At 40.6% G+C, this 144179-nt stretch overlaps 5 protein-coding genes across 11 annotated transcripts in view; 2 read left to right on the forward strand and 3 right to left on the reverse strand.

Annotated features, from left to right (window-relative positions):
- The window catches only part of etv1 (ETS variant transcription factor 1), a 20137-nt gene extending 15427 nt beyond the window's left edge, over positions 1-4710 (forward strand). For all 5 annotated transcript variants that reach the window (XM_075466206.1, XM_075466207.1, XM_075466208.1 and 2 more), the window contains 4 exons: positions 55-123; positions 204-373; positions 2216-2317; positions 2909-4710. In XM_075466206.1, the coding sequence (XP_075322321.1) occupies positions 55-123; positions 204-373; positions 2216-2317; positions 2909-3130 (563 nt within the window). In that variant the 3' untranslated portion in view covers positions 3131-4710. The remainder of the gene's footprint in view (positions 1-54; positions 124-203; positions 374-2215; positions 2318-2908) is intronic.
- A 71492-nt stretch (positions 4711-76202) lies between these two features.
- Positions 76203-80027, reverse strand: arl4aa (ADP-ribosylation factor-like 4aa). Of its 3 annotated transcripts, none has more exons than XM_075466212.1 (2): positions 79867-80027; positions 76203-77634 (listed from the first exon to the last, which is right to left on the reverse strand). In XM_075466212.1, exon 2 carries the CDS (start codon positions 77535-77537, stop codon positions 76935-76937), a length of 603 nt encoding a protein of 200 aa, XP_075322327.1. In that variant the 5' UTR covers positions 77538-77634; positions 79867-80027; the 3' UTR covers positions 76203-76934. The 3 variants fall into 3 exon arrangements, with proteins under 3 accessions (XP_075322327.1, XP_075322326.1, XP_075322328.1); XM_075466211.1 differs by lacking the exon at positions 79867-80027 and adding an exon at positions 79119-79394; XM_075466213.1 differs by lacking the exon at positions 79867-80027 and adding an exon at positions 79119-79394 and having other exon boundaries at positions 76203-77638.
- An 8442-nt stretch (positions 80028-88469) lies between these two features.
- vwde (von Willebrand factor D and EGF domains) lies at positions 88470-117981 on the forward strand. The gene is made up of 31 exons (XM_075466520.1): positions 88470-88485; positions 90523-90713; positions 92382-92613; positions 95169-95243; positions 96177-96406; positions 97904-97993; positions 98237-98384; positions 99290-99501; positions 99646-99719; positions 99931-100204; positions 100336-100532; positions 100800-101674; positions 102002-102138; positions 104215-104379; positions 104927-105031; positions 106120-106234; positions 106890-107146; positions 107675-107894; positions 108509-108646; positions 109423-109635; positions 110971-111426; positions 112499-112594; positions 112714-112809; positions 112915-113010; positions 113966-114061; positions 114165-114260; positions 114452-114547; positions 114642-114737; positions 116460-116555; positions 116751-116848; positions 117047-117981. Exons 1-31 carry the CDS (start codon positions 88470-88472, stop codon positions 117059-117061), a joined length of 5301 nt encoding a protein of 1766 aa, XP_075322635.1. The 3' UTR covers positions 117062-117981.
- Positions 117982-118021: 40 nt separating this feature from the next.
- On the reverse strand, positions 118022-120469 carry seraf (Schwann cell-specific EGF-like repeat autocrine factor). Its single transcript, XM_075466214.1, has 5 exons — positions 120121-120469; positions 119784-119879; positions 119367-119471; positions 118493-118588; positions 118022-118311 (listed from the first exon to the last, which is right to left on the reverse strand). The coding sequence occupies exons 1-5, from the start codon at positions 120341-120343 to the stop codon at positions 118199-118201; spliced, it is 633 nt and encodes a 210-aa protein (XP_075322329.1). The 5' UTR covers positions 120344-120469; the 3' UTR covers positions 118022-118198.
- A 4023-nt stretch (positions 120470-124492) lies between these two features.
- Positions 124493-133694, reverse strand: tmem106ba (transmembrane protein 106Ba). The gene is made up of 8 exons (XM_075466225.1): positions 133586-133694; positions 131675-131885; positions 130146-130209; positions 129859-130018; positions 129381-129521; positions 127581-127630; positions 127446-127499; positions 124493-125921 (listed from the first exon to the last, which is right to left on the reverse strand). The coding sequence occupies exons 2-8, from the start codon at positions 131871-131873 to the stop codon at positions 125798-125800; spliced, it is 792 nt and encodes a 263-aa protein (XP_075322340.1). The 5' UTR covers positions 131874-131885; positions 133586-133694; the 3' UTR covers positions 124493-125797.
- Between the last annotated feature and the right edge of the window lie 10485 nt (positions 133695-144179).

The following is a 144179-nucleotide window of genomic DNA, read 5'->3' on the forward strand; positions in this document are numbered from 1 at the left end:
GTGGGCTCTGCTGAATTTTGCATCAAACTGTCCTTTCTTTCTCTTGTTCTCCAGGTTGTATGTTTGACAAAGTGGCGAGGCATTTCTACGATGACACCTGCGTGGTGCCTGAAAAGGTGGAAGGTGAGTTGTCCAGGAGAGCACTTTACAAAACTGCTCATTTCCAGTTAAAGCACCATCATTCATTTTACCATGTTCTGTAGGTGACATCAAGCAGGAGTCAGGCTTGTACCGTGAGGGCCCATCATACCAGCGCAGAGGTTCACTGCAACTCTGGCAGTTCCTGGTGGCTCTACTGGACGACCCGTCCAACTCCCACTTCATTGCTTGGACCGGTCGCGGCATGGAGTTCAAACTCATCGAGCCAGAAGAGGTGAGATGCTCAGAAATACATTATACTTGATACCACAGAGTATAGGAATTCTTATATCTTGAATTTTGCTCCTGAAAAAGTTTTCGGTGTCTTTTTAAACCCAAAATTTAAACACAGTTCAAGCAAAACCTTTATTTTGTGTTTTTACACGCTGTCCTAGTTGCACAAACGCACACAGTACCACCTTTTGCAAGCTGGCTTGTGTTACACACACTGTTATAACACAGACGCTCAGCAGCTGAGGAAATGTTGTGACATAGTTTAAACTATGTGATGCAAACGTAATGCAGTCTAAAAGTCCACAATACAGCATCCGCTTGAACTGCAGGAAAACTTATGAGGTTTCAGTTGTTTTAGATGCCCCAAAATTTGCTCCTCAATGGCCCAATTCTGAGCAGCCATTAGCTTGGTGCTTTCAGTTTGGAAAATCCTCTTTGATCCTCAAAACTGAAAAAGCTCCGGCCACCAGCAATTACACATAAGTACTTCACATAATCCCAAAAGACATGGAAAGTGGCTTTAATATTCCCATGAAACGGCCGGGGGTAAGAGCCATTTGCTACACTTTGGCTGCTCTCAAAAAGCCTCGTCTGCTCTGATTGGTCAGCACCACTGAACTGATCAGTAGAGAACGATTCTCATTGGACACTGGATGAGTCATCGTATTTAAACAAAAAACTGAAATACCATGATGAACTGTATTACAATGACGTTTTGTGCCATGAAGACTATATTAGAAAAATGCTGCGTTATTTTCACCATGTGTTTGTTGATGTGGCACATTTTTTTAACATTTAAATCGTAAAATGTGTAAAATGAGCACCCAGTTAATTGATAATTGAGAAGGTTCCAACAACTCAGATTTGCTGTTTCGTGTCAGTTTCACTTCTGCGTAAACTTTCTGTTTACTACTATGTATCATGCCGAAGGAGAGGAACTGCAGACATTTTTCATACTCATACCTGGTGAAAATGTGGAAAAATCTGAGTTTGAAATGGTTTTGCCCCTTTTTGCCCCCATTTATTTTATACTTAACCACATCTAACTTACTTACACACACAGTCTGTCCCTGCTGAGTATTTCCCAGGACATATTCCTAAAAATGCAACCCGTTAGTGGTTGGACCTTTTGAAATGGAAACAGAGGCTGGGTCTGTGTGTGCCTATATCACACACAGTGGTTCTCAGTCTCTGTTGGGGGATTCGTCAGGGGGGGGGGGGCGTGAAGAACGAAGGAGATAGAGGAGTACGTGGCGGTGGTCCACGCAGCCCGATGGTGTCTGGAGGTATGGGCCAGCTGCAGCTAACAGGGGGGTCCATTCATGCCATCAGGTGACCAAACGCATTTGGGACACCACGGACAAACGTTCGCTAACGGCTTCTGCCTTTGCAGCGGGCAGGTGTAGCATGTCAGCGGATACATGGACAAAAAGACAGCAGTTCCACCGGTCTGGGAAAGAATCATTAGTGAGAGACGGCGTGAAAAGAGGTACTAGAGCGAAAATCAGGAGAATCTGAAGAGAGTGCTGTGGGGTTTGTGGGTTTGGACTGCGAGGCCGGATGGTGGGTGGTCTGCTAGACAGGTGCTGCAACATCTGCTGCCTCCTCAGCTGGGTGTGTGACAAGCTCCTAATGAACACACCCTGGTCAGGTCTGCTCAGGCTGGACGCAGTCTAATTACTCTTATTAGGAAAATATGAATTTATCAGTATGTTTCAAATTTCAGCAGCTGCAACATTCTTGTCAGGAAGTCGGCTCGACTGCGCACGTCTTTGATCGCCTTCGGGTTGGCACGGCTCCGTTTACTGACTGTCTTCCTCTGGTTTGTCTGTGTTCGACAAAGGTTGCCCGTCGGTGGGGGATACAGAAGAATCGGCCAGCGATGAATTATGACAAACTCAGCAGATCGTTGCGTTACTACTACGAGAAGGGAATAATGCAAAAGGTAATGTAGATCAATCTTTAAATGCAGACAATATTTGAAAAGTAAACATTATCTGCAACACTGACAGAGATCCAGAACCCTTTTCATTTTTTTTAGATCAAGAGCTTTGAACTTTTACACATATTACATTGTTATCTAACTCCCCTCCCTGGGGTTGTTTACTCTGTATGAGAAGGTGGAGCGTCTCAAAAACAATTAAATAGATTTTTTTTTCCCGCTGTGAGATGATGCCCATCAAAAGATCCTAAATATAAATGATTGAGTTAATCCTCAGTGGGTGGAGCTAAAGAACTGCAGTATTTATATTTACTGATTCACAATCAGGCAACTTAAGTTAAAGATGGAGGTCATTATAGGCATTAAAGGCAGCTGCTGACATACAGTCCTCTCCACCAGCACACTGAAATCTGACCTCTAGCCATTTTTCTAGCTCGTCTTGGGAGATGATGTTGAAAAAAAAAAAAAAATCAAAACATTTCCCCTGATTTAACAGATATTCAACCTTTTTTTTTACCCCTTCGTGAGTTAAGCCAGATAATGTGGCTTTAGTATTAGCGGTAAATTAGATGAAATGTGTTCGTCTTCCTCCAGGTGGCCGGCGAGAGATACGTGTACAAGTTTGTGTGCGATCCCGAGGCCTTGTTCTCCATGGCGTTCCCCGACAATCAGCGGCCGGTGCTGAAGACGGACATGGAGCGGCAGATCAACGAGGAGGACACGGTGCCGCTGTCGCACTTCGATGAAAACATGGCCTACGTGCAGGAGGGGCCCTACTGCCAGCCGCACCCCTACAGCGAGGGCTACGTGTATTAACGTCAGCCCCACAAACACACACTCAGACACACACCTCCACTCCACCCTGCTGCCCCGCCTCCTCCGCTCACCTGAGACTGTCGTAGTCACTTCGGAAAAAAGACTGAACACAAACACACACACACACACACACACACGGTGGCACTTACCTTTTCTCTACTGGTCTCACATAAACACACACATCCTCTTTTTGCTCTTATCTTTCTGACGCCCAAGCTGCACAGCAGGATGGAGAGTGCACTTTACGGACAGGAACTGCGAGGTGGTAACCTGCTAGGGAGCTAGCTATACCGTTGGCTTTTTACCATTGTTTTATGTTTGTACATTAATGTGGAAATCATTCAGTTTATTTTTATTTTATTCTTCTAATTTTGAGCATGTGCCACCTCCTTGAGATTGGACTCAACTGCTAATTGATGGCCACCCAAGGCCAAAAATTCCTGAAACTTTTATCTCCTGCAAAAGAAAAAGTCTCACACAAGTGAAGCGAAATGAAGGATGAAGCTCTTTCTTTGCCCGTCCTTTAGTCAGTCCCTACACAAAACACCTTGTACTGGAAATGTAAGGATACTTTTATGGTGGAGAGACTTGAAAAAGTCATTACAAATGAGACATTTAGCTGTGGATGAGAAATGCCTCTCCAGGCTGAGCACAGCACATTTGTCTGTCAGTGATCTCTGCCCCTCATCCAATCAAACTGTAGATCTCATCGTGTAGGTGTGTTTTCCTGTAAAGACATAAACTCTGCTGGATCAGTCCCTCATCAGCTAAGGAACCTTGATGAAGACGATACTTTGTCACACAAGGACGCGCTGGAATTACACAGAGGACACGTCCGAACTTTTCTGCATCACATGTGAACGGCCTGTGCTTAGGATGATCAGCAAGGCTGCAGACTGCTGTAAAAGAACTCAGAAGTTTATTTGTATTCTGAAAATGCATCGGAGCAGCAGTCCTTCATCCGTCATTCAGGTGTTCGGCTTTTCAATGACTCGCAGGTGAAGTTCTATGTACAGTTCAAGTGGATGCCGCAATCAGTCAATTCAGGATAACGTTTGCATCCCCTAATGAAAAAAAATGAAAAAAATCTATTGATTTCATCAGTATAAATGATAAAAAACCTTGAAAAAAAAAGCTAACGTAAAAACTTGTTTTGTTTCCTTTAAATTCTTCAGTTTTGTTCCAGGTGAACATGAGGTGTATATTTTGCTTAAAAACTGTTGCTTTGACATTGATGGTTTGCTTTTTGGTCCAACAACAAAAAAAAAAGGGAACTATTTAGAGTTTTATAATGTGGTGAATAAGAAAATCATGCTATATCAAAATGTTTCATTGTATAATCAGGTAAATGCACATTTTGTTGCTGCTTTAAATTGTAAGTGTATTTTCTAGTCTCACGGAAAAAAAGAATCAAAAAAAAGGAAATTGTGTGGCCGGATTGTCCTGCTATTCTGGATCCTTTTTATTTTCAATTTTCTTTTTTTTTTTGTTTAATTTTTGTTCAATTCAAGCATTAAAAAAAGAGTCTGCTCTGTCGGAGTTTTGTTCTCGAGGTTCATGTGTGCGGGATGGGATTGGCAATAGGAAAAATTATGTAATAAAATTGTTCTGAAAAACAAAATTATGACCACTTTTGAAATGTTTTACAGAACTAATAATCGCTTAAAAGACAGATGATCGTATTGCTTACATAAGACAAAAATACACAGTATATACACATATTTTAGTGGTGATTTCCACCCTCAAACTTCTGGTTTATTACACATTTCTTTCCAGAAAACAGTTTTAGTTGCATAGAGGACAAAACGTAAATGTGCGACTAATAGATTATGGACTTTTGTCAGTCTCCAGCTTCGAGAGAAAACTCCCAGCCACAACGCATTTAACCAAAGTGACACCTGAGGAAAAATCAATGATTAATTTAAAACTCCACTTTTTCATGTAGGTGAATTGTTTCCATCCCTTGTTTCTGTTGCTTGAGAGTGGCAGTAATGAAAAAAGCGGTAACACTCCCTTAAAGTTATTATTTCCTTCTTTAAAGTGTCACTATTGCTAAAAATCAATGACTAATTTAAGGAAGCATTGTTTAATTGCTTCCACTGATGGGAAAAATGAAAACGGATGTGTAAGTAATGAAAAAACACTTGCCTTAATTTGTCAGAGCAGGTTACAAGCCAACCCTATTACGGTCCCTTCTCTTGGAGTTATTTATTGATTGTCTGTAGAATGGGGAATTGCCCTTAACTTTAAACACCTGATTGCTTCCCTGAGGATATTTAACATCTAATCCGACATATACAAAGCTAAAAACAGCAGTACAGCTTTTAATATGATGAATGTCACTTCACACCTGGGTTTTACCTTTTAAAGGGGAATAATCTGTAGTGATAAACCGTCTGTTCGTGAGTAATTGCAGCATAAATGTGGGATTAATCCAGAAAAACAAACAAGCCCTTTGAAGGTTTACCTACATTTTTTTTAATAATCACCTCTTTTTGTATTTCAAAATCGCTGTTCAGCTGACTTGGTGTCTGTTTTTGGGGCGAGAGGGGAACTTTTTTTACAATTGAAACGTGAATGTTGTTGTCATTTTGGGCTACATTAATGTGGGATATTCACAGGAGATATTGTTCAACTTTAGTGTTTTTAGTCTAGAAAGATTTTGCAACTAGAAAATAATTTAACAGTTAAGTTTGTGACATATTGAAAAAGAAAGTCAAATGATTATAAAATGTAAAACTTTGCTGGTGGTGGCAAAAAGAAGAAGCTGAGCACATTTGCTTTTTTACATTTCATGCATGTTTGCATCTCTCAGCATTTTCATCTCCAGCCTCTCCACACAGCACTTTACTTCTTAAGGCACTACATTGATTGTGCAGAATACAAATTCAAAACCTTTACTGATGATATAAAATACACTCCATTGTCATATAGTAAGTTATATGTGCCTGTGTAAAATGGCCAGCTGTATAAATTTTGTTGCATGTACATCTTGCCATGGACTTGCATAAGGAATACTTATACTAATGTATTTTTAGGTACATTATGCAGATAACTTAACATTCTGATTTGAGAATGATTTAACTTTTGCTTTAGTAAAATGATCCTGGTGAGATTCTCTGCAGAAAATGCAGGACTTCATTGGAGAACTTCCCAGCGTTTAGCTCAGAGGCTGCCTGTGGTTCGACTTTTGTTGCACAAATTAACTCCACGGTTACAGCCCGGACACAAATGACTGTGGTGTATTCAAACTCCCATCATTGAAATCTCATGCAAATACCTCGGTGCTTTAAATATGTGGTGAGTTTTCCACGTCAGCTGTGAGTCGCTGACAGAACTGTAGTCCTTTCCACTTGTGTGTAGTGAAGAGTCTGAAGGTCACTTGCAGGATTGCTTGTCTTACACCTTTTCAGAGGCATTCTGTCGCTGGGGCTGAAAATCACCATGCAAATCCTGTTATCTGGCCCCGGCTCACAGAACCAGGGCCTCAGCCATCAACATATTCACCATTTATGGACATATGCTTTACATCCTGTGCCACTGGCCAAATCCTTTGCTTCTCTGCTGCTAATATTCTGTTTATCTGAGCTGTGAATTGTGGTCCTCCCCCACTGTAACAAACAGATGGCCACTCGATCTTGAGTCATCACAAACCCATTACGAGAGTGACTTCTCCTCAGCCAGGCCGCCTTGATTCGTGCCCGATGGCTCTCGCCAGTGTTTGCTCAGGCCCTTAAGTCATCCTCAAGCTTCGTGACACACTGTGTTTGCTCAGGTTAAATGGCTTGTGTTGCCTCTGGAGTCCCCTGATTGGCTGTGACACTGCAGTGTTTGACAAGTGAAATGACACCGAGTGGTCCCCGTCGCAGCAAATGTGTTTGGCTGTTTGAAACAAGTTGGCTTTGAATACAGTGTGTTTACACACCAAAAAGCCCTAAGTGCGTTTCTATCTGTGTTGCCAGGGTCTATCAGTGGCCAGACCAGTGAGCATAAATCATTCAGAGGTAATTCAGAGGAACAACAGAGGCTCTAAGAGGAAAAAGAAGGGAAATTATAAAGCCCCCATAATGGAGGAGCCTATTACTGCTGCTGGTCCAGTTTAAAACTGCCTTATGAATGGTTTTATTATCTAGAAGGCTCCATCATCCAAAATGACTGTGTCTCATCACAGCTCTGAGTCCTAATCAAAAACTTTGAAACGCAACCCTATTTTCTTCAGAGGATTCCTAAATTCAAAGTAGACATTTTCCTCTTTCATTTCTATGTTTTTTCCAATTACAAACCACACTGCAACGTGTTGCAGGACACACACCGGGGGCATAATTTCTTTCAGCAGCAGTCACTCGGGCCAGAGTTTGGATCAAAGGTCGTAAGAAGACGCTGACTGCAGAAACAAGCACGGGTTCGGTCTAATTTAATAAGGTTTTTTTTTTTTAGACAGGTTAAAGGCAACGCCACAGGTTCCTCACTCATTACACTTCGCATTCTCTTGTTGATCATCTTCCTGCTTCGGAGCAGATGAAACACAAAAGCTGCCCCCTTCCTCTTCAATGCAAAGACTGTGACAGTAATAAATAGCCTCTGTGATTCAGGTTTAGAAAGCTGTGAAATTGGATATTGAGATGCTCTCCGGAGCTGCGGGTCGGGAGTAGCTTCAGACTAGACTGTGGGAACCGTCTAATCCGATCAACGGGAATGTAAGATGGGATAATCACCTAACAGGCCGGGCCTCTTGTACCCACGGGGCATTGGAGGTTGGGAACTGATGCCTGGCTTCTTTTGAATGGGGATTTATCATCAAACTGAGACTCACAAAAACACTTGGTCTTCTGTTTGTTAAAATGTTGACACATTTGATTAAGAATGAAATGTCACGGCGTATTACAGTACGTTCAGCTCATGATATGGGCTACAATATTTCAACAATGACGCAATAGTATAATAAGCAGGTTTTTTTGTTCTTTTATTCATTCGTAATATTGGATCACTCAGCAGATGATTAATCCAGTATGATGAAATACTCCACACAGACCAAGTTTAACAGATTATATTACTGACATCAGCACAGGGGCTCAAATTGTGAAGCAATTTTAAATTTCCTTCTTTCATTAGTGAGATGCCTCATGGCAGACTGACACTTTCACCCAGCAAAGGGTACAAACAGCAGTCTGTCTGTGTGCCCACACCTCAGTCAAGGCCAAGGCTGAAAAATGACTCCATTCGGTTGTGGTAGCTGCACGTTATGTTCTCATTTCTGTGGCTCTAGAAAAGCCCAGCTAGTGCAAAGAGCTCTGAGTGTGGTGTGATGCAACCTGATGAAAGCTGTTTGCTAAAACATTTGGGTCTTTAAAAACATGAGAGCACAGTGTGTGGCTACTTTGCTTTAATGATAAATCGGATATTGGCCACTTGGTCATTCACTGTTGGTGTAATCAAGAGTTTATTACATTTAGTGTTCATTACATTAGTATCTATTGCTTTGCTTATTTTAATTATTTTCATTATTATTGTAAATGTATCCACGATTCCTCGTAAAATGTTACTAGCGTTTGAGTATATAACTGGTTAAAGAATGAAAATCTCTCCATAGTAATATTTGCAATTATGACATCAAATTATATTCTTGAATGACTGAAGTATATAGGTGATATCAAATGTTTTCCCTTTTGTTGTTGAGCAAATCTTCCTTCTAGCTAAGTAGTCTGGCATACAGAGACTCGTTCTACTGTCCCATGATGTATGGCATGTTGATTTATGATTGTTATATATTCAAGAACGTTTCCTAAATACTTTACTCGTGCTTTTTCTCTGTTTTATCTTTGATTTTCAAGGCGTACAATAGTAGAAGTAAAATTCCGCTATCGGTAACTTAAATCTAAAAATATCAGCATCTCCAAACCAAGCTTCAACCCAATCATTCTGGCCTGGCAAGCCACCCGTCTCCTCACCTTCCACAATGTCGTTTGATCTTTGCAACGCTGTCAACGCCACAGATCAGCCTCGCGACAGACCTTGTAGCCACAGCCACCCAGCGAGGTGGCCAACCATCTGTCACTGGGGCCCGGAGACCTTGGGCAGCAAAGGGCCCAACCCCACCCCATTCACCCATCCCTCACCCCCTCCCAGGGCCCATTAGCTCTCCCTAATGCAGCCAGTGTAGCTCCAAGAGGGTCCCTAACAGGCACAAAATGGACTGCTACTTATCCTCCTTAATTCCCAAATGAGTTCTCTTTAGCATATACATAATTCATTTCCAGAAGTCACTTACTTTCACCCGTTTAGCAAATACTCACGCAAGGTTTATCATCTTTTGTGTAACGCTTTTTTTGGGTGTGTAAATGTGATCACAGCTGCTGGAAAGTGTACAGTGAGACTAACAAAGGTAAGAAGGAAAATATCCGAGTGTGGAATAAAGATGCAAAATACGGAGAAATAAAAACAGATGAATCTGGATTTCAGAGCCATGTAATGAGATTTAAATAGAAAGCAAAGAGCCTGGAAAAGTATACTAATGTAGTCAGATTAAGACAGATATTACAGGGGTAAATTTAGACCACCTCACATTCATAATACCTAATGCCCTTCAAATAGGCTTAAGAGGAGGACTAGAAATAGGCTCTAATAATTAATTACTTTCAGTAGATTTTCTTCTTGCTTTCCTTTCCACAGGCAGATTAATTCTTTCTCCACGAATACGTGGCAGCCATGTCAAATCTAATAAATAATGTACTTATTACAATACACCTTAATTTCTTGGAGAAAGAGAAATTCATGGGGTATTCAGGTTAAATCAAATGCAGGCAGCAGTGTTTTAGAAATATTTTTCTTCAAGTCATTCGGTCTTCCTCCACAAGTGAGAAAAGCTTGTGCAAAAACAGTACAACTGTGTTTTAACAAGAGATTAGAGTGGATTCAGGGGTTCATCCAGCAGTCAGATGATGATGTTAAACACTAATATAAATACAGTCCAAGCCCAGTCTGTACACAACATCAAACGTCTAACAACACTGAAAAAGCTGCATTGCTTGGCCTTAAACAAGAGCAAATATACAGTCAATACATGCAAACTAAAATAAGCAAACAATTGTTGACACTAAATATGCCAGAAAAATAAACCCTGCTGGGGTAAACAGTCAAATTTAGGGCTCAATCTCAAAACACATGGCATAAATAGGAGTGACAAAGATATCTCTGGCTATCACAAAATCTGCAAAACACACAACTCAAGCACACCCTTGTCGTAAGCCGCATGAGAAACAAAGGCGTAGTGTGATAGCGCAAATGGCACGCTTCCAGGATCCCCTCCGCAAAAGCCGCACCATGAAAAGCCGAGTAAATACATCCCACTGGAGAACCTCTAAGCACAGACACAAAGGCTGCAGGAGCAGGCCATGGCAGCAAGCTGACCATTACAGAACCGTTCATGTGAGAAGAGATTCTGCTCTGGACCCCTGTCGTCTTGTTTTGGCAACTGAGGGCAGGAGGAACAAGTGCTGAGCCAGGACAATATGTTTTTTCAAATGCCTCTCGGCCAATATTTATTTAGCTACAAGCTGGCACGTCTGAGGAGCCTAGCACGGCCAAGACAGGCACACAGGCGTGATTTTCATGATGTTACAAACATCAGGCTTCAATATGATCCTGACCTTGCTAATATCCAATAAATTACAAATGAGTTGTGTGTGTGATAACTGCTGCTGTGCCATGTTTGATGATGCATTATGAGCTGGCATTCAAGTCAAAAACAAATCAACAATTTCATTATTTACCAGGAAAACTGATGAAATAAAGTAGTTTTCTGAAATAAGAAATTGCTTACTTTTTCATTTTGCCACAATTTCAAAGCCAATAAAGGGCAGTAAAGATTGAGAGTAGTCACAGCAGTAATTTTGGTGGCTAGCTGTAGATTGCAAATGATGAGGAGTGAGGTGCACGATAATAGCAGAGCTTTATATAGTAGACTTGTGGTAGAAAGAGCGTGTGGGGAGAGAGGCAGCAAAAAGAAGAGAGCAGAGACAGAGAGGGGGCTCTTTATTTCTTTCTTTCTGGCTTTTAAAACAGATGGTTCCTTATGTGCAGAGCGGAAGTGTCTGTTAACTCAGTTGGCTCACTATTGGTGGCTGCCGGCCAATGACAACAACGGGATCGGGGAGTGTGAGCAACAGTGCAGTTTGCTTTCTTCAGATGCTCTGTGAACAGAAGGATGGCAGCCTGCAGATACTGTTGCACGGCCACCCAAACGTGGCAGTGCCAGCGCCGGCACCCTCACACCTCGCCGCAGCACCCACTCCACCTCACTGCTGCAAGTGTGGCTTACAGGACAGACAGAGGCCAAAAGCGCAGGGAGGAGCTCAAGTTGTAATTCTTGATATTAGGGTTATTTTACACGCCATGTACAGGGACAGATTTGTGCAGCGTTATTTGCTGTTTTAACCTTTTTCTGTCTTGTTAATCTCAAAGTCTTCGTCAGTCCAGTTTTGCTTCAAAGAGATTTCTCGGGTCTTACAATCTCAGGTTTTGTACATCAGTAAGATCTAAGGTTACATCTGTCTTGTTAAAGTATATCACAGCAAAAAAAAAAAAAAAAAAAAAAAGGGATGGAACTAACTTAAATTACCACCTCAAGTTGATGGTTACATCCATCCTTCCTTATAGAGTTAAGGGGTGGAATATCAGCCAGAAATCATGACTCACGGTGATGATAACTTTTCACATTTTGGATATAAAAGTAATTACCAAATACTTGCATTTTGTGGCTACAGTGATGCTTCACCTTCAACAACCAGATTCTATTAAATTCTACCCACAGAAATACCCCTGAGGCAGCCTGATCTTGTAAAATATTGCATTAATAAGGTTCCAGTTCATGTTTTGGGTCATTAGAATACATTTTCTGTTACTATCATGTAATGCGACAATGACATTACCATGTACTTTTACCCTAACAGTAATAATTTGGCGCCTCAGTCTAATGGCGTAAAATGACCTAAATTTATGTAAAAGTCACATGTATGTGTGTCCATGCGTGGTAGGATTTGGTTGGCCTGCACAGAAGCACTGAAACAACCAAGAATCTTAAAATGTAACACACTTATAATTTTACATTTAGCACCACTGGCAGAAATAGTGCGGCCTTTCTTGTTAAATTGCTTTTAACGCATTCGCCTTTTAGGCAGGCGGCCATTTATTTTTGTCTTTTTTAGTTATTGTAAGCCGACTCTCTCGGGTATCAGGAAGGTCACAGTGAGAGATGAGGACCCAGATGCAGATGGAGAGGATGGACTAGGTAGAAGAGAAACAAGTAAACTCTTAATTAAGTAAAAGAAAATATGTCGGAATAGCAGGAATTTATAGGAAGTCCAAGGAGTAAAACAGAGCAGGACAAAAAAAACTAAACAAAGTCAACCAAGAAACTCAAGGCAAGAATTGGACGAGGATCTGAAAAGGAGCGATGAAAAACCTGGGACTATAAATACTGAGAGAGTCACACAAGGCAGGTGTGGTAATAAGGAAACAGGGACCTGGTGTGTGGGGAAGAATCAAGACCAAACTGAAACAAACAAAGGGAAAAGAAACAGGAATACGGGAAATTAAACATAAGCAAACTGGAGAGAAAATCCTTTACGGCCCTACTGGTCATAACAACATTGATATCAAGACACTTTAAGATACAGTCCAATTCAGTCCTGTTATAATCAAATTAAATGGTTTTCATTGAAATCCTTAATGGGTCCAATTCATATGCCAATTCCTAAAAAGTTGCCTATAAAGAAAACAACAGATCGATCAAAATTTTTCTTTAGTTTGATCCTCCATCCTGAGCGTGGCAGTGGAGAGGAAAACTCCAGCAGGAACACTCAGAAAGGGCGGATCAGTCTGCTTTGACTGGCTGGGGTTGAAAGGTCAGGAAAGAGGAGGCAACAAGCACCATGACACCAGGCCTGGGATACCTGCTGAGAAAGAGAAACACAAGTTAATGACAACAATAATGTCATATGTACATGGAGAGGTGCATCATGGGAGGCTCCCCAGCAGTCTGGGCATATAGCAGCATAACTATGGGATGTTTCAGGGTCACCTGAGCCATCCCTAACTATAAGCTTTGTAAAAAAGGAAAGTTTTAAGCCTGATCGTAAAGTTAGAGAGGGTGTCTGCTTCCTGAACCCAAACTGGCAGCTGGTTTCACAGTGAGGGGCCTGATAACTGAAGGCTCTGCCTCCCATTCTGCTTTTAGAAACTCTGGGAACCACAAGTAAACCTGCAGTCTGAGAGAGAAGTGCTCTGTTGGGAAAATATGAGATATGATTTGATACGATGGAGTTTGGTTATTAAGAGCTTTATATGTGAGGAGAAAAGATTTAAATTCTTATCTGAATTTAACCAATGAAGAGAAGCTAAAACTGGAGAAATATGATCTCTGTTAGATCTCATCAGAACTCTGGCTGCAGCATCTTGGATCAGCTGGAGACTTTTCAGAGATTTTGTTGGACAGCCCAATAATAAAGAATTATAGTAGTCCAATCTTGAATTAACAAATGCATGGAGCAGTTTTTCTGCATCACTCTGAGACAGGACGTTCCTATTGTTGGCAAAATTACGGTGAAAGAAGGAAGTCCTTGAAACCTGTTTAATATGTGATATTAAAGGATAGATTGTGGTTGAAAATGACTCCAATAACTACATGGTTCATCACTGTTTCACAGCAAGCCAAAGTAATGCCATCTAGAATAACTATGTAGCAGGACAGTTTCTACCTGAAGCGCTCAGGTCCAAAGACAACAACTTCAGTTTTTTCTGAATTACAGAAGCAGAAAATGGAAAGTCTTTATGTCTTTAAGACAAGCTTGTAGACTAATCAACTGACACCTGAGTATCAGCAGCAGAGCTTTGGGAGAAAACCTGTACATTTTCCTTATATAAAAGGCATCGGTGTGTTACAAAGAATTTTTAAGTATGTTTGAATGTTTGCGCTGTGTAAGTATAATTCTAGAAACCTGTTTGAACAAGATATTTAACCAAGCAGATAACATACAGAACACTTGGCAAAAAGCAAAGTGCAACTGGACAGGTTTAGTGAGCACAGTCTTATTTAACCTTCTACAGAATGGTGTTTGATGTGCATATTCATCCTGTTGACTGACAGAACAAATGAATGCTTATTTTACACATCCTGAGCCAAGCAAGACCACATGATATGAACCATATGATTAGTTTTTTCTTTTTCTTTCAACAATACCATACAAAATAGTTTTACCTTGCCTTGTTTGACAGATAATTAAATGACTAATGCACTCTATATGTCTTCACACCAAGAGGTCCAGGAGGCATAATCAGTCTATAGGAAATTTGTCTAATTAACCAGCTGATGAATCAGTATGCTAATGAAACCATATTGATACAGTTCCATGTATCTGATTTGGATCTGGCGTGTAATGAGATCAAATCAGAGCAGAGGGACAGTTGCTGTGCTAAAATGATGCAGTGACTGTCTGGCAATATGTTTCTCCACACTGAGGAGAGAAAAAAGGCACACAGAAACACTTCTCTGTCTATCCATATGGTTGCTTTTGTGGTGCATCTGGTTCGGCATGCCGTATATACAGTTACCAACCTATATTTCCAGTTGTATTCACACCCCACGATGCCGTGCACAAAGTGAAAATTAAAGGCAGAAGGGTTGTGTGATGGGATTAATTAGACGGAGGCCAAGTGAAGTCACACTCCTCGTGGCAAACACGCTCCAACCCTCAATTACTCACAGTGAACAAAGCAATTAAAAGGTCTGTCCTATGGAGTTACCTGGGACTGGATTGTGAGCTGTCTATGGTGAAACCTCCAGGGGCCAAAGGAGCTTCGCTAGCCAGGTCCACAGGTAGATAATTACTATTGATCAACTGGCATTAGAGCATGTGAAACGACATTGTTATTTTTACCAGCGCTCTATTTTAGGTGTCCACTTCAACAGCAGGGTTCTTAGATCTCATGTGCTCCTACAAAGAATAACAGACAGATGGATAGATACTGAGGAAAGGTGCTATGCTGCTTCCTTTCTTATTTGCTTTAGCACATGATACACTGAACTATTTTTATGAGGAGAAAGAAAATTACATCAGAAGCATAAGTTAAAGTGATGCAAAGCTATTTATTTTTTTTAATGACCAACCTTGTTAATTAAGTATTATTTTCACCAGGTTGTCCGTGACTGTGAGGAAAAAACATGTCGCGTAAATAAGGGGTAAGCTGAAACAAAGCATGCACATCCTCACCAAAAAGGGCAACAGAAGGTGGGCCAAAACATAGATAAACTGTGATTAAAAAGGAGACAAAAAGTAAAGATTTTGGGAGCTCAAGGTGACAGAAATAGGAAAAACAGCAGGGAGATTTGGGATGAGATGCAGCAAAGGGCTGCTGGTCGTGACCCAAAGCTAGTAAGAGGCTCCGTAAACATTGAAAAACTCAAGCAGTTAAGTTACGCAGCCTTCTGCATTTAACATTTAAGATGTCAGAGAAAGTGATGAACAGATTGGCCAGATTGGATTTAGAAAAAAAGTCAACTTAGGTTCAGCTCATCTTATTCATCTTTAGGAAACACCGGACCATCATTTAGAAAAGGAGATAATTCCTTGAGGCTTTTCCTTGGTTATTTCCGTACACTTATACAAACGAATGCCTGTAAATAAATAGAATAATAAAGTGAGTGTGAGCAGCCTTTGCCAGAAGTATCATACTCAAAAGTAAAGTAAAGTGTTTTATAGTATATCTAATTACGTGAATGTTTTTCTGTATGCATTATTTGGCTTATCAGATATTTTCTACTTATATCACCACACAGTCTCCATAGAAAGGCATCACTAAACATAACAACCAATTATAACCCTCGACATAAATCACAAACTGTGCATTGTCTAATACGGATGTAATTCTTCCACCTCTTACCGAGCTACATGCAGACATATGAGTTTGTGGTATCTCTAACAATGAAGCAGTGTGCTTCCTACAGTATGTGAGCTTCCTCTCCTCAGCTCCTGTTCAGTCGACTCATTCCATTACATTGTATACAGGCTGCTGTCCATCAATAGATTCATTGACTGTTTTAACCGACTCCTGCATGCACACACACCTACACAATGCTCTCTTTTTTAACTCTGCAGCATGCTATCCTTCAATAGACTCATTCATACTCATTTAGATATATATATATATATACATACACACAGTCTAAGCAGAGCAGTGACTCCGGGGCAGGGTACACCCCGTCACAGCACGGATACCACCCACCTCTGTCCACCCACACACACACGACAGCCCTGAGACACTTGATTGATGTAGATTGATCGTCCCAGTGTTGTGTTTAGTCCCGAGCCAGACCGAGTCACCACCCAACTGCGCTGATGATGTTTACTTCGTTTGACCCCTTGACAGAGCCATTGTCTTATTCAAACTTCCTCCTGAGTTTTTTTGCATTGTCACCCACATCCTTCTTTATTTAACTCCCCTTCATTCTCTCCCTGTCTCCCTGCCATTCGCGTTGCCTCACTTTCCTCACTCCGCAGCCTTCCACTTCTCTCCTGCAGCTATTCTTAGCTGGGAGCTGTGTGCAGTGACTGTCTCTACCTCACAAACAAAAAACCTTCGGGAAACAGTGATAAGAATACGGGTTTGTACCTTAGAGGGCTGGAATTTTTGTAGATACTCTAGAAGTCCATCCAAAAAAAAGTGCCGGTACTGCTGGTCCTTGGAGGCCTTTCAAAGTTTAATGTGTTGTAATTCTCCAACAGAGTCTTCCCAGAAATGGTCCTCAAGCATCAAATATACCACTATTTTATTCTTCACTTAACAAGTATTTTCTTCACACGTTGGCTTTTTAGTCGAAACTTTTAAGATGACCTGTTTGTATTAATCTCTAAAGTGAGACATTGTACTACGGTGGGATTTCTTGTAAATTGTAAAGTTAATCTGAAAGTCTACAGGACATTTAACAAAGGTCTTGAACTTTTTCCAGTGTCGATAATGAAAGCAAACACGTATGAGGTCTTTATAGGTGTGCAAACATCACTGTTCTGTCAGGAGCCTGTCTTTGATTTCTGTAACACACGGATATCAGAGCAGCTGATGTTTACCATGCACTGGATAGAAATAATCAAACAACCAACCTGCATTTTGATCTGCGGGACAGATAAATGGCCACTCTCTGAGACCTGTGGTGAGGTGGAGTTGGATCATCCAACCTGTTCAACAAAGTCAGCCATCTTGTTCTGAAAGAAGTCAGACTCGTGTCCAAGTTGTCAGACAGGGAGAAAAGAAAGAAGTTTAAAGCCAACACAGCTTTATTCATTATCAGTGTTTTTATTGATCACAAAATTTGTCAGGCTACAATAATTAGGTATAAATAAAAGCAATTCCACAGAAAAACCTTAGTTTTCATTTCTCGGATGAGTTTATGCTTGGATTAAGCTACTCCATGCTACTCCGTTAAAGGTGGTGGACTTATATATGGGTGGGATTTGTTATCCATCCACATGTGACGTTACAACATGGCTGGCTGAATTTGATGTGGGTGGCATTGGATGATCTAACCACAGGTCCCAATGCGACATCCTTGGGAGAAAAATTATTGGCATGGCCTGTTGCTGGTGGCTGGTATAGGGAATGTCTAAGATGGGAAGTGAAGAAACAGAAGGGTGGAAATGGCTCCGTATAAGACTACAAAAAGGCAGGTCTCTCAGCTCTCCTCCAAAAAGACTGCAGCTCTATTATAGAATTCATTGTTCAGCCCATTATCCTACAAAATAAGTTGCTGTTTTACATTTCGGGAAGTAAGAAATACCTGCAACGTGTACTTATATATTTGATGGTTTATTAAACATATGGACATTGTCGAAAATGTCCTGGCTACTGGACTGATATGCATTAGCAAGCCTTACATTTTTCTCTAAACTTAACTAGGTATTTTAAATCCTAAACATAAACATTGACATTTTTTTATTTTTACTTTAATCAAGAATGTGCTTCTCCTAACCAGATATTTTATTGTTTAGAATAAACTGGTTAGTCTGTGAAACCAAAGAAGAAAAAAAGGAGGGAAATGGCAGCGACAGGACTGCAAACTGTTTGAAACCGTGATATTAAAGGTAAAATAAGAGTTCAAATAACAGTAAAGTCAAAGTTTCCTGCTGGAGCTGAACAAGCAAGTTGAAAACTTGTGTTAGATCCATCCAGCAACCCAACCTAGTTCCTAAGAAGATCCCCATTTGTTTATTTGTAATACTGACTTTCACATATGACCATGTGTGACCAAAACGTTTTTTGTATATCCCAAAAGTTAAAAACACAGAAGAGGCGATAAAGGCTGGAAGACGCTGTGCGGTTGCATGAAAAAAAAAGTGAAATAGCAACATAATGAATGTAGATATTGTGCGTATTTGCAGTTTCCATAAACATGAAATGTCAACGTATATTCCTGGAGACGAGGTTATTGTTTCACTCACTAACTAAATATACTCCAAAGTGATTGACAAGCTGCACCCTGACCTCTCTCCTCATGGCCTTTCCATGTATAAATTATCACCTTCCAGTGGTCAGGGGATGTAAGGATGTGCTATACTTCCTCTCAGAAGTCAAGTGCCAAAACTGAAATCTCAAAAGCAGAGTAGAGAGAGAGTAGAATTTGCAAAAATACGGTTCATTAAACTGATACCCATAGAGCACAACAGAATAATATCATAAATAGAATATAAAGAACCCCTATAAAGGGCTCAGGCCTTCCTGTCAGACATTCCTCTCCAACAAGAGCCGTCTTTCTTCTCTGAAGCCACGGGACTCCTTTGATGAAAAGGTAATTTTACATCAAACAACACAAGACTTGCTGGGCTACTTTGGTTTGCTTTGGTGTATTTACATGTTGTTTCAGATGCAAACTGATCTTTTATTACACCAAGGTCAACCAAACACAAACTAAACTACAGAGGCAGTGATCTACAGACCGACAACTCTGACAGTTTTGAAACCAGAAACCAGAAACCAGAAACCAGTCTTCCTTTCAGAAGACAAATGTTTGAGTCAGGCCTTATAAATAGTGAAGATTCAAGAACTGGACTGCTAATTTTCTGATTCCATTGTATCTAGTTTCAACAAGTCTTCTGCCCCATATGACCTTATAAAGGATTTGTTTCTAACTTTAAATACGACCCAAAGAAGTGTCATCTGGCCCCCCTACATGCATTAAGTTGTCAAATTTCAAATGAACATTTCCAAATCATGAAAATGTGACCAGTTACAAGCAGCATTTTCAACCGGGAGATTTTAGATTTGAACAACACTTTTTTCCTCTCTTTTTTTATTTAATGACTCACAATTTACACTCCACACAAGTTGTTTGGGGCAAGGCACCAGAGTTTCCTGGTTTGGGCTAAAATACATTATTGCATTACCATGTTACAGCATGTGTCAACACAATATTTTTTTTTTAAATGTTCATAGTTGATGTAATTTGATGTAAAACCACCCACAGGTGTGTTTTTTTGTAGGACCACAGCCTTCTTTACTTTCCATTACCTTCCATTGGCTCACAGAACTCGGGGCTTGAGCAGGGACACCCTGAATATGTGATCTTTTGGAAGCCCTTTGGGAGTGAACTGGATGCTACACTGATTCAATATCATCTTGAGATACAAACCTGCACCAGCTTCTTACCGTATTAACTTTCACAGACCTCCAAATAATACTTAAAAGTTCCTTACATAAAACATCTCACAACTTAGAATACACTGAAAAATTGCGTTTTGGTGTCAGCTTGATTAAGCCCAGGTGCTGATTTAGACTGTGCTCCAGAAAATCAGCTACACTGGTGTTCAAGTTCGGGATTAAACAGCTTCAAAAATGTAACTTCTGTTAAGGATAATTAAATGTAACTAAAGGCCACACCTAAGTGGACTTTCTGTGAGCCTGTGTTGTTGGTTTCTGTTTCAGAGCTAAAAAAGTAATTAATCTACTTAAGGAAAACATAAAAACAGTGTATAATAATCTCATAAAGTCAGGAAAATGCCACTGCTAGAAAACATTTACCCTGCTTCTTTCCTGTTCAGGATCAACACATCAATCAACGATTAGAAATGAATTTCTTGAATATCAGATTGACTGAGAAACAGCTCTCCTTCTGCTCTGCTGCTGCTGTGTGTGAGGACACGGCTAACGAAATAAAGCCATCCCAGGAAAGAAAAACAGGCTAAGCTTTAGCAATGCCTGGCTTAATTCTCATTGAAGCCCCAAATTGACATGTCTCCCTTATGATCTTGACATATTATTAAGATTTAATGGTGGAATTATGATCATTAAAACAACATGACTGATACAGGGGGCAGATGATGAGCTATTCATTTAACCTACTCTTCCTGTAATAATATTGAAACAGACAGTCTGCCAGTTATTAGATCATAATTAGCTGGTGCAATCTGTACGGAATCCGAGGAAATGACGCCAAGTTAGCGGCACGGTGCGGCACAGCTCGCTCTCCGTTTAGCCTGAGAGAGACAAGCAGACGTCGGCTGCATTGTGGCGTGGTAAAGAGGCCTTTTTTTTAGTCAGTTTCATGAAACAGACAGCACATGAGCCCACATCTGAATAAGGAGGAAAATAATAGACCAGATGGTGGTTAATGAAAATAACTGCCGCTGTTGTTTTTGGTAGTGCTGCCACCCAAACATGAGGCTTTGTTTGTGTTGTTAGTGCTTTCACCAATGCACTGAGACCAAGAGAAGTACTTTATCTCTCTTTGATTTGAACGTTTTCTCCATACATGCAGTAAAAAAAAAAAAAATTCTCTGTTCTTTTCATGCATGGCTACCACACTCAGGCTCTTTTATTTCCATACAGTGTATGAGAGCACTCTTGTGCGTGAACCTACATCCACTGTGCCAGTTTAGCAATGAAAAATCTGCACCCTCAGCTGTTTTATCCTTTGCACAGAAGAAAAAAGCACACCACACTGTTGGCATGCTACTCTTCCAGCTCCCTCCTCCGGCATTTCTCCAGGTGGCGTTCGCCAAAGTCGTCCTATTAATAAGCAACATATTTGATTTTCAATGTGAAATGTATTATCTCAGGCCCCCAAAACGGAGACAGAAGACGTATGGTCGGGGCAGAATTATTCAGAAGAGTGTGGGAGAAGTGTCACACCGCCCTGGGGCGCTCAACATGCTTTGGGTGGGTGAGAACGTGGAGCTGAGAACGTGGAGCTCACCAGCTCACACGCCCCAGGTGAAAAGGGAACTGAGAATGCCAGATCTTGCAGTTAGATTTCATTTTCCTTGTCACAAATTCAATTGTTTACCGCATGTAGGCTAACCCGGTGAAGCTCAAACAGCCACGAAACAACCAATTTCAGGCGTTGCAACACAAAACTGATAAAACATCTGAAAATGCAGCTAGCAGAAGGTGTCAGCTGGAAATCAAAAGCTTACCCTCCAATAGCCAATGTTTAAAAATGTAACTTCCAAACCTTCTGAAACAGGGCCCCTAAATATCAGCGTGAATATCAGGTCATCTCCTTTTATGAATTGAAAAAATATTATTTTGATCAATGTTGACATCTAATTTACATTATGGCTGAAGGTTAGTTACAGCCTTGCCGTTCCAAAATAAATATGCTTTTAATGTGCTTATTGTTGACATCCATTGTCATTATAACATTTACTGCAAAAGAGTGTTGTTGCTGTCCGGATCGTGCATTCGATTTATAGACTTTTTCAAAAATCAATTCCTAAATTAAGAGAGCAGAACACCATTTCAATGGCGAGTGGAAAACATCAGAATCTTAACACTGACTGTGAGAGCCATGTGTCACAGATTAGATGCAACAAGTATTACAATATATGCTCTAATGCCTGGTGCCATGTAGATATCATGTTTGTATAATCTATATATAAAACCTAAATGTATTAGTTTTATGATGAGTTGTGTGATGCAACCTTTTCTTTGAGCAGACTGGCAGATACTTGGGACCGAGGACGTAGGAATGAGTTAACATTGGGGGACACACATATCGGAAACCTGACAGATTTTTGGGTGGGACAAATGCTCCTGTCTACAATATTGGAGCCCCCGGTTCCTACACCTATGCTTGGGACAGAACTTGGTTTGCTGTTTTCCCCTTATTTTCAAGCTAAGCTAAACTACGTGCATTCAAGCTTTTGTTTTAGAGTTAATGCACAAACATCAACCTGGTGTAAAGGCTCACATTGCATTTTTCCAGCATCAAACAGCTATGTGTTATATAGATAAATAAAAGAGTGATAGCACCCTTAGCTTTGTGTGTGCTGTAGTCCAAGCTTCTCTGTTCTTGGCTATGAGGCAGCTCGACTACCAGTTTCTAATTTCCCTCTTGTGAACCAGGTTCTAAACCATATAAGTTGGTGAAAGGGGCCTCCACCAAGTGGGAGGCATAAGACCAGAGCCAAATTTAGGCTTATGGATGGACTCTCCGTAAGCTAATGGAGAGCTGCTAATCGTCTCCTTACTCGAGTTCAGATTCCGTTTGCTCGTTTTGTTCAGATATGCTGGTGCTGTGAGTTTGCTGATGTCTCGCTTACTAATTATTTTGAAAAGGAAGAGACAAGAGTTATCCTACTTTCCACGTTAGTTGTTTTGTTAAAGGCAATCTTGTATATGGGACTACTTTTACATGCTAACTAATGCTACAGAAGGAATCAGCTAACAGCAGCAGAGATGTGTGTTAGTCCCAAAATACGTTGTGCCATTTTCAGCCACCCCGTATAAAAATGACCAACTTAAAAAAATTCTGGGGATAACTTTGATCGGGACTAAAAACAGTATTCCTCCATCATACAGTGAGAAAGGTTCAAAGATTACCATCGCATTGGTCTTGTGGCGAAAGGTAGCCAGGGACAACTTTAGGATGATCATCATGCAGTGAGACTACTGCTGCAACTACCATCCATTCAATTTTCAATTCAGTTTATTTACATAGCACCAAATCACAATAAATGCCATGTCAAGGCACTTCAATGATACAGCCCAATTCAAGCCAAATAGAGTCCAATTCATTGTAATCATAATCCAATCCAATCCAATTCATTAAATTCAAAATTAGTCAAATTCAAAAAAACTTTTCCTAGATAAGGAATCCAACAGATTCAACAGAACCAACATCTCAACTTATAGGATAAAATCACAGAGTTGTGTAGCTGCTTTCAGTCATCAGAAGAACTGTACCTCAATTATGTGCTCATCTAAAAAAACGTTGCTTTATATACATTATGTATTATTGCTGAAAAAGCCCCAAGAGAAGACTCAATCAGAGTACTGCATGTGTAATCAACAAAGATCTTGCAGGCATATGTTTTTAGAAACATATATGATAGCGACGCTTCACAGTGGAAGGTGGAGTTTTCCTCTAAACTGTTTTCAGGGTTTTATCTCCATTTTGATAAATACCCACTCAGAAGCTTTCTTCTTATATTTGATTTTGCGAGTGCTTAAGAAAAGAAAGCTTTAAGTGCTACAAGCAAATTAGGGCTGACATTACAACAAAGGATAAGAAGAGTGTATGCTGTTTAAAGAGGTTTGTTTTATCTTTCCGCATATTTGGTATCTAAAAGTGCCGGAGTCATTTTTCTTAATCAGCTTAATTAGGATTGACTGGGACTTGCCTCCACACCTGTTACTCGTTGCCCATTATTGCCTCTCAGGTATAAAACAACATGGATGCTTTGTTGTTCCGTTTATAACTTAAAAGCTGTACTTTATTCATCCATGCTATTTTTTTTATTTATGTATTTCTAATAGTGCCACTTTTTTTTAAATGTGTTATTAGTGCTTTTATAAAATATATTTACTTTATTTTATTTCATTCAAGCATCTTGTTACAAGTCTCACCACGCCAACAAAGAAAACCTCTAACTTTCCAGAAAAGGCATCTCGGAGGTGGAGACTCTAACATGATCATGTCTCCAAGTCACAAAGTTCAAAGACTATGTGCAGACAAAACAATAACACGAGATGGGAGCCTGCTGCTTAAGCCCATTGCTGCCTTTGGTTAGGGAGTGGTGAGCAGCGGTGACTGTGTCCTGTGCTGATTACAGTACTGATGGGCCTCCGTTTGTCACTACTCCTGCTAGCTCCACTGCAGAGCAGCAGGGTTCCTTGATTACTTAATTGCTTGTAAGAGCTCATTAAAGCTTCCTATCCATCATAAGTCGTATGGCGAGTATCAATTTCAGAGTGAGAGATGGAGGGAGAAATAGACAGAGATGCTAAGAACTCTGATGAGCAATTAGTGACGTGAAACGCTTTTGAATTGTTAGTCTCATTTCTTTTTCTTTTTTTTTTGTGGAATATATGAAATTCATCACATGGATGGATGCTGCTGTGTTACCAAGTGATAAACACATCCCTATTATAAAAAGTTTTAGGGTGAAGAGATGATGAAAAGTGGATTTTCCTTTTAGTTGATGGGGCATAATATCCTGGAAGTCAAAGAAAACACGGGACATTTTTTGAATTTTTCTGCCAAGATCATGTTTTTGAATCAGAATAAAAGAGCCCACATTATATCATGTTGCTCATTGGTGTTATCCCCTCAACTAAATTCTGTTTTCATCATCTGAAGCACAACACATGTCTGGCTATTCCGTCATTTTGACACTTTCCAGTGATGTTGGTCTTGATGGGTTATGGACTTTTGCCACGTTTTTTTTTTTTTTTTTTTGCCTTAATCCCAAAAGGGAGTGGAAAAAACATCCAGTAATTTAGATCCATAGCTAAGAAGAGCTTTACAAGATACTCACAATCTTACCAGGTGCAAAATTAGAATTGGATGCTGTTCGTATTAATTGGTGATCATTTGCAAAGCGGGTGGAAAAAACGTCTTTTGCCAAGAGCAAGTCTTACAAGCCCCCAGCTGGGGTTGTCAGGGGCAGGCTTGTTGGCATTGTGGCAGCATATGTTTGGTGCCAAGAACACCATTGATTTGCATTTCTTTTATATGAATTTTACAAAGCAGAAATGCTCTTTTGTGTAGAAGTGATCCCAAAAGTGAGTGTTGCAATTAATCACAAGTGAAATTTATCGGCTGATGAAAAGCCATAATTCTACTTGCAGTCTCTTTTTTTTTTTTTTTTTAAAGAAAAAGTGGCAGCATCTGCAGTGCACTCGCTTTTTGATGAATGTGCCTTTAAAGCTGTGCGGTTTGGCTCCATTTAAAACTGGCTTGAAGGGAGAAAAACAGCAGTTCTATCTCTGAGATACTGCAAATGCCATAAGTCATGAAAATAGTTCTTCTGTCTCCAAAACAAGCACTGCATAATGTTGTCAAGTGACGCAAACTTGAAAAAGTGCTTGAGATTGTGACATGCGCAAATGGATTTTAAGTAAGATTTAGAATTTGTCTGTCGGGAATTGTCTTAATGTCACATGATGGAGATGCAAATGCCCCACAAACCTAAACAACCTGGATGTAACAACCACAGAACTATCTGAAACACCTACCACACAGTCACCAAGACCTATTGGGACATCTAATTGATCCAATTAAGCAATTAATTCTTTGGTAGGATTAGAAACGATCAGCCATGTATGTGCAGAGACGGGACCGACCCTGCCAAGAGATGGACAAGCTCCAGGTTTTTTTCTTCATCTCCAAGATGGCTCCAGATGGGTTGGGGGCTTGAGACTCATCTGTGGCCAACTGGTCCAAACCTCACGCTGGGACTAGCCCACAGTATCACAGACCTACACTCCTTAAACATATGAAACGTCTTCTTGTCAATATTGTAAAACCCTAATTAAATGATACATTTCAGACAGTTTTGGTCTTTTTTTGGCCTGGAGATTGAAAGAGGCGACAAATAATCCTGTGTTTTGACAAAAGAAAAAATCCTTTTGGATCCTGGTTAGAATTTTCTCCTTTTCCACTCTAATTATTTAAAAGATCATTTTTTAATCATGTAACAAATGCAAAGCAATCACACCAGTAACAAAGCAACAGAACACTGGAAGTCCATTTTGTTTTGGGATCTATGATGCAGTTGGTGGTATTTCTATCGTTTGCTCACACTGGCTCAACTACATCAGTTGGAATTATGTTTTAAGGACACTAAATAGTAAGTGAATTTTAAATTTTAAAGTCTGAGATAAAGTTCCAATTAACCTCATCATGGCAACCTAAACTACCACCCAGCATTCACAACTGATGGACAATAACTGATAGACTCATTTTAGTTGTTTGCAAGAGACGAATGACGGGCACTCTTAGAAATCCTGACACAAGAAATTATTTAGTTGAGTTATATATATTTTTTTAGTCTGTTTCGATGCAAAAGGAAATCCTGGGAGTCTAAGGAAAAGATCATGGTTTGAGCAGCCCAATACCTGATGTAAAATGTCGAACTTCCTCAGTTAATTTCCATACGTGAGTGCTGTGTTGGTATTCTGTTGTCTGGTCCATGTGGGCACATTTCCAGGGTTGATGTTGTGCAGATTGTTTGGGATTCATGAGTGAAACTGGCTCTGGTCCAATAATGGTTATTTGATGTTAATCAGTGATCCACAGCATTAAAGAAATAGTCTTTTTTATCATTTTGATGACAATAATGGAAGAGCCTTTCAGGCTTTCTTTTAAAATTGAAGTTCAATTCACTCAAACTGCAGTTGCGCTGATGAGAGGAGTCAATGGCGTATACTCAAAACAGACGAGTGACAGCAGATCTTTCAACACGACCCTTGTTAGTGGAAAAGTGTTTGACTCGATTCGACTTGATTCAACAAACTTTCCTAGCCTCTACCTCTGTTCCTGAGTCTCCCAAGAGATCGTCAGTGATCAATTTTAAAGAGGGGGGCAAAGTTCTACCAAGGGCTCCGTGGATGAAACTGCACCCATCTTCCCCACTGGAGCGACTCTCTGAAAGCCTTGAGTTATTCTCCTGTAATTAGCTAAGTATCCACACCGGCTCTCTCACACACAGACCTTCTGCACAACTCCCTGTCGACTCTCGGCACACATCCCCGTAGATACAATAAATAAAGAAAAAGCAGCAACACGGGAGGCAACGCATCAAAAAACAAACTTTCAACAATGACCTTACTTCTCATCTGCAACTTTTTCCCCTTACACCTCGCATTTTTTCTTCTTTCACGAGTATAAGGGGCAAGAGCGATGCGTCCCTTTTTTCCTCTTCCAAGGATAATGATTTACAAAATGCCTCTCATCAAAGAATTCATTAACAACGAACGTTAATTAAAAAATAAATGAGTAAACATCAATATCAAATCTCAGCACTGTGGAAGGGAATACATTATGCAGAGTAATGATGTTTGAAAGGGGCTTTAGCACCTCTGTGGGACTCTTTTAAACCCCTTACCTCTTAGGCAGTTGCTTATTTTGCAACCCTTTGTTGTTTAACAACAAAGAGAATGGGCTCTCATAATGTTATATTAATCAGCGGATTAATATTTCAATTTGATTTGCTTTATAGTTGAGGTGCTGTTGGCATTTCCATTTTCCCTCCATATGTGCAGCGATGTTAAGTGGTATCATTACCATTTTCTACCTGGGGGTTCGGGGAGATAACAGGCACCAGTGATAGCTCTATTCTGTGGAGGGAGAGGGAGGTTTTTGGGGGGCGCTCATGCATTTTTAAAGGTCCTTGTTTGGTGTGCCTTCACATCCATTATTCTCAAATGTTGCATGCAAACAGCTGAGTCACAGCCTTTCTGCCCGCCACAGGACAACAAGAAACAGCAACACTCTGAAAATCCAAACGAGAGTGCCCAGTGTACGGGCGTCCCCTGATATACAGTCACATTTGATTTATTTATCCCAAATCCTGTTTGACAGCCTTTGTTCCTCGTGGCATCCGCAGATGAAGCTAAACAACGTGTGATAATTAAACAAGACGCAGAAGAAAGACCCTGGATTACTTTTGATCCTGTTGGGTTTGTGCTCGTGTTTGGCTCAGCTGTAGTTAGTCTTATCTGAGGTACAGCCAAAATCCTCATAATCTGTCCTTCAAAATGAAATATACCTACAACAGAACTGAAGTTGTATCATTCGTGTATATCTATGTATGTGTTGCTTACCGAAACAAACAAACATGTTCGTATTATGCGAGTTCATGAAACTTTGACCCTTGGTCTTTACATCTTTGCGTCAGCTTTTGGCAACAGGTTAGTCATACTGAGTGAAGTTATATATGTGTAGTGAGTGCCTTACCTGCAATAAGTCAGTTTGGACAATTAGGGAGGAATTCCAATGGGGAGGCTAACAGCTACTCAGAATGACGGCTGCAGAAAAGTTCAATTCTACCATCTGAAACAGCTGAAATGTTCGAGGGAATGCTATATGTTTTGGACTCTACTCTGTGTCACCTCTTGCATCAGACACTTGCTTGCTCCACATCATTGCAGGTACAGTGGCTGGCTGGGCATCATGTCCTTCCACTGATCAGCGGAGTCTGTGAGGATTTGTGTCAAACTTCATAAAGATACAAAGACAGTAAGTGTTTTTGCTTTTCCAGACTTTTCACCAAATTCTACAGTCTTATAGTTGATATTTTGGCATTAAGACATTAATGCATTAAGTAGATTTTTAAGTGACAGCTGATAAAACACAATAAATTGGCAACATGGCATTCATCAACTTCTCCAAACTTTTCTTTATTGAACTAGCTTACACTACCTTTTGTTGGCCAAGAAATGTAGTCTTAACTACATAAATTGCTCAGAAGATCCCCTGCATAAATATCCGTATGGAGGAAAAAGTATGATCTGGTTTGGACCGTTTAGAATTCATCCCAAAATGTTGCTCTCCGCACATTAGTCTTCCTGTGCAGCTAAACATAACCTGTATGATCAGTGTTAACTTCGCCTTACCGTTCAGTCCCAAGCTAATAACATCTTATCATCAGTACGCGTCTTAAGGAAAACAGACGAGCAATTAGGACAAGGATTATTTGTCATAAACGTCATTCACTGCCATGCAAATGCTACATAATTGCCCAGAAGACCTTGAGTGACAAGTCATTAGATGATTGTTCACGAAGGTTGATTACGATATGACAGGCGTGTCTCACTGGATACATAACTGAAGTAAAGTGTTGATCACTTTAAGATGCCTCTGCTCATCACATACAAAGCCTTTACAGGGAGTAGTCCTGCTGGATTCAGACTGTTGTAGTCAGACTTGTGGTTCTGAAGAGCAGACTGAATGGAGAAAAAAAAAAGATCTGTAAAATGCACAGGAAGTGTAGACTGACTGTCACTACAGAAGGATCTGCTGCTGTCAGTAGGTCAGACTGTTTGCAAAGAAAGTGACAAAACATATCAAAACTTCGGCTTCAATCCTGTACGGTAACTTAAGTTACATCTAAGGAGCATAAAAAGGTCTGCAGGATGTGCAATTATCATGGGACCTGGTTTAAACACCTCCGTGTCTTAATCAAAGCTACCAGTAGATCTTTTTCACAGCAATTTGACTCGTCACAATTAGGAAATAAAGCTCAGGTATTATAAATGTTAACACTGTTCTGCTGAAGTCTCCTGCAGTTGTTTAGAGTAAGTGCATGTCTTTAACTACTGTACTTAAGTGCAGTTTCAAAGTACTTTTGTGCTGCAGTGTACTTCCACTCTATTACATTTCAGAGATTGACTGTACTTTCATACTCACATTTATTTTGCAGTCTATGTTAAGGATATGTGAGCATTTCCCCTGGTTTCATTCAACCTGAAGTTGGGGCAAAACATAAAAAAGATACTAAAGAAAAGTCTTAATCATGCTGATGGATGGGATTTGTAAAATCTTTAAAGTAGTCTAATTTATAGGGAAGTTAGGGAAGAACTCTGATACCCAGCAGGGATGTTTTCCTAACCATAACCAGTGGGGTTTAAATGCCTAAACTTAATCAAGTGCTTTTGGTAGTTTTATCGAAATATCGAAAAAGCTTTTCAACCACCAACCATCTGTCTCTTAACAGATGCATTGTAAGAATGCTGCCACCACATCAAGAGGCAGACACTGATGTAGCTGAATGGAATTCAGCCCTTATTAATTTAATTTCTGTGAGTTGTTTGTCAAATGATATTGACTTTAAACTGCAACATAGTTCATTCATCAGTCGTCTGGGTTTGTGGTCTCCCTCTCAACACATCCAAAAGCGGCGCTCTGTAGGTACCGTCTCCTCTAAATATATCATAACGGGCCTGTGAGTAGTACTATACATACTCAAATACTCAAGCAGACAACTTATGGGTGCTTGTGCTCCTTTTTCGTCCTTATTTTGTAGAAAAAACCCATTAATGTGAGTTTTAGGTAATCAGGGCACTTGATGTTGCACTAGTCTGAGCAGGCAACCAGTTTGCGTGTGATTTGATTCCAGTTATTTGACACGGTTAGTTTTTCATCCTTATTCCCATTTGAAAATTAATGTGGTGTGTTTTTTTTTTTGTTTTTTTAAAGCCACTGCCATGTGCACCGTATCATCGTCGAATAAACCATGATTAACACGGTGACCCTTGTGTCTCCATCTGTGAAGAAGGGTCCCTATGCATGTCTGCATGGGTGTACATACATGCCTGTTAATGTGTTTGTGTATGAGCACGTGCACTGCTGCCCTTCATAATCAGGGGTCTAAAAAGAGTCCCCCACTCTGCCAGTGAATTGCTCACAGCTGTGGGCCCCTTGTCGCGCTGGCAGCCTCGGCCCTGTCATCGAGCGTCCGCCTATCTGACCTGCTAATTTGGAGCATATGTAAGTGCTCTTAAAGTGGCGGGCCTTTTGACATGCCACAAACAGCAGCTGTGGCAGCTGCCCTGAAGGAAAGCTTTATTTAATTCAATTACATCTTTTGGAGATATGTAAACGAGGAGCTGAGGGGCTGGGAGGAGGAGGAAGAGGAGGAGGGAAAGGTGGGAGGAGAGAGGAGGACAGGGGGTGGGGTGTTCTTCCCTCACCACCCTACTCGTACTCATCTTACCTTTCTAGCGCTCCCAACAGACCCTCCATCCTGCCTGATCCCCATCGCCTCTTCTCCAACTTGAAACCCAAAAAATGTCAAGACCCAGGTGGCTCGATAGGCAAATGATTGGCTGCAAAACCCCTTACCTCCCCTTCATAGTCACACTTCTTACTGTCTCTGCAGAGGGGGAGTCTAAGGGGGGGGATAATCAGGGTCAGGATCCTCTGCCACACTGATCAGTACGTCTCAACCCCCGGGCAGCCCTGCAATTAATGCGCCGTTGAAAGGGAGCAAAAATTTTCACCATCTGGCAATTAGGGCTCATAGCCGCCTTCTTTCTGCCTCTCCTCCTCTTCTTTGCCTCTCTAGGCTTTAAATGCAATTGTGATCTTATTCTGGTTCCAGCTCCAGTGCCTCACACTGGCCCAAGGCCCATTTGCCACTCCGAGGGTCTATATAGGAATGAACGAGCGCAGGATCGCAATCCAGGGCAATTCAGAAACCCCTCTCATTGCTAAAATGGAGCCGTAATAACGACTCTTCTTGTTATTTTTCTCCCCCCATCACTCCGTGCCGAGGATTCATCCCATTGCTTGCTTTTCCAGCCCCAGCTGCTGCTGGCCTGAAAAGGGGCTTTAGAGAAACTGGTGTCATCATGATCAAATTAACTCTTTCTCTCAGGATGGGAGCAAAGGTTGTCAATGGTACTGTCGTGTGTCGTCGTTTTTTTAACACATCAATGATGTTATGATTAGTCATTTTCTGCCAACAATAGCCGCCAAATGCATGTGAATGCCCTTTCCCCGTCAAAGAGGATCGCAAAGCTGTTGAAAGACACTGATTTTCGAGAGAAGTCAGATATCTTTCCAGGTTTTTCTTTTTTCCACCTTCTCTCCTCCACACTCTCATTGTGAAATTCAAATCTGGGGATAACAAACAGAATGATTACGTTTGCCATTGATATGGCTAGTTTTGAGTTGCAAATGTGCAACCTCTGCATTTGGCTAGTGTGAATCAAGGTCTCAGGGACAATGGAGAAGCAAATTTCAGGAAGTGGTAGGTCACAGAAACCACAGCAATGGGAGATGCTGGAAAGGAAAGCTGTGCGTGTCACATCACACAGGCTTCTCCCACTGATCAACACGTTTTCTTCTATAAAAACAAGATAAAAGGATGTTCCAAATGTTGAAGCAAAAGAGCTTCACCAGCACCTGTGAGGTCAGCGTTCATCGACTCGACAAGAACCCCTCCAATGCCTCCCCGAGATGCGCTGACCCCGATCCCTCTCATCTTTAATTGCTACCACCATCCCTACAGCAAGCCGCCGCTATTGTGCTTTCCTGTAAAGCGATAATTACACACATTGAATTATTAACAGTCATTATCAAAGCTTGTGCTTAACTTGTTTTGTTGTAGTGTAGGGTTCCTGTGATCTCGGGCAGTCATTACTTATTAACGGACTGGATGCTTTTCCCCCAGTCGCCGCGTGTTGATGCGTGGCGTTAATGACGCGCTCATCCTGTTTGCCCCTATTTTAGCTCCAACTAAATGGTAAAAAATAATATTGGGGTTACACTAAGGCAGGGGGGAGCATTGCAAAAATTGCTATTTATTGGGCCTAGATTAAATCATTATCATAAAGGGAGATTAATTGAGTCAGTATTTTGAATTGGCTGTTTACACAGCCAAGAAGTGTTTTTTTTTTTTTTGTGTTGGTTTGGCTGAGATTATAAATGTTTCCTCGTGCCCAGTTATAACTGAGCAGGAGGAGGTCACACCAGTGCAGCAGCCTGCATTATACTGGTGTCAGGTGTATATCTGTCCACTCTGACTGATTTAGGAAGTGTTGTAAAATGTGTCTCCTTGATTTTCAACTGTTTTTATAGTTGAATGCACATATAAAAGTATTTATACAGACTAAATCAAATGTAACTAAAGATAAAAATGTCTTCTTTTTTTCTTTTTACTTCTGATTTTGGCCGCCGAGAACTATGATTGACAGCAAGCATATTTTTGGACCTTTTCTTTATTAGAAAATTCTCTAAGAGACATGATACCAAACTGCACACAAGACCTTCCCCTCATTCTCAGTCTAAGAAATATTTTATTCAAATGCTTCAAGCCAGGATAAGATTTGTAGTATTTCTTACATATCATGAAAGATAGCAGATGCCTATTGTATTTAAAGTGTCTTATTAAGTTTATTACTCATTTTGCTAATTTTCAGCTCTTTCTGGCCTCATCGTGTTGCATAATTCGAGCTTCATGTCGTGACAAACTGAAGATCTTCCATGCCAACGTTATGTTGGCTTTTGTTTATCTGGCTGTGAGCATTAAATGAACCATCGTGTGCTTTTTTCTGTAGAATCAGATATATCTGAGAGCGACCTCAGCTGAATCTGTCCGACCTCTGGCTGTAACCCTGCAGAATTACATGCTGGGACTATGAGAGCAAGTTAAAAAGCGTGTGAACACAGAGACTCGGAGTTAATCTTTAAAACAAAGCAAAGATAAACACTTGGAATAGCTCAAATATTTAGTTGGAAAAAGTTAGCTAAAATTGGTTTGAATGTTTAAAGGTTATGTTATTCAAAGCTGTGGCGTTAAAAAATACACCTAAAGCACCTTAAACCTTTACAAAAATCCCTTTCATTCTGAAATAATATACAGCATGAATTCAATTCAGGAGAATAAATCTGAAACATAACAACTGGCTTCAAAGATAAGTTGGATGAAAGAGATGGATATTTCAGGAGCAACTAATTCAGATATTCATATATAATGTTTTTAGCTTATAAACAACATAGATCACAACCTAAAGTCCCAATTTTTAAACTTCCATGAACACACATGCAATGAAACTTGTCAAAATTAAAGAATAATGTGCCTAAATATGGACAAAACAAACACGTAAAATCTCACAGGGACTCTGAGTGTATTTTTTGCTCAAATTCGATGTTGTACATGGTTATATTTAACCATCATGTGGCTGTAAACAGACTTACAGTTAAAAATACAACTTTTATAAACAGTAACAGTAACTTTAAGTTGATTACACATAAAAAATCTTTTAAAAACCTATAATTGAAAGATTTATATCCATTTTGCAACCCATGAGTCTTAATGCTTCACCTATTTTTAGCCTCTCAGGTGAATGTTTGCAGACAGGTAGTCCTTAAATACCCTCGGTGACCTTCAAAAACAACCACCTGGCTCTAAACTCAGCTCTATCCAAATGGAATCAAGGTATGGAAATAGAAAGACAAACATTGAGGGCAGAAACCGTGTCAGACAACTGTGACCAGCGTGCCATTTCCTAACCCCTCCCTGCACTCCTGGAGACACACCGGAGCCTGGAAAAAGCAGGCATTACATTCGAAAACAACAAATCAGGTCTGAGAGATAGATTGTGGTTGTGGATGAGGAGCTTTCATGAGCACTTAAACAAATCACAGACAGGTTGACCACAGAAGACAGGCGGTGGGGGAGCCACAGAACATCAGCCCTGGGCTTTTTTGCACATGCAAATCCTTGGTTTGCGTGAGTGGCACACCAACTGCAGGCAGACAGAGAGGCTGAGGGAGACTGGATCTTCACCTGCAGGACCTCCACCCAAACAAAACCCTCACACACCCACTTTGTTCTCCTTTTATTCTCCTCGCTGCTCTTTTGTTGCTCCATTGTTGTCCGCTTTAATCTAATGTAGGTCACCTGCACTCAGTGTTAGAAGTAAAGATCAGAGATCAGTTCCTTAAAGTAAGGGAAAGTACACCGATGTATTAGAAAATGTACAAATAATTGCATGTTTAGTTTCAGAGATTTACAGTTTACTATAACTTTTTAAGTGTTTAGATATCACTTACGAAGTGAAGGTGTTTTAAAAATATTAAATTAAAAACACACCTCTTCATTTTTAACAATATTTTCATTTATTTCTCAGATTATGATTCAAATTTTAAAATGATATTAAATATAAATTGTACATTTGGAGTGAATAAATCGGTCTATGCAGAGTCATTTAAACACAACTGTACAAGTGACAAGGTGGTTGCTAATGGGAAAGAAGACACAGGTCACTTTCCTAACATTAGAGAAAAATAAACAGGGTTTTTATATATAACTTAGGGTTATATTTGGATTATTCTATGTTTTTTGTGTCCGGACATGTTCACAAAACGTGTGTCCATCTTCCTTTGCTGCATGAGCATTCACTTTTCTAGCCTAAAAATGTCTTTACTTTGATCAATAAAGTTTTTCTGAAAATGGAAACTTTCACATCAACCTGAAGTTCAAAACGTGCATTCATTTACTTTTAAATGGGTGGGTATTTGATGTTTTCTTAGATTCATGCACACTGTGTATGTGAGTCTTAATTGCCAGTTTTAAATTAGCTTTTCACTTTTTGGACAAATGCACAAAAGATTTTGGGTCACACGTGAACATCAATAACCAAGTATGGTCTCATTGGATGGATCGAACACAAGCAGGAAGTTGTTATTTTGTCTTGTTTGACCTTTTTTTTAACTTTTGATAAGTCCTGTTGCAGCTGTTTTTCCCTCTTTTTTTATTTCACATTTTTTACGTAGGTTTGTATAAAGGAATTACCTGTAGTTGGTATCTTACCCTCAGTAGGCAGCTGTCAGAGCCTTCTGGGTCGAGCTAAAAGCTACTCTGCGCGGAGCCAAGAGATCTAAAACAAATCAAACCTTAAATTTCCTATACGTCAAGGGGATGCCATAATTGTGGATTTCTGTTATATCTCTGCATCACACAACTGTTTACTTTTCATCAATCACACGGTCTGTGTAATGCTGATCCAATTCATGCCGTGTGATATAAAAGTGAGTCAGTTTTAGTCGTTTTTGATGGCAAAAACTTGTTCTGGCCCCATTCTGAGTAGCTGTCGGCTTGCCCGTCAATGGAGAGCACGATGTCAGTGTTTGCATTTTATTCCATTTAATTTTTTTGTGTGTGTGTTTGTGTCTCTGCGTGTGTGTACATATGTCTGTTTGTGTGTATGTGCTGGGGTGGGGCAGGGTGGGGTGGGGATGGGGACTGCTTTTAAACATGTATGGCACTTTGTGCTACATTTTAATGTATGAAAAGTGCTTAATAAATAAAGTTTGATTTGATTTGACTTGACTTGATTTTAATGAAGGCTAAAACTGACCACTCAGAAACCCACTTGGAAAATAAAAGAAGGAAATAAAACCTTTAAGTTTGGAAAATAAAACACCTGGTTAGAGCAGGGAAACATGTCTGGTTTGGCATTAAATACCAGCCCAGCTGCCAGGAAGTAAGGCCTGTGATCATGTGTTCAAATAACATTGTACTTGTGGAACGTAGATGTTACACATATTTCTGGTTTGCCCGATTGTAAAATGGCAACAGATTTTCTTGGCGACTGGGCTGGATTATTTCTCAAATTGACGAGCTTAATCCTCAAGTGAAACTGTTAAACTTTAAATTCTCATCAGAATGAACACGTTGTCTTGATGGTCCTGAAGAAGTATTAAGCATCATCACAAAGCGCTGCCTCTGTAGTGAGGGGGCACAAAAACAGACCTGTGAGTGGCAGGACATTAAGGAACTGTCATTTCAGGGTTTCCCAGGGTAATTGTTCCCCCACTAAATGTGATAATTAGAAATATTGTTGTCTTTTGATGAAATATTTGGGTTTAAACATATCTTGCACTGATATGTAATATATATATATGCTGAAAGTCATTCCAAATAATCCTTTTAAGGTTTTATTATGATCCTGTATACACAGCTGGGTTTGTTTTGTGCCACTCAGCTTTTTTTTTAATGGTTTTTGTCATATTTTCTCCCAACTAATAAAGCTGATATAGTATGTCAGGGTAGATATAGAGAAATACCTGCGGTGGAATAAGTGTTGAATTCTTCTCACTGAAACGTTAAAGTGGGAGATATCAACGACTAGATATCAGTATAATGAAGTAAATGATTTTTTTTTACCATCTTCTGAAGCAAAAAGTTGTTTTAAATCCCACGCTTCTTCTATTGGCCCAACATTAACATTGACATCCTTCACATATCTTCATATTTTAAGTCTCCCCTCCCTCTCCGCCTCCTTTTTCCTCCCTTCTCCTTTTATTTCTCTTCATATCGTGTCTTTTTTTTTTTTGCTCTCGTGCCCTGGACCTTCCCTCTTCCCATTCTTCAGCAGCATTAACTGATCTGCCGTTCCTCGCGTCTCTTCCCCCCTCTGCTCTCCTTTCCCTGCGTTGAACAAATGGGTAATAAGCACCACTTTGTACCTCACTCCTCTCTCAGATCCAGAGTGAAGAGTCTGATTAAATAATCATTGGAGGAGCAGTGTGCGTGCGGCTTTCCCCCTACTCCTCACCTTGGGGACATATTGTCCCCTGTCACTGAAACCTCGGGGACAGAAGGCTCCGCCGTGGGGAGGCTCAGTGGGGGAGCAGGGAGCTGATGAAACGAAGATCGGGTAATGAAGGCATGGCCCATGGCTTCCGTGGCTCCGCCATATGTTTCACCAAATGCAAATTGCCCCCAATTCAAACAAGTTTTTCATCTTGATATATGCAAATGTGTTTATAAATACTGCCTTATAAATATAGTATTACAGTTTATACTACGGGAGCTCTGAATGGTTTTCTCCATCGCTCTGCCGTTGTTGTGGGCGGCAGCGGCGCAGCGTGACAAGCTTTAACAAACAGGCTAGAACCTGGCAGTGTCTAATGGTGTCCTGGGGGACAGGAAGGAAGGTGGTCAAATTGGGAGAAGAGCGCTGACTGGCCTGCGAACCAATGAGAGTGGCCCAAATGACTGCCTCGTCCAATTAAAAGTGAGGCCGATGACAGACCAGAGGGGGGATGCTGACGAATGAGCATTCGATTGAGGCGGCCACACGTTTGAACTTTTGACATTTGGAAATCTGGGTTAATTCTGCTCTCATTTTCATAATTTGATCTTTTAGACCAAATCTGATGCGAAGTAAAGCATTTTAACCCCCAAAGACATATCAAAAGAATCAACAATCTATATAGATAAGTGGAATAACAAACACAAACTTTAAGGTGTTTACTTGAGTTGTGTTGGGCAGATCCTGTGGGGTAACGTCACCTAAATACTGAAAGCTTAGATGCAGAGTGTGTTTGTGTGTGTGTGTGTGCGCTGCGCTCGGAGCGATGAATCCAAAACATCAACATCAAAGAGGCAAAATGTTAAATAATGATAAAGCCTTGATTGCAGTCTAATTAACTTGATTGAGCTACCCGAGAGCTAAACAACTTATATTTCTTTTCTGACCTGGAAAAAGTTTATAAGATATCGTCATCCTTCAGTCAGAGGAAAAAAAAATATTTTTTTTATTTAGTTTAAAATACAGTCTTTTAGACCTGGTATGTCTCCTAACATGTCATATCAGGTCGCGTGCCATTCATAAAGCTCCTTCATCTCTGTCATTCAGGCCTCTTGAGGACAGCTGACGGTGTTAGTGGTTGCAGGTCAGGTGTCAGTCGTCATGGAGATCAGATTGTCCCAGTCCCGCTCCTCCCCTTGGAGACGACACCTGAGTCGATGCCTGTGCCAACATCTTTATCATCGCTCGAGGCAACAACAGCTGGCAGCTCTGGACCGGACTATGTGGCTAACACGGGCCAAGTGGGTCAAACGTCACTGAGGGTGTGGAGGAAGTAAAGCTTCAGGCCAGTTGTTGTTATTTGCTATGACAAACTCGCAGGATTATGGCATTTACATTTATGTAAATTACCATTTTGATTGTTTTTGTAGCATCTCCTCGGTTTGAGGAGCAGTTTTACTGTCTTTGCTGTCATTTGAGATTCTTCAGAAACCAGCATGTATTTATTTTCTCCAAAATTTTTTCATAGTGATGGCTTGTGTTGCAGTTTTTGTTCTTGAACACGGAAACAGCAAACAGCCGAGGTCCAGGCACTTTTCCTTCAAGCTGCTTTACTCTGCTGGTGTTTTTTTCATTTAACAGACAAAGTCAAAAAGCTCTTTATTAGCTCTTTGAAAAAAAAAAATACAAGAACAGACAGATCAATCTGACCATAAACAGCTCCACAATAACTCAGAAAACTCTATGTACTGATTAAGATTGAGCCCCAGAACAGTTCCTGCCAAGAAAAGAAAGAAGTGTTAGAGGCATTGTGTTATTTCCTCCTTCCGAAAAGACTGTGCAGGTTGTTTGTCCATTCCCTCTGATGTGACCTATGTGAATGTACAACACATAAGCAACAGATGGAAACAAAAAAAAATCTGAATGGAAAATGACTTTTTTTATTATTTTGTCAGGTTTGATTTAATACTACAGGGTCTGAACTATTATTACACCTGTAGTTAAAGAAATGGAAATGTCAATGCACAAAGAAAGAGCTCTGACTGCTGGTTCAGTGTTTTATGAAACCGAACAACCACCCTGACCTTCTCGCCTGTAATAATGTCACAAAATGACCACAGCGTCCTGTGAGCTTTGTCATGTTGGTGTAAATTTTAGTAATCCGAGGAACTGAGAACTTGCTAAATGGCTGATGTCATCTGTGTGTAACTGTTGGACGTAAATAACTTCTCAGAAACAAGACTTGAGAGAAATTGGGCATCAAGATGATATGAATTCTGATTATTTTGGTTAATATCTTCAGGCTGACCTGGCCTAAGCAGTGGTGGAGCCAAAGGGTGGCCACAGCCACCATCTACCTTAGTCTGGCATCCCAGAGGGCAGCTTGTGTACTCACAGATTTTAAATTGCATCTTTATTGATAAGACTTTATATGTATAGCAGTTTACACACAAATCAAAGGAGAACAAATGAATCTACAGAGTGCAAAATAAAAAACAATAGAAGAGAAAAGAAGCAATCACTCCAATCCCAAAGTACTAAAGGATTCAGGTTTTATTTATCAAAAATAAAAGATTAAAGATCTGAGGAAACACCATCACATATAGCTCTAATAAAGCTCATAAATGCAATGAGGAAGCACTGGAGCCAGATAAAAGAATTGCAAAATTGTTCATTCTAAAAAACCTTGAAGTCCAAAAGCAAAATATGAAACCGTCAAATTGAATCTATTGATCTGTCTCCACAGGCATGATTTTTTTGTGTGTGTGTTATTGCTACATCACATGAAACTAACTATTCAAAATAACAATGTCATAGCATTTTGTAAAATAGTCATGTTTTGACTGTTGCATCACATTTAATAAGCAAAAAAGTCGGAGGGGAAACTTGACTTTGAAATGTGTTTTTTGCATTTAGTTGCCGTTTAGTTGCGCTTTACTTTACTATTTCGCACATGATAAACTTCTTGGTTAAAGTTGGGTATTAAAATGTACTTGGTCATGATTAGCAGTTTAAAGTTAGAATTGACACATTATAATATCTAATTGCATCAAAAAACCTTTTCCTGAATTATTACCTGAGTCCCGCCCCCCCAGCTAAACAATATAAATATGTTACTTTGAAAGCTGTCCTGGATGAGTTGTAAGAATACTCATTTAGCCACATTCATGACCACAAGTGCATGAATTTAGATCACTTGACAATTTCCCATTCTCCACGAGACTAAGCTGTACAATTAAAACCATAAACAAAGAGAAAAAAGATTCAAATGAAATTGAAATGCATTTCATTTTGCATACCCGCTACATTACTGTTAAAATGAACAGATAAATCAGATATTTAATTATTAAATTAGAAGTAAAATAAATCGATTGTGACACAAACAGTACAATAGATTGATGAATGAGCAAGATTTAGCTGAACGAGTCATACATGTAGATATTTTGTTCGCTGAATGTGAGATTCTCGTGACTTTTTATCAGCAGATCATAAAGTTAACATTAGAAACTGCTCCTAATCTCATTTGATCAAAGGTTACATCAGCATGATGTAAGTTATTTATGCATTTGTCAATGAGAATGGACAAAACAATTAATTACATATCCTACAGCTGAGTGCCATACAGGAAAAAGAAAGAGACACAAGCTTCTCTGAATAATGACCCTTATAAGATTACTGGATCTCCACTGAATCTAAGGCTCATTAAAGTTGCATTTGTCCAAATATCCAGCAGATTATCGGTTTTGACCAAGAGAAAATGATAAAACTGACATACAATCAAAGAACAGAAGCAACAGTGAAACTGACCCATGAAATTATTTCCAGCTTAGGAAAACTAAACAGTAAACCCTTCAAACCGAGTTGTATTTCAAGTTATAAGTAAAAATAAAAAAACACCTTTCAGAGTTATTAATGTTAAGTGATTAACATTTTTACAGCCACAAAGCAGAAAATACATAAGCCCAAATCTGTACCAGTCATCTCGCACACAACTGTATCATCCAGCTGATCCGAGGCCTACGTGAGTCCACCGGTCTTCAGGTCTTGACAGATGAGCTGCTGTGGTTATCGTAACCTCCATCGGCTCATTAGCCCGAGTGCTCCTCTGCTAATTCAGAGAGGTTACAAACTGGATGCTAATTAATCACAGACAGAGACGACCTGACGTGCAACAGCAGTTAAAGCGGTGGTGAACGCCGCTGCCATGAAGGCGTTATGCTCAGGTGTAGTTTGTGAGTGAACGCGGCACTGCGACGACTACTGAGTATACTGCTGTGCAAAAATGACAAAGTAAGCAAAGAAAGCAGTGAAACAACTGTGTGATCACAGGGAGTTTACATGCAAGCAAGACAAAAAGGGTGTGACTGAGGCTTATAATTGGTCTTAGGAGAAAGTAAAGCTGTGAAATAGATCCAGTGACAAAAATGTATTCACATTTTGTTTGGAAGATGTTTCTCTGGTTTGTCAGAAAATCTATTTCCATCAGACACCAACAGCATCCATAAAAGAAGAAAAAAGCTCAGAGTGTTTTTCTATGTTTGGAAAATTCGGAAGCTTAAAACTGAAGCTTGAAATAGTGTTAAATGGGAACTTTTGTGTTTTTTGTTTGTCTTTTGATTGATTTATACATTTTCCAATTAATTAAACTGTATGTATTTAGAAGTTGCTGTATTTTGTGTTTCCTTGCCTCAGAAACCAGAACTTTCCCCTTATAATCGTTCATATTAATTAGTAGTTTCTACCACATTGGGACAGCAGAACAAGCGCTCAACACTGACCTATTGACCTCCAAGATCGTGAACGTGTAAACAGCAATCACATAGAACAGAAAAACAGCAATATCACTTCCATTTTTCTAATAATTTCTCATATTTTACCCAATATGCACGTATATATTTAGCTGTTAAATGCTTGTCCATGTTCACCAGCAGATTGCTGAATTTTTCTGCCATTTGTTCAAAGTTAGATATGGTTGAAATAAATAGAGAATGCGCTGAAAGACACTAAAACGCTTCTTAAGCGAGACTTTATTTTTTCAATTGGCTTGTAACTACCAGGGATCTTGTTCTCCTTATAGCAAGTGATTTGACCTACTTGTATTGTAAAATAAACACCAACCAGCTCTTTGTTACAGCTACTGTTACATTTTGGACTTAGTGAACCTTCATGCTCAGAACCTGCAATAGATTCAATAGATGTTTCTTCTTAAATTTTGTGGATAATCATTAAAACATGAAACATAAGAGAAATTTTGCCAAATGGGTGAGCGAGTCTACTTTATGAAATTGAACATAAAGACATTGAGTCGATAAACTGATTGAGGATTAAACTGATGCCAGTCGGTGCTGGGAAGCGTGTTTAGAGCTGCAATGGCTCCCTCTTCAGGGTTTGATGTGAGGAAACTGCGAGGATGGAGGAGAACAACGGCCTTCCTCATCAGTATGACAGGTTTTGTAACAAAGTTCCAAATTATATATTTTTTTATTGTTTATGTGTTGTTTTGTCAACTCTGAGTGAGCTTTGAGACAAAAAAAATGACTGTCATTCCACTATAATTTTGTTTTATCGTTATTTATCTTATTTTCAGATGATTTTCTTTGTGATCTTGTTGAAATTATTTACTTTCTGAGTTCTTACTGCTTAAAACATCGACTCTATTGTTGGTTTTTACTGTTTTCTTTTATGTTGGACTGATAACTGATATTTATTCAAATTTTAAATTGAAACTTTAAGGAGTTTTATTGTATTCAGACAGAATAATTAACATTTATAAAATGTTTAATCTGATAAATGATAAATGAAAGTAAATAATTATACAGAACAACAGATTTAACAACAGATTTATGAGCAGCGTTTGTCAGAGTTTAGTTAATACACTTGTGTGCGCGTGTTTGGCCCAGTTGTCATGTCGATCGTATACTGCCTGAACCGAAGCACAAGTCTATTGCACTATAGATCACATGACACTGGGACTCATGCATGGGGGCGCTGCATGCTTACACACATGTAAGTCACGTAGGAGCATTAAAGATGAGATTGCACCGTGTTGCAATCAGCACAAATAAGATACGACTACAGGAGATTACAGATGGTATTAGTGGAAATAAGCAGGTTGTCACAATTGTACACCAGAGGGCAGCAAATGATCATTTGAGGCTAAATTGTTGATGTGTCGCATGCCACTGTAAATGCAACAGTTATACAACAGCAAAACATTATCTATTAAATGTTTCTTTCTTTATAATTGTGTATATTTGTATTTTAACTGCTGTTATTGCTACAGCTAAATCAGCATGTTGCTGTTTGTATGTAGTCCTGTTATTACTGCCATTATCCTATCACAAATAAACTTTGATATGCAATGCAGGGCAGAGAACACTAGAAGACATAAACACATTGATATCATTCATTGGTTGCTTCTTATTCAAATCTATCTGGTAGAAAACTACCACTAAGAAATATTATCACAGATTATGTGCTATACTGAACTGGTTTGTCCCCTTTTCTACTTCCACAAATGCTGAAGTGCCCCAAAAATGTAATTTATCTGTCAGTTTATTGCTCTGAGTGAGAAGTTGTTGCTTGAACACTCAAATAGACTCTTTTCCCAGCTGATACTTAGACTGACTTTAGGTTCTACTGTTATGGGTTAGATGGACAACGATTAAAACTGAACCAGTGTCGTGCTTTTGCTGCATTTACAGGTCAAAAGTCTATTTCTGCCCAATTCTAAACAGTTGTGCAGGTGTTAGAAGGGATTTCTAGATTTGTGTTCTTGCACTTTTTGTTTTTATCACCAAGTGGGAAAAAAAGAACGATACGCACCAGTCAGAGCTGAGCAATATGTGGAGTTAATCGATCTATATTGTCAATCAAATCTAAACACCTACCAGTTCTCAGCCTCGATTTATCAGCTGTGTAACTATCAGTAATACTACTAAATCAAAAAAGCTGTAATCTAAAATGTCTCTCCACCTAGGACTATCATGGACAAGAGTTCAATGTGTCAGTGACCACTACATCCAGAAGAGGAATCAGAGGGTCACATCTCTGCTTTTAGAGGGACTATTAAAGAAACGCCAAAGACTACGATTCTCTTCAGGACAGGGTGGTATGAGTGCAGAGGTGTACAAACGTCAGGATCTAGGTTGGGTAAAGCCTCTGCAGGGATGTGATTTATGGGTGGTGAAAAGGGAGCTGAGAAAGCCTCACCTGGGGTCATGAACTCTGTGCAATGACTGAAATATTATACACATGCAGGTGGACTTCGTGAGATTGGGTAAAGAGGTCGGAAATATGAGAGATGCTCGAGCAGACCGCTGCTCCTGCAAATGAAGACATTTGACATTGTTTGGGCTCCTAATGAGGATTACCTCTCTAGTTTCTCTCTTTGGAAGACTACCAGAGAAACCCAGCTGAGTGAAAACCCATGGACTTATCCAGGACTTGCTGAAAGGATTATGACTTCAGGCTGATCTGGGAGCTGCTGGGAATTTTCCAGAAGGAGCAGAAAGAGATGCTGAGGTCACTGAGATGGGCGGAGAATTTTTTTTAGACTAAAATTTCAACATGATCTCATGGCAAACTGTGAAATGTCTAAGTTAGTCCAGAAAAGGGAGAAGGGAAAAGTGTTGGGGTAGTGGGTAAAATCAAGTCCCTGACCTTCAAACTTAAGCTCACTGGTAAAAAAATTCCTGAACTTTTTTGCTTTTCTACTTCCGTAGTTATCTACTTTTCTACTTTGCACCCACCCTCTGATGGTTAGGGTTAGAGTTAAGGTTAAAACCAATGACCAGCACCCTAAAAGCTCATCTATATGTGAATATCCAACCTCATGACAGAAAGCGTAATAATTGCATTGGTCCCCGGCTGAAAGATTGTTTCTCAGTTCACTCACTTCCTTACAGAGACACACCCTGAGTCTGTATATGTGATTACACTGAGGTTCAATGTCTCTTTGTGCCTCCGTCACTATCTATGGGTCATGACCAGTCATGACTGGTCATGACTGGTCATGTCACTTCACACTTCGTCCCACAGTTTACAACCATTGATTGTGTCTCTGTGAGTTGTATCTATTGTTGGGGAGAAATAATTAAGCAGAGTTTTAGAGATTTCAAAGGATTGATTTTCTTTTGCTTTCATCTGTAAAATTTCTTAGAAATAGCCTTCGAAAATGTCATGAATGCATTGTTCGTCATCTCACTGTCACGCCATGGGACCATTGTTTTTAGTTTTCATGTTTTAGGTCCAGGTTTTGATTTTCAGTTCATGTATAGTTTTTTAGTCATGTCTTGGTTTTCAGTCTTGCCATTGGTTTTTCCCTTCACTCTGCTAATTAGTTAATTCCCCTCACCTGTCTGTCATTGTCTCCAATCACTCCCAGCCCTCTATTTAGTCTCCTGTCTCCCCTGTCTTGTCGCCGGATCTTTGTTTGTCACCCATGCCATGATACCCGTTTACACCATGTTCCTCGATTGTTCCATGTTCATCGTTTTCCAACGTTAAGTATTTATTTATTCCATGCCATGTCCTTTTGTTAGTTTAAGCTACGTTTTTGATTCCGGCTCAGCCACGCTTTATGTTGATACTTTGTTTTTTGCTTTAATAAACCAAGCCTTTATTTTTTAAGTCCGCATCCGTGTCCTTACCTTTACCCAAACCTGACACTCACTGGTCAAACACTTCCGTTATGCAGCAAATCAAGTGCTGTTTGCCTTATAGATTTGGTCTAATTTATTCGAGCACAACAGACAAACTTTGCAACCTTAACAGGTTTTTATGTGGAGCTCAAGGTACTGAAATAATCTTTTATGGAAGAAAACCTAAGCTTCAGAAAGACATGAAGCAGGACGAGGCAGAAAACAGGCCAAGGCTAACAAGGAGAAGAAAACTGATTAGCGGCGTTTTAAGATAAATTATCTGTTTGTACATTTATATGAAGACTGCAGACAAATACGTTTGTTGCTCAACAATATCCACAGGTGCCAGCAGTTTATTTGGAATCCCAAGCTGGTTCTCCTTAAATCTCTCTGCTCAGAGTGTTAAGAGCACTGAGCCACAGCAAAGCAATAGAGGGAGCTGCTTTTCGCCGTGCGTCATCAGAATGAATGTCTTGACTATCAACATTCCCTTCAGTGCTCGATTTTAACCCCCCAAGGACCGGAAGGCAAGCCACCAGCACATCAGCATTCAAACACACTCGCTGAGACACATGTAGCTCTGTTTCTCACACTCCTCTCATTGCTCACATTAAGAGAATTCCCTCCAGACACTCATGCATTAAACAACCAGGGAGTTGAATGTATGCATGGGCTGTAATTGGCAGATTATGAATTCCTACACACTTGTGGCTCTGTTGACTTTGCCATCTCTGATCCCCCAGTGTATTTATTTCAAAGGACTCTGTTTGGTGAAAAACCACAGTTTACTACGAGTCCTGCAGCCCCAGAGTGGTGAAATACACACACAGTTTAATTGGGTCCTTTAACACGGAGATAAATTATGCATGAACTTAATGGTCGGGGTTTGCGGCCCCCGCTGATATGGAAACTGCAACGGTAATAAAAAAACTCTACAGGGAATCAGCAGAAAAAGAAATATAAAGTATGTATGCTCAGGTCTGCGTGTAGATTCATTGGAATCATTTGCGGTAATTTTGCTGCATTCTCGTGGTCTCCAGTTGAAAAATAAGCAGGGTGACACTTCTTTTTCATTTGAAAATGAGCATTTTTAAATGCTGTCTTGTTCCAGCTCATGTGATTACTTTTTACAGAAGTTTTGCTGCTATTCATTTGAGTTGTTTTCAACAACTCAAATAAAACTGCAGACATGAGAATACAGTCGGTGTGAAGGGATTCCTGGATTTGTTGACATCTGGCAACAAACCGCCTTCCCAACATGCAGACACATGCAAATTTACTCCACACACGCAGATCTTAAATGTGGCTTTAATGCCACAGGGAGGGCAGAAAAATAACCCCCAGCTAAATACTGCTGCTTGTTTTCATGGCAGGAAAACATCAACTATCCACGCTCAGTTGTAAAGATTATATTTTTAGGTGTTGAAGAAAGCTGAGGCTGATGGAGGAAAAATCTGCTTTTACAGTCTGCTGGCCAAGTTTTAGTTCTAGGCATAAATTATATTAGCAACTAAACCGTAAAGAAACTTTGTTACCCAGGTGATCTTAGAACACCTCACGCTGAAAACAGCTCCGGACATGCCCGCTTATAAATGAAGATGCACAGTAACATCTCCCATTGTCTTAAGTGCTGGTTTTATAGCACATATTTTCAGTATGGGTGGCACCAGGCATGTCATCATGGGGGAGTCATTGCATGTCCTGACATGAACACAATGTTCATGAATGTGTCACAAAAGTGACTAGTTCAATGATCATCTGGTAGAGTGTTACTTACCTTATAATAAGGAGCTAAATCCCAACAAATATGGATGTGAAAGTGATGTGAAGGAAAGTGTTGTGGTTTAAAATGAACCAAGACTCAAATAGAGACACAGTTTGTAGTGTTTGTGTGTGTGATTTCAAACCACAGGTGTCTTTATTTACAAAACCACCGGTCGGTGCCAAAGCTGGAAATTATAAGTTCAGCAGGTATCAGCTCTAATCTTTTTGTTTTTATTTACAACTGGGTAATTATGACAACCCCCCTCTCTGAAAACGACTTACCAAAGCTCCTGAGAAAGTATTCCAGTGATCCTCATTGTTTTGGTTTAGTGGCCCACAACCCCAGTGAGTCAGTGGGGTTACATGGCACTGAGAGGATCGGATAATTGCTGGATGGATGGAGGAAGAGTAAAACATAAAAAGCAAGAGAATATTGAAGTCCAAATGATGCATAAGTTGCTTCCTGAATGTGCAGATGTAAACAAACTGGTCTGAGCTTTTGTGTCTTTTTCCAAAAGCAGAAATGTAAACATAAAGGACAGAACATTGAAAACCGAGAGGTGTACGCTCTACGGTGACAGGCTGTTAGCAAGCTTTCAGCTGTGATTGGTTCAGTCTGTTGAACAACTGCACTTTTAAACTGGACATTATGTTAACTCTAATCTATCTGTTGTGTCCCCTGTGTGTATTTAAAAGGGAAATCTCATATGGAACCCCTTAAACTACTTTAGACCCCAGCTCCTCATTTTAATTAAGTTTGATCAAACCAATATCACTGGCAGTGTCTGTTGTCACTCAACAAGTGCTTTTTGCATCAAGCCACAGTTACACTACTGTACCTCTCCCTGAATACATGCATGGTTAAAGACATTGTGTTATTGACCAAAGTATGCTACGCCTACACATGCAGGAGTGAACATAATTTTCTGGGTGTGTTCGTCCAGCTTTGCATGTTCACATGCATCTTAACTGTTCAGTTTTGGCTGGACTTCTAATTATTGTTATGTAAATGTTCTTACTGATGCTTCTCTATTCTGTTTTTTGGAGGGTTTTGCTGCTACTCCGCCAGCTTTAGGCATTTTACATGCAGTATTGAAGGGCAGGGCCATCAAATGTAAGCTACTATGAACTGCTTTTATAATTACAGATGTTTATAATTATGCTTATGATGAAAGTGGCCTTAAATTTACTTTTACTTCTTGACTGAGTTTGTGTTCGAAAGAACATCATGGGTGATATTTTACTTAATATATTTTATATATAAAAGATATTTTACATCTTTTATTTCGTCATATTGCAAAGACACACAATTTGTGCCCATTTCTTTAGTTGGATCTATTAAAAAATGCCAAAGATAACAGATGGGACAGATGGGAAATTGTTTTTTTTGTACCAACAAGGTTAAAATACACTGGCACGAAGTGCGTCCTTAAAAGGTTTAAGGAAACTGGATAGGTGGAGGACAAAAGAAGATCATGGAGGGCTTAAAAACGATCTACAGCAGATGAACAGGATCTGAAAGTGATGTCCTTAAGAAAGAGGAAAAAAATCCAGCAAAGACCTGACACAGGAGCTGAGAGATGCATCTGGACCTTCAGCTGATCCATCTGCTGTTGGCCCAAGCCTCATCAGAAATGGGCTCCATGGAAGGGTGGCTGTCAAGAAGCCATTCTTAAAGGGATAGTTCGCCTCTTTTGACATGAAGCTGTATGACATCCCATACTAGCAATATCGTTTAAGAACATTTTCTTACCCCCTGCTGCGTCCTGTGAGCCGAGTTCCAGCCTCGTTTTGGCGTTGACGAAAGTAGTCCGGCTGGTTGGCTGGGGTTTAAAAAATGAAGCGTTTTGCTTCACAAAACAATATGCGTTCAAAAGAGTAATACATTTGTATCACAAAATTGTTGTCCAGGAAAAAGTCAGACCTCACAGTCACTTGGCGCTAGTTTCTCTCCCTTCGTATCACTGCACGCTGCCGCCTGCCAACAGCCGCGCCTGTTTCAAGGTGTAGACCGTGCAGACCGAAGTGCAGACCGAGCAGCAAACTCGGTCTGCACTTCGCCTTCTGCCTTTACTTCTGCCTTCTGCCTTTACTCCCTGTTTCCCTTAAGGAAGGGAAACAGGGAGTAAAGGCTGAGCTGTGCCAAATGACACAAGAAGTGGACTGAAAATCAGTGGCAGCAGGTCTGATGGAGGGATGAATCCTCCCCAGAGCCCGGAGCTCAACATTACTGAAGCAGTGTGGGATCATGTTGGCAGAGAACGGAACAAAAGGCAGCCCACATCCAAAGAAGAGCTTTGGGATGTCCTTCAAGAAGCCTGGAGAACTATTCCTGAAGACTCTTTAAAGAAAGGACAGAAAGCTCGACTGATAGGGTTCAGGCTGTGTTGAAACATAAAGGAGCTCAGACCAGATTGACTTTCAAGCATATTAAAATCGTAAAAAAGCTTTTTTTTTCCTTATATACTGTATTTAGGTTTCAAAAAATATTTGCAACTATTTCTGTTTCTTAGAAAAATACAAAGAGGCTCAAGAATATTGTAAGTCTGGAAGTGTCTTTGGGCAAGAAACTGAGCTCCTGCACTGCACACAGACACAGAGAGCCTATATGTGAATGTAAGAGTGTCTGTCTGTGTAAATGGGTCAATGAGAAACGGTCTGTACAACCAAGATATTCAAGTGTGGACCATTTATTATGTCACAGCACTGCATGCCTGTCCATTCCTTTCAGGCAGGGAGCAAGGTTTGCCTGCTGTTCGCTGTCAAGTTTGATGTAATGGGAAAGTTGATGAACGTTGGGGCAAAATAAATCACTTCTACATTTCTTAGATGGTTTTTATATGTTCCTCAAACATGACAGACATTTTGGAGGTTGCTTTCAAACAGTGCTTCGCTTTAAGAAAGCTTTTGAAAGTGTGCTTCATGGGATAAAGTGTAAAAGATTAAACCTAAGGGCTTAAAATGAAGCATACACATCGTTAATAGAATCATAATTCCTGATTGTCACCGTATAACTTGAAAAATGCCATAGTTTTCTCAGTGGCCCCTTTCACAGTGAATGCATGCATCCAGTCAGTCCCGCCTACCTGCAGACCGTTTGGTACCAGCCACAGGGTGTTACCATCCACGCTCCTCCACCTTTCTTCCTCTCAGTGAATGTGGGGAATGTCGTTACAGATGAACATGCCACCACTGGGGATTTACTGTTAAGCCAATTACCCATGAGGTCATGAAAAGTCTTCACGTTTGAGGGATCACTGATAAACCGAGTTTATCAGGCTGCTCTGAGCCAAAGAACCTCAGAGTCACGCTGAGAGGTTGAGGAGGTTAATTTGCCAAATAGTAAAACCATGGGTCTCGTTTATTTGAAAAAGGCAGAAGCATGTAGCTTAGAAACAATGTTCACTTGATTAAAAATGACTAAAGTGAAAGACGGTCAAACCATTCAGATCAAAAGGTAATAAGAAAATGATAATACCAATAAATGATGACTGCAGAATAACAGAGGAGTCTCCTACACGATGTGTTTTATACAGACATCCATCATCTTTAACAATAACTGCTACCGATTCAGATAAAGAAAGTGTCAGACAGAACACACTGCAGTGTAGGATCTATCTCATTTACAGAGTTCAGGGTTGGTCTGTGAATCTTTATTCAAAGGGCCCCGATAAAGTCAGACACTCACATGATTTGGATTGACCACACACCACCTAAATAATCTGATTCACAAGTCCTTTGAAAGCTTAAGCCACAAGCCTTTTAAGATTTTCCAGGCTATGTGGGAAATCGAACTTTATGCTGCTGCAAAGTGAGATAGCTGATCTGAACCACTGTGTTTAGAGAGCCAACTTATTTCCCAAATTTATCAAATCTACTCACTTTTTGCATTTACTTGCAAACTTACATGGAAACGGTACTTGAGTGACACCAATTAGTGTTGCTGTAATCACTATCTATGCATTAATAATGATCAAAATGACTATGGTGACAAATCAGAAGGTACTTGTCACCCAGCCAGACCCACAAGACAGCCCTGGCTGCATTGTTTGAGCACTGAGACACTTCCTCATCTTGGGAATCGCTCTCTATTTAGAACACGTGAAGCTGAATTCTCCCAGTATCAAACCTTGACCTGGACACTGAGTGCCATCTATAGGCAGGCGGAGATGTGGGTGTGACCAAATTTACATAAAACATTAAAGAGTTATTTTATAAGTATTTTATGCCCATGAGAAGGTTTCTTGTGGCAAAATTTTGTGAGGAACACAGATGAGCCTTTAAGGGATTAATAACTGCTGGAGTGGGGCTTTAATAACTATCACAGGGAGCCTTAAAATAAATGACTTTTCTTAATGTGAATATGAAAGAAAATAGCTTTTAGCCTCATAACTGAACCAGCAGCGGCCCTGTCATTTGCAGTAATTGCTGTCATTAAGGTGTTGCATGCTCATGTGTAATAGTGACACACAATGACTGTTTTAGGAGGGAGGCAATGGAGCGGTAATTTAAAATGTATATTTAGAGGTGAGTCAGATTCTCTGATCTTAGATAAATTACCTGGTTTTCTTTTTCACGACCAAAACAACACATTACCTGGTCATTAACTAATTTTTAGCAACAAATTATCCTCTAAACACAAAGCAGTCTTCTTCTCCACATTAAGTCTAAATTAAGTTATGTTGTATGTTTAATTCTTACAAAGGACTGTAAATCTACCTAAAAGCTTGGAAGCTTTTGTGCTTTAAAGCTTTCTACCATAAAAGCTTTGGTTTTGAACAACACAGTGACAACACTCTGCACAGATCTACAGCTATAATCAAATGTAATGTGTGGGGCCTCTGGGTCTAAGGCGGATGTCATGTAATCACAAAATCCTTAGTTTCGATCTGACACAGCACTTTTGTAGCTTCTCATCTGCTGCCACACTTTCCATCCCATTTCCTGTCACAAAAATAATCTTACTTTTACTGCACAGGATAAAAGTGAAACGAAACTCCAGTTATGAAGCGCAAAAATGCTCAATCTGCATTTAATTTGATTAAAACCAAAGTAATCATGTCTCTTGACGATATTCTGATGGTTAATTTGCGATGGGAACCATCTTAATTTGCTACATAATCCAAAGAAATCTTATGTAGTCTGCATTAAATTTGCTTTTAAAACTTATCAGTTCAGTTCAGAGCTTTATTGTCCCTCCAGGGGAAATTTGATTTGCAGTGGCAGTGCAACTAACACAGCAACAATAAATAGAACAGTGACATAGAACAATGTCGCAGAGTACAGCTCAACCAAACTTGATTTGGACAATCCTAAACGAAGTAAGAGTATAAATATCAGAGAGTATAATAAAGTGTATAAAAGATAAAAGATGCCACAAGGACAGTGCAAATTGATTGCATTGATTGCCCATGAAACAAAGAAATATTATATTTGTTCGTGCCCCAGGTAGCTTATATCCCCGTCCAGGCGGCAAAGAAATGAATTCCTCCAACAATGGGTGATCAAGGCTAGACAAGATGGACCGAGCCTTCTGTAAGACTCGTCTGTCAAAGATCTCTGAGAAAGAGAGAGCTGCTGCATGCCAATTATCTTATTGGCGTCTCTCACAATTTTGAGCAATTTTGACAATTTTTGTTTTTAACCGACAGATTTCCATAAAATGAGATGAAGCAAAAAGTTCAAACTGACTCAGTAAAATGTCTATGTCTTATCGCAAAACATCACTTTATGACAGAACCTGTTTTATCACCTTAAGCAGACATTAGCATCAGCTGACTGCATAAAGCATGCAGATGTCTACAGGCTAATGTGTTATCACCACACCTGTGTTCAATGTTCCCAGCTGCACTAATTCACGGGTCCCTTTCTGCAGAGTATTTACTCTCCCTGGATTCTCACAGTTTTTGTCACATCCTTGCCGTTAGGATCTCTTTCTCTGTTCCAAGTGTCCTGTCTTTTGTTTCTATGGTCCTTTGTTGAAATTTTCTTGATGGTAGTATAAAGCTATTTCAACAAATTCATATGGAAGATCAATAAAATATGTCAAATTTTACCACGTGTGTAGTTTTGTGACTTTTTGACCTTCAAAAATGTTAGCAATATTTGTTCATAGTGATTATAATGGCCACAATTAAATTGGGGCCTTTCCATCACGGGTGCAAAACGAAATGACATCTCATTGAGAATAACTGAAATAAACTATTTACTTGGAAATGTTACCACAAAAGGTCAACATAATATCACATTGTGTAGCATCTGCTGTAAAAAAAAAAAAAAAAAAAAAAAAAAGTGCCGCTTTGTCTCTTCTGATTGTTTCACATGACTTTGACGGAGCTTTGAATCAAACCAACCTGAAAGTGATCCCAGAGATAAAAGCCCCGGCAGTCTGAGCACACAGGACACGAACATTTGAAAATCATTTTACACCCTTTCATCCACGTGTCTGAAGATGATCCCTGATCTGCGTTCGTATGCAGTTAGAACCTTGAAGTCTGAAACAAAAAACACTCATAATCCATCTTCTCCTTTTTTTGATGAGGCCTCTGAATGAAAAACAGCACTTATGGTTGTTGTTGCTTGACTTCACAGGCCATAATTTGAGGTTTTGAGTTACACTTTTGTCCCCGCAGAATGAGGTCAGTGCACCTGCAACAGAGAGCATCAACAAACTGTGGTGCAGGAAGAGCTTTATTATTAGCCTACTGGCTTTTGTGTTTGTTCAGTGACATCATGGTAGGTTATCGACTGTGTAATGGATGTTTGTTTGCCGAGTGGGTGTACCAGGCAGATCAGCAGAAAGCAGTACAGTGTGTCTTTTATCCACTGTGGTTGTAGATGCACTTTATTGATCCAGGCCTGAATATATCCACAGCTATGGGACAGACGGCATGAAAGTTTGGAATCTATGGTGCCCAGAGACTAATATATTCAGTCATTCTGTAATAATAACTGCACCACCAGCAGATCGACACTTTTAATCATCCCATTTTTCTCAGTATCTACCACATGTACTATCCAAACTACATCAAGAACTCGTTATTTGTGTAAAAGCTCCAACACAACATCGCCTACCACCTCAGAGCTGTAAGCATGGCTGTTAACTATCATTTTAGGAATAAACTATTTCCATGTAAAAAGAAGAAAGAGATTTATTCTAGAGTCTATTTTTACCTCTCAAAGATAGCTCCATTACTCTTTAGTGATCTATTCAGTGGTTCGTAAATACCTATCAAACTGTATGATTGAAAAGGAAATTAACACACTGGGAGCTGCCGTACTGTGTTTTAAATTATTCATGTTTTCATTTAAAGGAGACCACCTCAAATCAATCAGCAGCCAGAGGAAAGGGACATCTCAATTAAGAAATGCAAAATCTAGGAAACATAATTTGATAACAAGCATGCTGAGAGCACCAGCATGCAAAAACACAATGGCGCCGAATAAAATGTCTTTCCTTATCACAGCCAGGATCCTGTTATGTCATTCCATAACCTATTGTGTTTCCTGGTCAGCAAGCAAACTAACTGGAAAAGTGCGTGTCCCTGCGTTCTCGCTTCATTAGGATGCAAGTGGGCCTACGGTCCTCAATGGATGTGAAGGCTTTTGTGTGTGTCTGAGTTGCCGTAGAACCCATTTGTCCCGCTGTCTCAACCTGCACATGGGAGTTTAATAGCTGGAGGTTGACCTAGTTGCCTCAACTAGTCCGTGCCCGCTTGTGTCTGTGAGCGTTTGGGAGTGAAAGAGAAATGTGGGGGTAGGACAAAAAAAAATGACAGGAACTGGGTATGCTCACTCCCCTCCTCCCCTGCTGAGAGATGGGACAGCTGAGGGCAACGGCACGGCAACAAAACCAACCCACATATTCTCTCACCGCAGAAATAGAATGGCAGCATCCATAAAGGCATGTGCAACAACAACTGATGCTGCAGTCCAAGACATTGACATGATGCTTATAAGTAGATCCTTTGAACATTAAATGAACATTAAATGATGGCTAAATGTTGCTTTTCTAAGCTTGTTCTAGCTCTTTGTTGAGGTTTGATAGGTAAAATAATGTTCAGAATACAGACAAAGCAGGAAAAAGCTTTAAAACTTGATGGGCCCGATTGTTTAATTCAAAGAACCATGAAGGGAGTCAAAGGAAAGTTCACGAGGGAGGATGCAAAAGACCACAAGCTGCCTTTTTTGGACTGTGCTGTGTACATTGAAGAGGCTGGAAGTCTTAAGACTGAGGTTTACAGGAAACCCACACATACAGACCAGTACCTGCTTTTTGACTCACATCAAGAACAAAAACTGGCTGTCACCATAAAGCAAAAGGAACATGAGCACTCCAAGAAAGCTCTGTGGATATCCAAACTGGGCCTTTGTCAAATCAGCAAAGACAAATGGACCAAACTTGCACTGTTGGAGAAGCTAAGAAGAACAGGCGCAAACAGATTGTAATTCCATATGTGGCAGGAGTCTCGGACAAACTTAGAAGGATTTTCTCCAAACATGACATTCCAGTGCACTTCACACCCAAGAACACCCTCAGACAGAGACTGGTTCACCCAAAGGACAAAATACCCAAACACAAACTGAGTGGTGTGGTGTATGCAGTGCAGTGCAGTGAGGAGTGTGCGGACCTCTCTACAGGAGAGACCAAACAACAGCTCCAAAAGCGCATCGCACAACATGGGAGAGCCAGCTCTTCAGTGCACCTACATCTCAGGGAAAAGGGACGGAGAAGGCAGGTGGTTTGAGAGAGGAGTCAAGGAAGCCATCTATGTTAAACTGGAAAAAATACCTTGAACGGAGGAGGCGGTCTCGGGTATCACCTCCAATGCAGCACTGTCTCTCCTCCCCAGGCAGTTTCACAACCATTCACACCTTGGATTCTGTGACCAAAACTCGCCCTTTCAAGCAAGTAGACAATTCATTGGTGATATTGACTCCAACGACATGCACATTGGTCGGGGGGTTCACGAACACGTGACTGTAAAGACCCTCACTGCTGATAAGCTGATACTCCCACCATCTATTTCAGAACTGAAGAAGCCTTTGGGGTGAGAGGTGAAACTTTTTCAACATCCAAGTCCAGTTGAACTTATTCAACTCGTTATGATTACCATGAGCTGGATGACGGAGAATCTTCATCAGCATGTGTAAATGGGTATGTTTGTCCACACGCCCAAAGCACAGCAGTGACACAGTCCACAGTTGAAAATGGTTACATGATGTAAGTGTAGGCATTTGTTTTGGGTGGCCACACGTCCACCTGACTGACAGCAACAGCAGTGTGTATTTTCTACATTACGTTATATATCGCACTCGTTTAGCATATGATTTTGTCCAAAGCCACTTACAAAGTGAGGAACACATTAAGGGCAATGCCGGGTTTCCATATCTTGGCCAAGGACAGTCCAACATTAGTCGGGGATCAAACAAGAAACCCTTTGACTGAACTGTGAGCACTCAACCCCATGAGCTACTGAATAAATCTGATACAGCTACATAACCTGGATTTTTCCTATTCATTTTTTTTTACACTCAATGTATAATTCATTTCTGAATAAAACAGTGACTCAAGCCAAGAAAACAACGAGTCACTCATTTCATTTGTGTTTACCCAAAAACATATATCTGTTTGGACAACACAGTAATGAACATGTTCAGGGTGGGAAGACAAACTTATTGTTCTCAGTAAAAGATACAGTACATGTACAAGCCTGTTTGTCACAGTGATTATACAACATGACCTCACTCATTTTGAATATGAAATATGCAAATTAACATAATACTTCAGATAAAATCCTAATCTTGAATGATCAGTACAGAGTATTTATGTATAATTATGGAAAACAGACGTCACCACTGGTGAGATCTTTAAGCATACGTGTGTCAGTCGCCACCCCAGTGCCCGCGTCTCACTGTAGCCATCAGGAAGTCATATGTTTACATCCTGGAAGTGCCCATATTACCTTTCATGTGTGAGGTTTACGACCTCCACCTCTCTACTGTCCTGTTAGTCATAATGAAAATCATCTCGAGGTTCCCGAAAGTTCATCCTATCAATACCCACAGTGTTCTGTTTGCAAACATATCACCAGAAGCTTCATGCTGAATTTAAAACGGTCTTATCAGCTCGCGCACACATAGAAACACTGACATACAAAAGGAACAAGATGAGGGGGGGGGGGAGGATTTTGTCAGCATTCCCAGATTGGGATTTAAAGTGATGGATCAAATAGGCGGTGAAAACAAAGACCTAAAAATGTCAAATTCTGTCTCTTTCCACACCATGATATGTGTAATTCTCCAGGCAGTATGACTGACTACAGGGGGGGAGAAAATAGATGAATAAAATGCAGATAAGGTTTTCCTTCCCAGAAGTGCTTATGCCCACGTGCTTGTCTGTCAGACAGCGTGCAGCGCCTGCAGCTAAAGGCTTCCTGTAGGATCAGGATGCACCTGCTCTGGCTGGACAGGTCTTGAGTGTTCCAAACACGTCACGGCTGCTCCCTGCGGGGAGAGCCCATTGTATCAAAAGCTGCTGAACTTGTAGAACACTGTGCACCAAAACACAGTCGGGCTGTTCTGATTTGTTGTGGTTTGCTACACTCTTGGACGAGGTTACTGTAAGTTCAGTTCAAGGTTCTGAACTACTTTGGTTTTAATCTCATTTTCCGCAGCAAGTCTATATTTTCTTATCTCAATACTGGAAATTCATTTTGGTGCAATTTATTTCCCTTCCCTCCCTTCTGAGCTCAGAAATGTCCCTGACTGATCCCGTATTTTTGGCTCCTAAACACACATAAACATCGATTATTTAACACACAGCTCTGAAAGATATTGCAATCAGTTGTAAGCTCTTGACTACATCCAAGTTTCGGACAACTTTAAAAGGATTTCTTTAGTTTTCAAGCCGGGCTGGATGTCGTGAAATGATAAAACATGAAAACGTCCAAAAAGAGTCGCTGTGTGTCCCTTAAAGAAATGGTACGATTACAGTTTAGCCAGTCAAGAACAAACAACTCCCGTTTATCTCTTTGTTATCTCGATCTGATTTGATTCTGAGAAACAGATGCATCACTGGTGCGACTCAGCAAACACCAAGCATGACTGATTTTAATCAGTACAATCACCGCATATTTAAATTTAAAATGGTTTTTATGCTAAAAATAAATTTATTTTGAAGTGACTGTAGAGCAGCCAAACAGCTCATCTATCTTGATCACACACCCTTTTTCTCTCCCCCTGATTTAACTTCCTCTTCTTGTGTCATTTACTTTTCCCTTCCTTTACGTCTTTCCACTGTCGGCGTACACGGCAGACGCTGTAATCCACATCTACATGAAGGAAAAACTTCCCAAAAAAAATCCCCAGACTGAAGTTTCCTGCAGCGTGTTTCACGAGCAGATAAAGATCTTTTAGGAAGCTGGACTCCTTCCAATCATCACATAGATATAAGCCTTTCAAATAATGCTTTATGTGACTTTAGGTGCTCAAGGTAGTCGGTGTAGTAATTAAGATGCATCGCTAAACTGCTGCAAAGGGTCCTCATGCCAAACAAGGAATCATCTGTCTCTTCCAAAGGTGGACACTGCCTACTTTTGATGTCTCTGCTTTCAATCTTCTGGGATCGAGGGGCCTCACCGCAGCGTATCAAACGCTGCCCAAAGACAAAGCTACTTTGTGTGTGCAGTTTTTTTTTTCCATTGCCACAAAGATAGATTTCTAATGAAGCACCAGTGTCTGAGCTTAGATCTGACTTCAGGACTCTGGTTTCAGATTCCAGCACATACCCAAAAGTAAAGGAGACATTATCAGTTTTGGTTTCATTTCTACAGAAGAAGAACAACACAAAGAGTCTTTTCAACCTTATTTTGGTTGGCTAAAAGTTTCTTAGAATATATTTGAAAAGACAGTTTGCTTCAGTTCATGCCTTTGCTTTGCACGTTTCTCTTGATAAACTCAACAATTACATAATGAAACAAAAATTATTAAAACTGAAAAATGAGACTTTGATTGCATTATTTTCTGTGAGGATTTAAAAGCTGAAAACGAACTAAATCTCTAAAGTAACCTCTTCATCCACAAAGGGGGAAATGACTTTGTGGTTTGTGACAAAAGAACAAAAGAGAAGAATCTAATCTGGAAGGAAAAATGTCAGTAAATGCAAACAGGTTTTTCTTCAGTCTCATGTGTCCAGACTCAGTAAACGAGCTAGAAGCAACACTGTGAACAGAATCTGCAGCGGTTCATACCAGCTTCTTTAATGTAAGATAGTCGACACAGATTAAAGTCTAGAAACATTTTATCAGTAAGCATGCTGTTGCATTTGTGTTCTTCTGTCACTTTATCGGACTGTGTTAAAAGACACAACAAACACAGCTCTGTTTGTTTATCGCAAACACGCATGTGGAAAACTTGTGAGTACATACTTTTAGACAAAAGACCAAACAAGAGCTGATTCATCACCTTAAGGTGAAGTGTTTTTTTTCCGCATAGGAGGCACCAGTCAAACTACATACCTTTGTAGCTCACAGCAGTTCCGTGTCGACCAAACCTTACCAACCAGCATGCACAACTGCTCACAAGAAGTAGTGTGAGTGGCGGTGCATAGATATGATCTATCGCTGTAACAAAAAGTGTAGGAAGTTCAGGTTTTATTTTTATTTTCCAAAACAAGTGTATGAATTGAATCAGATGTGGCTTCTGGTTGATTATTCATTCCTTTTTGTGTACTGGCTTTTGTCCTGTTATGGGTCGTGGGGGTCTGGAGCCTTTCCAGCTGCCACTGGGCAAAAAGGTTGTCAGTCCGTCATGGGCCCAACGCAGAGACAAACAAACATGCAAGCTTACAGACATTTCAGAATCCCACTTAACCTGATATGCATGTTTTTACCTGGACAAAACCCATGCAGGAACTTGGCCAAGATTTGAACCAGGAACCGTGAGGAGACAATGCTAACAAACATGCCGAGGTACTGCCCCGGAGTGTAGTCATGACACAGCGAACCATACAATATTTACCAGTTCATGCTCTAGAGTGAATGTTCTTGGGTCAAAACTCTGTTGAAAAACTCTATATACTATTATTTTGTTTTTCATTTAGCAAAAAATGTCACTGACATTGATTTTGAGGGATTGTTTCTACAGTACGACTGAGGATAATCAAAAAGCTTTGTCGTCATTGGACATTTTTAGTGCTCATTGAAAGCTTTCTGTTTATAGTAATTATTTTCAGTAACTTAAATACGACCCTTCAATCTACTGCAGCACTGCTGTACTCTGCTTCTAATCCAACTTTAGTCCCACTAAGCTCAAACCAGATGAGAATCTTTTCCTAAATTTCACCCACTCGATTCCGTTTCTTGCATCTCGGTCGCTGCTGCCAAAGATGAGAGCGGAAGATTCGAGGACAGACATAAGAAGAGAGGAAGAGAGTTGACGGGCATTTAACAACATTAGAGTTCCTTGCTTCAGGGGATCATTTTCAACCACCATCAACTAAGTATGTTGTGTGACAGCTACGTCATCTAAGCACTGCTTGGTTACAGCATACTGCTTTATTCAATTATGTCTGTCAGATGGGCATTTGATCTATTTGTGACAAAGTAGATATATTTACTTTTAATTCAATTCACAGAGTAGGATTAATGTGCCATGCCCAGTTCAGATGTTGCAGGACCTCCAAAAAACGTCCACCACAGGGATACAAGGATGTATCCTCACTTATAGTTCCTCAGTCGTGTATTTTCCTTCCATCTCTCTTCTTGATTGAGGTATCCTTCAAGATATTTGGATGTGAACAATGTCAGGTCACGAGCAGGAACGAGATGGAGAGAGAAGACGAGGAGACTGAGTTCACACAAATGAAACAAGCGTTTTGTGTGTGTGCAGGATGTTATAGTTAACCATGCTGGAAAATTATCGCCTGGATTTGTAAATACTTCCCTGACAGTGTCACCTGCAAAGCCTTATCACCCCTTCACAGTTCACAAAAACATGGCAGCTCTAACCAAAAATCTTTGTATTCAGGAGAACACCTTTCTTATTGGCCTCCCTAAAAAAGGGTTCATTTGTAGCAAAAACGCCATGAAGGCCTGGTTGAAACATGTCTGCTCAGGCAGGCGGTCTTCACTCAAGCTACTTTTGACAGTTTTTGAGAAAGCAGCAGACTTTTACATCCACGGTGCAAGAAGGAGAGGTTCCGCAGGTCCTTCATCCCGGCAGCTGTCAGACTTTTCAACACATGCACCCACTGATCATGTTGTTGCCTTTCCATGACAATCCACCACTCACATAGAGATTTTTCTTTATCCGTATTTCTTTATATTTTTTTCATTTCAACTTCATAATGTGCAATATTATTTATACTAGATCACTTTAACTTTTGGTCACTTTATTTTTTAGTACTCGCTTTTTCTCTTTTTTTTAAATTTCTCTTTTTTTAATTTCTTGTTCATGTCTGTTGTTGCTGCTGTGGCAAGTGAATTTCCCCTTTGTGGGATAAATAAAGTATAATCTAATCTAATCTAATCTAATCTTGTGTATCATACATGTACATACATGTATCTATGGGATTTGGCCACAAATACTTATAAAGAAAGGAGGCTCTGATCCAGGGACCTTTGTGCGACAGGTTTGAGACTATCATTGAACCTAATCACTTCGCTCTCACTTGCTAATCCTTTCTCCCTTTTTTTGTGCTTTCAGCTACCACTGGTTAGGGTGTGGAGGCAAACGTGCACGGCTGGGTACGCATAGTACAAAAATACATGGCTGGACAGTTACAAAAACCTACAGGTTTACCACTTGATTCCTGTCATGTGATGTGGACTACAGGGTTATGTTGCCATTTGAAGATTTAGAGCCATGGATTAGGAAAAATTTAACACAGACGAACAGACTTGTTGTACATTTTGTGAGAAACTGGGCTGTTTGTCAAGTTGAGCTCAAAGACTTTGGAGGCGGGGACAGTGTCTGATGTCTCCTTTAGTTTGATTGTTCCAAGTTTAGTTCAAAGGTCATTCAAAAGGATCATAAAATACATTTACGTTTACAATACAGATAATAATTCAGCTAATTCTACTGCTGTTGGTATTAGCCACTGCTGCTGAACCTGCTGGATCTCAGTGTGGAACAATAAAATAAGACTTTCCAGATGTATTTATGCTCTTTGTGCTTGTAAAATGCGTGCAAAGCTTGTTTTTTATGCACAGCAACTGAGACTGTCATATTATATATGATTGAGCACCTAATGACAAACTTTGGTTTTCAGTGTAAATGAACTAATTACAGCAGCTGGTGTCAGATGGAGGTTGTGAATTCTTGTGGGTGACTTAGCAGTATAAAACACAGAGGAAATTCCATGTGAGGGACAGCAGATTACTTTGCTTTAACTGGACTGTCACTCTTTCAAAGAAGATGGGGTGAAATCCCACGAAGACCCCTCAACCAAGCTAAGCCAAAGACTCATTCCCTGTTCTCAGTGTCCTCGGGAAGGGTGTGTTTAAAATTCAGCCATCTGAATACTTTAATCCAGCCCTCTAACAAAGTGCTCCAATCATCTGACGAATTATTAATGAGCTCAATGAGCTAAGAAAGCTAAATATATTTACATTTTAACACTGTCTTCATGTCTTTACTGTGAATTAGGGGACCGTAAGAAAGGGAGTGCCATAAGAGGCTTAACATTGACCCAGTGACTGCGCTCGCCTTGTACAGTGACAGAGCAGAAAAAGAAGAGGGAGGTGGGGGGTTCTTGATATGCTTCATCCTGATAAACATCCCACAGCAGACTCTCAGCATACAGATAATAGAGCTAATGCTTTTCCAAGAAATGAAGACTACTTTTCATTGAGGAAAATAATGTGCTCGCTCTGAATTCTCTGGACAGATAATGGCAGAACAAATGGTGCTTTATGTTAAAACTTTCTAACATGACATTAGCTGTATCCTTATTTTTGAAGATATTTACACCGTGATGCAGAGACTGATGACAGATGTATTGTAATTGCGAGGTTAAGGAAAGAGTAAGATGTAGAAGCACGTAGTTGTATTTGACAGAACTAGTAGATCTTGTTGAGTTTAGGCATTACGTTGTGAAAAAATGCTTCTTTTATGTTTGTTTAGGTTAAACTAGTTTTAAGTTAAAGCCTGGCACAATAGAAAATGGTAAATATATTGTTTGGCCCCCTGAAACTTTTATCTCAGGACAGAACGGAGCTACACTTGTCCACAACGCATTATGTTGCATTCTGACAATCAAGATTTAAAATTGTACAAGGACTATGGAGCTCCATGTTGCACCTCTCACTCCCTTACATAGATGCAGCTTGCATCGCGCTTCATTATTACGTTGACATTTGACGTCTTGCCATGTCCATCATTACATCCACATTTAATGCATCTGTTTTTTTAATGAAACAGTAATAACAAGGACACAGTGGATATTAAGAGACATCAGTTCATGGACTTCCAAGGGCTTCCAAGAGAGCACATGTTCAACATCCATTCACACATTACACATTATTCAAAGTTCTTTCACTTTTCTACTTCCCTTTTATTTGCAATTCTTCAATTTTCCACTCAGCTCTTACACAAACACTGAAAGGATTACAAGTAGTTATTATGGCTAGAGCTTCAACATTTTACAAATCATGGATGTGTTTCTTGTCTCCTCATGTGGAGTGTGCCCTGCACAGAACAAAAGTCTGGATATGCTGCTCCCTCACAATTTCTAACCCTGGACTGTCACATTTTATTTTGCAGATGTAGATGCACATATCTATTCAATATTTTGATAATGCAAATAAATGCTTCCAGAGACTAATTTTACATATTACTCTGGGGTTAAAAATAAACTCTCCAAACACATTTGTAAATGACTTATTCGACATGAGCTGGTAATGGGTATAAAAATAATCGATGACACCAGCCTTGGCTTTGAGAAATCCTGTTACTGAGGGTAACTTATGTGCTGAGTGGCCTGACTTTAATTTATTTTGATTTATGGCTCTTGGGGCAAGAGGACGAAACACATCCCTTCCCCCCTTTCCCCTCACCCACTGTGTGGGAGTCTGGTTCTCACAGAAAACCTGCAACCTAACTGCTCCACTCCCCACCCAATCTCTGAGCCAGCAGCAGGGGACAGTGGATAAGCTTTCTGGTAGACCTTAGTCTTGACTTTTAGCCTTTTTTTTTAAGATAAAGATCTAATCTTGGTCACCAGTTCTGTCATTCTTTAACTGACAAGACAAAGCTCCCCTGCTCCATCCTCAGAGGGGAGACTGGTATCCCCGGTCATCCCGGGGATTCAGATAAAGAGGCATCCCTTCACAGACAGCCGTGAAACTCAAGTCTGTTAAAACCCAATCAATTACCTTCTAGCACTGCACAGCTGGGGAATATGATCCACGAGCATGCCACCCTTTTAAATATCTTAGATCAATGTCACCAAGTAGAAATCATCAGCTTCATGAAGCCAGAAGCTCCCACAGACAGGCCACCTCTGATTGCCAGAGAAATTGAGGCAAATTGAGGAGCTCTAGCCAGAGTGGGAGAGTATTAATCATTGAGGAACATCAATATAACCACCCCCACCTTTTCCTCATCCCTGCTATAAAGGACCCAGTTCATTATTAGGCTTTAACTTTCTTTGCAGTGAATGAGCTCCTACTGAAAACTCCTGTAGTGGCTCTTTGAATACCACTGTCAGTGTTAATGCCAGCACCAGGGGAGTCACGCTGTTTACACCAAGAGGTCAGCAGCATCTCACTTCATTACACGTGGAGAGGGGGAAAACAACAAACCAGCTGAGACATCGACGCCTCTCATTCAGTGCTTGAATGAAATGGTGTTCTTCCCTTGCAGATCTGATTACGGTCCAATGTGATTCCAATAAGGACAATTTGATTTTGAAGTAATTTGAAGTGAGAGCAGCTATATTTGGTGTCCAAGCCCACTAAACAGGGGCAAACAAGAGTCTTGTCAACACGTAAACCAATGACACAGTTCTGCAGTTGGTTTATTAAACTAAATCCAAACTTTGCCTTCCTGCAAAGCAAGTTGTGTGATGTGGAGATAAATCTATCACTAGATTAAAATAGGTTGTGCCACACAAGCTAGTTTACATAAACAACACAAATGCTAACACAGTCACTTGTGATTCTGTTCACTAGGCAACCATTGGCATAACAGGGCCAACTGACAAACTTCTATTGGCTTCTTAATAAAGACCGGTTTAGATGGGGACTGACACAGCTGAGCATATGATCTGACCTGGAACCTGGACAAAATCCTGTTTATATAATGTGGTAAACTGTGAAGACTTTAAGACTTTAATGCAACACATATCTATTCACTTAGCATTTTGCAATTTACAATTAGTTCAGTTAGGACTGATCATTTGGAAGGGAGTAACACCATTTATTGATGTACATAATTAGTAAATGCTTGGCCATTAGACTCTGGTGGGATGTCACGCTGAGCAAGAAGTTGCTGATAGTAGGGAGAGGACAGGACCCACAGAGTCTAGATGCTCTTTGTTGATGAGATAAGGAGGCAGGGACTTCCGATGAGGCCCCCTGGGCATCGGATGGAGGAAGTATGATGCGCGGAAGCTGGTCTGAAGGGGGCATGACAGAGCATGAGAGGGATTTAAAGAATGAGGAAGACACTGACTGCCTCAAGAAAAATGCAAACGAGAAGGAAATTGGGCCACAGCAATGATGCCAAATTACAAATGAGGTGAATTTGACAGCGTGGGAAAGTGTAAGGGGGGTGCATGGTGGTGTGGCAAGAGGGTTCCTGGTTCAAGTCCCGACTGGGGCCTTTCTGTGTGGAGTTTGCATGTTTTCCCCGTGTATGTGTGGGTGCTCTCCAGGTACTCGAGCTGCCTCCCACTGCCCCAAAAACATACATGTCGGGTTAACTGGTGACTCTAAAGTGACCCAGGAGTGAGTGTGAGCGTGGATGGTTGTTTTTCTCTCTGTGTGACCCTGTCATGGGCTGTCCAGGGTGCCCAATGACAGCTGGGATTAACTCCAGCAACCCTGAGTTAGATAGCAGAAACACTGTGAACCTTAAATTACAAAACATCATTCAAACACTTAACTGAAGAAGCAGATAAGATGAGCACAGCCTTGACTACTTTACAGCAGCATGGATGCTGGTAACCCTTCTGATCTCCACTCAAACAGACATTGAGTTGGGCACAAAATTAGGTCCAGACTCTGCACAGTGGAATGTTCACTCCTGGGCTCCACAGCCAGAGATTCTGGGTGAAACTCTCTCTCCCAAATTGAAATACTCCACAAAATCACCTAGATAGAGTGCACAGGATACAGGACATGATGCAAAAACAGTGTCATGGTAATCGCAGTGTTTCGATTACAGCATGTTGAGAAAGATATTGTTTGGACGCAAGGATTCAACATTGTGCAGCAAGCTGAAAGTGATGTAGAGGCCAGCAGAAAGCGTGCGGAACAGCAGATATTATCGCACACACTTGGTTGCCATATGTGTGCCAGAGGTTTATCCTCTGTGTTCACACACGGTTTTGCTCAATCATTTTCCAGACTATTACTTTGGAAATGGTTGGGGAAACTATGCAATAAGTGCACAGCGAATGTCACAAACATCTGCGGTCCCATATGCAGCCCATATGGGACCGCAACAGATCAATAAACTGTCAAGGATGCGGTGCATAATTTCCTAGAAATGGTTTATCATATTGTTTGGCCCCTTGAACTGCTTTTTTTTTCAAATACATAGATAATACACTTAAAACTTATAAATCAGTATTAGAACAACATCAAGGCTGGCCTCTCATAATGTCTACCCTATGTTGAGTTTTGCCCAGTCTGCAAAAGACACAGATGTGACAAAGGCGTGAAATAAATCACCCGATTACTTTGAAAGTCATGTGGGGCTTCATGGAACATTTTCAGATTTGCATAAATACAAAAAACAAACATCTCATTCTTACTTTTTAATTAAGTGTTATTGGTTTGATATATTGTTTGACCTAAAGTGTCATGTTTTAAGATCATGTAACTGCTTTCCTCTTTTCTCTGGCACTTGTCTTTTGAGAGAAATTCATGGTTTTCCACATAAATTCACGCATGAGGCCCGTGTGACATAGATTCTGTAATTTGCACCAGTCGGCGAGGGTCCACCAGCTCCCAAATATTTGTAACTGTCCAGAATGAGTGTACCAACTATGCATGCACCTGAATCAATCTCTACTAAGAAAAAACAATATACCAGATAAACAGGATTAGGAGCTAAAGAACCACAGGGACACTTGTTTTGTGGAGAAACTTTGCATGAGAATAATAATGTTCTATAGACTCATAACATGTCAAGTTTTAATGCAGCTGACCCAGAAGGTATGCATAGGGCTGCATGAGCATCCGCAGACTCCTAATCAGTTTTTAGCATGCATAAAACATGGACCCAGTAGTATATTTGCAACCGGATTAAGTGAATCTTGGCTGAGTGATGCTGGACTACCACTTGTGTTGTGTTGGCACATACGAACCAGCCTCAACAGAAGTGGGAGCTGTCAGAATAGCAGCCTGAGACACTGGGTTTTATGAGGAATCACGAAAGAATCAGCCCCAATAAGTGTTGGAGCAAAATCTACATCAAAATCTGTAATTATGAATCGGTGATGCAACCCAATCCTGTGCAGCATCAAGCTGACTCAGTAGACCCATCATATGTGCTGACAAAATATTACCCACTGACAACCTGGACTGCATTTCATCCCTCTTCCCCACTTCACGGTACACATTCTCATAAAGCAGACGTACAACTGACACATCTTTAAGAAAGAAGTTGTGACCTCTGTGTGAACCCGTTGAAGTGCTTTCTTTTCTTTGGTTTGGGAATTCATCTGGGGGTTGACAGGGCTGAGAGGCTTTTAGGTGAATCACAGACGGTATCTGATTTGAATTTCAATTAGCACACAGAGGGCCGAAAAAAAAAAGGCTTCTGATGAGTGAATCAGCCTGAAAGAGATGCATTAGAAATGAGGAAGCAGGAACAATCTGATTATAGTCTTATGGTATTCTGAACTGACTTTGTTTTACTCAAGTTTGCTTATCTTTATTTCATCCTTCAACACAATGTTGATGTTGCAGCTTTTTCTTTTTGATATTGGAGATTTTAACTGTACCAACTGTAAGTAAAAGTTAGAATTAAATTGGCATTCACTTGGTTTTCTCCTCTACTGCCCTTTGCGTTTGATCCTACATGTAATATTAAAGCATAAAATCCTTTATCAATCGTTTTTCCAAGCATATTATGCTTGAGTTTTTTTTTATTTCAAGCTTGGTATCTTGAAAATATTCTGGGCTTGAATGATGAAACAAAGCCCAGCTACTCTGTCGCCACAGATTTTCCCCCATCAGCCAGTGTGCAAACACAAAGCACTGGGGACCGCAGTCCAAGCCCCCCATAATCCCTCACGCCCAAACACAACCAAAGACAAATTTCACAGGCTTGTGCTTCACAATACCCAAGCTTCAGGGGACGTGGCTCTTTGTGGACCAGATTTGTGTCTGGACATGGGTGCTTCATGGATGTTGTGCAACTGCGTAGCTCAGGGGGTTCAAGTTCAACATGAAAGAGAAAAATTAAAAAGTAATTTCACCTTCATCTTACCAACACCAACTGATTTCCCTGATGGCATTCCAGCTGTCGACAATCGTTCGGAGGTGAAAGAGCAGTCATCACCTCCACAATGAGGCTTTCACACAAGCTTAACAGGGAATGCCATCACATGAGCCCAACCAGCCATCCATGGCAAAGGTCACTACTGCAAGACACCAATATAGCTTTATACCGCATGTCGCTTCAATAATTCATTTTCATATTGGTTTTCAATGAGATGTTTCAAAGTTTGGCAGAAATGATACCTGGAATGAAAATTAAAGACCTGAAATTATTATACAGAAGAAAAGAGAATTTTATCCAGTCACTTGTGCCAAGGCTTAATATTAATGCTTGAGCAGCCGCTGCGGACCTCTTTAAAACCTGATATGCTTTTTATGTGCATTTTTTTTTAAAGGTGATAAAACATGCAAATGAAACCATAATTTTCATTTTAACCTTGTCTCTCGTCTGAAACGGGTGCCTTGAGGCACATTACGTACTTTAAAAACTCTAACTGAGTTTTTATTAGCCTTGACCTAATACAGAGGGGATGTGGGTAGTGAATCCTTATAATTTATAGTTTTTGATAGATTTACATAGACGAGTAAATCATGTAATCACACTTATTGGAGATAATTGTAATCAATATGATCAAAATTCATTGATTGGTTGTCATCTCTTTGCTGTGGACAGTTCATATCTGCCATGAGCATAACACCTAAAAGGCAAACATACATGTGTAAGTGTACATACATATATGTTATTTATATTCCTTTATTCATGATTTGTTTCCATGAATGATTGTTTTTTATTCATAAGGGTCAGGGGGACTACTAAATTATTACATAGTGTTTTAAAAGTGAACAAACACAATTAAATCACTAATTGCAATTATTTAAGGGACAAATAATCATCTTCTGAAATGTCATTTTCATGGCAGACCTAAGCAGAGCCCACAGCAAAGCCTACGTAAGAGACTGACACCATCGTGAGAGTTTATGCTGTGTGTCAAACCTGCATACCGAGTGCATACCAGGTGGACCAATCACATGCTCTGTGTCGCAACAACTTGTAGTTACATTTCTGGGGAAAGGTAAAGGCAAAGTCACACTGTACGCTGCAAAGGAGGGAAAATGCCTTTTAAGGCTATTTCTATTTCAATTTCTAACCCGTTGAAAATACTTACTTCGTACTCAGGCAGAGAGTAAACTCAGCTTGACCTAATGCGTGCCCTTGTAACCTTTAAGTAAACTAAGCTACTGTTCAGTTGGTTTAACTGCTGTGAAAGTGGAGGAAACTATCCAGCAGCGGTATTCTGAGAGCACCATTGTGACATTCGAAAACATCTAAAGAATACATGCTTATTTCAGATTCTAAAAATCCCTAACTAATACACAGCCTGTCTCCCTACAGATAGTGTGGGGATGGAGCGGGTCTTAGATGCTGTTCAACAATTCATTTGAAGTAAACTGACTGACACCTTGAATCTTTTTTAAAGCACCAATTAGAAATTCAGATTGTTAATTTTCATGTTAACTGAAGTTTTTTCTTTATTGCTCAGTTATCATTTCAGGCCAGAATATGAAACCTGAAAAACAAATGAAAAAGGTTTTACTAGAATTGCATAAAAGATTTTTAATCTTAAGTAAAAGTTTCAACGGCTGTATTAGGGTAACACGGCTTAGTTTCTGCCTGTTTCACCTGACTTTGGCAGACTTTTCTTTCTCTGTGCCCTTGTAGCCTCAGGATTAATGAAACAGCTTCTCTTCTTCGCACTAAAGAAACATGAGTGCACTTCTTTAGATCCTCACACATCATCTCCCTCCTCTTCCTCCCCGCTCTCCCCTTGCAGGTGGCCCCGTTCTCTACTTTGAGCAGGGCTGCAGGAGGAATTCACATGTAAATAGGCCACTTGCTCTCAATAGACTGAGGGAAGGAAAATGAATCCCATCACGATAACCTTGCATAATAATCACGCTTCGAGTGCGCATATATTGCAATGTTCCCTTTTTACGCACAGAACGGTGTAGATCTGGAAAACTCAGCAGGTTAAGAGAACCCTCTGGAGACGGGTTTGTGGGAAAGTGTAGTGATGCAGTGTGATGCAAACATTAATGTGTCACAGCTGTGCAAAGCAGGAGCCACATGGTATGTATTTGAAATGACTTCTACTTCATTTACAAGCACCTTTGTTTTTTCTAGCATTGCAGTAAAAGTGCCTCCAGTTCCAAAAGAAGATATCAGATTTCACACTCGTCTTTGTGAGTCTGAGGGAGGCTGAGAGCGTACGGTACTCACTGTGTTTACCAAGGTTCAGGGTCAAAACAGGCACACACACACACATACATCTGCATATGCATGTGCGTATGTTTGATTTGTTCTAATTTTTTACCTAATTATTCAGCAGGTCATTTAAATTTCTCAAGATTTTATTATCAAAGCATTTTCACAGTGAGGGTGTCTTTATTGTAATAAGAAGGCCAATGAAAAGACAAAAAAATATAAAAATTATATAATTGATGCAATGTGATTTCATGGTTAATGTGTATGAACAGTATGCCATTATGGGGGCACTTTTGTGTGTAATTTATACATACTTTAAGCTCTTGGCATGTCATTTTTCACCATTAAAATGAAAACATTAAAGTTAGGGTAAAAATCCAGAGCGAGGGGTCATCCTGCCGTTGTACATATTATGAGATTATTAATGTAAATAGGCTACTTGCATGTAAATAATGCATAGTAATAACTTGCAATGTGACTTGTTGTGTTATGATGACGATATTTTATAAAACCAGGCTGCAGGGTCTAAAAATCCCAAAATGTGTTATGACAGGACATGGCACGTTATTCACATCCTATCTCATCAGACCAGAGTGAATAAAGAACTTTTTTAATCAACGTTGGGATTCTCTCTAATCTTTATCAAATACCCATTTTTTACTTAAATAAAATGTGTACATAGCTTCTGCCTGCCATGACATACATGTGTGACACATGTGACACAGAGCCAACAAGATACAGACTCTTTAAAATGATCTTAGATGTGTTATATATTGTTGTCAGCCAACCTTCACGTGTACTTTTACAAGCTCATCTGTTACACTGAGTTAAACTGACAGTTATTCTTGGGGGGTTCATGGATGTTCACCACACATTTGACCAAATCCGGTGAAAAATGAGCAATTGGTGACAAATTGTAAAGATGTTTCAACAAGATCTTTGTTCAAACCCTGCACTGTGCTGGAAGATGAAATTGTCTCAAATCATATAGTGTGTTTTGCCAGGAAAAAGGTAATTTTATGCAGTACATTATCACAGTGTCTGTTTTAGTGCAAGCCATAATGTTTTTCCAGCCTTAACCACACAGCTTTTAATGGCAAACAACTTGTTTGTAACGTTTGAAACAGAGACGAAACAGGGAATGAAACTTAAAATGAATCTTAAAATGAAGTTTCAAGCAGCACTAATTTAGGATCAGGATTAAAACGTGAATGTTTGCCTTGGCTAACGCGTGTATTGTTCCATCCTCCAACACCTTTGGCCTCCAGATGCAGACTTTGTCATCTCTTCGGACTCTTACATAAACACCAGCCGCATATGAACGACCAGCAGCAATGAGAGGCCTCTTGTTGGATCTCCCTGCATCTTCGGCATCTGGGCGAACAAAATAACATTTGAGCGCACTGGACATACAACAGTGTTTAATCACAATTATCAGTTGGCCCTCACTTTCTTTACTTCGCATTGTTGTGGAAGTGTTGCTTGTTTTTGCATAAATTAAGACGATAGATGAGAAAAACGTGAGTGACATGTTAAGCTAGCCGTTTGACCTCTGTGGTCACTGCTGCTTCCACTCTTGTGCCCTTGTTTGCCGTGCTGAACAGCCAACCAGAGAGAGCTTTTTCACCAACATGCGCAACGCTGATTCTACAAGTTAAATCAGCGGAAAAAAAGATGTTGACACAGTCTGACAACAGAGACGATACCCACACACCCAAATACAAGAGAGACAGACCCTTACCAAGAGATTCCTGACGGCTTATTGTCGGCTGGATGTTCAGGGTATAAGGTGGCTTAATGTGATGCAAGGGTTGTTTAGTGGCTAACAACATGAGGTGACAAATGATGAAGCTATTTATGTGTTTGGTAGCAAGAGAAAAGCAGAAAACAATGGGACAAATCTAAAGCAAAGGTTTTTGTGACTATGTCCCATTTTGCTGTGAGACTGGGTTAGTACTGGTTACCCACCCCTGCAGCTGACTGAACCTTAATGGTTGAGTAACCAGTACAGAGTACGCTCTAGAAAAAGCCAAATATAGGAGCATTTGCACACAAAAACCTCAGAAATCAACAAATAACTGAAGAAGGCTGATTTATTCACGGGAATATTCAAGGGAAAGGATATTCAAGGGAACCCTGCCTAAAAGCTCTTAAAAAAACAGCAGTTACATGTCATGTCTGGATTTTACTGTCAGTGGTAACAAGAAGGCTTCTGAATTTATTTGTTTCTGGTTGGCCTCCTCCCTATAACAACAGAGACTGCGGCTCATGGGTATTGTGTAACTGTCTCCTATTCTAAGATTATGGGCGAAACATGATTTCTTAGGACCAAGTTTAAAAAAGGATCCAAACGGACGGTGACATCATAAACATACAGTGCAGTTAAAGTGTCCCCTGCACAACTTGCGCTTCTATGTTTAAGCGTTACGAGGGTGTGACTATGTCGTGTCACACCAAAGATATCATTAAGAGGAAACTCCAGCGCTGAGAAATCCTCTTTCCCAACAAACCCCATCAGCTCTGTGTGTGTGTGGGTGTGTATGTGTCCTGTCCTGCCAGTTTATAGCTTTGTCAAATGGGAAAATATGTTCTCACATGGTAGAACATTTTGTACTGTATTCAGCTGCACACATCCCAACCTGAAAAAAAACTGCCAAACTCAATCATGCCTCCGGCGTCTCTCTCCACAAGAACAGCTGAGGTGGCTCCAGTACAGTTTAAAATCACTAATGAGTGCGGAGTCTTATGGATGAGCAAATCCAAACAAGACGAGCTCATGAAGACAGTGCAGTGTGCTTTTTACATATGCTGCTTCGAGTGTTCCTGTTCCAAAGACACCATCTGAAGATAATGGATTAATGGGTCACCACTGAAGGAGACATTTTTATCCCCCTAATGAACATTTCACTGAGGACTTCACAGGAACAGGACGATATATAAAGAACATGACAGAGAGGGAAGTCTTCCAGCAAACAAGAACAGTGTTAACAATCAATCAAGTGAAATTACAAGGATATCAGAGTCCCAATATGCTGCGGGGCATTAAACCATGTCAGCAAATATAAAGCTCAAGAGAGGAAATGCGCTTCATTACAGCAATCCCCCGATGAGTGTTTCAGCAGATCAAAAGAAACGACCTGGGGTACTTTACTCAACATACAGTACAGAGCAGGACAGGACACATACGCGCCCCCCCACACACACACAGCTGAGGGGGTTTGTTGGGAAAGGGAAGCAGAATCAGGAAAAGTGTGATAATGCCTTTGCCCTTAAAGTTTCCTTCCTTGGCAAACAAGTTGGGAAGAGGCACCTGGGTTTCAAACACAAAAACATGATTCATCAACATCTGACACCGAGGCATTCTGTTAACCTGAACCACAGAACTGCGCCATTCATGGGTTCCCCTTTGTTTTTCACCATCTGATGAAGTTAACGAAGCCACAAAAATAACTTTTAAGAAATCAGAAAGTATCCCTTTGAGTTCATTTGTGCACTGGTGTTGCTTGGTGTAAAAACTCTAGTGTAAGGAAGGACATGCGCAGCACCAAATGGTCATAATTATGACGTCTAACTGGATCAGTTATTTATATGGCGAGGATGCTTGGTGATTGAGTCAGTCTACGGTGCAAACTACCCATCTACGTCACCCTGTTATTTTGGAAAGCCAGCTGCCGCACCAGCCTGTTGGGGTTAATTGTTTCAAAGGAATAGAAGAGCAAGTGGCGTTAATGAACTGGGCTGCAAATCCAACTCAGTCCAGAAATATTCAGTAATGCCACCGGCTTCAGTCTCCCAACCCTGTTGGGCTGGGTTTGGCGTGAAGACTGCCCCGACAACATTTTCAAGGCCCGAGGACAACCGGTTTGAGCCGTCACGTATCAGCGCGTCGCTCAGCTCTGCACCAGACAATAGACATTTGATACGTCCGTTTGTTTTTTAGTTAATTAGGCCTCACAGACTCCCACAAACATTTCTAATATGTAGATTCCCTTAGCAGACTGAGTTTCAGATCTGTGTGCACATCATCATCCTGCATCCGGTCTTTCACGTGGACGTCAGGTTTTGGGTGTGCTCCTGTGTTCACACAATTACTGTGCAAGCTGCATAAAAAGAAACCACTTTGTAAAGTGATAATTAGCGGTTAGGTTGACTTAGCATGCAGCTTTTAAGGGGGGTGGAGTTTTTAATCACGTGCACATGCTCCAGAACGACATGTCCCTTAACATCAGCAGCTCTTTCGTGGAAACTCGTTGGGTGGCTCGCTGTGAGGCGTTTTCCTCACACGCTGCTTTTTTTTTTTTTATATTCACTCTCTGAAAATGCACGCCAAGTTTTTCCAAGTTCGGGCTTGGTTTTACCCAAAAGCGTAAATAAAACTCTGGAAATAACAAGACCCAGATTGTGCCACAATCAAATAGTTCTAAACATACTTTATTTAGCAAAACATAAAGCACAACTTGTCTCACGACAATGAGACCAGTGTGGACATTTCTGTAAATTCAGACACATGATCTACTTTAAATCTGTAAACTCCATACAAAGTGATGATCTAAAGTGCTTTTTTTTTTTTTTTTTTTTTTAAAAAAAAAGAACAAAAAAAAAAAAAAAAAAAACAAGATATAGGTCAGCAAGCAAACTGGTGATACTGCTATAATGCATAACACTTTTCCTTCACAAAATAAGTCCAGTGTGAAAAATGTACAAGTTATAACAGCGTATTAAACAGTGAAATAAAATGGCCACTCAGGTACAACATCATTTTCCATATAACCCTCCAACTAGTCAAAGCCTTTTCTCTGAATTATTTTTGGTAATATTGTTTGGATCAGCTGTTCAAAAATCACGTATCATCCTTTAAACACGTTTAATCACCTCTCCACACCCCAAACCCTCAATGCTTTCCATCAACTATAGACTCCTAACATATCCACACATCTGAAACCTTCTCGTCTTCATACTGTATTCCTTTACGTTCACTTCCTGATCAACAGCATAAACATACGACCATGACCGGGAACCCTAAAGCTCAGTTTACGACTGATAAAACTCAGCACAGTGAATCTAAACCTGGAGCGGAACCTTGTGTCCACTCAGGAGAAATATCTTCCTTCACATACAACATCGGACAATCCGATCTCCTCATACGTTTATCTCTTTCTCCTCTGCTGCCGAAGCACCTTTCGTCTTTTCAGGATCATGTCATGGAGTTTGTCCAGGCCGTCACCGAGTCCGTCTCCTATGATGGCGCAGGATGGCTGCAGATGCCAGGGTGTCGCAGGGCCCAGTTCTTTCAGCGCCAGCAATTTCTCTATTTCAGCGAGTCCGAGAGAGTGTCTCAAGTCCTGCTTGTTGGCCACCACCAACAGGGGCACTCCCTGGTTCTCATAGGTCTTGGCTATTTTATGAAGCTCGGTCTTGGCCTCCTCCATGCGCTCTACATCCACAGAGTCCACTACAAATATGATGCCATCTGTGCATCGTGTGTAGGATTTCCACAGGGGGCGTAGCTTCTCCTGACCTCCGACGTCCCAGAAGTGGAACGTCACAGTCCTGTTGCCACCCAGAGACACTTTGACTTTCTCCGAATTAAAACCCTTGGTGGGCACAGTGTTCACAAATTCATTGAACTGCAGTCGATACAGGACGGTCGTCTTTCCGGCAGAGTCCAGTCCAAGAATGGCAATGTGAAAAGACTGGAAGAACGGGATGCTTGAGAGGAAGCTCGGCTGGTCAGACAATCCATTCCCCATCTTTTCACATGGGGAAGGACAGGTGATCAGAGGGGTGCAAGGCAGCTGCCCAGGGAAAGTCCTCCGATGTTCTTATAATCCAAAATAACAGCAGCAACTACCTGAAAAGATACTGCACGTTAGTTTGGTTGAAACATGACTAACAGAAAACTGCAGCAATTCAAATCAGACCCTGCAACTTTTACTAACCAGCAGCCAGGGTGGACACAAGTGAATATTATAGAATCAAGTCATGTAGAAGAGGCATAACGTGTATTTCATATTGCATGTTTAACACGAGCCACCAGCTAACATTGTGCAATTTTTGTTTAAATGGCAAAAAAACAACACTAAATATTCATTAATCTGTAGCCTCTGTGTGTTTACTATTCCACAACATGACCACCATGCAGTGGTCTGAAAAACTTTTGATGTGATGCAAGAACCATTGCCTTCAGAGCGGTCTTTTAGATTACTGTGGAGCGTTAGAAAGAGTGTATAGGATGCAGATTAGCTAACCATGAGCAAAAAAAAAAAAAAAAGAGGAGAGAGAAAATAAAATGCGTTAAAGCAAAAAGAAAGAAATCCAGATGAGAGGAAGCTTGAATAAAGTCATAATCCAACTGGCACTAAACCAGCCCATAACATCAACAAAGTTGTAATACTTGTAGATACATTTGTTTTTAAGTCTGAAATGTACCGCACAAACAAAAATTAGAACGTAATGATCGTGCCAGTGATAAGGAAAAGTTATCTAAAACTCACAGTGCATCAGTTCATTGTAAAGTGAAATATGGCACCAACAGGAGCCAAAACCATGGAGACTCACAGTGCAACTAGTTAACCTCAGTCCAATTAAGTTTTATTTTAATGCTCAATATGGGGTATTTCTCAGCCTACAAATTATGCTCCACGTAATGTTTTCAGTCTCAAGAGGCAATTGTTGCAGTAAAGTTGTGATGGCAGAGAGAAGTTAGACCTGCCTTGTGAATAAAAGGGGGATCCTGCAGCTAAAGAGGGAGATATTTAGTCTCAGGGGTCTAATACAAGACCAAAACACTGCTAAAATTAAATGATTAAACTCCAACTGAACTGCAACTTTACTTCAGAGTAGATGTGCAAATATCCAACTTGTTGCTGCCAAACAAAATAACTTTACATGTCAGAGAAACGTTATGCATATAATGACCAAACATATCTCAATTTAGTTCATTAGAGGAAGGCATTTATATTGTACATTGTATATAGTCTGAATTCACACTGACAATATTATGCTGACAGCTTGGGGTGCTGTAACATAGTTGGAGCACTTGTCATGGTGGCGTGCCAGAAAGATAAGAAATACCAAAATTTCTCATTTACCTCATTTCATGGAGTTCTCAGCTGCTTTATTCAATCAAATTTAACGTATATATATATTCAAATTTGAGTAGTTATAGCTGGACTTATAATGGGTTTCCGTGTTATAGTATAATTTCAGGCCAATAGTACATCTTTGATTGTGTTAAAATTGGGTTAACCCCCTGTTTACACTAAATTTACAAAGACATTTACAGAGAAAGCAGACGGATGCATTCCTATTTACAGTCCAACATTTCTTACCTACCAGTCTGAGTGCTCAGTGGAGAAAACAACCAATCCTCTCTGATTTGAATTGCGATCCCTTGTAGCGTCTGAAATCCAGCTCACGGTGTATTTACTCCCCTTTTAACCGAAAACACAGCGGAAACCGCTCACCAGAAACAGAGTAACCCTCCCTGCCTCTCCTAGAAGCCCAGTGTGGCTCCTCCGCTGATGACAACGCTACTGAGCACTTCCAGGCTGGAGCAACGCCTCAAGCACACTGCGGGCGCATTCGATTGGTCCATAAACACATCCTTCTTTCAGTTGATTGGCTAATGCAGCTGTCACTCACGCGCCTGCCCGGGAATTAGGATCACCTGTTGCTCAGACTGACTGTCACACCATTTTTCTTGTGACATCTACAATCAAGATTTTTTTTACACTGCAATGCGAAGGTAACCACTGTTTCTGAAGTCAGTCTCTCTCTTTTAAAACAGCTTGAGAGGCAACTTCAACTCATTCCCATGAGAAACAATGGTATATTTCATTACGTTGCTTGTATATTTTAAACATTAAAAGCACGTCCAGAAAACGTAATTTTTCAATTGTGATACCGTTCATGTCATCGCTACGTGCACAAAATGTAGCTCAAGATAATACATTTGTAGACTTTATCAAGTTAACACATTTAAGTATTTTACAAACAAACATTTGCGTGCAAGTGTAGAGTTAGACAGACGTTAGCAACAGACGTTAGCAACCGTTACTAGGTAGATTCAGATTTAACCTACCGTGGATTTAGCTTGAAATTCGGCGTGTTTTTTTTCCCCAGCAGTTCCTCGTTTTGCCTTGTGTTTAGTGTGTGAGTATGGACCGGGAGAGTGAACATTAACTCCGTCTGAGTGTGTAGAAACAGCGCCGCCCTGTTCATCTGCGTGTTTACGTTCAAAATGATTGGTCAGAGGGCAGGAACAGCACCACAGTCCCTGCAGCGTATTGTGCAGAAAAGATAACAGTGTGGCTGGCTTTTAGCCACCCTCTTGCATAACTTTCCTCTTCTTCTGAACTTCATCAGGTCTCAGTTAGTTTGTTGATATTAACGCACTGAATGTGGTAGAAAACTCAGACTACAGATTATAACGTCTATTCTACAAAGGATGGAGCGGATGGGTGGTCTGCATGGTTTTGTGATGCCACAAAATTGATTATTGATACTTAGGTCAGCCAGATTAGCAACATTATAGGCCAAATTTGGTCCAATTTACAAAGTAAATGCTTAAAAATGTTTTACCAGACACTTTATGTAACATTGAAGCTGTTTCGCATACTCACTAAATGTGGGTCTAATTTCAAAGGTTTTTGGTTTTATTAATATTTTAGAAACAAATACAAGGTTCGGTTTTGTTTAGGAAGTGATCTGACAGGTGAAAAATGAATTCTACAAATGTCCAGAAAACAAAAAGTCGTAATCAGACCTTGAACAAAGTAGCAGTGGGAGAAAATTACACTTTTCTGGCCTTTACCTTAGCCACTTTGCAGTTTTTGCCCCTAAAGGATGAGCTTTGAGACATAAAAACCTCAAACACATGCTTGGAAAGCTACAGATAACTTGTAATGTTTAGAGTGAAAGGGATATACACAAGCGAGAGCTGCCACCGACTGGATATGTTTACATGCACAGCAATATCATTAACCCAGTTTAGACCTTACTGCACTAGTCACAGCCATGTAAACAGCATGATCTGGTCACCTTCACCCAAATAAGGTCACATTCAGAGTAAACAATAATCAAATTAAGTTATGAGGTATATGCCAGTCTTGCTGAATTATGTAGACCTTAATAGCACCATTGTGTCCAACAGACACTGTGAATTCATGACTCATGCCTCGTCTCCACAGTGGTCAGGTCTGCTTTGTATAAATTACGTTGGGCTTCTTTTTTAAGAGCTCATCTTCCTGTTTTGGGCTTGTTTTCATAGATTGGGTTGCTTGTTTTTGTTACAGGATCTGGCAACTCGGGGTCTACCAACGGCTGTCGTGCAAAACAGGATGTCTGTGAGTAAAAAGCAGACGTGTTTGAAGCTGAAGGGTGAAACGTGGTGTTGATATTATGAAGGTTTTTGGTAGTTTGTAATATGTAAACATGAATAAAAACCAACTCCTGGAAACACTATTAATTTTTTTTTTCCTAATTTGTGTAAAAAATTTGCACACGGACAGTAAAAGCTTTATTATCAGTAGTCAAATATGCTCCTTATTCATGAGGGATTAGAATAAGAAAAACACGTGGCAGCTTCGGGCTCTTGTGGTTCAAGGCAGAGATTGATATTCCTTTCATTTTATATTTAGCCTGTTAGTTATGCAGAGTCACAGATGACCCATTAAACACATATATGTAGCTATTTCAGATATGCTTCGAACATGTGCCGGCTTCACGTGTTTATGATTCTTCATGTGGCAAATGAGCAGCTGTCAGTGGACAAGTGGGCGATAGGACACCCCAGCCCTGTCGTGCCATCTGCCATGAACTGGCATGTTGTGACAACATGCCAGTTCAGTCGTGTCCTTTTCAGTTTAGAGTGTATTTTTGTTTACTTTTTAGTTTTTGGACCAAAGCGATAGATATCCAGGACCAAAACACAGTAATTCAGTATTCCAACACAAAGACGTATCTGTAGAATGATTCATTTTACAATTCTAAAGTACATTTTTTTGCATTAATTAAATTTTTTCGGATCTACTTTGTTTTTTGTACGCTCCTCTTCTTCGTTGGTGTCTCTGTGGATCAGAGTTAAAGAGTATTAATACAGGTGGAGCTCTAAGCTGATGAAGGTTTTACAGAGTTTTCAATAATAACCTGCAACAAAAACACATAAATATATTAATCTCCATAACAGTTAAATGTCACGTTTTTTTAAGATTCGGTGGTGTGTGAGTGTAAGCAACTCGATGTGTTTACAGTATCTAGCTTCTCAAAAGGAAAAGTACTTCCTGTTATTGGATCATTACTGTTCTTTAATATCGTTGGTTCAGGAAGTATTTAAACTGCTTGAAGTTTAATCTGTAACAGTGCAACATGTCACCACTGTCTGTGCTTTTTGTATCCTTCGAAATAACATTCCTCCAGAGAAGTGATGATTTATTCAGAGGTAACGTGAAAACATCATCTGCTGACGGTGTAGGAGGTCGGACTTTGGAGGCCACGGCAGGGGAGTAAGAAGAAGCTTTGAATCCCATTTAGGCTCTGCGGGTCTATAGGTTTCCATCTGTGACTTTGTGTCCCTGGAACCGAAGTCTATCTCAGATCTGGTGGTCCGCACTAGAAAAGAAACATGACTTAAATAGTTTATGCACATGTGGATCCTGTCAAAATGTAGTCAGAGAATGAGGAAACTTACACGTGTCTAAGTGCTTTAGTTTAAATTTCAGGTTGCCAGGGTCTCTCTCATGTGTGGTTATCAGCTCTGGAAGGTCTTCATTAAGCTGAAGAGGGTTCAGCGCTTAGAAGTATATTTTTGTGTATATCACCATCTTGTGTTTAAAATGATTATTGCATTGGGAAGAAAACTTCTAAACATTTTTAGTTTCTGCCGACACTCACCGGTCTGAAGTTGTGAGGTTTGGGGTTCCCGTAGGGGCCGTAAGGATACTTTCCTGTCCGAACAAACTTTAGCTCAGAGTCGAGCTCATCAGGAGGTCTGTGAGTTGTGATGAACTTTGGAGCATGTTTCCTCTTGGGACTCACACGCATGACGTTTGGTAGAAAACGTCCTTTTCTCCTTCTTGTTTCACTGAGTTGAGGTTCGGCTACATTCAAATTAGTCTTGCTTTGTTTCTTTTGAGAAAAAGTCTGAATGCCGTAAAGTTTCACAGAGAAATCAGGTGGCTCGGTGCTCCACCCGTCACTTTGGCTCACAGTCTCAGGCAGCTTAAAGTATTTGCTTCTTGTAAACAAGAGATCCTGCCTTGCAGAGAACTGAATTTTGCTTTCAAATGAGACCGAGGACACGTGATGCACCCAATCGCGTTGAGTCATTCTCATTTGCCGATGGATAAACAATGTAAACGCTTACCTTGAATTTCACGGAGATGTCTTATTGGAGACGTGAAGAGGACACTTTTTCAGCACCAAGAAAACGTAACAGAGAGTTGCAGAAGGGTCGATTACAGACCCGGCGCATAAAAAGTGCTGCTTGGTAACGAGCCGCTTTTGTTTCCTTAACAAAAAGAATGAAGTTTAAGAGGGCTGAGCTCAGTAGGACATTCAACAAAGCACAAAACAGGAACTTAACAGCAGTGTTTGTCCTCTGAGCAGATGAAACCACGGCACCTGTAAACCTCTTCACTTTCATTGATAAGTAAGAAAACAGTGCCGATATTTAGTTAAATAGGTAGAAACACAATATTTTAGAGACACTCTTGTCTATAAGGAAGTTCAGTTTTCATGATTAATCATGTTTCCAGTGTTCAGCTGTTTAAAAAAATGCACACGAGGCTAAAAGAAGTATACTTTTACTGTTCAGGACTCATTCAAAATCCATTTTTAAGTAGCTTTCCCTTGTTGTTTTTTTTGCTTGATCTTACTTTTCTTTACCTCTTTAACATGTACTTTCAGTTAAGATCTAATGGTTGTTTCTTTAGGAATAAGACTGAGATTTTTATCACTGAAGTTTCATGTGGTGTCCCCTTAAAAAGGCCCGGCTAAATTACAATGCAATTGATAAAAAAGACTTTTAAAGTGAGACCTGGCCAAGATGCCAGGACGTAGACAAAGCGTGCTATTTTCCAGGTGAGGTTACCAGCTGTTATCACCTGTGATTCAGTGGTCAAAAGCAGCATTTACAAAAGCTTTAAAAGCAAGGATTGCAAAATATTTCCAGAACCAAAACTTGTCCTGACAAAACAATTGCGTGTGTGTGTGTGTCTAGATGGCCACTAGATGGCAGCAGATCTCACAACCCCACAGCTCAGAGCTTTATTTATTTCCATCAGGCGGACACAGTTTATTTCCATCAGTAATTTTTGTAATTTAGTCAGAAATCTCTGGCTCAAGGTGAAATGCGGCAGCACCGTTTGATGTAAACAGACAAACATTACGACAGCAAACAGAGTTTCAAGGGGTGGTTCTAGACTTGGTCTGCAGACATGATGCATCTTGCAGATTCATCCTGCAATCACTCTGTAAAAGGGAAGCGTTTACTGTCTACCGGCTATATAAAACATTTTACTGACTGAACCTTCAAGAGAAGTAAAGGCCAGCAGCTTTGATGATAACAAGAGAACATCTGGCTTTACATACGTACCGTTAATACAGTTTAAGCTACACTTTCCTAGTTTTTATTTAGAAATTTTGTATTGTTAAAAATATAATGTGTCTATCAGTGTTTTTTTTTTAATTCCTTTTTACCGATGCTCATATTAATGACTTTATTAACGCTTTTCTCTACTTCACGGTTAGATTTTGTTAAATTTAGATTCAGCACATGCGTAAAAGAGGAGTTGAAAGCTTGATTGAGTTTTAAATTGCACTTATTAAGAATTTTTTTATTAGCAGTGGATTGAATTGTTCAGCATTAGCATTTATATAATGAAGAAGAATTCATTTAAAAATCTAAAATGTTCAAATGATATTTAATAAAGGAGTTTAAAAAAAGTTTTGGTTTTAAATATTGGCCGTTATTCAGTAATGTTTTTTAAAAGCTCAGGTGATGTTTTTCTAAGGCTGTATCAGCTTTAATTTGATAGAAACCCAAGTTGTCGTCACATGGTAGCATCTTAAAATGACCAAATGTGTTCTGAGAGGTGAGGGCAGAAAGACAATGGATGTCCGAGTTTTGACTCAGAGGAAGCAGACAGTCGGCAGAGGTGATCCCGGCGTGTAAACACTGTTCTGTATGCAGCAGCTCCCGCAGTCACTTTGTTTTTACCGACTTGGACAGCTGACACAAGGGGGCAAAGACAACAGGAAACCTGAGCTGAAGCCAAACAGCACCTCCGAAGGACCTGACCTCGCTGGCCCTGGAAAACCAGGAGCCGCCACTTTCAGAGGCTCCTGACCTCTGGCCCTTCAGACCCGTGTCGGAAATCTCCCCTACCCATGTACTCACTGACATTTACAGCCACTGCGCAATCTGTGGCTCGAAGGAAACAATTGCACGAGCCAGTCAGACACGCTGAGGTGCAGCTGTCAATCCTGCCTCACCCTCAGAGGTGTTGCTCTAATTGTTTTAACACGAAGAGAAGAAGAAGCAGGGGCATCATGCGATCTATAGAAGCATGTATGGCTGCTGGAGGATGTAGAAACGAGCTAAAACTGAGCGTCCGAGGCTTTTTCAATGTCTGACTGGGACCTCCATCTGTTTTTACTGCTGTTCGAGCACTGTGACCAAAGCATGAAACGGTTTCTGGCTCGTGTCCTCACTGCATATCCATTCAGATCAAACTCTTCCCTTCTCGTCCTCTTGGCTTTTATCTTGGTTTAAGTAGAACAGGGGGGTGGGTTCATGTTATTAATCACAAAATCCCACTGTCAAAACTTTAAAAACTAGCGCTGAAACTAACATACAGAAAGCTTTCATGAGGCTTTAAGTCTCGACTCTTGAGTCACGGTGCCTCGTCTATAAGTACAGTGGTTTGTATGACGGTGAAACCCAGACTCTTTAGAGATCGGGCGGGGTTCGGGTATGCGATTGGAAGCCACAGGGCAGAGTTGAAGTAAGAATAGCTCCTGTCATGACCCTCAATTACACAACAAGTCACATCCACAGCAGCTCTGATGTGTCACGGGTTCCTTTGCTGAATCAGATTTGACCATAGCTCCGTCTCCCATTTTCACTATCTGAACATTATGTACGAATAAACAAGCTCAGGAATAATCCTTTTCACTCTGTGTTTGTCCTAAACTTCTCCGTCAGGGCCCAGTAGTCCATCACCACCGTGTGCACAGGACCAAAATAACCACTTTCACCCTTTGCTGAACGTGAGTAGCCTTGGGTGAGTTGTAAATCAGAGTTGAAACTTGCAACTTCTTTCCTCCTTTTGGGGATTTTTCTCAGCAGCACAAATAAAAACGAGACTACGCGCTGCGGTTTCCATAACCGATCCGTTTGTATTCCATTCAGCTACTCTGTTCTTTTGTTCTCCTACTTGAAAAGAACACTTAAGTCATGCAATCAGTTTTCCAGCCGGTGGTGGAGTTTAAGATAATTATATATGGTTTGTGTTCCGTGCATCATTTAACAGATATCACATTTCCCAGGGGACACTGCAGTGCTGCCAGTCCCCCCACCTCTGTGTTACTGATTGTAATGAGAGAAAATTGCACAAAATTAGCTTGTGTGTAGATTAAACTATTAAAGGAGGCACTTATCCCCACTTGTTTACCACATTCTTTGTTCCTTGGATTTAACCTGATATTTATGTTTCATATATATATATCTATATATAGATATAGATAGATATAGATGTATATATGTGTGCGTGTGTTCGCTGGAAGAGATTCATGTTTTCCATCCAGGAGGCTTTTAGGGGGTTTAATTGTTAGTTGTGTAAGAAGAGATTGAAAGAAAGGGAGTTTTTACCTGATGGCTATTCCAGGCTGTTACCAGGTCGATGGTGCAGGAGATTTATGAGGGAGGGGTTATATCCCCCCTCAGCCCGGGAGTCGAACTGCAACAAGACTTTTCAGGCACCTTCATGTTGAACAGGGAGAAAACAAGAGGAGCCGTCTGCACAGCTGTCCGTTCCCCACTGGTTCCCTGCAGCAGTTTCATAAAATGTTGTCGAACTGTCTACTTAAATGTCTTGTTTTGTTTAAAGAACAGCCCTCCAGCTGATGCTTATGAAAAACACGAGACTATAGCACTCGTTTTACTCTTTAATTCTTCTGGAAAGTTGCGTAACCTCCTTTTTTTTGAGCAGAGAGCAAACTGCAATCAGTGATGTTAGTTGATTTAAGTCACTTTTCCAGCACACGTCTTCTGCTCGTTCCAGCCTCTGAGATTTTTTTCAATAACAAGAATATCTTTGGGATTTCAGCACTTTTCTTGGACTAAATAACCCGCTTGCAGATGTATATTTGGACTTCAATTGATTGTGTTTTAATGATTTGGGGGAATTATGTTTGAGAGAAAATTGCAGCTTTTTATCTCTCAGAGCTGGCAACAAACAAACTGACCAAATAACTCGCTAATTGTTTCTACCACTGCTTTTTTTTTTATGATTTCATTCGTCAAGATGCCTCCAGTATTTACATTTTATTCTTTACAAGTAGAATAGAGCTGTTCCCTCCTCAGTTTCACAGAACAATCTTAGCCAGTGAAACTCCATATCAGAGGTGCACGGCTGCAGTTAAAGCGTGAGAATGGAAACGAGCAGTTTGGAAAAAGCTGTTAATGCGATATCTGGTTTATCCCAAAAATCCCACTCTTTGGATAAGGCTGTTTCCCTGAAAGATGGAGCATTTGCACCATCTGTTTTAGTGGTTGTGGGTGGTGACTAATGAAAATCACTGACATGATAAGACCAGTCTGCTTCTTTTTCTCTTTTTAAAAAAAGTAGAAACAAATTTTAGTACAGAGATTTAAGATTAAAGGGTTGATAATTTCAAGCTCTTAGGAAAAAGTGGCACCTAATTCTTTTTTAATTTTAGACGTTTTTATAGCCCAAATGATTAATAAAGTACTGTTAAAAAAATAAAAGTAACCAGCAGATCATTCAGCACAAACATTGATTTTCGTGCTGGAAATAATTTGTTATTATAACTGATATTAAAAGAAGATTAAGCATTAAGTTTGTTTTGAATCCCAAAATCCAACTGTGAGATTTATTTTTCTAGTCTTGCATTAAATTAAATAGATATTGTTTAGGTTTTGAGAAGTCAAACAGAAGATATTACTGGAGAATATGCGTTTTTTCCGCAATATTTAGTTATTTTACAGTTAAAACAGCCTAAATTAAGAAAAAAGAAAAGAAAATCGGAGCTCATCTCAGCTGCATTACAATCTTAATTGTTTCTGAGTCCAGATGTGTGCAAAAGTTTGGAGGTTTGGGGCATCGGAAGGCAGTGCTCCTCCTAACACAGGGTGACACAGACAGCAGAGGTCTGCGGTCAGCCGCTGCAGTCCAGCGTCTTCAATCAGCCGACAGCTTCCTCACATGCGAACGAGAAGGAACTTAAACAAACTTCAAGTATCTCCGGATTTCCCGCTGCTTCTCTAGAGTTGAGTCGGAAAGCTCTGCTGCGCTCCCATTGAGCCGAGAGGACTTTTTTTATTAAAACGGTGCTCGCGCTGTTTGGTAGAAAAGTCGCGCGCCAGCCACTGCGCAACGATGAGCCTCGGATCTCTTATGAAACTTCTTCTCAGCCTTGTGTTGTCATTTCTTAACACAATGCACGCGCAGACAGGTAAGTTTACTTCTGTTAGGAACTGGTGGCCCTGTTTTCCCAAAGTTAACGGACACCTTGGTACATCTGGTTATCATGACTCCTGTTTTCTTCACCTTAAAAAAACGCAAATGCCCAAATTAGATGAAAGATCTTTTTGATTTAGTATTTTTTATATATATACTACTCTGCCTTAAAGGAACTGACTCCTTTCCATCAATCTTATAGCTGATATCTAGAGCCACAAACCTCCTTGTGCCACAATCAAAGTGTGATGCATCTTCCTTGTGAGATGCAGTTCAGTGTCTTTCCACATATGTGATTTACAGTGTAGTCCGGGCCTTTGGCTGTTGGGATGCTCTCCCAGACAGACGGATCGGGGCTCTCAGACTTCCTGCTCAGGTGATGAGGAGTGAAGTGACCAGGTGCTGAGTATGAAGCTGCCTGTGAAGCTCAGACAACTCCCGTCCCCTCTTTCAGCAGCTTGTCTGCCTTGTCAGGATATCAGCTTTCTCTCGACCTCCCAGGTCAGGGTTGAAAACTTTTCCACAGAAACTCTCCCTGGTTGCAGCTTATTTGTTTATTCTCTCAATTCAGTCTCAATTAATATAACGATAACGATTAGTGTAACTTGAAGGCCTTGATCCTAATCTATTGATTATTTTATTCATGGGCGGTGTTACACGTGGAAATCAATCATGTAGCCATCAAACACTGCAGTGTTTGCTGTTGTCCTTTTTTATTTTTGTATGCAGATGCAGACTGATTTTATTGTGTTGTAAAAGCAGTCAAAGTTTATGTTTAAGAGAGTCCTGTTTCACCTTTTGACCTTTCCTCTGTCTTTAACAGTTTGAGGACTTCCTTCCACTCTGCCCTCGGGGCTCACTTTGGTGTGACACCAGTAGGCTGTTGCCCTAATATGTTATATTTATGTTTCATGTCAAACAGAGGAATACAATGTTCTTTTTCTGAGGTTCCTATCGAGATCTGAAAGACTCCCAGACCAATGAATATAGATATCTATGACCTATGAAATACTTCTTTACATGGACTATGGTGTTGGTTTTGGCTCCAACTACTTGTAATGAATGATTTATTTGATTAAATCCAGTTTTAATCATAATTCTGCATTTTGCTACAAAAATCCCCCCTTTGTGAATATGGGAAGAAAAAGCTCAGTTTTAACAAGAATAAACCTTCAGCAGAACCAAAGCAGATTGTGGTGGTTGGACAGCATCACTTCTGAGCCGGGTCTCACCTCCGGTAAAATGGTTATGGAAATCTGTTGCTCTGCACTAAAAAACAAAGTTTATTTTTCCATTCTGCTACTATTCTTTACTTAATTCTTCTAGCAAATGCACCAGTAATGACTGCATCCACCAGCCTTAGCGTTTGTCTTGGTGGGGGAATAAAACGAACCACACCAATCGGAACAATGTGGAAATAAGCTCACATATTATAAAACTTCTACTGAATCCATCTGATACTGAACAAGATTCAGTGAATCACTTGAAATTAGGTTCTCATGAAAAAGGGACACTTTATTTTATTTAGCTAAGATATTTTGGAGGCTGCAGCTCACCGGTTACAGAACAATCTTTAGTGATATGACCCACACAAACAGGACTTTTCCCTTGTTATCCTGCCATGTAAGATGTGGAGTTTCAAGTCTTTAAGATGGCTGTAATGTTCTGGATGATTCAGACTCATGAAAAGAATGATTTTTTTTTCTTTTTACTTTAAATGCAACAGTAAAGTACAGACGGGGCGGTGATTATACTAGTCCTTCTTCCTGGTTTGACTTGAGATGGTCATACGTTAGATAAATTACAATCTCATTCAACAGATGTCCCATCCTTAACAATGAGATCGTGCTTTCTCCATCTTTTCTGTGGCCAGTAGTGTAACATTATACGAGCTGTGAAATTTAGTTTGAATATTTCTGTCGAATGGATGTCCAGATAGTAGTATTTGGACAGCTCAAAGCTTTCCATAAGTTTTTAATCATTGGTGCTGGCAGTCTTGGTGATTATGCTGTGTTCCTGGCTGTGCTTGCAGTGCTCCCTCCAGAGTGTGCGCCAGGTGGCCACTCGGTCCTGCAGAACCCCTACCGCAGTACCACCTTCAGCTCCAGCTGGCTGCAGCAGTCGGCCCTGCAGGACTTCATCTGCGACCACTCCCTCACTCCGGGCTGGTACCAGTTTCAGATTTATGAGAAGCCAGCCAGAATGCCCACCCAGTGTGTGGAGGTAAACAATCTTTGTTGTAAAGACACTTTGCAAGGTCAGTGAGATGTGTGTCATATTGAGGGTAAACTTTCAAGAATACTCAGTGGCTTTTAAGCTACAGAGACCCAAAATAATGTTGTTTTTTTCCAAGTTAGATTATATCCACTTTCATTCTTTATCTTTACAAAGAAATCTGGATTTCTGTTTATGTAAAGCAACACTAGAGACGTTTGTCAACCTTCAAACTAAGTGCTTCTGACTCGTTTTGAAGCACACTGACCTTTGCTATGAGCATTCAAGAGCCCGAAACTGCCCTTAGAGGGTCTGGGGGCTAAGATACCGCAGTTCACGATTTTGGCTTCCTGCCCAGGACCACGTTTTAAGGTGGCTTGACATTTTCTTTTGGCTTCTTTATGGCCCCTTCAACATTTGGACATCTGCAGGACTCACATAGAGATTTGTTTTTATGACAGTGATGTTAAATCCATAACTCTAGTGTTATTGTCAATGTGAAAAACAAAACAGTTAGCTGACTCTTCACATTGCTTGAGTTTTGATATCATCGCTGTGAGCATCACTTTTTATATTTAAAGTTTACAATCTGCCCTTAAACTCTAATTCATTAACTGCACGAAAACATTGCTGTGGTCCTGTAGCCCAGCAAACACTTACTTACACTGAGCCTCAGCTTATCTAATAAGATGTTTTTACTTTAAAGTGCATTCAGTGTACACCAACAATCCAAAACATTTGGTTAAGATACGCAAACGGCTTCCTAACTAAAGATGTGATGACAGATTTTTCCAAATCGCAAAAAGAAATACGACATAAAAGCTCTAAAATTGTACTTTTCAGGGACAAATTTAGAGACAAAAGATGTAATTCACCAACTGTGACTTTACTTTAATCACTTGTTTTCATTTCTTTCATCTACGTAACATGACATGTGGTGTCATGTTACGTAGATGTCTTTATATATATATATATATATTTATATATATATATAAATATATATATATTTCTTTGATTACCCCTCATGCGGAGAAGCTCTGAGGTGGTCTGCCAGAATCATTTGAATGTTTCCCTAGGTGTCAAAAACTGCATTTGTGTTTTCATGCAAGGATGTATATGACCGGACATTTAGAGTTGTATGTGTGTACGTATTTATGAAGGAGAGTACAAGGAGAGCTGGAATGTGTCTCATTTCCTGCGGGCGGCCTGCTGTGAGCCTGAAGGATCCATCTGAGGTGTCAGCCTGCTTCTGGCTTCCTAGGGTATCGCTGCTCTCCCCGGGCGATGGATAACCACAAGGGGTGGGCGGAGGAAGAACATGGGAATGGCTGTGAACATGTGTTACATAATAAGGCGATTTCTTTAGGATGATGGCGAATAAGTAGTTAAACTTGTGAGGATAAGTAATCTTTGAAAGTGAAGTCCTCCCTTCTGGCATTTTTGTATTTACACAGAATTATTATTTACATTTTCATAGGTTTATTTTCTTTTGGTGATACTTTAAGGGAAAGTGTAAGAGCAAACATCTTGTTTTACTGAACGACTGCTGCTTACAATGAATTTCTGTTGATTTTAATTTTTTTTTTTAAAGAAAAGTAATAGTTCCCTTTTATACAGCAACAGATTTTGTGCACTGCTGCCACACTGTAAGAATGCTCTCCTCTCTGTTTCATCCAGGTGAACCACTGTGGGACCCAGGCTCCCGTGTGGCTGTCTGTAGCTGAGGGCGAGTCGCTGCCGGGGCCTCTGGAGGTCAGGCAGCTGACGGCCTGCGCTGCCTGGCAGACCTTCCAGAGCAGCAGCAAAGACTGCTGCATGTTCAGGATCCCGGTCATCGTCCGCAACTGTGGAGATTTCTTTGTATACCTACTTCAACCCACCCAGGGCTGTATGGGCTACTGTGCACAAGGTACAATAATCAGGATTCTTTCAGGTCTTTTCAAGTCAGATCTTCTGCTGTAGATAGTTCTTTAGGCCTGACACTTCTTCTTTTGTCCTTCACTTGTCCAGTTTCCTCAAATGTTTTAAGGACACACTGCACACCATGCTGAGATATGCCAAGTTTTCAGCTAACAGCTCTTTGGGAATCACGTTGTTGCTGCAGAAATCCTGTTTTCTGTCTGTCAGACTGTGTTATCTTTGCTGTTTTTCATAGATGAAACTAAAGTGTCTTTGTGACAGGCTGCTGGTAACAAAGTGCCTAAAGATACAATTCATCCCTTTAGTTAGTTTTCTTTTTTATGCTTAAATGATGCGTAGATCAGAGTTAAATTGCCTAATAAACCAAAAAAACGAGCGAAAAAGCAGCCAATGTCCAAGGAAAAGCCTTGAGAACAATTGCTCCAGACCGCTTTAAAAGATTCCAAGAAAATCTAGCTGCTTGGAAGCAAAACATAAAGAAAAGCAGGGTGGCTCAACACTTTTGCACAGTACTGCACAACAAAGCACTTGTGCTTTGTGTCAGATTCTGCGTGAGAGCCAGGCTGGTCAGAGGCCAACATAAAGACAGAATTTGAGAGAAACTCCAGTGGATGAAGTGTTTTAGATATCGATTTGCAAGTGGAAAACAATAACTATATATCGAAATTACAAGATTGTAGGCTGTTAATTCGTCTGAGGATTGCCTGCTGTATTCCCACATATGCTCTCTCTTGGTTATTTTCCAAATTTAAGGAGTTGGACTGAACATTACTGGACATAGTTGCTTTTATTTATTTTCTTTATATGCCACCCAACAAGAAAATGTCAAGAAAGCTTCAGGGCTGCAGTGCACGTGCGTGGAAATGGCCAGTGATGGAGATAATTTAGTCTTTAGCGTGAACATGGAATTCCTTAGGATTTGGCAAAGAGCAACACAGGATAAAAGAAGAGTTTTTGTAGCCAGAAACACGACGTTGTAAACGTTGCTTGTTGTAAACCTGTTAGATATGCGAACACGCATCTGCTCACTGACACATTTGCCATAACACCTCGTAAAAGTGATACTGTGGAGCTGTGTTTACAGCTCGTTTGCTCTCGAGTGTGTTGGATTGAGACCAAAACATCAAATTATGCAAATTTAAGTTTCAATGAGAATTTACCTTTATCACTGTCACCTTGAAAGGTTCAAATGAATTGTATTGTTTGCAGCTCATAAACACATGCAGTGATATCTGAAAATGAATCAAACACAGATTTACATTTACAGTTTAGCTCAGGGTTTGTTTCTCCTGTGGAATCTGGTAAATGCATCATTAAGCAGAAGTATTTTCACTTTAGTTACCTGTAGGTTAGTAAAACTTTCATTCTGCTTTTGGGAATTGGTGAAAGTGTTGGCTGAAATCTTGTAAATGAAAAGATAATACTGCTATTATCTCAGATTTGAGCTTATAGATTAATTAAGATATAGTGTAATTCAGACAGGGAGGACTTTATGGGATTCCTACTAGCCAAACTTCCACATCCTCTATATGTGTATATGATTTTAACCAATGCACAGTGTGGTTGCTTCTTGCTTTAACATCTTTATGACAGTTCATGTTAGCTTCATGTTACATAAGGATTAGGGCTGGGCAACGATTCAACATTTTTATCTAATTAATCACATGATTTCCCTGATTAATCACGATTAATCGCATTTGTACGCAAAATCCAAAAATGAATCCAAAAGTAGCGTATAGCTTTTAGCATTTAGTTTTATTTTAAATGTGCTGCCATATGAATGAAAGTGCCATAACATTTGTTGTGCAAACACACTTTTAACATCAGCATCTTTCTGTAGTTTTTATGTAGAAGCCTCGCTCCACTGTCTGTTTCCTTGAATGACTTGCTGCTATCAGTTGTGTGTTTTGCCTTTAAGTGATATTTTAGGCTGGAACTACTACGCTGAGAAGACAATTCAACTTGGCAGTGTTTACAGATGACTTTGGTTCTGTCGACTCCGCCGTCTGGAAGAACTTTAAAATGAAAATGGCCGAGTAAAAGTTCCGTACCCTTCTCCATGTTTGGTGGGTCCGCCGATTACTTTCTTTTCCGGTTCCACAGCAGACAGCAACAGACTTTTACAAAATAAAAGCCTGAGAGCAACAGACTTTTACAAAATAAAATAAATAATAAAACCTGCACTAATGCGCGATAAAATATTTGTCGCTGTTAAATAATTAGCGAGTTAACGCGATAATGAGTTAACTTGCCCAGCCCTAATAAGGATGCATTGATATGCACAAATACAATGATATCAAGACAGGTGCAAGATACAACAGGATTCTGGTTAAGTTAGTGTGGCTAAAAGAAGAAAAGGGCTCTACAGTGTGTAGCTTTAAAATGTTTTGTAGGATAGACATACCTGTTGCTCCTGACAACAGAGTGAATGAAAAGTGCTGAGAGGGAGGGGTTATAAATAGGAAATAAACACGACATATGACTCAACTATAAACCAGGTTACAATTCAGTTGTGTTCTGTTTTAATGAATGTCTGTCTTGCAGAGATGTCGGAAACTTTACCCACAAGGTCACGGCTCTGTGGTCCTGACGAGGTGGACGTTGGTGGAACATGTAAAAGTAAGGACCCTGCTGTTGTGTTTGTGCCCCACGCTGGTCTCCTCCTGCTCGGTCAGACACCCAAACAATCAGGAGGTGGAGGAGTTGCCATGTGGTCAGGAATGCACCGCCGGCCCCTTTCACTGCTCCTCTTAATGAGCTGAGCATGTGTCTGGTTATCCACTGGGTCTCGTCTCCATGGTGATACCCCTTGACCACATTGTGAATTATGCCCTGGCAGGTTTTAGGAAGCAGACAGAGGTGGAAACAAGGAGGGGGCTTAATTAGAGATGAAAAATGACCGAACATTTTCAGTAATAACTTAGTTTTATTCCAAAGCCAACTTTTCTGCTATTAGTCCAAGAATGGGCCTTGTTGAGTACTTTGTGGTTTGAATTGCCCATATAAATAAATTCATGCCCCACAACTGCATAACTGCATAAGTTTATTTTTTGTATCACTTTTCCAGAGTATTACATTTGTATTCATTGCAGGATAGGTCATTTTTACAACTTCAAGGTGCCCATATGAATATTGAAACAGGATTAGCTTCCTGCAAACATTCCTGTGGCTCATACTTCCTTCCAGCTGAATTAATGGAGAACAGTCTTCAGTCTATCTGCGTCTGTGCTAACATGGATTTCAAAGTTAGTCTGAAATTAATGATATAATCGAAAGATTAATTATTTGCAGTTAATGCCAATTAAACTGTCCTTTTCTCAGTCAGTGATAGAGTTTCTGTCAGGATGGGATAGTGAAAAATACTTTTACAAAGGTTACAACTCGTCAGCCTCACAGTAACTTCAGATGTTTCATCTTAAACCCGTGGTATGTCAGAGCCTGGATGCTTTTCACAACTCTGTGAGGTCATTGCCTTTTTTTTTGTTTGTTTGTTTGTGGTTAAGTCATTCACTCACTAATCAACCAGATTTTTCTTTTACTCCACCACAACAGCTAATAAGCCCCCAACCCCGTCCGTGCCAGCGATTGTCTCAGAAGTCACGGGTAACACTGTCTACCTGAAGTGCAGCTTTGAGAGCAGCTCCAACGGCTCCCTGGGCTACACGGTGGCCTGGGCCCGCCTCTCACCTGAGGGCAGGAAGGAGGAGCTCAAACAGGAGACCACCATCCACACCTCCGCCTTTATTGAGCTGGATGGCTTCAACCTGCGTCTGGGGGACAGGGTAGGATTCTGGGCTGTAGTGCAGACGTTTCTGTAGAGAACACAGACAGAATTATTAAGCAGAAACCTCGTCATTCAACATGAAAGAGTGAAAATTAGTAATAGATGACACTAATCTGGCTTTTAGCATTTCATAGCATTTGGCAAGTAAACAACACAGGCTGTTAAAGATAACAGTTAAGGTTATTTGTTGCTGGCCACCTTGGGCAAGAACTATTTTCAGTACAGTACTTGAAGTGAATCTAATTAAACAGCCAGGTCTTTTGTCATTTTAGGCTTCTATTTGTAAAAAACATTTCTGTTTGTTATCAGTTCGGCTAAATCAACGTAATTTCTGGCTTCATTTAGCCCTTAGATTGATAGCAGTAGTTAATAAAATCTCTGCTATCATTGGCTGAGGTTTATTGCTGTAGCAATGGGCTAAAATTAACTCTTTGAACATTTGATCTAATCTTTTAAATTGTAGATAATTAGGTTAAGTTGGACTTGAGTGTAAATTATAACCAACTTGCTCTTTAGCCTGGATTTTGATTGATAAATTGCTAAGAACATCTGTGGTTTTATGAGAGCGAGCAGTCAGGGCTAAACTAACTGCATTCCTGGCTTGTGTTTGTAAAATGAGGTTGACTTAGCCACTGCTGTAAGCCAGAAAATTAACACCACGCTGGTGTCTATAACCAGCCTTACAATAGTTAACATTCAGGGTTAACATGACACGATTCTAGGCTTACTTTTAGGGAATTTACTTAGCTGTTGCTCTTTGATATCTGGTGGCTCGGATTGTTTCAGCACCGAACTATAACATTTATAATTGTCATGGAAAACTTAACCTCAGTTTAGACCTTTACCTCTAGCTGTCTTTGATTTATTACACATGCAAGTAATTGATTTATAATTTGCTGTTTCTGGAGGATATTGAGATGTATCTTGCTAACTTGCAAAATACTTTTATTTGTGTGTTTAGGTTAGATGAAGCTCTCTCTCTGTGTGTGTGAAGTCAGTCAAGGTTTCCATTGCAAGGGGAAGTGCAACATTTTCTCTAACTCAGAGTGAAAATTCAATCAAACTTTTATCTTTTAATCAAAAACATGATTCCTAATGACTTATTTTTGTGACTGGTCACAAAAGTAAGTCATTAGGAATCATGACTATCACACAAGACTATCCTGTCGTGTGTGACATTGTTGTTTCTGCTGGAAAATATACAAATCAAATACTGTAACCTGTCTAAATATAGTTTTATTTTACAGTGTGGTGGAAGTGTGTGTCTGTCCCACAACGTTTGATACTTTCAGGTTTTTTTTTTAACCTTTTTATTAGTGAAATTCTACCCGCTTTGTGCCCACTGAACTTGGAAGCACAGGTTTAATAGCCTGAGTACGGTGATTATGACTGTTCTCAGAGGCAGTAAACAGGACACTAAAGTTAAATCTTTTAAAATGGCTTTGAAGATATAGATAAACTGAAGGCTTTATTCACATGTCTCTCCTTGTCTCAGATTTACTGCTCCAGCTCCAGCTTCTTTTTGGAGTCGCCCAACGTGCAGAGTACTCCCGTAGAAAGTCAGGTGTTCTTTGCTGGGATCAGGGTAAATATCAGTTACCTGCCATTTTATCTGTCTGGTGTCTCCTGATGAAAGTGGATACAAATTATGTCAGGTTGTGACTACAGCTGAGTACAATAAGACTAATTGTTCAAGATTTTCGAAAACTGTGTTGTTTGTTTTATCCCTTTCAGAAACACAGTTTCCTACAGTGAAATGTGCGTGTTGGTGACAGATTATCCGTATAAACAGGCTGACAACTCTTCTTTTTCACAATAATTTGTGCAGTTAAAACCAGAAGTGAGCACTGTATCTGAGGATGGGAGACTGTATGAGTTGGTGGTTGAGAGCACAGTTCCTGTCCCATGTCCGGATGGTTCTTTCTTCTCTACGGATAAGTGCACTCTGCCACTGCAGCTCAGCACAAGCAGTCAAGGTGAGGACCAGATGAAAGATTTGGGCATTTAGTAACAACTGCTTAAGTCCTGTTGTCACCTCTTAGCTCTTTGTTGAAAGTCCCATTTGTAGGTTAGTCTTAAAATGATTGAAAACATCCTCAAATTTACTAAAATTAAAGTATAGAATGTAAAAAAAATAACACCAGTTAACTCCTGTCCTTTGACTTGCATTATACCACTTTCAACTGGATTTTTGAAATTCATGTAAACAAGTTAATCTGACTGAAATTATGCAAAATAGAGCTAACATGCCTGAGAAACATTAAAGCATAAGTGTGTGTTGATACAGCCGAATTCTCAATCAATTCATCTCAGCCAATTAAAACAACATGTCTACTCAGGGTCATTTAAAGCATTTCCAGACTGTCGTTCTGCTCTAATAAAATCCCAATTTTATAACTGAAGCATCATCTGACAAGATCAAGACCGTCATTAAAGTAACTCAAAGACTGTGCTGTGAATTCAGCTGTGCTTAGACGCGGACAGTGGTCATAATTAAAAAGCCAGATTGAGCTGTAACCACGCCGTGTAAGTAAGTATACCATATTTTTACCCTCATTCTGGCTGCAATGATTTGCATTGTAAAGCTGTAGTTGAGGGATGGCCTCTTCACCGGGGAAATAATTCCTTCTCTCCCTCTCAACACTGGTTTCCTCAGATGGTCCTCAGGCTTACGAACTGAGATTCCTCTGCTTAAATGGGACTCTTAAATTTGATCTAAATATGCACATATTTGAAAGAAACTAGGAGGTGATTTAATGGATATTAGAGAGACTCTGAATGACTTGAAGTAGTAACCAGCACAGTTTATCCCCCCACCCTTTTTCCTGTTTGTGTTTTTTCATCCTCCAAATCAAAATGAACCTAAATCATTCTGTTGCAGATGAGGGTTTGTTGGGCTCGGACCTGTCTCTGTCCTCCTGTGTGGTGGATCTGCCCCAGGACCCTTGTACGGACGGGGTTTGTCGGGCTCTTATCCACTTTAGCCCAATCACAGACTTTGTCAAAGATGGTGAACGGACAACGCGTATCTCTGTCGAACCCATCGTCACACACAATTTTCTTTGGAGTGGATATTTGCCAGAGCGCGTTCAGGTTATACTTTGTTCATTTATTCATTTGTTTCTCTGATTTTTATTCCTCTGATGATTTTTGTTATAATATACAGCCATACAGTACATTGTAGTCATTAATCATCGGCATTCTAAGAAGATTTGACGGTACCCCTCTTATTTTCAGATAACAGTCAAGGACGTTCCCTCAGCTTATTGCTACTCCTTTACTGATCCCCACATTATCACATTTGATGGCAGGTACTTCAGTTCCTTGTTGAATTAATGATAAGTATACTTCAAATGTATGTGGACTCTGCAGCGTATTGTATTTATTGCAGTTTTTACAACATTTTTCAGTGGTAATAGTTACTATTAGGGATTTTTTGTTCTGTATGATTGTAAAAAGTAGATGATGATCTACACCAGTAACAAACAGATGTATAGATAAACATTTTCTTTGTTTGCTCAGGTACTATGAGAACTATCAAATTGGCACCTTTGTACTCTACAAGAGCAGTTTCTGGCCGTTTGAGGTCCATGTCCGTCAGTGGGAGTGTGGCAGCTTGGTGCACGCTGCCTCCTGCGTGTGCGGTTTCGTGGTGAGAGACGGCGGTGACATTATTGCCTTCGACATGTGCAGTGGAGAAATGGGTGACACCATGCCTCACCTGTCTGTGAAGAACAGAGACCTGAACAAGAGCGCTGTTCGGATCACGGAATCCCACCAAGGACGCAAAGTCACTGTGAGGGAGGATTTGATTTACTCATTATCTGTTTTTAATGCATACATTATTAAATGTGAAATCTTGTGTAAAATATTTTCGTTTTGAAAGTTTTCTGCATCCCGTCTCTCTGAAACTGTGATCCTTTGCAGATGACCTTCTCCTCTGGAGCGTTTGTTCGTGCCGACGTGTCTGACTGGGGAATGAGTCTGACGCTGAGGGCCCCCAGTTCAGACTGGAGTCACACCAAAGGTCTGTGCGGGACCTACGACGGACAGCCAGACAATGACTTCCACTCAGTAGGGGGCGACAAACTGGAGGATCTGCAGGCTTTCACCTCTGAATGGAGGTCAGTGTTTGTCTGTTGGCAGCAGAGTTTTGCTTGTGATCGCTCAAGTTAAAACGTGTGGGGATTTCAGAGTTGTTGTTCATTTAAGATGATTTACAGCAGCTGGCCTTGTTAATGAAAGTTGTTAATGAGTGCCACACATGATTTTGACTCTGTTTATATGACTCAGGGACCCCATTTGAAAACTGGGCCAGGGTTGAATGTCTGGATGTTATTCACTGAACTAAAAAGACAATTTATTTTTATTTTTTTATTACCTATTTGCAGACTTCCTCCAGGCAGCAGCCTGTTTGACTCTGTGCCTTCACATCTGAGGACCCCAAAAACTCACAAGTACTGTACCTGTCCATTAGCGCACCGCATCGTATCTCCCAGAACCGGACCTCAGCAGACCACCTCCTCTGAGTCCTGCTCTAATCACGGAAACTTCCAGTTCCTTAGTGTCATCCCCACTTTGGATGTTACAGCTGAGTATATCAGCTCAGTGGAGGTGCTAAAAGGTAATGAAAGACAGCGCCTTCCTCCAGGTCGCTTTACCCAAAACACTCAGGACAAAGGTAGTCAAACACAGACACCAGAAAAAGTCTCTTTACTGAGCAACTTCAGAGACCAAGCTTCAGCTTCAGCTCAGCACCGTCAGCGCAGAGGCAGGCGGCAGACCCATCGTTACATTCCTAGCTCCTCACATCAAAGTTTGAGCCAGTCTGACCTGGAGAGCTTCTCCTACTTTTTCCCAGAGGATCATGAGCCAGTTGTCCAGCCAGATGTTTCCCCGATGTGGCCCACACCTTCTGGCCTGACTCAGCAGCAAGCCCAGGCTCAGTGCCAGCAGACTGTGACAAACTCAAGCGTAGCCATGGCTTGCGGGCCCTTACTGGACGAGTTAACAATCAGCCGCGTGGTGGCTATGTGTGTCTCTGACCTACAGCTGAAGGATGAGCAGTCCTGGCAGAATGCAACGTTACCACTGCTGGAGAACGAGTGTGAGAGGAGGCTGGTGGAGGATGGGAGGAGAGAGGTGCACCAGGACGCTCTGGCTATCCTCAAATGTCCAAATCTGTGCAACGGGAACGGCCTGTGCTCAGAGTGGGGCTGTGTCTGCTTCCCAGGATTTGGGTCGTATGACTGCAGTGTGCTGTCTGGTAAAAGAGTTAACATGTACCCACACAGGCACAATACGGATCCCAGAGAATCTGTAGTTATGGCTGCATTACAAAAAAATGCTGTTTTCTTTAGGTTCTTAGAGCAGGCTGCAGCTTGAAGTTAACATACAACTATTACACTTTCCTACACCCACACCAAAATAACACTTTCAGGCATCTATACGTTTCTTTTTTAGTCGTAATTCAGTTAACAGGAGCTCTATGATGACAGACTTATGAATGCGAGACATCTGTTTTTTGGTTTGGACTGAAATTTCAGATCCGATAGATCACGCTTGTCTGCTTTTTTTTGTTGGTGTTGTAAAGACCAGATCCCAGAGATCACCCAGCTGGAGGCAGATGGTCTGTGTGACGTCCATCAGGGAGCCTGCTCCATCATCCGGGTCCGTGGTCAGGGCTTCAAGGACTCCTATGAGCTCAAGTGTGAGTTTGTTAAAGAAAAGGTACTTTGTTCTCTGCTTCTTTCTCTGTTCCAAAGCTACTTTTTGGTGTCAAAATTAAAGTTCTGTAACATTAACGGTAAAGGCTGAGAAAGGCCATGCTTGGAATGTTTAAGATATTATTATCTTGAAATTTGTTGCTTATTTTATTGTGATAATGTGCAAAGTATGTCATTTTGAGATAACAAGGATTATTTGTTGCGACAATGGAAATATTTCTGTTGTTATACTGAGATAACAAGGCTTTTTTTTCTTGAGCTGATGTGTTAATATATAGAGTGTTTGTTATTTCAGCCTTGTTAAGTTTGTTTTTCCCTTTGCTACTGGCTCAAATGAGTGGATTTACTTTATTTAAACTTACTGTCTGACTTAAAGAGCAGATATTTACCAAACACAATTACACTTGCATGCCCAGGCTCGGTGTTAACATGTTATAGATCCCAAACTGACACGACAGCCTTAATGACTGATGACTCAAGGTGTTGACACAGGAACCACTCATTTTCGAGCCCACCATAATCCCCTTGTGGTGTCGAGAAACCGAAGCTTGTTTTCTCATGATAAAAGGGGATTATATGTCGAGATCTCTACAAAACAAAAGGCAGGTTTCTCAAGAAAGCAAGATAAATGAACCTATTATCACATAAAAACATGCTTTGTTATCTTAAGATAACAGAATAATCCACTTGTGATCCCTAGATAATGTCCTCGGCCTGTTTGCTTCACCACCCAGACAAACAGGCCTGATTACAACATTCATCAAGTAAATAAGATTAACTTTCAAATCAGCCCTGAAACCTTCAGAGTGCCGTGTTGGCTCCTCACAAAAGTAATCCACTGTGTGTAACTCCAGCACATGCACACATACAGTCAGTCAGAAACACAATATGAGATGGTTCATTTGACCTTCACCTCACTGAGCATGACCCTGATTCTCTGAGCGCGTCAGACCTGCGGTGGTGCCACATTCCAGCTTTACTCTTTACAACATTAATCCATTTTAATCACCTACTTTTTCACACATTCACCATGTTTCTGTACAAATATCTGAATCTGCTTCGGACTTCCAGTCTATCAGAAATGTGAACATGCAGACTGCGATCTTCTGCATAATATCATCAGATTTATACTCAGGACCCCCCCCCCCCCCCCCTCCTTGGCTAAATATCAGATACAAACTGAAGAGCAATCAGAGCAGGGAGTGCAGTACACACTTGAAATTTTGCTGTTGCACTCAAACCTGTTTTCTTTGCTGTTGTGGCAGAAACGAACACACAGCACAACGTTTTCTCTTTAATTACACACCACAATCATTTGGACTGTTGTTTAAACATAGACTGCTTATAAGAAGTGGACGTGGCCACTGTGACGTCACCCAGTGGTTTGTGAACCGTTGTTTTCATTTCTTGACACCTGATTATACAATATGTGAAACGGTGAATCTAACTATGAATACCACAGGGAAATGGTTTGGCTTAATATTTAAAGTTGGTGTGTTTTAAACAGGATTTTATTTGAGTCACATGTCTTTTGGAGACTAGCATCCATCAGATGCATTGCACTTCAGCACCGGCTTCACATCTGATCTCGTTGGCTCCTTGGATCCTTTGTAACACGCATTGTTACAATATCAAGTTAATATGAAGACAAAGTTGTTCACTAACACATCCAGAAATGTAATGCATTTTCCTTCAGCCTTAGTTGTTAACGTTGTGTTTGAATGCAGTTTGATGCCAGACCTGCAGTGTAAAACTGGCTGAAAATGATGAGCTGAAAGACATCAAGCGATGTTTATTTTGTTTAATTCCTACTATAGCTCTATCATAATAAGCTGCATAATCAATAATAAGCTCAGTATCTTTATCTTGATACCAGTGTGACTGGTTTCCAGCCTGCACACCCTTTTCTTAATACACTGCAGCATGTTTTGACTTTTAAACCAAGCCGAAATGTCCTTCATTTTCATCTCATCTTTATCTGTCTTCTTCTCATCCACAACTCCTCTGTCTCTCTTTCATCTGCTAACATCCTTGGCTTCCTCCTGTTATTTTTTTGTCTCCCTCCATCTATTTTATCAAGTTTGAGGATGGCGAGTGGATTCTGGACACGCCTCAGTTTGTCCCGGCCACCTTTCTGGAGGAAACAGCTCTGGAGTGCCAGCTCCCCCAGGAGGACAGCCGGCTTCCTGCAGACTTGAACCAGGAAACTGTGACCAACGGACCGCTGGCCCGCTGGCAAATCAAAGTTAGTTATGTTTTCCGCAAAGGACACTGGTAAATCCTCTGAGAAGATTCACGCTAATCCCCTCCTATCAGGTTCCTCTTTTCTTCTTCTCTGATATAAATAATAATCCCAGAACAGTCCCACAGTAAATCTGCACTGGGGTAACTGGAAGCAGACAGATATGAAGGTTGGATAGTTGTCACTTGCTGTGGAAAGAAAAGACTTGGCCGGAGGTTTCCTTCATTTTCAGCTTGGCTCAGGGAGAAAGATGGACTCAGTGGTGTAAAACAGATGAGTTGGATCACATGACTGCCAAGTGCATTAAACAGAAGAAATCATGGGAATTCTCTTTCCCAGCAGTTAGATTTAGTAAACATGAGAACGTGTCACTGAGAAGAGCCATGTGAGAACCACAGCACCTACATCAGCGAGAGATTAATCTCAGACTTTACCTTGTAAATATTTGAGTAAATGACTCAGTCTGTGTGATTACTACTCGGTTTTTTAGTTTATTTGTTTAATGCTTTTTCCCAGTGATCCACAGTAATCAAGCTTCTGCTGATGGCAGGTTTCAAATGATGGCTACAGCTACAGTAACGCCAAGATACTGACTCTGTATGACGGAGCCTGTCAGGTCTGCAGCCTCAGCACAGAGGTCGTCTGCACACTGAGGGTGAGGCATCTTTCCTAATAATCCTTCATCCTATAGCCGGGGTTCTGTCATTCTTAAAGCTGGTTTGTGTTTATGTGAGGATGTAAAATAGTCATCCATTAGCAAAGCTCAGATGGAGCCTGGGAAATTTCATGGCGACGTTATAGCGTAGTATTAAAGTTTAAAGATTAAACACACATACCTGCTGTTGTGTGATGTCACAGCTGTACATCACACCAGACTTAACCCAGTATGGTTTGAAACTGCACCGTAGAGCTAAACTAAATTCTCTGACTCTACTTCTTGTGATGATATTCTTTACTGTTTCACATCATCTGAACTAAGTTAGCTTGGATTAATCAGAGTAAATCTTGAAGGTGCCACTACATCAAAATCTGTCTGAAATGAATGATTTTATGTCAGTTTTTTAATCTAAAAAGTCATCCACGATAAAAGTTTGTGCAGTCTAAAATGAGTTAATTTAATCATGATATGTGTAATATTTAACTGTTGATGGTTAATATATTGAATAATCGACTAGTTGCTTCAGCTCTTTATTAAACTGGAAGATGTAGAATTACTTGCAGGCTTTTCTGTAGCTTAGAAGGTGCATCTGAACCACCTAAAATGTATTTATGTCCCCTGGATGTACATTTTTAAAGTGAACTAGAATCCTTGTGTTATTGGAGTTTCATGCGGGCAATTGCTGAAATCGAGCTAGTATGCCCTAAAGAACCAAAAGTTAACACAACTTTTGTGATCTTGAGGCAGAGTTTGACTGAACTTTATGAGAAATGTCCATTGTTGGGCACAACAGTCGATCTTTAGGAACATAACACACAAAATACAAACTAATGTTATTTCAAGTCAACATTTGTAATGAGATTGTTTTTTCGATACTTTTAAATTCTACATTGTGCTGAATCGGTTGAGTATTACTACATTTCTTAGTATTATTACGATGAAATAATCCTTTTAAAACACCATTTACATCCAGCCAGGAGAGAAAGCCTTAAAACCCAACTGGAAATGCTGGAAGCTCTAATCTGCTTGTAATTTCGCGCTGACACTAAACACACTTTTGGTTATTTATTCTCTTCGTTTCCCAGGAAAAAACCTGCAACATCGAGGGTCTGTGTTACAGTGAAGGGGAGTCCAGTCCCAGCAGTCCCTGCCTCACATGTCGTCCGGGCTTGTCCAAGCACACATGGTCCATAGCAGATAGTGTGTACACAACATGTCTTTGGTTCATATTCTTCATTACACAGCTTTGTAGCTGGCGGCCACTTGGGGCAGTTTGGATGATTTGTCAGCAGGTCTGCGCAGATTAAATTGACTGAAGTTGCTTCTTTCCTCTGGCACTGATACGAAGACACCTTAACCTGATTGCTACGCTTTCTGTCCAACTTCACCGCTTCAACTCAAACTAGGTCAAACATTGCTCTGCGCTCTCTCCTGATGCAATAACAACATATTTAGAATTAACCTGAGAAGATTTAAAGGATAATATGAACAGAACAAGGTGTTCATTTGTTGCTTAGACTCACTATTGATAAAGCATCCATTCATGTATGACTGAACTACAGATAACAGCTCTTTAGGTTCATTTTTCATCGTAAAATAATCCTACTGATGTACACTGTCTTTATTTACTCATTTATCATGTTGTATTTTGGTGTTTCCTTGTGACCTATTGGCTATATGTGCCCATACAGATTTGATCTGTTAGAAGCTAAAGCTAATAACACTGTTTATGAAGCACAGTTATCGCTGGAACTACCTATTCCTGCCCAACATCTTTATTAACTTTGTCACTCCGTCTACATCAAGTCACCGATTGGTTTACTTAGTCTCTTCTCTCTGTTGTATCTACCATCAGAGAATGAGCCGCCACTGTTCCAGGCACCACCATTTCGTCTTCGCTCCTTCCAGGAGGAGAATTTTATCTACCAGCTCGAAGCTTCGGACCCCGAGGGATCGGCGGTTCTTTTCACATTGGTATCAGGTCCGGAGGGTGCGTCGCTGTCTCCGGCTGGCCTGCTGATGTGGAAGGCCACTGCTCGACCCACAGACGCACACATTTTCCAGTTTACTGTGACGGACGACTGCAATGCAGAAACCAGAGCCTCTGTGGAGGTAAAGAAATATCCGCATTATTCTGTTGAGCATTTGAATTGTTTTAAAGATTTTTAGAATATGTAACTGAATGCAAGTCTGTTCTGTAGTGCAGGACAGTCAAAAAACCCTTAAAACCCCTAACCCTAGATATTTTATGCCCTGTAAAAGCTTATTAAGGTTTATTTAGCATTAGATGAATCAGATTTATATTACAGAAGGGAGCAGGGAGGGGGACTTTTGGAGGATCCTGAAGCAGCAAAGTTGTTGACAAGAGCCTTTCACAGCCTGAAAAATATCCCTTTGGCCTTTGCTGCTTCTTCCCACTAGAGGGAGACAGTGATACGTATTTGAACTCCATATTATTCAATACAGGAAATAATAATTCAAGCTCTGTGTGTACATAAGGAATAGAAGCTCATAATTGCCAAACATATCTAAAAATTTGAATATATCTGAAAGAATAAAACTCAAATTTTGTTGGTATAAAAAGGTTATAAGACAGAGACATGAGGCACACTTACCTGCTGAAATGTCCTTTTCCTCCAGGTGTCTGTCCAGTCCTGCGAGTGTCTGAACGGAGCTTCATGTGCAACAAATGTCAACCTCCCTGCCGGCAGCGGGGTCTACATATGTGTGTGTCCCGCTGGATTTACAGGGGAGAGGTGTGAGGTTGACTTAGACGACTGTAAACCGAACCCCTGCAGACTGGGTCGCTGCATTGACGGACCCAACTCCTTTTCCTGTATCTGCCCCCCTGGAATGACAGGTAGGATCAGCTGTTCCCTTTTAAACAACCCCGGTACACTATGCAAATGTTAGTGTCATTTTATTCACCAAGTTAGATATTGGGAAACACAGGGACGTGACTTTATGACCCGGAAGGTCAGAGTTTAAACAACAATGAATTCTTGCTTTAAAATGATGTCATCTTATTCAGTTTACTGTAAATGAAATGTATGCAAATACCACCGTGCTTTTAAGATCTCCGATAGATGCTGCAGAGCTTTATTATCTCTGAGCTTTACAAACTATACCATCATTTTGGTTTTACTTTCAAATGAATGCTTGCTCAGCTGTCCTCTTGAAGATCTTGATCTCATTAACCAAGAACTGAAGTGAAGAGGCAATCAATTTCTCCTTAAAAGAGACCATACACTTTTACTTATTGTCAAGAAAGAAGTCTGAGTAAAAGTGCCAAACATTAGTAGTTTAAATGGTCGTGCATCATAACTTTAGTATAGCTGAAGTAAAAAGTGCATCTAAAGTAATGACATATTCCTTTATGATAAGTTTATCGTCATGATTTTCATACATTTGGCTGGTTTTGGAAGTCATTCGGTGTTCCTTTATCACCTCACGTGATGGTTGATGTGTTTACAGGCCGCACATGTAGAGAAGACATAGATGAGTGCGTCTCCCAGCCTTGCTTCGCTGGAGTGAGCTGCAACAACACAATGGGCTCGTTTATCTGTAGTTCGTGTCCACATGGATACAGTGGGGATGGGAAAAACTGCAACCGTAAGTACCATGTTAAATCCCAAGCTAGGCCTCACTTCTTTAATACTCCTTATCTTAGAGAATGTCGAAGGAACCGTGTACTGTAATGACTGATATCTTCTGGTTAAGGTGGATAAAGCAGGTAGGCTCAAATGCCACCAAACACACCATCCGGTGCTGCCAGAAGAAATATTTTAGAGCACATATGGAGCAGTCAGTGGTGGAAGAAGCATTTAGAGCCTTAAAACTCTCAATACTTCACACAAAACTTCTGCCTAAAGCCTTCTGGCTCAATACAGTCTTTTAACCTGCTCTTTGGCGTTTTTCATCAGCCAATAAGTCTGTTTTGTGAATAAAGTAGCTACAGAATGTTTTGACTTGTCTTACTGACTGTCGGCCGTGTATACGAGGGAAGCGGTTGTGACAGATCCTGCCTTAAGAATCCAAACTGTGCAATTTCTGCTTTTTGAAACAGGCAAAGTTTGTAGTTTGTGATAGCTGTAACTGTTTCCCTCTAAGGTAAGAAAAATGCGAATGGCAGAATATTTAGATTATAGCTTTTGGATGATATAATCTATTATTTCTCATAGATCTTTGTTATTGATACAAACAGTAACTTTTATAAAATTTCTGAGGTAGCGAGTACATTTCAAAGACTCAGTATTTCATTTTTTTTTAGCTAATTCTGTCATTTCTTTTGTTGGATCTTTGTGTGAATCTTTCTCAGAATTTCTAATAAGTACTGCAAGTTGAAAAAAAGTCCCATTAAACAGTTATCTTATCCTTTTGTTTCCGAGGTAACACCGGCTCTCCGGGTAAAGCGGTGATGTCACCAGCCAGAATACCGCAGGCTTCACTGAGGCCCAAACCTTGGAGCCCGTCGCCGTGCAGCAGAGGGCCGTGTTACCCCGGGGTTCAGTGCTTCGAGAGCATCCACGTGTCAGCGGGCTTCGCTTGTGGACCCTGCCCTCCTGGTCTCCAGGGAAACGGACAGGCATGCACAACAGTTGGTGAGTTACGACCAACGAATAACACCAGCAATCACACTTTGTTATGTGCAGAAAGTAAAAGAATGGATGTAATCGATGTAGTCGTAATGAGAAAGAGAAATAAACAACACAGGAAAATGGAGACATTTGCCTCTAAAGTTTCCTTTTCTGATTCTTTTTTTAATGACGTTATATATAAGTTATATTTCTTGTATGTGAAAATGAAAGTTTGGTTTATTACTGTTGAAGAAAAATGACACGCTTTGGTCAAAATAACATAGTTAGGCAGTACAGCAGCTCCTTTTTCTTCGATTTCTTCGACATGTGAATTTAAGTGGATCATTTCAGGGCACAGAGTGACCCGCTCGACTCCCCTCCGCCTCTCCCTTCCTCAGTGTCTGCTCTTTCTTTGTGATCTGCACTACTTAATAACCCTCAGACCACGCTGTGCTCCGACCACACACACCAAAGTGACATAAGAATACTTTACTGGTCATTTTCATCCTCAAATATTTACATCTCCTTCATCTGCGGTTGGACCATCTGGTTGTGAGTCATGTGTTGAACTGGCCCAAGTTCAAACCTGCCCGCACAATATAACGGCTGCTGGCTGGTTAGTAACACCACTGAAATGTTGCATCCTAATTTCTTTTATTTATTTATTTTAATGGTTCCATAAACTCTGAACTTCACTGTCACTTCATTCCTCTGTGTTTTGTTAAAGTTTTTAGCAGCTAACATTAAGAACTGTTGCTTATATGGACAATATTTAGTTGTTTATAACGGCTGCTATAAATGTTTTTGTAATGGCTGCCAATGGTGTTGCATTCATGTGCAAATTGGTAATCGGAATTTCCAACCTCCAGTAAAACATTAAATAATTCACATTAGATGTTGGGATATAAAACATTAAAATCAAAGTACAGGTAAAGCATTTTTTGCACATTTGTTTTTTCAGTTAAAATAACTGTATAACGAATTATGAGATTTGAGGTTAAAACAAAAAACAAGAGTAAAAGAGTTTCAAAGTCCCTCTTCCAAGATACAAATGCAGCATCATCTGAAGTTGAAGCTCGGCAGAGAAACGGAGAGAAGGCCGGACAACCTTGTAGAGTGACATACCTTAAACTTGCAAATCTGAACGGTTCAGTGTTAAATGTTCGTTTTGAGTTGGTAGTTGCACGGTAGACCTCAGACACCCAAATACGTGCTCTCAAGCACAGAAAAAGGTGCTTTTTCCATAAAATGTTCCCTTTGAAAATTTGCGACTCAAGACTGGAATGTTTTAATGTTGAAAATCAAGGCTGTTTTTGTTATTTTTTTAAGTCATATCCTCTAACTTCCAGTTTCTTACAGGTCAGGCCACAGTCACCAGTGGAGCAGATGATCACGCTCACATCCCCAAGTCCAATTCCAGTAAAGATAGGACTTCTACTTCCTCCTCCTCCTCCTTCTCATCCTCATCTTCATCTCCCACCTCATCCAGAGGACCGCCTGACAGGAAGCCGAAACCAGAGGCGACCAGCTCCGGCTCCAGGAGAGTTCCCTTCGTTGACAGAAAGGCCACGGCAACACTGCAGAATCAAACTGCTGCCAGAGTGTTTCCTCCCACTGTACACACAGGTGAGCCCACTGGGGTAAATCTGACCCCCGACCTCTCCGTTGGAGTCAGATGGAGGTCACCCGCACACCATGTGACCTGTGCGGACTCTCCCTGCTTCCCTGGTGTTCCCTGTGAGCCCACAGTCACAGGGTCCTTCCGATGTGGACGTTGCCCATACGGTTACACTGGGGATGGAGTCGTATGTAAAGGTAGGCAGTCTTCAGATCAGACTAACGGACCCAAATAATGTGGCTATAGCTTTAGTAACCCCTGCATGTATACGCTCAACTGGATTCAGCGAGACTAGGTGCGCATTTTCACACAGTCCAGACATATTTCAGTCAATAAAACTATTCTAAACTTCCCGTGCATGTAAACAGTTACACAGAGGGTGGTCCAATTAAAGGCCAAGTGAACTGTGCATATATAACGATGCTGAGTGAAACAGAGAAAAAGACCAGAAATCGGTTAAACTGTTTGAAAGCTGACCGATGTTGGTCTTAATCAATCTGTCTAACGTTTGCATGTTTTCAAAAAATCCTAATTTAATTTAGATTAATGTTACTGTGTTTAATAATTAGTGGATTTGTTGCCAGAACTTTGTTTTCATCAGCGTAGAACCGTTTTAATTTACTTAGAAACTGCTCTAAACAGTTTTACCTGCTCACCCAGCAAATCAATACAACAGCTGTAAGTGGGAAGATGAGTGAAATGAACAGAAAAAAGTCTCTGTATAATCACTCAGTTTTGACCAGATGCAGTTTTTTGCATTTTGGTTCTGTAGACCAAAATGTCTTCTTGTACAACAACAAAAGCAAATCCTAGAAAATAACCAACCATGTTACTCCCGGTTTACCCTGAGGCCAGTCATCAGATAAGTTTGGAATGACTTTATTCATCATTTTTGACAAAAAACAAGTGGATTAACTGACTAATCTTTCCACACAGTCGTATTTGATATAGCTGGAGGGATAATTCTTTGCGATATGGATTATTTTCTAACTTTTTAGTGTGTTGCTAGTATTTGCAAAACTTTTAGATGAGCAGAATCTTCCTGTTACAAATGAAAAGCTGAAATCAAAGCAAGGAAACAGAGATAACGTTGATACTGAGTGTGTACTGCTATTAGACTACGTTTCAACATATATCTCATATATGTCTCTCAAAGCCACAAAGGTTGCTGCTCAGTAAAACCCATAAACTGCTCCAAAGACCTGAAATTAAGCCTTTAACCTGCATATTTTGATGTCACCAGCAGTTAAAATTCTCTTTGGATTCCAGCCGTGTGCAGGTATCAGTGTGGGAGGAACATGGAGTGCAGTCTGCCCAACACCTGCACCTGCAAAGACGGTTACACCGGATACAGCTGTCACATAGGTGAGAACGAAAGGAGATGTTTATTTGTGCTGGAAACCATGCTAATTAACTCATCGCCACCTCTCCAGGTTGTGCATATTTTTCTCAGCGTCTGATTTCCCCACTTCTCTTCCTCTCAGCCGTGTGTCGACCTGACTGTAAGAACCAGGGCAAGTGTGTAACACCTGATGTGTGTGAATGCCCTGTGGGCTATGGAGGGCCCACCTGTGAGGAAGGTAACCTGGAATCACAGTCACACCTTTAAAACTTGCTGACAGACACCCTGCTCACAAGTTCCTGATGAGCGTCTCCGTGTCACACAACTCTGTGTTATTGTGCAGCGAGCTGCGAGCCGCCTTGCCGGCATGGAGGCACCTGCCTGGCCAGGAACCTGTGCACCTGCCCCTACGGCTACGTGGGACCCAGATGTGAAATCAGTGAGACCACACTTAAATCCTTTAAAGCGGGGAAACATTTAAAACACATTTAAAACTACCAGAGCAGAGAAAACAATTAAACTGGCAATTAAAAAAGCATATAAAACAATTTGTGGAAGCTTAAAAGAGTGAATGAAATATTAAACATGTTTAATAAAGACATGCAAAGGCACAATCTCCCTTAGTGACTAACCTCAACTTAGGAAGAGACGAAAGCCCAGACCGGAGGATCGAAGGGGTCTGGTGGTAGATTTAAGGTAAAGAAGTTCAGAAATGTGCTCGGAAGCAGACCCGTATAAAGCTTTAAAAAATAATTTAATATGCTATGCTATATCTTATGTTAAGCTGGAGTAATGCTGTGTGTTTTTCTATTTTTCTCGCTGAATGAGAGGCTAAATGAAGTATGACGTATCTGGTATGAGATAACTGGGCTGAAAGTCCGAACCTGCGGTGATTAAGGCTGTTGTAGCTGTTTTCATGTCAGTGCTACAGAGGATGGGCTTCAGCCTGGAAACATCCCTTAGCTGGAATTAGCTGTTTCTCCCCACTGAGTTTATCAGTTTGTCAAATTTCAGTTTTAAGGGATTTTTGGTATGTGCATGGAGGTTGGAAGATGATGTCCCCAGGTGATCCCTTGTCAGGTAGCCTGTAAATTCGTCATCTCATGACCTAACAAAGTCAAAAAAGTTAAAGTCTACACATTTGGTCAGAAACGGGGCAATTTAATGAAATTAGCAACATCCAAGCTGTGATCTGTAGCATAAGCTGTACTGTTGTTCAACCTGCTCGTGAGTATTGCTCTCAATCCTTTTTTTTAGAACAACTAAAGAAAATCCCTTTTAAAGCTGTTGGCAACTATGCCTAATCATTTGGTTGCTGCTGACCTCGCTGGTTCCTCAGTGATGGATTCAGATGACGAGGTTTCTGTAGTCAATGAAGCTGATTTCTCTCTCAGTGGTGTGTAACAGGCACTGTGAAAATGGAGGCGAGTGCGTTTCTCCTGATGTCTGTGAATGCAAACCTGGCTGGTACGGACCAACGTGTAACTCAGGTACGGCCTTACCTCTTACTGAGGGCTCATTGCTGAATGGCACAAAGCAACAAAACATGCAGCCTTTTCTCTGATGTATGATCTAACCTCCTGTCTCCTGCAGCCCTTTGTAACCCCGTCTGTCTGAACGGAGGAACCTGTGTGAAGCCCAACATCTGTGCCTGTCCCACTGGCTTCTATGGCTCTCAGTGTCAAATTGGTGAGACTGTGGTGAATAATTAAGCCAAATGTTTCTGCTCTGCTGTTGGACTGTAAAGGGAAATTGTGCTAATAGTTTTCAGTTCATCGGTTCTGTATAAATTTTCACTTTTTATTGAAATTACTGTCAATTTACTTCACCTCTGATACAGAGTCGCATAAAAAAATTCTGTCTTTTGTCTACAAATTCAGCTGTTTGCAGTCCTCCTTGTAAGAACGGAGGTCAGTGTATGAGGAACAATATATGCTCCTGCCCCGAAGGCTACACAGGAAAAAGGTGTCAGAAGAGTAAGTAACACCACAGCCTGTGTTTTTGAAGCACCGCTTATCAGAAAGTTGTTGGTAAAATCTGACATTTAACGCATTGACACATGTATCGCAGGTGTGTGTGAGCCGATGTGCATGAACAGAGGCAAGTGTGTGGGACCCAACACGTGCTCTTGTGCGTCAGGATGGAGGGGGAAGAGGTGTAACATACGTGAGTGATGAAATGCTTCAGTTATACTGCAGCAGGTCATAACAGTTGTAAAAGGTTTCATCTCAAATCGTCTCCTTAATGTGCAGTAACGTCACCTGGGGTTAGGTTGGAGGTTGAATAATTTAGACTCTAAACACTTCATCATCACATAATAAGGCTGCAGAACAGCAGTCGATTATAAAATACTCATGAAAGAAGCTGACTTTTTATATTCTGGTGTGTTCATATGAAAATTACACAACCTTTGCTTAATGTAAAACAAAAACATCTCATCTTTACAGAGTAATGATTCAAATCAAAACCAGCAATCGTGCACTTATCTATGTCTACGTCAACTACGAGTTGAGCTCAGCTGCTCAGAAATTTTCCCTTGTTGGCTAAGATTAGAATCAAGTCTGCGACTCGTTCAGTATCCGTTAAAGTTCAGGAGCCTGTGCTACAGAGCAGGATTAGTTCATTAGATTCTGGATTCTGAGCATCGTGAATCTGGTTCATTTCTTTCCAAACATCCCGACCGATTGATTCAATTGATTTAAAAAAGAAATGAAGATATTGGTGGCTGTACAGTTTGGGATTCTCTGTTAAATTGTAAAGGAACGTAACCTAAACTTAAAGAGCTTAATTAGTCTAAAGGTTATTGACTTTTAAAAATGTGGAACTAACTAAGATCATCACTGATCTATGAAACATTTCTTTCAGTGTAAGATCTCTGCAAAGTGAAGTGATATTTACATCCACATTCATCTTATAACAGGTGTGGAAAAACAATTAAAATAACTGAATAAACAAAACTTTTATTGATCATTTTACACTCACTGATTTGGATGGTTTAAACCAGGGATGGGCAACTTCCATGATAAAGAGGGCCAACATTTTTTCAGCACTATCATTGGAGGGCCACATGACCACGCATTTCGAATAATTGGATATGAAAGATGCTACAAATGATTCTCAATAAGAACACATTTTATATCAATTTATATCTGTATGTTTATTGCACCAACATACAACTATTTTCTGCATATAAATGCATTTTAACACGTCCTTAATAAGCAACAAAGACAAAACATTTGCTTAAAAAAAAGTGCAAAAAGGAATTTGAACTCCTTCATAATAAAGAACAAAACTGAAGATGTATTCTTCTTCCCATTTTGGCTGAAAAATGCGATTTTCTCGGTCAACTTTTCTCTTTTTGCCACTGCTAGTGGCCATGGCTCTTGACTTTCCTATTCGCTGTTGTGGAAAGCGGCCCGGGGCCCGATATTGTTGCATATGGCGCGCCCTCTATTAGTCAACAGTATAATTAATTTTTTTTATTTATTTTTTTAATCATTAAATTATCATTGATCTATTTGCGGGCCGTACTGAGTGAGGACGAGGGCCGTGTGCGGCCAATATATGAGTGTGATTGGGCATTAGGTGACCAGCGCCCCTTTCCACAGGAACAAACGCACACGCACAAATGGAAGTGGGAAAACCTGCGCTGACTTACTAAAGCCTGATAAGCTGCCATGTATTGCTCGGTGAGGTCACCACTGTTAGGGTCACTCAGACCAGATAACCAGAAGACACCCAGGACGTGTTGAATCTGCAGGGTCCTGGTCTTTCTTGTAATCATTGAAACAGTTGAAAAAATCCAAACGTATTTAGTTATGATCAGCATCAAGTCATCAATTGTGATGAAGCATTTTGTTCACGCCGCCATCTTTGTTCTCGCTGCAGCCGTCTGTCTGCAAAAGTGTAAGAACGGGGGCGAGTGTGTCGGACCAAACACCTGCCACTGTCCCATCGGCTGGGAAGGCCTCCAGTGTCAAACACGTGAGTTCATTAAGGACGCTTACACTTTACCTCAGTGACTCTGATTAGGACATGAAACTTTAAACTCTGCAAACTGTCGATTGTTGCTGCTTATTCAGTCACGTTTGATAAATCCTGCAGTGTATTTTTGCTGCGACTTGTTTTTATTTCCCTGCTTTGAACTCATTGCCTCATTAATTCTGCCTCTCTGCTCAGCGATTTGTAAGCGGCGATGCCTGAATGGAGCGCGCTGCGTGCTGCCCGGCCACTGCCACTGTCGGAAAGGCTACAAGGGCCTCACCTGTGCGATAAAGGTGAATATTGGAGCCATGGTTCATAAACGTTGCTCTGAGGGAAAAGGACTAAACAGCACTCATTATTCCAGGGCGAGAGGTTGTATTTCCTTTAGAGATACAACAGCATGTGATACTGCATCCCCTTTCTGGACATGTTAACAACTGTACCACATGACATCTGGATGGATTTATTTCATCAATATTTGTATCTTACAGGCATCACAAGCATGAGGATAAAAAAAAAAGGAGAAATAGGACGACAACAGAAGGCACAAAACAAGAGGAGAGCACCGGAAAGTGTTGTAAAAGCGTGTTTTGGTGGATGTTGGCGTGCGTGCCTCTGCACAGAGGGACTCCACGTGTTGCACTCGTGTTTTCGTGTTTCGTGTACCACTACCTCAAGCCTCAAAGTTACACATCTGTTAAAGGCATCAGCAGAGCTTTACACAGACACCATCGCTGTCGAGCAGAAACCTGTCAGTCGTTCTTTATGAATCAGTGCTATTGGACACACTTTGCACCAGGTTGTGGCTTTATTTTTTTAATTAGAGAAGAAGAATCTCCACCAGAAGCTGAAGCTGACACAGTAACTCCGTCAGAGCTTCAAACTTTTAGCAGAAGCTCACAGCTCTACTTCATTTCCATCCAGAAAGAAGCGCTGCCCACAGCAGAACTAAAGGTAAAGGGATTACATTTAACAACATAAAGTATTAAACATTAGAAAAACATTGGTCTTTTTTTAAATTCCACCAAGCATCAACACGCGGGTGTTATTTCAGAGCTGCCGTTACAAATGAACCAGTTTCAGTAGTTACTCACTCAGAAAGTGCAATTTATTACCAAGAAAACTGTAGTTTTAGGGTCTTTCTTCGCAATCCAGCTTAATTATAGCCTGATTTAACTTGTACCAATCAAATGTAAATTGTTTTTACTCATGAGAAACACAAGCTGCTTCATTTTGCTTCGTTTAGATGTACCAAAGACAGCGATGCTGATAATTCTCTAAAGAAACATGTTTATCTTTTCACGAAGATGTTGTTTTTAACTGACACCGTATATTCATCAATGTAGTTCCTATTTTTTATGGAGTTCCTCAAAGGTTTTCTTTTTAAACGAGAAGAATCAGATAAAATAAAGACAATGAAAAACTTCTTTCTTTTAGTTTTTTTTATTCTAATGAACTTTGAGAATACGTACAATGCAATTCTTTCATTTAATGACCAATTACAACAGAGTTGTAAGCATGTTTTCATAAGGTACGATTCTAAAATGAAACGGGTTTGTTTCTTTTAAAAGAGCTACATCACACAAGAAAAAAGACAATGGTTAGGCTATAGAAAAGTAACGGTCCTCACAGCCCCGTTTGCTCTAGTGTAACTTTTTCCTCTCCTCACAGTGAGGTCCAGAGAAAGGAGGGCGGCAGCGGCATTTGTTGGGAGAAATGCACTTCCCTCCGTTCAGGCAGGGCCGACTGCACACAGCTACAGCCGAGACAAAGAGGGGCAGAACAAACAAAAACAAAGCTTGTAAATTCTAACACCATAAATCCAGCAGCTGGCCACACAGGTGAGAAGTGCTGGAAGCTCTAATGTTACTCATACAACAAGCAGAGGGGAGACCAAAGCAGTTTGTGCTCGATCTTTGGGATAAGACTCAACTCACCAGTATGGCAGGCACCACCCAGCCATCCCTCTGGACAGCTGCAGATTCCTGGAGCCACACAGATCCCCCCGTTCCTGCAGCCTTGGGGACAAATGGCTGCTCGAGGAGACAAACCACAGAGAGATATTCTCAGCACGACGGGGGGCTCTGGCTTTAGCCACAAGTTGCACACATTTACCGGATCTTTATGCTGAATAAAAGGTCGCAGCGAGCAGATGTTCTGCTGAGCTAAAGTCGCTCTAAGCTCACCTTTAATCACAATATTTCTTAGCTGTTATTCAAAAACAAAAGCCTAATAGTAGAACTAACTTCTGTGAGAAGACAAGGAGTTAAAAGCTGGGGGATTTTTCTCTTTTCCTGGCCAGACGTGCCTCTTTTTCATTCTCATATTACATCCCCCCAGGCAAGAAATAGACCAACACAAACCCCCTGAAAAACGCTATTCTGACGTTTCTACACTTTGAGCTCCGTGCAGATACACTGTGATCATTTGTTGGGTGAACTTTGTTTTCCTTTGGACAGATCCAGGATCTTATTTACCACCAGTTTGCAGCCTGTATGCAAAGCTAAGCTACTGTAACCGGCTTCCTGCACATTGCTCTATGTTCACTCACAACTGTCGGCAAGAAATAAAAATACATTTCATTTGCTCTTTAAAATCTCTGTGTTTTCAAATTTAGATGTAACAAAAATAAATGTCTAACTCAAACTATAATAAACTGCAAAAACAAAAGATTTTCTTTAAATCATGACGACAACTTGGAGCCAGAAAAGCCTCAGAAACATGCAGGAAAATCTGCTGAATGCTCCAGCTGGAGAGAGCAGCTCCATATGGTGCTTTGACCTTTAGCACCGGCTGGGTGATTGGACGCACCGTGTTGGCATTTTGATCCGCTCCAGCTTGAGGGGCAGTTGCACTTGGCCACTCCGTTGACGGCGATGCATTCCCCTCCGTTCCAACATCCCCCATCACACATCACTGCAAAAGATGGGTCACACACCTATCAGCACGGACGTGCATCACATGTTAGAAAACCTCACATTTCTTAGTTTAACTGTTAATAATGCCTATATTTAATGTAGTTTACATTTAAGTCTGTTTCCTGTCTTGTCAAGTGTTCTTTTTTGCTGCTGTTTGCCTGTTAAAAGGTGGACAGCTGTGAGGAACAAGGGAAATTAAAAACCCATTAAACTACCAGCTGTCCGGGACAATATTCCTCAAAACAAGGTTTTTTTACAGGACTTTACAGGTTCACAATAAGTCCTTCCAAATAAAAGTAAACCCACTCACCTTTGTGACAGTATCTCCCTCCAAATCCTGGAAGACATCTGCATTTTCCAGGACGAAGACACTCTCCTCCATTTTTACATTTGGGATAACAGTTGGCTGCAAGGACATCCATCATTTAGTCATGAACATTATCACTATTCTAAATATTTTTAAATAGTGAGCTACTAAATATACTCTAAAAGTTTTAAAAATGTGTAGATGTCCTAACAGAACTGTAACAGGGACCCAGTCTTTGCTGTAAAAATCCATAAACTTCTATAAAAACATGCAGAACCGACAGGTTGGAACAGAAGTTCACCTCAAAATAAACATTAAAAAAAAAGGTCTGTAACATCACCATATTGGCAGGTTTCTCCTTCGTATCCCTTTGAGCAGAAACAAGTGTTGTTGCGGATGCAGACTCCTCCGTGTTCGCATGGCGGGTCGCACTTCGCTTTGGGGTCAAAAACGAACCCTACCGCGACTCCCCGGGGCGCGTCGGAACCTCCCGAGCAAATACCGACAAACGCGAGCAGGGAGGCAAAGAGGAAAAACGCTGATCCGTGACCCGCCGACACCATGGTTGGTTTTCTTCTGTCCTTCGGGTGGAAAATGGAAAAACACGGAGGTTAGGGAGAAAGTCTCCCGCAAAGTACCGAGACTTCTCCGCGACGCTCCTGCGCTGCACACAGAGAAGCTCCACGGGGCCGGGGGGCCGGGGGGCCGGGGGCAGCGCGCTGGGCGGGGCAGTGAGGGCCTCCTGGTGGGGAGCTGGGTGACCTGGATGGGCATTGTTGCTGGGTGGTAACTCAAGATTCAAGATTCAAGAGGGTTTATTGTCATTCCAGCCATATACATAGTACACAGTGCAATGAAATAACGTTTCTCGAGAAGTTTTCAGTGCAAACAAACAGCAACAACAAAGAACAGCTGGGACAACAAAGACAATACTAAAAATGCTACAAGTAACTGAAAGTGTGGTGCAAAAAAAAAAAAAAAAAAAGTTTGAAAAGTGTAAAAGTGCCCTCAAATGCACATTCAGTGGTTGGAGGAAACCAATTATTCTGCAGAAATACACTTCTTTTAAACTTGTTTGTAACTTTCGGTGTTAGGTAGCTACCCAGCACCTTCAATATAAATAGATTCAATAGAAATAAAAATAGCAAGTTAGCTTCATTTTATCTGTTGGTATTAGTCCACAATATATTTATTTTGATTAATGTACATTAACCTATACAAATCTAGTTAAATTGAAGCTACATAAGCCGACAGGGTGACTAAGTGTGGGGTTAAAAGGGAAACAGGATGGTCCTCTGTTTCCAAGGAAACAGGAAAGGAGTCTGTTCCGTCCCACAATTCCTTGCAGCTGCAGCGTTCAAACCAATGCTGGATTGTTTTCATCCAGTCATACTAACTATTACTTGTGTGGACAGATATGAGGACGGGAGTGTAAGTGTTGAGCAGCAGGTTACAAACCCTGGTGGTAATGTCCTGTTTTAGATCTCATTTTACTGGTATGATGTCAGCTCTGTGTAACAGTGTGTAACAGATTCCATTAGACGAAGTATCTAAAACACTTTTTGTTGAGTATTTATTGCACATTTTTGTAGTTTCAGTGCTGCAGACCCACATTACAGCTCTAAGTGTGGTCATGTTTTCCTGGAGAAGGCCTCCCACCATCTTTCCTTAAGCCCATGATGTTTTCCAGTGAGTAAGAGAAGAGCTTAAGCAAAGATGATCATAGGCAGCATAACTAAGGGATGTTTCAGGGTCACCTGGGCCAGGCCTAACTATAAGCTTCATCAACATGTTTCAGATCCACCTGAATCTTATTAAAAATGGTGATCTGGCAAACACTTCTCTAGTTTTCCAGGTAGATACTTTATTGATAAATGTACCCCAGCTTTACCACTTATTCCAAATCTCCACGTTGAGTTTAAATATCAGATTTGCATCTTTTGGCTCCGAACATTTGCAGTTACAGATAGGTCACACAGCACCTGCAGAACTGACATGAAGCTTTGCTGGATTTGGATTGGAAAACTGCAACCGCCAAGCTGTGACTGACAGCAGAAGGATGTGAGTGGAGCCACTTTGTTTTGATTTTCATCCACACTTCAGATGCGCATTCATGCAGTGGACATATGGAAAAAACATTTCCTTTTAGCTCTTAGGGAAAAATGCCAGACATATGTGAGGTATGGGGTTAGAGGAAGGTCTGCTGTAATGACAATAACACAACCAAATCAGTAGCGGATGTAGAAGTCGGTCATTCAGCCCGCTAACTGGACAATATCTTTCCATGTAAGTCTTTTTCTCTCCTGTGAAAGCCCATTAATCTATAGATGCGCTTTGATTAAAATGATTAGAAAAGGTTGATGTCGTGTATGCTTGAGGTGGCTTCTTCTCCTGTAAAAGATAAGTAGTAACATAGAAGAAATGTATCAGACATACTGACAATCAGCCAAAAATACACAATAAACAACACTGACGTTAAAGAATAATTACAACATGGCTAAATAAGAAAAGAAATCTGAAGGTTTTTCTCTTTTTTTACAGCCACATGTGACCCATCATGCAGCCGAAGTCATTCCTTCACAACCAGCCAATGGAAACCTGCGTAATTCTCCTTCTTTTTTAAAACCTAACTTGAAATTTACTTGACATTAATATGGAAACATGTGTTGTGATTGCTTCTCTGTCATAACCAACTGTGACAGTTCATCCGAAGTTCTGTATTAGTCACAACAGAGTCCCCACCCAGTTCTGCTTATATACCGTACAAATAGGTCAGGGATGCATTCGTGTCATCCATTTTATAGAAATGAATCCATACGTGCATTCATTTTTCATACCCGTTTAATCCTGTTAAGTGTTGCGAGGGGCTGGATCTGTTCATGATGATCCTCAGTGCTTAAATAGAAGACGATTGGACCTGTTTTCTTCTTCTTCTTTTCTTTTCTTTGTTTCTTTAATCCCTTTCACCTCTTATACAGGCTTCTAACTGATGGTGGGGAGTTTTGGTCACTCACACCTTTAGGATTGTTCAGGTCACACATGATGATCCTCTGGGTCATTTGGGATTTTGTGTTCATGTGATTCAAGGTTCAAATGACTTTGGAACCACCAAGAACCAAAAAAAATAAAGTTTGTAAGGGTAATTTGAATCCCACCACCTCTGTTTAGAGATGCTTTTTAACTTTAACATGACAGGCTTCTTTAAAAATGTGTTTATAACCGTCTTCAGAAGAGAGTCTTGAATCTTTTAGATGCAGGTGGACCGCTGAGTCGTGGAGACATTGTTTAGTGCCTCCTTTTTAAAGGTTTTATCCCCCCTGGCAGCACTGAACTGTGTGTAGAGCCTGATACCGCTCGTGTTTGGGTGTTTCATCCTCATGGCGAATCGCTTTCTCAGAGTCTGAAGTGATGTTTGGAGAAAATCCTTCTTTTTCCAGTCTTTATTTGCAACTTAGCTTTAGATTCAAATTGCTCTGTTTCGTCACAACATGTTAATAGTTCCTGCAAATTTAATAAAATAAATTGTTGTTTATAAGTATTTTCTTAAAAGATCTGACACGGGTTTATACCAGTTTCTGATCCGAGTAAAAATATAATCCAGCTGGAGTTGAAGCTGATAGTGCTTCCATATTGTTCTTCATTGCTTATATTCCAGCAGAGCTCCGGTTCAAACCGCTGGCCTGGATCTCAGACAGGAAGCGAGCTGGTGTTTAAATGACTGCAACAGATGTGAACATACTCACTGGAGACATCTCGTACTTTTAGCTCCAGTAAAGAGCCTGTGCAGAGTTATCACACCGACTCACAATACAAGCAGACGTACAACCACAGAGGTGAGAATTAAAAGTATGTCGTTGTCTACACCTTGTTTACATATGACATCTTTCTAAGCTGATACTAGCAATGAAACAGACAATCCAACCATCATCTAGAATACAGTTTGAGCAAAATAGACCCGAACAAAATGCTTTTGTTTTCTTTAAACTTATCAGATGTGTTATCCTTTCGGGGTGCATCATCCAGCTGCCTCTGTCCTTTCATTGAGCTTTCTATTCCAAAGCTCGCCCAGACTTAAAGTTTTACATTGTAGTGTGTGTTGTAATGTGTTTGGATCTTATTAGACTTATAGTTTACGGAGAGGGCTGTGTCAAAGGAGCATTAAAACTAGTACATAGTCAACACAACAGTGTAATAATCAGGTGAAAGTTTCTAACCATATTTAAGCTCTTTATGGTTATATTCATGTCCTGATAGTCATGGCTACCGCATCAATATCAGGACTGTTTGGCTGCTTGTGGAGACAGTAAACTATAGAGCTGAACATGAATAATTAATGGAATGTGCACTTTATTTATATCCGAAATGTTTAATTTATCATTTTTATTTGAAACATTATGGAGGACGCTGTATCTGCTTGGGCCGACTTTCACCTAAAGGTTGCAGTTTTCTCTAACTTTTGCTCATCTTAGAAGCCACTTTTTGGCATTTTATAAGCAAAATAATTTATAGGGGAAATTATCTAGATGGTAGATTGATGCATCTCAACAATAAACTTTAGGTATTTGTACTCTTAAACATTTTTATTACTCGCCATGTAAACATCTTGTACATTTTCATCCCTGATTGAGACAAATGGGTTTGTGAGATCTACAGCAGCCGATCACTTGGCGCCACCTGGTGTACTAAAGGAAAATTACAAGCACACAAACAGCTTAGAATGAAGAAATGTTTTTATTTTCAGCTTCATGCATGAAAACCACAAAACCACTGTCGATGTTAGAAAGTATTCACATCCACGCTACCATATTAAGAGGGTCTGAATCTGGTTGCATCATACCTACATAATCACAAATGAATTTTAATGACAAACTTTGTACTCGAGTAAAAACAACCGGTGAGGATTTGTCGAGCTATGGGCATCTACTGCGTGTGATACTGGAAAAAATAGAGCATTTGAATACATTTGAAATATTAGTGAGATTAAAGTAACAAAGGAAAGGTAAAATTAAATGTTTAGAAAGAGACAACTCTTGGTTAAAGTTACACAGTGCAGAATGGGTTTAAAACAGCAAACACGTTATTGGAGGTGACACCAGAGCCCACAAAGGTAGAACAAACTCATGAAAAGGAAAAAAAAAAAATCTGCTCCAAAAGACCACAAACGCATCACGTTAGATGTTGTAAAGCAGAACGATCCCACACATTTTGCATTTGTGTATTTCCAGCCCATTGTATTGCTCCTTCGTTGAAATAAAACACAATTATCCCTTTTACAAAGTAACTTTTTCCTCTTAAACGGCAAAAAGTGTTTCAATTATTCAATAAAACATCTATTTTAAAATCTTTAAAGTTGTCACATCTGCCTTGAATTCATTCAGTGAAACAATAAAGAACAGAAAAAACAAACCACAAACCAATAACGTGAGACAGCAGTAATCTAGAGTTTAGTAAACATCGAAGACCATAGATTTATAAAAGAAAACAGAGAGAATAATGGAATAAATTGTTGGGAACTGCTCAGTGGTTTTATTTTCACTGTTCCCCGAACCCACATCTGTCACACCCTCCTGACAGCTGGAGGGTTTTAAAGTGGCATCGAATATCAGGGGCTGTTGGGAGAAGCAGCTTTCCCGCTCTTCAGAAACACATTCTGGTTACTTTCTGATGCATAACGATCAGGCTAAAGTGCATCCAAACTACTGCTTCCAGTATATTAATCATGTGGGGCTGACGTGTTGAGAATAACCTCCACTGACGACATGAATATCCGTTTAATCCGTTTCCAAACCCGCCGTGTGCCGCTTTCACAGCCCGCTTATCAACCCGCCAGCATCAAAACGTCTCTTCTAAACACCAGATTTGAAATGTAAAAGCGTGAAGTGGTTAAGAATTTAAGACTGGATGAGCCACTGTGACTAATTTAGGTGACTCAACTGTCACGACGCAAAGATATTCTACGCTTTCCGGTGGAGGTCACCCTCGCCCGTCTCTGCGAGTCCCAGAAGCCTCGGCTTCCCTTACTGGTTGTAGACCTGCACGTGCCCATGCAGGGAGGTGGTGTTGCCCCCGCAGTCCACATACTGGTACATCTCCTGAGAGACCTGCTCTGCATGACCAAAGTACGTTGTTGTCACCGTCACCCTGAAAAGCAAACAACAGGCCGAGATAAGGAAAGCTATCTCTGAAAGGTAGAATAACCTTTAACCGCAGCGAACGATAAAGACTCCACACGACCCTGACATTCACAATCATGTGGTCGAAGGTCTTAGCTCTGCTGCTGACCCGAGTTTGGGCCCGTGTCTCTGATTCATACACCTCGATGTTAACGAAACGCATATATGACATGCTTCAGTAACAGCTTTGTTTTCAACATGGCCCAGACTTAAAGGGATAGTTTGCCTCTTTTGACATGAAGCTGTATGACATCCCATACTAGCAATATCATTTATGAACATCTTCTTACCCCCTGCTGCGTCCTGTGAGCAGAGTTCCAGCCGAGTTTTGGCGTTGACAAAAGTAGTCCGGCTAGTTGGCCGGGGCCACCTGCCAACAGCTGCACCTGTTACGGTGTTTACTGCTCGGTCTGCACAGCCCGTAGTGATACGAAGGTAGAGAGAAATAGCGCCAAGCGATTGTGAGCGCTGACTTTTTTTGTTTTGTGATGCAAATGTATTACTCTTTTGAACGCATATTGTTTTGAGAAGCAAATCGCTTTATTTTTTAAGCCCCAGCCAACTAGCCGGACTACTTTCGTCAACGCCAAAACGAGGCTGGAACTCGGCTCACAGGACGCAGCAGGGGGGGCAAGTCAAATTTAATAAATGATGTTGCTAATATCGGATGTCATACAGCTTCATGTCAAAAAGAGGCGAACTATCCCTTTAAAATTGGTCAAAGTACTGACATACTGACAGGAAAATGGTTTAACTGGAAGAGTGGGAACCAGCAGGCTGCAGACTCAGGCGAGCCGGTGATTCAGCAGTTTCATCCTCTTTCATTTGACTAATGCACCAACTAATGATTTGGAAACCATGGCAAGCCTGGAAAACACTGCTGCCTGATAACTTAATCCTGTAGATTCCTTTGAAAAGACCCCAAATTAAGACCCGACAGTTTGAACTACTTGGAACATTGCGCTTCCACATTTTTTGGGGCAAAAGCACCAGGTTTCCTCCTTCAAATATGCCACAGACAGGTTAATCTGCAGCTAGATGGAAATAAAAACAGGTTAAACGACTTGTAGAATAACTAATAATAAGCCTGTCGTTTGAAACGGTGAACATCGCTAAAAGCTAAAACCGGAAGCAGCTTCTTGAATGTTTCTCTGTTTGAGTCCATCCGTGGTTCAGGAGAGCAGTCCACCGGCTCTGGATCCGGGTCTGATCAGCTCTCCTTTAGCCAGTACCGACTCATTACAGTAAGAGCTGGTTTACCAACAGAAGTAACAACCTGTGACTTTGTTTGCCTCATCCTAAAGTGTTAAAGACGCAAACTGAGCGGATTCATAAAATAAAACCCTCTGAAAAGGCATCGCGGAGCACGGCGGCGGCGGCGGGCCCGGCCCGCTCCTGTTGGTCCTACCTGCAGAAGGCTGCGTTTGCACACACGAGGTAATGATAAAAGGATAAACATGTAAACAAACACTCGACAGGAAGCCATACTTACTGCATCATGACCACTATGTTGTGAACTTTAATTGTCGGCAAGGTGCAGTAGTCACTGTAAGAAAAACGAGCGTTTTGAGATTTCAAAAATGAGTCTTAAAATAGGTTTTAGTGGAATTTATGGCACGATACTTACAACATATAGCTCATCTCATCAGCGATGGTGGTGGGAACCGTGTAGTCGAGCTGTAAAACACATCATAAAGCATTTCAGACACAATAAACAGCAGGCAGAGGCGTTTAAAACACAATCGAATCTGATAAGTTTGCTTTCAGCAGTGAAAACAGTAACTGTCAGTTTAAAGACACCAGATGTGAGGTGTGGATTCTCCAGAAATGTATTCATATTCCAACTGTCACATGGTGGGGCGAGGGAAGGAAGTCTTGATCCCTCATCAGGAAAATGTTACTCCCAAAATGGCTGCTGTTCATGCGGTCAGACCTTTGGGAGTCTTGGTACTTTCAGGTTGGGGACTGCAGCACTCCCAGCATGTTATTTACCTTATACTTCTTCTTCTTCTTTTTCTTAAATCTGCGTGATGCGAGTGTACTTCAGGAAGTGTTCATGCCTATAATTACTTTCTGATTGTTTAAGAGTGATTACGTTCGAAAGCAAAAATACTGAATTTCCTCAAATAAAGGCAGGGGCCTTCATTGATTTAAAGGGCTGAGGGTACCAGGCCTTTATTTCAGGCGACCCAAAAGTGTAATCTGGGATGGTGCGATCTTTTCACTCATTTTATTCACTCTATTTGCCTCAATCAAGATGCCAAATTTCAACTTTTGTGGCCGATTTTATAGAGAGACCAACATATTAGGTCATATTAAATCAACCGGAATGATGTTTAATCTGCAGAGTTCATACACAGCAGATTATTGACAGATTAAAGAACTAGCTTCTCCCTGTTTGAATTATTGGTGCCTTTTTGCTGTAGTGATTCCATGCACATAATCCTTAAAACTGGATGCGAAAACTTCTAATATTTTCCTCTTTCATCCATAAAAAAAAAAAGAAAAAAGAAAAAGAAATGCTGCGTTGTTAAAAGTTTCTACAAGAAGCTGAACTTCCTGCACTGCATTGAAATAAAATCCTTTTGGAGTTAAACTGAGTACAGATCCTCAGCAGGGTTTTTACTTAAAAGATGCTCCCATGGAACGCTTTTCCATCGTTTCTCGCTTATGTGCAGTGTCAAAAAAAAGAGGTATACACGTGTTTCTGTAAGAGTGCTAAAACACGCGTGTACCTCAGAGGGAACTAGTCTAACTTTTGTCTGTAAGACCTTTTAATGTCGCTGTGAGTGAGAGGCAGGAGAGCGTGCGTGTTATCACTGCAAAGCACTTTAAAAGCAGAAGTTCTTCTTCCACAAGGCACGAACGATCCGCTCGTGCTTTTCAGAGCAAAGTGCTACTTTGAAAATGTGTTTGAGGCCCCTTTTCGGCTTCTCCAAAGACCCAGTTTGCTTGGATCAGTGGATGCGGTTTGTTTTTCCCGGCCAGCACCGCGGCCCGGAAAAGGTTTGGATTTGTCCGCCACACCTCACAGGTGGTCACAGTTTAACTTTTTAGCAAATGGATCAACACTACAAAGTTTTTTAATCCACCATCCCCTGAGGGAAGTTTCTGGATGCTGGGCTTTCAGAGCCTGAGGAGTAAAAACACGGTTCTGTAGCTGCCAAAAACGGCGATTGTGTCTGGAGCGCGCAGGTCTGACTCTCATATGCTGTCCTTCTTAAAAACGCAGCAAAGCGTTGTTCAGAAGGCACTCGAGCTAGATCCGCTCGTTCTCAGGAGGAGGCTTCCCCCATGAGAAAGCTTTCCCTCGTTATGAAGTGTGTGGCGCTCATCCAGAGGAACCCAAGATTAAGAATGAAATGTGCCCAATACCTCCGGCTGGAATGCAACTCAACAGTCTCTTTGTGCAGTCTGAGGTACCGACCTGCCGCTCATCCAGCGGTGCGATCACCGTGCTGTTGCTGAACTTGGCCTTGCCTATCACCGTCTTAGAGAACTGCACTTGTGCCGTGATGTTGGTCACGGATATGGCGTAGTAGTTATTGTTGGTGATGTTCAGGGTGCTCTGGTGAGAGAGGGACAGTTGCATGAGATCCTGAACTCCTCTAACTTTGTGCTCACTGATATTTCTTCTTCTTCTATCACTTTAAGCATTTTTTTTAAGCAACATTACAACCGGCAGCCATCCTGTGGGAAGGTTTTCAGAGCCTGATGAGTGAAAAATAAGTTTCTGTTGCTGATGAGATCAATGAGACTGATTAAAAACCTGAACTGGAGAGCAGAGGTGGTGATTCTTAACGCTCCTCCATGACAAAAGCCACGAGACACTGTCCATACACAAATATTGATTACAGCTTGGGTCAACAAGTCAAAGCATTCCTACATCTTTTAGCTGCGCTTACCGTTACGTTGAGATAGACAATCCTCTTGTCCTGGTCGTAAGAGACGTAGGCAGACTTTACTCCCACATAGGAGACGTCAATGGAGCGAGGGAACAGGAAGAAGACGGCCAGGCCGGACAGCAGCAGGCAAAGGGCCACTGATATGGAGACATAGAGCTTTCTGGAGGAGAAGGAAAAGAGAAGTGAGAAAACCAGCTGATGCCCACAAAGTCCATCCTGCAGCTGTGCTCGTTTGCTTCATCATGGAAAGCCAACACAGCTGATCTATAAAAAGAGCGCAGACTCACGTCCTGCTCGGCCGGAGCCTTTGGTCGCTGTATGGAATCAGAGCCACCAGCTGATTCTCTTGACCTGTTGAATGATTAGAAAAATAGAAAAGAAACAGTATGTCCTGTTAGTTGTGGATTTAGTGAGAAACATGGGATTAAGCATTTTGAATGTTGCCTATAATATCCATAATATGGCTTTAAATAGAGATAAAATAGATTTAACATGAGCTCTGGTATCCTCACGACTGTCGGAGTCATCAGATGTTTTATATGTGCCACATCTCCAGCATAAGGTTTGTTTCTTGTTGATTATTTAGGTTATTTTACAGGATCTTCCTGCTTTGACTGAAAAATACACATAATCCTAAAGTTAAACAGTTTTAGTTTGAGAAGTTTTCTCCAATTTCTATATTTTTGGAAAGTTCAGGGATGCATTTTTTCTTCATTTTTCCCCAAATCAGGGCTCATGAATGTCCTGACAAGCAGCAACTTGACAGCTGTAATGATATATAATGGGGCAACGCAGCTATTATCATCATCATTACGCATGTCTGACAACATAATGAGCGGGACCTGTAGCGGTGTGACGATGCTCTTCGTGTGAATGACAGACAGCATCCCTGAGCTCCATAAACAAGCGCTCCAAACTGTGCTGACAAAATGTCGAGCCTCACTTCGGTAAGCTTTGACAGGCCACCTGAGAGCACTGGGACACACGGCAGTTGTGTCTATTCGTGCTTCAAAAGCATGCAAATGCTCCCGTTTGAACGCTGCTTCTTGCAGGCCATCGTGTTTGAGCTGAACATGTTGACTTGAGTGACGGCTCCCGCTGAAAGGGAAGAAGCTCGACACCAAAGCTTGTTTTAAACAAGAAAAGAGCCGTTTCAGGAGCAGGAAGATCTGCTGCAGATTGACTCGAGGCAATTGTATTTGCTTATTTTCTCTGAAGGCTTTACTGTCAGTTTCTGTAGATTTGTGCCACTGTAAATGCTTGTGGACATCATATCCATCAAACGCCACATCCAAGTAGTTAGAAATAAGCTAAATATTGAGCATTTGAATGAAATTCTAGCAGTTCCTCTTTGTGTGAGGCTACCACTACAAAAAAAACAGAAAAGTCATTAGAACAGGATGGACTTCTCCTTTTGTAAACCACAACAATCCTCCTTGTGCAGACAGCATGCACAGGGAGGGGTGACACAATTAAGACTAGACCAAATTACACATAAAAAGCTAAATCATTTAGATGCAGACACACCTGTGTTAAAAATGTAAACCTATTAGCAAATACAAGCACCGTGGCCTCGTTAGAACTCATTTGTCAGCAGTAAAGAGGAATTTGTGCCTGTCTGGGTTTTACACACAAGTGAAAGGAATCCCAGAATTTACATCCAAGTTGCTGTAATCTAAAAAAAGGGGATGCTGCTTATTTGTTGCACAGGTCATATATTAGAAGGATTTGCATAAAAGTTTTTATTTTTCTCTGATTGAGGGGTGAATAAAACGGGGCTCTTCATTTCGTGGCGGTAATATGGAAAATGTTTTACCACGTGGGATTCTGCCCGTTCCCTGGCAGGTCGGGCACGTAACGCTGTCCCGTCCGGTAAACTCCACATACGGGAACTGAGATACGTCTCCATGCTTTCCGTCCTCCTCCGTTTGACCGTCCGTGTACTCGCCGGCTGTTGTCAGGGTGTCTTGACTCTCGTCTTTGTGTTTGGTCAAGAGTGACTGGGACTTGCCCATGGCTTCAGCTTTCTGTGCACGGGGAGAAGAGACAACATGGGAGTGAGAGGAGCTGCCGACGGGCAAAACATGCCAAACAGCCGTTTGAATGTAAGATTGAACCTGGACAGATTCCCAGGAAACATTTCCCCAGAGAAGCTGCAGCTGGTGTCGATGAGAAATCTTTTGTAACTCTAAAATTAACAGGAAACTTGACTGCAACCTGATCCTAAGCCAACCGGTTTGTCCTCATACTCCTGTAAAATGTTCTAATAACATCCAGGTATTCGTGCACCTGGCTCCTGTTTGTAGTTTTTATCATTTTAAACATGCTGTTTAAGGCTGCTAGCTGCTTATTTAGGAGTCTTTGCAGTTTCAGCTGACTTTGAAACTGTATTTTGGTGAACAATGAGCTCTAGTTGATGGAAAGGCTTCACAACAAGGTTCATTAAAACGAGTCCTGATGTTATGTTACTGGATGACAATACTGTACAAAATATTAACATAGTGTTTTAATTTCAGTCAGCTGGCTGCTGAGTTGATTGTACTGGGACAGCACTTTGCCTCAGAATAATTAGGGTACAGGTGGCAACAGACAAAAAGCACTCAATAACATCTATTCTAATGCAATATATTTGCATGTGTGGTGCAGGTGATGCAATGTACAAAAAAAAAAAACATTCCTGTGTCTAAAATTGATTATTTTTATGTTATTCTTATCTTTTTTCCACTCCCACACACAACATTCTGGTGACCTTCAGAAATTATCTTGAGAATCACAGCTCTTTGACTATTTTTTATGCTTTTCTGAGACAAACTGATGTTTATGCTGCATTTACAAAATCAAACAACCTGCAGGTAGAGGTTTGCAGGTACTCGACACTATGCTGCACCAAATGTCAGAGGGAGATATAATAGTTAGTGTCTGTATTTTCTTTTTGACTAAAGTGAAAGATGGGGCTCGTTTTGTTGTCACATTGTTAGAAAATGCAGTTAATGTTGAGTACAATCTCTGTTTCATGACATGCTGACAAGTAAAAGCACTGAAAATAGCTAACTAAAGTGCTCTGGCTTGTGATACTATTATTTGTACATTTTTAGGAGGTAAAACCGTAGCTGCTGGACGGCTACTTGTGATTCAGCACTTCTGCTTTTATTTATAGTGCTAATTTTAAGCAGATAAACGGCTTTGGTGATCCTGCTGCCTCCACCACCCAAAACAGCCTATTTGTGCCGGGCCAATGGTCTCCTAACGTGCATTAGGCCTGCTGTATAGCAGGCCACGCGAACTTTTGACGTCCACATCATTAAAGCACAGGTAATTCGCCCTTTTCGCACTGGTTAATGTAAAGTAAACGTCATATGTTTAAAAAAAATGCGAAGAGACGCCAGTTTAAGCTCCGTGTTGTAGGTCTAGATACTTATGAAACACGGAGCAGGCCGCCATGATGCTGCTCTGCTGGGCCGCCGAGGCGAGCGGAGAACACAACGTACCGGTGGGAGAATAACGGCTTAAACCACTTCGTTCTCGCGGGAAAAGTGCTATTTTAATTTCATTTTATTTGTCTACGCAGTCGGAGGGAATACTCCGACTCAAAACGTTTACGTGACATTTTATTAAATCGCACGAGACGACGGTTAATCTGCGTAACATTCCGTTAAAAACCGTTACGCATTCTACAGCCACGAAGCCAGGCCTACGTGTTGTTGTTTTTTTTTAGCTAACGTCTTACCGTTGTTGTGCTTTATCCTGATGAGTCTGCCATCCGATGTATGGTCGCTGTTTGTTGTGGTTCACACGCACGATCCGGCGCAGAATAAAGCCCGGAACGCCCCGTCCCCTCCTCATTGGACACGGTCGTACAGGGACACATTTGATTGGCGGACAGCCCTCAGAGCCACAACCACCGTGGAACAATAACACACACCGGAGCCTTTTTAAAAAATCTATTTTTACATCATTCTGACACACGCTGCTTGTGGTTGTCATTTTCACCAAGGCTCAAATACCCAAGTGAAACGTTGAGCTTCGATTAACATGTATTTTTTTTTGGCAGTAGGAACTTCTCGAAGCGTAACAGCGATTTAAATACGATTCAGGAAGTTTTCGAATAATTGATTAATTAATTAATTAATAAATAGCACATCAAAGTAGATTTAGTTAAGAGTAAAAGAGAATCAAAAGTAAAAGCTTTCTTGCACAAAAAAATATATCAGATTATTACCATAGAACCCAATAAGACAAAATTATGGTGTTTCATGATAAAAGTTTGAATATTTAATTTTAGATTTTAGTTCTTTGGGGTAATAGTCAATGTCAGAAAATGCCAAAGAGCCCCTTCCCCTTGATCCAAAATGCTTTGGCAAGAAGACTGATTGCTGCCACCAAGCTGGAGATCACATTTTTCTTGTTTTAGCCTCTACACACTGGCTCCCTGTAAAAATTTAGAAAAGAGTTTCAAATCCCTATTATAAGATACACACAAAGTCCTCAATAGGCAGGCTTGTCTCATCTGAAAGATGTAATTATCATCTTTTAATTAGCACAAGAGTGGTTCCCTCTCAGAATGCAGGCCTGCTTTGTTCCCAGAGTTTGTAGGTCCAAACTGGGAGGCAGGGCTGCAGCTTTCTGGCTCATTTCTTGAGGAAGCAGCTCCCACTCGAGGAACAAAATGCTGAAAGCCTCTGTTCTAATAGCATACCCCCTTTTATCTAAATCACTGATCTCTTGTGAGTTACTTGTTGTGTTATTCATCTTTTAATTTTTTCATATTTTTTTCAAGTAAGTGCGTTTCTTTGAGTTTTTGTTTTGCTCTGTATATTAAATTAAGAGTACGAGGTCAGACAAAATGGGAATTAATACAAGAATATAACAGATGTTCAGAATACGGACCAAATGTATCTGCTCTCTTTCCACCACAGATACTTTACATTAACTCTTTCATTTAATGTGGCGTTAAATTGAATATCCACTCTCACAAAGGAAAGCTGATGTTATAGCCACAAATAACCCTTAAATGCCTCACAGTATATATCTTTAATTGTACTAGTATGTCAAGGAACCTGATGATGACGCTCTGTTTTTGATGTTGTGGTAGTACAAGCTTGAAGGAAAATCAGTTTACTCCTTTTGTCTCATACCGTAGTGAAGGTATCTGTGTATGGTCATTATTTTAATCAAGAGAAAATGAAAATGTTAGGCTTAAAGGAAGGCATCAAAGGCCGCGTTTGGGAACATTGTCCCACGTGTCATGAATCAGACTACTTTCTACAAGAGGATGGAAAATCTAGTCAGCTGACCAAAACACGTCAAAAAGTGGTTCTTTGTGAGAAACATTTGCTACAAGTTCCACCGTTGTTACTCTTAGCCAACTAGAATTTGCCCATATTATTTGATTATATTATTCAGAACTGTCATTTCTCTTTGGAACCTGCAACTCAGGAGACGAAATAAGGACAAGAAACACACCCAGAATCTTTCAGCTTCAATGCTTTAGTGAGGATAATCGTTCACACGAGAGTCAAGGAGTGGTTTTCAGTTTCTGATAAGAGTATTTATTGCATGCGGAGTTGTTAGATTTATTGAAGAGTGATAACTGACCATGACACACTTAAAGTGTTTCATATACATGAACAAATATGCCCTGTAAAAGTTGAAGATCTAACCTAAGTGGATATGAAACACTAGAATATGAAAAATTGAAAATATCAAGACTACGGTGTCTCCTCAAGCTCATAAACAGAGTCGGCTGATATATCAGGGCGTTTAGAGTGAGTAAATGTGCATTCACTCAGCCAGGTGATGGCACTGTGCTGCTGTGTGTGGATGTGTGACTCACAGCAGTGAGGCTGGTGACTCCTCTTATCAACAACATGGTTGTTGAAGCCCATAAGCAAACATCAAATTCTTCCGATGATATATTTATTTGAATCAGTTTTAATCTCTTTTATTTTAGAGCGACCACTCTGAGTAACGCACAACCAGGTCAACCTGAGGGTAGAGTACAAACAGCTAACATAAATGATAACCGGTAATGCTTTTGCTCCAGTTGTCGGTATCAGTCCATCTTAGCACCACATAGATCCGCTTCACTGGTGTAGAGTGATTCATATTTACAACTTCTTTTTTCCATGTTGTTTTTTTGTGCCCTGCATTCCCATTATTGTTCATCTCAGTGACATTTGTGAGTCATTGCAGTGCTGTGTGAAGCAACATCTGGCGGTCATATTAAATGTGCTAAAAATAAACGCAAATGCTATTTGAAACAGGTTTAACAACGTCCTACTTGGCACCACCAACAAGTTTGTGTGACAGGACAGAAATCGCCATCAGCACTGGCCCTGAATATCCCCCTAAATGCGGATCTGCGACTTGACAGAAAATAGGATTTTAATGATGCGCATTCACTGTATTTTCTGAATGTTCCACGGACCTCTAGATTGCATCTCCACCAGAGTTTCACAGTAATTATGTGATGAATGTACTTCCAGAAACAGCATTAACTTGGGGCTGAAGATGCAGTACTGACATAGAAATATGGAGTGCAGATTTCCTGCTGCTGATGTGAGAATTTAAAATCAAAATACTTCCCCTTCTATTATTAACTGAGGAAGAAACACACCGGCCTCTTGAAGAGCCAGTAGGTTGGTATATCAGCTCACCAGGCCCTCTGGCAGGAAACCAGCCATTGTTCACGGTTCCAGTTGCACTGACTGAAGGCCATAAGTGCGAGCTATTTTCTCTGATCTGAAACAATGTGGAGCTGCTTTTAAAGTTTGCGAATGTTTCATACCATCGGGTAAGAGATTTTGACATTTTCATTTCCATTCGCTTCGCGCCAGGAATGATGGATTTCACTCCTACAGTCGTGTGAAACAAAAGCGCATCCTCGTTCAGTTTGAAGATTTATGTATCGGGACATAATGAAAAATCTTTAAGTCCTTACCAGGTTTTAAAATGAGTTTAACACAACCTTGGATTAACTACAACACATGATAAATAACACCGTGTCATTATTTATTGAGCGAAAACTAAACCAAAATGCAGGAGCTATGTGTGAAAAGGTAGGTACAGTCTTACTCCTTCCTAAGGATTTATGAGGTTAAGTAGCAGCCGGGTGCTGAAGTTTTGCTGCTTTCAGGTGTATGTTAACACAATGCCAAGGTAGAAAGACATCAGCAATGATCTTAGAGAAGTGGTTGTTGCTTCTGCACTTCTGACTCCTCATTTTACAGAGAGATAGATTATTTACAAGTGGAAAACATTCAAGCCAGCTGGTATGTCCCAGCAAGTTCACCCCAAGGTCAGACCAGACAATGCAGAGAGAAACTGTAAAGAACCCAAGAGCTACATCTCAGACTCTGCAGGTCTCGGTTAGCATGTTAAATGTTAAAGTTTATGACAGCACAGTTAGAAAAAGACTGAACAAATATGGCTTGTTTGGAAGGGCTGCAGGAGAAAGCCTCTTCTCTCTAAAAAGAACATGGCAGCACAGCTTAGGTTTGCAAAGCTGCATCTGAACAAACCACAAGACTTCTGGAACAATGTCCTCTGGACAGAGCAGACCAAAGTGGAGATGTTTGCTCAGAATGCACAGCAGCCCGTTTGGAGGAAACCAAACACAGCATATCAGCACAAACACCTCACACCAGCTGTCAAGCACGGTGATGGAGGGCTGATGATCTGGGCTGGTTCTGCAGCCACAGGACCTGGGCACCTCGCAGTCATTGAGTCCACCATGAACTCCTCTGGATACCAAAGTGTTCTAGAGTCAGATGTGAGGTAAAGCTGGGCTGAAACTGGCTCATCAACAGGACAATGATCCCAAACACAGCAGCAGATCTACAGCAGAATGTTAGACTTAGACTTTCTTTTAGATAGATAGATAGATAGATAGATAGATAGATAGATAGATAGATAGATAGATACTTTATTAATCCCAATTTGGGAAATTGTTTTGTTGCAGAAGCATACAGTAAAGATATGAAAACAATTAAAGTAGTAAAAAACAAGCAAATAGAACTGAACAAAATAAATATAAAATAAAATAAATAAAAAAATAGTGAATAAACATTCGCTATGTACAAATCTACAGTATTTATTTATTATTATTTTTTTTTTGTTATTGTTTTTTAGGAGAGACTTCAAGCCTATTGAGGTTGAAGTTCTCTTCCAGCCAGAGGGGAGGTGTTGTATATGGTGATGGCTGCTGGTAGGAAGGATTTCCTGAAACGGTCCTTGTGACAGCGGAGCTGGATGAGCCTGTTGGAAAAGGAGCTCCGCTGTCCAACCAGCAGCTGGTGGAGAGGATGGGTGGGGTTATCCATGATGGATAACAGTTTGTTCAGTGTCCTCCTCTCCACCACCAATTCAAATGAGTCCAGTTTGCAGCCGATGACAGAACCACCCTTCTTAATAAGTTTATTAAGCCTGCTGGGGGAACAGCATCAGAGCCGGTGATGCCACAGCGAAGAAGAGTGCACTGGCAACAACAGACTGGTAGAACATCTCCAACATCTTGCTGCACACGTTGAAGGATCTCAGCTTCCTCAGAAAATAGAGTCATATAGTTTATTGTCATTGCACAAAAAACACAAGTGAGTTTTGACAACGAAATGTCGTTCCTCGACTTCCGGTCAACATCGCTAGATATTCAAGCTATACAGACTGTACAATATAAAAACGGTATGGAAGTGCTATGTGCCAGCACTCGGAATAAAAAATATAAAACATAAATAAAATGCACTTAGTGCAAAAGTGTTGCTAAAATATTTCACTGCCTAAGGTAAATTGCACAAACAGAAGTGTGTAAAGTACAGATGTGCGAGTAATTGTCCATGTCAATGGGGGGGAGGGGGTTGTTGTTATGTGGGGGAGATGGATGGATGTGCATTAAGCAGTCTTATGGCCAGGGGGAATGTGTGAAAAAGAGAAGAATCAAGGTGCTGCAATGGTCCAGTCAGAGTCCAGACCTCAACCTGACTGAGATGTGTAAGAGAGTTCTGCTTCAACCAATGCTGCAAAACTCAATGAGCTGGAGCTATGCTGGAAAGAAGAGTGGCCAAGATTCCTCCACAACCACTGATGACGTCATACAGAAGATGTTTACTTTACTGCAGCTTAAGGTGGTTCGTATTAACTATTGAATCACGTCGTATACTTCATTTTTCACACTTTGCTCCTACATTTTCATTTCTTTTTTGTTAAATAAAAATCTGATAAGGATTGGATTACTTTTTTTCTTATTATGGCCTAATATGTAACACCTAAAGAGGAAGTGATTTTCTCAAGTCTTCGTTCCAGTTCAGAACTATGTTATAATATGTCTGGACACTGTGTTTATCTTTTAATTTAATTTAGGAGTAATTCCATCCATTCAGGGAAGCACTTCCTCGAAATTACAGCCATAAAAACTGGCACGTTGTCATCATTTCTTGCATTTTTCATTACATTCTAAAAGAAATTGATGACTGATGTCTGTAATTTCAGTCACTGTAGCAGATAGTTTGACGCAGTCGCTTGCCAAACTGTCTAACCTAAGAAAAAATTGTGCTGTCAACATGCTTGTAATAAACTTAATGCTTGCCAGTGTACAAACAGGTTTGCATTCTGCCCTGATTATAGATGCAGCAGTCTGTTTTCTCTAATCTCCGAATCCTCTGTCGCTGCAACTCGCAGCACCAATCCAGTCATGTCAGAGAGGACTAATTCATTTTACATCACAGTGAGGCACACAAAAACACCTAGTCTGAGGAAGCAGGTTAGAAATGGCTGCAGTGGTCCAGTCTACTGTGAGAGGAAGCCGCCTGCATGTTCCCGATAAGACGGAGCAAGTAGTGAGGAAGCAACAGCTTACTTCAGGTGTCAGCACTTCAAACCAGAAGCACAGCGTCAGAGGGAATGTGTGAAACTTCACATTGCAGAGGTGAAGTGAAGGATACTCTTAGTTTGTAGTATTCTGTGTCTGGTGTCTTTTTGCTCTCAACCCAAAAAGGGAAAAATAAAACACAGGAATGTGGACCCTCAGGATTCTGCTCCTCTTGTCCTGTGTGGAACACACTTGACTAACAGGCTTCTTGTAGGAAATTAGAGCAATTTACAGCGTTGCAGAGCGGGTTCACACGGTGTACTTGGCAAACAAATAACACCACGTCCGTTTGACTTAATGAGAAATTACGATCTCTGAGTGGTGTACGGCAATCAGCCCCAGTCAGGAGTGGCTTTAAGGCTCAAACACTTAGCAATAAATGAGCATTGAATGAGCTCTTAAATGCAGTATTAAAAACCCCTGAAGTACTGTGATATTGTCCTGGCATTTGGTTTGTAATATCAAGGAAGGAAGTAGTCGGAGTAATTTTCTGCCCAGGCTGGCGGCAGCAGACATATCATTCTTTATAGGTCTTTCAGCTTGAGATACACAGCCTGAGTGGAATCTTTCCCAAAAGTGCTCATAAAGTGGGATTATTTAGCAGAAAATCATGTCGCTCTGAGATGGATTTTGACTCGGAATTATTTTGCAAACAGCAGCACGGAAGAATCGCCTCCTCAGCAAAGCCTTTACAGTGATTGGTCGAGGTCTGATCCCACAGTGACATCACTTGGTTAGGGTTAGAAAATGTCACGGTTAAGGCTGAAATGCATTCTTTTCACAACACCACTGGCATTTTTCTGGTTAACTGGGTGACACACCAACTCAAGATGCTTAGCAGTAAAATATGGTCATTGCACTACGCCACTGCCAACTCGTTAGATACTATTTGGGCACGGCTCATGTACTTGCTCTCATGACCTCCAGACTTTGCATATGCAGTGAATACGGGCTGTTTTATTGCCTGCACGAACAAGAGGAGGGGAGTCTGAAAATGAGGCCATAATTTCAAGTATATCTTTTCAAGATTTGTTGCCTTCGGTTTATTCCAGAGGAGCTCTGCTAATGTGTTTGTTCTTGCTTTAGGGTAACAAAACCCTGGTCGGAACAACTGCCTTTCTTTACACACAAACAGAAATCAGTGGCTCTTGACAGTCCACATAAGCACGTGTAGCATTTGTTTGAGTACAAGAGAAGTGACTCTTCTCTCCCGGAGATGATTTCTAATCATGAGATTGGGGGAGAAACCGAGCGTGGTCGATGCTGCAGAAAAGAATCAGAGTGATGGGATCCAGCTGAGCTTCTGTATGCTTCCGGGCACATAAGCAACACTCACTGGCAGTGCTGTGACACTTTAGAGACCAGCTAAGCCCCAGCAGGAGGTCTGTCCCATAACTCCAGGCAGATGTACCATGTGTGATCAACTTGCAGATTCCTTTAGTTCTTTCATAGTTGACCAGGGATTCCGCTCTGGCCACTGGTTTTCACATCTGTCCAAATGTCCAATTGACAATCAACAAAGGGAAGATCCTGCTAGTTTAGGAATAAACTACAAATTTGTGGTTGATTATGAACAAGAGTTTGACAAGTTCTTCTTTTTACCTAATGTATTGTTGACTGACTGCCCACGTTCACAATTTCTATTTATTTTTTTTGTATCCAATCACATCATCCCTGGTTGCCTGCTAAAGTGGCTGATTGATGCATGTTTCAGTTTCTGTCCAAATTTGCCAGCATTTTGTCTGGAGGCTGGAGGCTGATGGTTATTTTTTACCCAGCTTATATAGCATGTCATCTTCCAGCACCATACGGCACTTCTGATTAACTCCCGCTGGAATCCGATGTGATGCTCATTTTGGCCAGGACACAACAGGAACGACAAAAAATACATCTATTTGAAACATTTGCATAAAAGGATTGGACAGTAGATAAGCGAGGATAAGACGGATCAAAGTAATCAGGTCATTTATACTCGTGCATGCTGGAGGAAGCTTTGGTCAGAATGTAAAGTATGAATAACTGTTTCATGTTAAGATACTCGTTTAGCACCTTGATGTTACACGACTGATGTGATGGAGTGATGTAGAAGCCAGTACATGATATCATTTCCTGTCCTAACCTGCTTTTCAGGGCTCTTTGAAGCTATCAGCGGAGGGCAAAGTGGTCTAATTGAGTTCCCACAAAGCTTCAGGTCAATTATCTAGCCAGTCATCTAGTGTACATTACAATAATCTCACTATGGAGCATCCAAAGTTAGCAGTGAAAGAACAATGTAACTGTACTTACACTCTGGATATGCTTCTACACTTCAAATTGTGGCCAGGGAAGAATTCATAATGAGCGCCTAAAGTTTGAGCCAAGTTATAAAACTCCTGGCTAAGTGAAGGCCATATTAGACAGTTTGTTGCTTCCCAAAATGATATCCACAGTGTAGCTAGACACTGGATATAGACTTCTGTCAAAAGTTGCACTCATATCATATTCATGCAGCCCCAACTTTGCCAACAGATACTTTTACAATAAGTAGCATAGAACCACTCTTGCAAATGCTAAATATGCCTTATTTGACTTAGCCTACTAAATCAAACTTTAGGTGGTACTTAAAGTGTTTCCTTAAAGGTAGGGTAGGAGATCCTGTGGGAGAGAAATGTCATGACATGGCCTAATTACATCGTGTGCTTTGTTGACTGGTTCATTTGAATATTGTTAAAGGTTAGAATGAGCTTGTCTATAATAATGGCGAGAGCTAGGCGCCTCCAGAGAAGATTGGGGTCTGGCCACGTGCGCTTCTTATGATCCAAGACAGTACAAAGTCAGGTCGCAAAATGAGGTCGGTGGAGATTTGTGAACATCCTGTATGCACATTTGCTGTGACGGCAGTTCAAATAAACTTCCCCAATGAAAGGCTGACCGACGCGTATTCGACTCCTTTTCTCGACTCCTTTTCTCCACAACAATCCTGGATTTTGAGTCCAGGCTGGCTGAGGAGCAGATTGCAGTTTGATAGACAGCATCAGAATCCAATCATTGTGAACGGTCCGTTCAGTATGATTGGATAGTGTTTTTCCTAGATTGTACGTTCTAGACGCCACTAAAACTTTTCATATTTGTGTCAAAACTTTTAATTAATTGGTTGCAATGGGGGTGTGTAGAGTATTTCAAGCAATATGTAAAAAAATGTTCCAGAAAAAGATCCCCTACCCCACCTTTAAGTGAGGTTTTTTCCTTTATGTTTGCATCGGATTAAAGTAAAAATCCCCAAGATATTTGTGTGAGCTTGAATTAGATGCATTGACAAGTCACATATATCCCATTTTCTCTTGTGTTATGAGGTGCGGAAAATGGACAAGAATGAGCTTTAAGATCAGGACATAAGATTTTGAGATCTTAGAAATACCGTTGGCAGTTACTACAGCCGCTGGTGAGCAGTTGCAACATTAAATTAAAAGACTCTGAGAGGCTCTTTTCGAGTTAGTGTGGCAAATGGGATCTGGCAGTCTGCATTTACTCTAATCTCCTTGATCACCTTTTAATTTACCAAATTGCAGCTTGAATAGGGAACAGACGAGGTCAGGGCTGAGACCAAACACAACCCTGTAAATGTTAGGGTTGTGCATTTTCTACAACCTACAGTGTATTTATGTAACCTTGTTATTATCATGTCTCTGCTGTAACCTGATTTTTTTTGGTGAGGATCATGTAGAGAAGAGACCCAGCTTCCTTAATATGGAAAAAGGATTAGAAAGAGCCAGATAACACAGCGAGAATTCAGCTAAATTTATATTCCTAACCAGGTTTCTGCAGCAGTTTTTTGAGGATGCCATGTTGGAATAAGTGAAGTATTGCTATGACTGCAGTTAGATGGAAATAATAGATCATTACCTGTTGCTATGGGCACAAAAATCTGAGGGGAAAAACGGTAAAAGTAAGTCTGTTCTCATCGCAGATGTTCAACCAGCAGTCTTTTGGTTTGGGGCTTTTCATTTGCCTGAAACAGTTTGTCAGTCTGGATCTGAGTCAGCTGCACTTCCTGTTTTTTTTCCAAACATGTTTTTCCTTCATGCATTTCAGTCATTTTTTGTTCCATGTGCCACTTTACATTTTCTTGATTACTTTAAACCTGTGTATACTGCCTGATTTTCTTTGATTTATCATATTAATTCACCCTAATTCATATAAGGCTAGATAACAACCATATTACCATATATAATATTTAAAGATAACTTAGTAATTAGGAATAAGTTACAAAGCTTTTTTGAGTTTAAATGTAGTAAAATTGATTAAAATTGTAGTTTGATACGATTGAAAATAAACAAAGTATTGCATGCTTACATGCATACAACAAAAGATGACTCAACAATTAAAAAATAGATATTAGAATATTTGAAATAATTTATGGAGGATTAAGATATGGATTTTTTTCACATTAGAGGCCTGAAACAACAATAGTTGTTTTACT

The sequence above is a fragment of the Odontesthes bonariensis genome, chromosome 5, assembly GCF_027942865.1.
Source record: "Odontesthes bonariensis isolate fOdoBon6 chromosome 5, fOdoBon6.hap1, whole genome shotgun sequence".
Classification (NCBI taxonomy): domain Eukaryota; kingdom Metazoa; phylum Chordata; class Actinopteri; order Atheriniformes; family Atherinopsidae; genus Odontesthes; species Odontesthes bonariensis.

Bases quoted from the DNA above. Each gene is read 5' to 3' on its own strand.
- arl4aa (XM_075466212.1), bottom strand. From the start codon at position 77,537: ATGGGGAATGGATTGTCTGACCAGCCGAGCTTCCTCTCAAGCATCCCG.
- vwde (XM_075466520.1), top strand. The intron at 95,244-96,176 runs GTAAGGACCCTG...CCACCACAACAG, and splicing joins CGTTGGTGGAACATGTAAAA to CTAATAAGCCCCCAACCCCG. The intron at 114,738-116,459 runs GTGAGTGATGAA...TTCTCGCTGCAG, and splicing joins GGGGAAGAGGTGTAACATAC to CCGTCTGTCTGCAAAAGTGT.
- seraf (XM_075466214.1), bottom strand. From the start codon at position 120,343: ATGGTGTCGGCGGGTCACGGATCAGCGTTTTTCCTCTTTGCCTCCCTG. The intron at 119,472-119,783 runs GTGAGTGGGTTT...CATCTTTTGCAG, and splicing joins AGGGAGATACTGTCACAAAG to TGATGTGTGATGGGGGATGT. The intron at 118,589-119,366 runs GTGCGTCCAATC...CTCCTCGAGCAG, and splicing joins CGGATCAAAATGCCAACACG to CCATTTGTCCCCAAGGCTGC.
- tmem106ba (XM_075466225.1), bottom strand. From the start codon at position 131,873: ATGGGCAAGTCCCAGTCACTCTTGACCAAACACAAAGACGAGAGTCAA. The intron at 127,500-127,580 runs GTAAGTATCGTG...TTTTTCTTACAG, and splicing joins GATGAGATGAGCTATATGTT to TGACTACTGCACCTTGCCGA. The intron at 125,922-127,445 runs GTAAGTATGGCT...TTTGCTTTTCAG, and splicing joins AACATAGTGGTCATGATGCA to GGTGACGGTGACAACAACGT.